The sequence below is a fragment of the Capra hircus genome, chromosome 2, assembly GCF_001704415.2.
Source record: "Capra hircus breed San Clemente chromosome 2, ASM170441v1, whole genome shotgun sequence".
In the NCBI taxonomy this organism is placed as follows: domain Eukaryota; kingdom Metazoa; phylum Chordata; class Mammalia; order Artiodactyla; family Bovidae; genus Capra; species Capra hircus.
The window spans coordinates 41,497,571-41,641,749 of NC_030809.1; the positions used below are offsets into that span (position 1 = coordinate 41,497,571).

At 41.6% G+C, this 144,179-nt stretch overlaps 1 protein-coding gene across 3 annotated transcripts; it reads left to right on the forward strand.

The window, feature by feature from the left end:
• INO80D (INO80 complex subunit D) lies at positions 309-59,765 on the forward strand. 3 transcript variants are annotated; one of them, XM_018060489.1, is made up of 11 exons: positions 309-407; positions 19,069-19,161; positions 19,267-19,513; positions 23,981-24,723; positions 31,576-31,684; positions 41,532-41,756; positions 45,529-45,638; positions 47,384-47,517; positions 54,150-54,367; positions 55,093-55,250; positions 56,678-59,764. In XM_018060489.1, exons 3-11 carry the CDS (start codon positions 19,296-19,298, stop codon positions 57,841-57,843), a joined length of 3,081 nt encoding a protein of 1,026 aa, XP_017915978.1. In that variant the 5' UTR covers positions 309-407; positions 19,069-19,161; positions 19,267-19,295; the 3' UTR covers positions 57,844-59,764. The 3 variants fall into 3 exon arrangements, with proteins under 3 accessions (XP_017915978.1, XP_017915984.1, XP_017915972.1); XM_018060483.1 differs by lacking the exon at positions 309-407 and adding an exon at positions 495-557; XM_018060495.1 differs by lacking the exons at positions 309-407; positions 19,069-19,161 and adding an exon at positions 469-557 and having other exon boundaries at positions 56,678-59,765.

Below are 144,179 nucleotides of genomic sequence, written 5' to 3' on the forward strand. Positions count from 1 at the left end.
CTGGCCCCCCTTTGCTCTGCCTCCAAGATGGTAGGAAAGTTGTCGTTTCGGAGGGCAGAGGAGCGGCTCTCTGGTGTTATGTCCTCGCAGTGCCTGTAGTGGTGCTGTAGGAGGCTGCTGCCTCTTCTTGTGCAGCCCCGGCAGCCCTGCCTTCTTGGCTGGAGAGTATATTCAGGGATTTCCCCTTAATAATCACCGACCCTGGGAGCACTTTTTAGTTTCCAAAATAAAAATATGATCCTCACCCCTCTTGCTTGACAGGGAAAGGCTCTCGCCGGAGCCCAGGGGGGAGCAGTAGCAGCGGCAGCCGAGCTTCCTAGTCCATTGCCAGCGCCTCTCACTCTGATCTGTCAGCCCAGCCGAGGGAAAAGGGGGGAAGGAGAAAAAAAAAAAAAAGCAGCTGAAAGGTAAGCAGAAGCGGCCCCAGGCCCGGCCCACATCCCCGGGCTCCCGTAGGGCGGCGGGCTGGGCCGCGCAAGCAGGGCGGGCGGCGAGCACGCTTACGTGAGGCCGGGGATTCGCCGGCCCGCGCCAGGCCCCGGGCAGAGAATGAAAGGGTGAGAGGGCCGGCGCCGGGGTGGAGGAGGCTGGGGACTCGGGGGCCTGGGGGGCGCCCACGGGCAACGACGGCGGGCCGCCGGCCAGGGGTCCAGCCGGGGCCGGAGCGGGGCGAGCGGCGCGGCCTGCGCGGGCCGGGGTAGGGGTGTGGAGCGGGGGGGTGGGGGGTGCCGGTTAGGCCTCGGGCCGGCGGGCCCCGCAGCGGCCGCGCCCTGCCCCCTGCCCCCACACCCCGGGCCTCCCCGCGCCCCTTCGGGTCCCTCGGGGCCTCCGGGCGGGACGGCAGCGCTGCTGGGCCGAAGCCTGCGCGGGCCCCCCGGAGGTTCCCCGGCGGGGCGGCAGGCCCGGGGTGGCCGGGACAGGGGCGTCAGGGCCTAAGAGTGGGGAATGGGCGTCCAGCCGCCCCCTCCCCCGAGTCTCTCGACGACGTCCCCCACCCCCGATTCCGGTAATAGTTGGATTTATTTCTCCCCCTCCTCTGCGCTCCGGGCGGCCCAGGCCGGGGCGGGGCGGGCGGCCTTGCGGGCGTGGGGTGGGGTGGAGGGGCGGTGGAGGAGTCAGGTGCAGCCGCGGCCCGGAAAGTTTCCTTTTAGGCCCGAATTGGGGGCTGGCCTCCTTTCGGGGAGCCCCGGTCCTAGCGCTCGCGACCCCCGAGGGCGTGGGGGAGAGCACTCGGCTATTTTGAAACTCTTTGCCAGTTCCTGTCCGTGGAAGGTACTCCGCCCCTGCACCCCTCGCCCGCGCCCCACCCCGTTCCCCGGTGAGCCCTTCCAGGGCTGCAAACTCCAGCCCCGTCCCCGGGAGCCCCCCGGCTGGGGAGAGGGTCCTCTCTGCCCGTTTGCAAAAGTTTTCCAGGGATTTGTCTTAGCTGATTAGTTAGTGACTGGGCTTGTTGCAGTGGGAAAGGGAGGACGTACATTCAGGTGGTATTTCTACTGGGCAGGCTTTTCTAATCGCTTTTTTAGCCCTTACCCCAGGAAGCCAGAGTGTTTATTTTCAGACCGAGCACCCACCCTTCCTCCCATGCCGGACTTCTTCGAGTCCCGAGCCCCCTTTTCTGGACAGCCTTGCAGAGGGAAAGATGCAGGGAGGGGGGAGGAAACTGTCAGGGAGGGAGACGGGGGCTGGATGTCTGGAGCAGCCCCTAGATGGAGGAGTTTTCCTGTCCTGTTTGGTCACTGTCCGGGAAAACAAACACGGGGACTGGACCCAAGGCGGGGACCCTGGTTGTCAGGACGGACCCCGCCGGGAAGCACTAAGAATGAGGAGGGAAGTGGAGGTGGGCAGGGCAGCTCCTGAAACAAGGTCTACCGTTTAAGGATCGTTCGTTTATTTTTTTCTGATAAAAACTGTTTGGATTTTTGTGATACTCTTCTGTTCGACCCTAGAAATAGAAAAGTGAGGGATTTTTAAGGAAACGTGTTATTGCCGCAACTCAGAAGGGTCTGTGGAAGAGCCCTCAGGGAACTGAATACAGTGTGGTTTGGCTATCCCCCCCCCACCCCTTCTATGGTTAAGTGGATTTAATTTTAGCTATATTTTGGTGCCGTGAGTTTTGAAAGTTTTTTTTTTTTTTTAATGTATAAAACTTAAATTTCCAAATCTAAATTTCCTGGTTTTCGGGGATGGGATGTTTCCTGTGGCTCCACTTAACCTCCTGGTGTTCTTTAGTGTGTGGAAGTCAAATGTTAATGTGCCCTGCCCGCCCCCACCCCCCACCCGCCCCCAGCGTGGGATTGTCTGGGGAGGCGGTTTTTCCTCTTTTATTGGCTCTTTTCTTCCCAGCTGTTTTTAAGTAGACCTGGACCTGGGGCAGGAGGCTGTGTGTAGGTCTGTGCGTCCCAGGCTGTGAAGTTGGCTGGCAGCGGTGTTCCACACTCTGACCACTCACCCCCAGAGTATTATCCAGGAGAAGCTGGCACTTGCAGGGCAGTGGGTAACCCACCACAGGGGTCAGTGCTGACTTCTGTTTGCGTGGAAGAGAGATTCCTTCTGTGGAGTCTTATTAAGTGTGTCTCCTTTTCCTTTTGTTTGCCTGAAATAAAACTCCTGTTTCTCTACAATGACAGCCATCCAGCCATTTAGTATTTTGCTTAAGAAAGAAAGGCTTGATACTTGAAATTGTGTGGATTTCATACAAAAAATGTAAATTACATTTAATGGTTGTTTAACTTTATTGATTTATTGAAATTGCTTGTTGATTTGGATGTTTTCATATACTTGTGTACCCAAAATTTTTACTTATGTTATAGTTTGTCCTTATTTTTAGAGCATACTGTATGGAAGAAATCAGTCTATGAATCTCTTAGGACATTTTGAGGTTTTTTAAAAAAAAATCTCTTTGCTTCTTAATTTGATATTTTTAAGGTGTATTGTTGGCTTCATATTCCCTGACTTTCAAATGTGTGTATGTACAAATCCCAAAAGTTTTGTACCCCACCACCCCTGCAGTCTTTCCTGATCTAATCATTCCATGGGCTGCTTTACTTTGGAAGGAATAGTGGGTTTGGTAATCTAAAAAGTTACATTGTATTTGAAACTTTAAAAAAGACTTACAAGGCAAATATTGAATTAATTTTTAGTGGCTAAGATAGTATAAGTGAAGTCACTCAGTCGTGTCCGACTCTTTTCTTCGATCCCATGGATCGTAGCTTACCAGGCTCCTCGGTCCATGGGATTTTCCAGGCAAGAGTACTGGAGTGGGTTGCTATTTCCTTCTCCAGGGGATCTTCCCAACCCTGGGATTGAACCCAGGTCTCCTGCATTGCAGGCAGATGCTTTACCCTCTGAGCCACCAGGGAAGAAAGTAGTATACTTTTTCACTATTAAATATTTAGTTTCAAAAGTAGATGTTTATTTTCATTTATGTCTGAAGTAATCAAGTTTTCTTTCCTCTGAAAGATTGTGTAAGGAAATTTGTATACCCTACCCCAAACCATTTTTCTCAGTAAATCATGTTAATACTATTACAGAGAATTGAAATTACAGTTTCGATGGATTTTAAAATTTCTAAGTCAGAGCACCCAAAATTAAACATCACTTCAAAAAAAAAAAAAAAAGGCTGATCTATTCAGTCTTACCTGAATTGTTCCCCCAGAGTTAGCAGCTCTCACTATCCAGGTTTGGAACCATAGTTATGGGTAAGAAGTCATTTATATCTGAATACAGTTAGACAGCAATGTTCTCAGACTGGTAGCACCCAGTCTTTTCCCCCCACATACCCTGTAAAGTGTAAACAGTGGATGAATGGATGATACTGGGTTGGAGGCAGCCAGTTGTCCCCAAAGGAGATACTCCACTGCATATACAATGGTGTTCCATCTAAGCCCATTTAATTTATGCTAATGCAGCTCTGTGCTTTGCAAAACAAACAGCAGTGGAGTCTTCTTCTCACTTCCATCAGGTATAGTTTGTCCCAGAACCTCAACTGTAATGACTCGTCCTGGCTTTTTGGGACACTCACAGAGATACTCTTTTCCCGATCCTCTTTTTTCCCTGATTGCACTTAGGATGCTTGGTTACTTGGTTCGGTTTCTTTCCCTGAATGTGACTTGGTTTTAAGACAGCTTTTTGGTTGCATTTTATTTGTAGCATAGCACCCGACAGTCAGCCACATTTGAACTGGGCCTTGAGTTCTGATCCCAGCCAATTCTTGCACTGGACAGGTTCTTCAGCTTTATCTGTAAAATGGAAAAAACTTTTTTCTTTTGATATAAAGATTAAATAAGGTAACTCATGTACTTGACTCTTAACTCACCTAGGCCGCTTTACTCTTCTGTGCTCTATACTATTCCCCTCGGCCACTTTGGGCTTCCTTGTGGCTCCACAGCTGGTAAAGAATCCACCTGCAGTTCAGGAGACCTGGGTTCGATCCATGGGTTGGGAAGATCCCTTGGAGAAGGGAAAGACTACCCATGCCAGTATTCTGGCCTGGAGAATTACATGGACTGTATAGTCCATGGGGTGGCAAAGGGTTGGACATGACTGAGCAATTTTCATTTTCACTTTCAGGCCACTTTACTCTTCTATTCTCTATACTGTTTCTCTTGTTTCATTTTTTTTCTGAATAAAAGTAATATTTAAAAGTGAAAATGAAGTCGCTCAGTAGTGTCTGACTCTTTGCGACCCCATGGGCTGTAGCCTACCAGGCTCCTTAGTCCATGGGATTTTCCAGGCAAGAATACTGGAGTAGGTTGCCATTTCCTTCTCCAGGGGATCTTCCCAACCCAGGGATCGAACCCTGGTCTCCCACATTGTAGGCATATGCTCAGACGGTAAAAGTCTGAGCCACCAGGGATACCCCAAGGTAATATTTTCTCATATTCATTCCATTCAATCTGCCTGTGATACAGGAGACCGGGGTTCCATCCCTGGGTGGGGGAAGATCCCCTGGAGGACGGAATGGCTACCGACTCCAGTATTCTTGCCTGGGAACTCCTATGGACAGGAGTCTGGTGGGCTGCTATCAATGGGGTCACAAAGAGCTGGACACTTTTCGCGTCTAAGACTTTCATTCTATTCAAGAGATAACCATTGTTAACATTTTGTGATCTCTGTGTGTTTGTTTTGTGATTGTTTTGTGATCACGTGCATACCAATGTTGTATACTTTTGTATATGGGAGTCGGTGAAGGACAGGGAAGCCTGGCGTGCTACAGTCCGTGGGGTCGCAAAGAGTCGGACATGACTGAGCAACTGAACTGATAGTTTTGTATTGGTTAAAAGTTTGGGCAGTGGAGTCACATTGGCTTTGAATCCTACCTATGTGACTTGGACAAATTAATCTCATTAAGTCTCAGTTTATTCATCTGTGAAAGGGGGTGATGATAACACCTTCATAGGGCTGTTGTGAATACATGAGGAACTGCACATAAAGCCTCATATGTGGTCTTTGCAATATTTTCCTTTAAAGATTTTTAATATTCTCGATGTTAATTTTTTTCAGTGTGAATGAGTGCTTGACTCAGCATATATTAATAATGCTAGTAAGTATTTGGGTACAGAGACAATATAATTACCTTCGTGGAGCAAATAAATATTTTTGTGCCAGTAAAAAATTAGCAGTATATTCACAGAAAGTTTCAGCAGCTCTATGTTAGCCTAGTCTCTGCCATTGAACTCTTGAGTTGGTAAATGTAAGGAAGTGGTAAGTAAGTACACTAGAGGGCAAAGAAGGTGGGTTTTCTTCTAGCTCCTTTTAAACTTGCATCTATATGCGTGCAAGTGTGTGTGTTGCATGGCTTTGAAAAGCTGAATAGTCTGTGGCTGATTTCATAGGCTCACCTTGGGAAGGTAGGATGCTTGTCTGAGGTGATGGTAGGGTTTGCTAGGGTTTGGGAAAGATCAAAGGGAGGAGAAGTGGTTAACAGAGGATGAGATGGTTGAATGGCATCACCGACTCAATGGACATGAGTTGGAGCAAGGGAGATGGGGAAGGACAGGGAAGCCTGGCATGCTGCAGTCCATGGGGTCACAAGGAGTTGGACACAACTGAGCAACTGAAAAACAACTGGGCCTTGTAAGAAAAAGATACTTTGTTTGCCCTTGAGGAGTTTTTAGTCTAGTGGAGAAGAAAAATAAAGTTGACATTTACAACATTTAAGGAGGAGGGATAGTTTAGCTTGGAGGAAGGAAAGCTTATTTACTCTGGCCTGGGGCTAGAAGTAAGGATTTTTTTCTAGAGGGGTGGGTTTCTGCCCAGAGCAAATAGGAGGAGTTAGATAGGCATTCCAGGAGGTGGGACCTGACAAAGGAGTATTCTGTATTGCAAATTGTAGGAATTGGGGGAGTAGGAATCTATAATGGGAGAGGGAGTGGTTGGCTTGGTCAGGTCCTAAGGAGTCTGTACTTAAGAGGTTTGGATTTCTTGTACTTTTATGTAGGCCTTTGGCCAAATTATTTGCATTTTAGAGGATTCAGATCCTAAAAAAGTGGAACAAAGGAGGGCAAGTGGACAGCTGCTGAGAAGAGATTGAAGGTTTGGACTACTGTGATGGCAATGGCAGTGGGCTTGGAGAGAAGTCAGTGGAGAGGCTGGTTACGGAGGTAAAGTGGTCTTCTTCGGGTAATCGGACGCCGATTTGGGATCCATCCTTGTATAGATAATAGCTGAAGTTGTAGAAGTAGAAAAATTTGGCTTAGTGATGCTTAGTCTTTTTTGGGAATCTGATAAACTTTCTGGACCCTGCTCCAGTAAAATATATTTATACATATTTACACTTTTATGTATATTCAGCTGGGGTAACGTAGAACAGACATCAGAATGGAAGCCGGTGAAAGTTTTTGTTTGACATTCACTGTCTGTGTGTCACTTTCATCACTGACACCTTATAGATGAGGAAACAGATTTGTAAAATAACTTGCTCAGGGTCACGTACCTTGTGTTTTAACAGTGTAAATGAGCTACTGACATGGAAGATTTTTGTGTGAAAACTTGGATTTGTCTATTTTTGAAAAATTGGAAGATCTGGAAACCATAGGTCCGTGTGTGTGTGTGTCTTTTAATTCCAACAACTTGTTGAAACTGGTTTGAATCTGCTGCCTTTAGATAAGCAGAGTATACCAGTCTTTGCCCCACCCCTGTGGCACATGTAGGCATTTCACCTTGCATCCTTATAAAACAAGATTAAAAGCATCTTCGGGAACATTGACATTTAAGTGTGGGCGCCAAGAGAAAGGAAGCCACTGACTGAGAAGCCAAAAAGAGATTTTTCAAGAAAGAGAAAGTGGTCGGCAGTGTCAGATGCCACAGAGAGGTCAAGTGAGATAAGGATGGAAAAGAGTACCTGGAATTGAGCAACAAAGAGGCTGTTAGTTTCAGATTCTTAGCACAAAACAACTGTAGCTACAACTTAATTTTTCTTTTTGTCATGCAATATAGGGTTTCTGTAACAATTGAGAGTGACCCCATAGCAGGGATAGAAACTCAGAAAGCATTTGTCTTAGTTGGAGCTAATAAATGCCATAACCCAATCAAACAGTGCTCATTTTGCTAGTATTTTTGTCCCAAGAACGCCAGTGTCTAGATGTTCTATAGAATGTTGAAAATATTTTTAATGTTAGATTTTTAATATGGATAATAATAGGAAACAGTGTTTAGCTGATTCTGTTACTCTAGCCTCAAGAAGGTGGGAGGGCCTGATTTACTGGAGAATTACACTGTGTCATTCAGAGAACCACCAGCAGCTGGAGACTGCCTTTCAGCCCTGCAGATCTTTGATTAAAATGATAATACCAATAAACCACTACTTAACTGCTTCTAATAGTAGTTAACATTAAGTGATTACTGTGTACTGGATACATGCATATTGAAATACCTAATTTAATTCTCCTAAGTGACTCAATGAGGTACATACTGTTACAATCCTCTTTACAACTGAGAAAACTGAAACCTAAATAACTTGCCCAAGGTCAAACACCTAGTAATGAGCTGAGCCTACTTTAAGCCCCATCTCTGATACCCACTGAAGCCAGTAAGTGCTCTCCACTGCTGCATGAGCTCTCCTTACCTTTCTAATAAATTAGGTAAGAAGCTCAACTAGCATAAAGGTCATTTTAATTGAAATTCATAATGCAGACTTATTTGCACAGTGCTATTTGAGCACAGTGTTTGGCACATAGTAGACATTCAGTCCCAGGGACGGGGGAGCCTAGTGGGCTGCCATCTATGGGGTCGCACAGAGTCGGACACGACTGAAGTGACTTAGCAGCAGCAGCAGCAGCAGCAGCCATTCAGTAAGCATTTAACTTAGCTTAAAATACTCTCCTTTGCATTTTGTGTTGAATATTGTTTATATTTGGGGCTGATAGGCAGATTTTCTCACTGATCTTTGAATCACACCAGTTGATAGATTTTTATAATTTTTGAGTCTAACACTGATGTGTGGGATATTGCCTTTTTTTTTTAAATCAATATACTCATCTGTTTAGTTTCACATTTCTATGCTGCATGAAGTTGAGTCAAAACATTTCAAAAAACTTATTTTTAATGGGACACTTTTTAAGGTTTTAAGCTTTTTCAGACTTGATATGATCTGGGATAAGCAAAAATTCTTTTCATTTGTATTAAATATGTTAGCTGAGAATTTAGGTTCACGTTGGATTAGAAAAAAAAAAACTGTAAGGTATGTTGTAGGTTCAGGTCCTTAAAAGGGGGTAGACTATATAAAATTACAGATGGCAATTAGGAGAAAATAGTGTGGCAGTGAAATGAACATGCTTCTGAAACAGGAGACTCAAAAGAGCAGTAATGACACACAGAGATTCCACATGGAGGTGATATAGTGGCAGTCCCAAAGAGACTAATGTTCATATTTTGCAAATTGGTTTCTGGTTGCTGTTGGAAGACCGAAAGGGCTGTAGGTTGCTTTTGTTAAAAGCTTATCTTTCTTTCCTTTTTTCCTACTAATGTCTTATTCCTCTGTATTTGCAAGAAAAAAGAGACTATGGAAAGGAATTGTTTTATTTTTCATTAAACTTAGCCTATAGTATCAAGGGATTCCCTTGTGGTTCAGCTGCTAACGAATCTGCCTACAATGCTGGAGACCTGAGTTTGATCCCTTGGTTAGGAAGATTCCCTGGAGAACGGGAAAGGCTACCCACTCCAGTATTCTGGCCTGGAGAATTCCATGGACTGTATAGTCCGTGGGGTTGCAAAGAGTTGGACATGACTGAGCGACTGGCACATAATAACAAGGGGGATTTTTTAGGAAGATTTTACAGCGACCCATATTTCCTTCTCTTCAATTCTAGTATATGGATATGTTTGCCATGAAAAATTTCTTTCTGTGACTCTCTTCTCAGGTATTTTTTGCTTTTTTGGTAATAATAAGGGTATATTAAAGGGTATACTCTGGAGAAGGAAATGGCAACCCACTCCAGTACTCTTGCCTGGAGAATCCCATGAAGGGAGGAACCTGGTAGGCTACAGCCCATGGGGTCGCAAAGAGTCCAACATGACTGAGCGACTTCACTTTCACTTTCACTTTCAAAGGGTATATTCTAGTGCTGCTGAGAGTGCTTAATTACCTTAATTCTCTTTAAGGAAGCACAGACTTGTTTGTATTCTGTTTCTAAGCAAGCTATTTGCACAGATGAAGATAGTATCTACTGTAGTAATAAATTTGGTCTGGTTAAGACTTTTTAAAGTGATATTCATCGTATATTAAAAGGTGAAGTTCTAAATGGATTAGACAATGGGATAGTATCTCAGTGGGATCATATTTAAATATAAGACTTTTGATTAAGATCATGTGGCCCTCATACATTATATGTTTCCTCAAATTTTATCTTACAGCGAATGTCAGTGAATGAAGGCCATGTGAACTGCACCTTTGGTGGAGTAGCAGTAAAGAACTTCAGTGTTGGGAGGCTAGATATACAAAATTTTTTAAATGTAGGGTTTTTTTTTCTTTGAAATCTATTTTAGTGCTTTTGTCATGATTACTTCTTTAATTAAAAAAGGGGAACCTTTTTTAAGATAGGGAAGACCGTATTAATGGTTGTTTCCAGTTTATAGACAAGTGATTTTGATATTAAATGATATCAAATATTATTTGATTAAACAATACTTATTAAGAAAGAAGTTAGATTCAAAGCAGAAAGCCATTTTCTCCGAACATTCTTTCCTTTTATAGTGTATAAAGTAAGTCTGAACACATCAGGGAATTGAAATTATAGCTATAAAGATTAAATTGGGCTTATTAAAAGAGGGATTTGAAAATGGAGAATAGCGAGGTGATTATTTAAAAAGAAGATGGAAAGTTGGCTTTTAGTAACATTGTAGAAATGTTACAATTCAAAGAAATAGAAAAAATAATCACAGGTTGTAAAAAACATGACGTTTGGAGAGGAATTGTTTTTAAGGTGTTGCAATTAAACACTTTATAATGGCATAGAGATAGTTAGCAAGAGCTTTGGCATCTTGTAGCAAATGCTGAAAGATGGACTAATGGATAGATTAATGAATTCTTGGAAGGATGTTGAATAGGCAGATTTTAATGCATTCTTACATTTATTAAAAAACATTATTTTATGTTTTTTTTAAAAAGTTATTTGCTAAATAGACCTTGAGTGGCAAATTACATGAATCTATCTGATGAAACTTTTTTTGTATGTATTTATTTCTGGCTGTGCCAGGTTTGTGTTGTGCGCGGGCTTGTCACTGCAGGGCTTCTCCTGTTGTGGAGCTTGGGCTCTAGGTGCACTGGCCTCAAGGCTCACAGGTTTAGCTGCCCCGCAGCATGTGGGATCTTCTAGAACCAGGGATTTGAACTGTCCTCTGAATTGCAAAGCGGTTTCTTAACCACTGGGCCTCATGGGAAGCCCCTGAAACATTTGATGTTCATGAGATATACAGCGATATTCAAACATTTTAAAGCTTGTAAATTATACTTTCTCTTGGCAAATGGCTATGGCTATTAGAAATCACTGTGTAGACTTAAGTACCAATTTAGTGATTTTTAAAAATTAATTATTGGTGGGTGAATCTAGTAACCTGTTTAGGGTAGACAACCTAGAATTGAGTTGCTATCACAGAAGCCATTTATGTAGACAGTGTGTACTTACTGAGCAGCTATTTACTTCTGGGCACTGTGCTAGGCTCTGGGAATAATGAAGAACAGGAAACTGTCCCTCTAGAAGCTCATTTCCTAAGAGGGAAGAGAGCAGAAGAACAAGCAAAGTAGACTCTAATGAGGGTTAAAACAGATAAATGCGCAGAGTACCTCAAAAGAGCATGGAACTAACTCTGCCTCTGGGAATCTTAGTGGTGACAACTAAGCTGTGTTTTGAAGGCTGGGACTGGCCGGAGGATGGGATACAAAGAGGAAGACACCCATTGTTCTGGACAAAGGGCCTGTCTTTCGTTAGGGTGAGACTGGAGGAGCCTGGGTGCTCAGAGCTGTGGGTAAAATCCTCCAGTTACTCATTTCCTTTCTTTTGAGTGCATCTCACTGCATAGATTATGGAGATTCCTAGGTGGCTCAGTGGTAAAGAATCCAGCTGCCAGTGCAGGAGGCACAGGAGATGCAGGTTCGATCCCTGGGTCGGGAAGATGCCCTGGAGGAGGAAATGGCAAACACCCCAGTATTCTTGCCTGGAAAATTCCATGGACAGAGTCTGGTGGGCTACAGTCCATGGGATTGCAGAGTCGGACAAGACTAAGCAATTGAGCACACGTGCACTGCATAGACTGTAATCTTCTAAGGGAAAAAAAAGTTGTCTTTTACCATTAATATACTCTAGCTTCTCAGAAAATGATGGACTTGTCATAAGTGTTTAATAAATAAACGAATACTTGCCATTAAAGCTAGAATCACGTGGATGTGACATAGTGATTATAAATCAAATTTAGTACCTTCTTTAATAGCATGTTTATTCGTTAAAATAAATTCAAAATGATCGCAAAAGAATATGTTTGCAAAAATTAGATGTTTGTTTTATGATTTTATATTTTGGTATATTTTACTACACAGAATTTTAAAAGATACTTCTGGTTAATGATGGCAGAATACTGACATCTCTGTTCTCTCTAAACCAACTAAAAAGAATGAGGAGAATGAGAAACAGAAGAGAAACTCAGTCTTTGCTAACAAAACCTTATAATTTGAACGTATGAATTAGTATTATTTAAGTGCAGTGGGAATTGACCCAGGGCAAGAAAGGATGGAAGGAGAGATGATGCTGCTGCTGCTGCTAAGTCGCTTCAGTCATGTCCGACTCTGTGCGACCCCATAGACGGCAGCCCACCTGGCTCCCCCATTCCTGGGATTCTCCAGGCAAGAACACTGGAGTGGGTTGCCATTTCCTTCTCCAGTGCATGAAAGTGAAAAGTGAAAGTGAAGTCGCTCCATCGTGTCCGACCCTCAGCGACCCCATGGACTGCAGCCTACCAGCCTCCTCCGTCCATGGAATTTTCAAGGCGAGAGTACTGGAGTGGGGTGCCATCGCCTTCTCCACAAGGAGAGATGATTTCCTCTATATATAAACTCAAGCAGAGTGCTGGGAACCACCATGAGGACAAAACCAGTGATCCCCTCACTGGGAATGGCAAGGTTGGTATGTACATTGTGCTCCCTGAGTGGTGAGAGCGATGGGATTGAGTAACAAACCATATGTGTGCTAAGTCGCTTCGGTCGTGTCCAACTCTGCGCGACCCTATTGACTGTAGCTCACCAGGCTCCTCTGTCCGTGGAGTTCTTCAGACAAGACTATTGGAGTGGGTTGCCATGCCCTTCTCTAAACAAGCTGTACAGTTGAACTATTTTTGCAAAAAGTTAAGCATAGAGGAGAAACTGGCAGCATGTAGCTATATAGCTGTGTATCTGGTCAGCTGAAGAGAAATAAAGCCTAAATGATCATCCTCCAAAATCTATGCTATGTGGGCCCTTTTGAGTAGGGGAGACTAGTCCAGCATTGAGTCAAGCCTTAAGGGAGAAATATTGAAGATGATCATTTTGAGAAAGACCTGAGAAAGTAAAAATTATGAATAAATAGTTCCTTATGGTAGGAGGCAGTCTGGAGAGTTGGGGTAAGACATGGCTCCTCTGAAACAGAAGTTTATAGATAGATACAAACGCTCAAGAAATAAATGATAAGATATAAGAGTGGAGCTAATGGAACAAAAGTATGAAATAAAAGAGAAATGTATAGTTATTATAGAAATGAAGGTCACTTTCAAAGTAGCACATATACCCGATAGCTGAGGATAATGGAGGTAAACTTGAGAAATTGGAGCAATTCAAAATGGAAAAAGCAAAAGCCTAGAGACAGAGACAGATACGGAAGACAGTAAGTTTAGCATGTCTATAATTGATACCCCTAAAAAATACAATAGAATAAATGAAATAGAAAAACAGTTTCAAGACATTAAGGAAGCGTTTCCCACAATAAAAAATGAGTTTAAATTCTAAAATGACTCCTAGACTTCATAAATTTAAAAATTAAAAAAAATTATTTTGGCCATATCATGAAGCTTGCAGATCTTAGTTCCCCAACCAGGGGTTGGACCCAGGTCTGGCTATGAAAGCGGCCACTGGATCACCAGAGAATTCCTATCAAGACTCTTATTGTTACGTTAAAATACGGGGAAAATGTGACCTAAGACTTTATGTCCAGGCAAGCTTTAGTTTAAGTGTAATATCAATTGACTTATTTTAAAATAGAAAAACCATGGCTTATTTTCAGTAAGTCAGCCCTTGATGGGCAAGATGGAGAATGGAGGTAAATAAATTATAAACTATTGAATCCAGAGATGGTTTGAAAACTCAGTTAAAAGATTAGTGATTAGCATCAAATAATTTTGAATATAGGACAAACATTAAAGTGTCGTAAGCTATAACAATGTAGAAATAACATAAGGAAGAAATACTGAGTTGGGATGATAGGTAGTTAACAAAAATGTAATTTTTTCTCATTCATAGCAAGGTCAATCACAGGAATGCTAACCACACTAACTTTCTTAGTTTGGAGTAAAGAAATGTGATTTAAAGGACACAGACTATAAATCTTCCAAGAAAACAGGCTATAAAATGAAATATGTAATAAAAAGAATTGAAAGCTAAACAATACAAAAAATAAGGTAGTAAAATTAAGATGAAACATTTGTCATGTAAGTAAATATTAAATTATAAATTGGATGAACTCATTAAAAGAAAATGACTCAGATTGGAGGGGGAGAAAAAACCTGTTAAGAGATGCACTTGAAAAGGGAAAAGCAAGTAATATTTTAGTCAGTATTTAGGCTTTGTGGCCGTACAGTCTGTTAGAGCTGCTCACTTCTCCTGTTACAACATGGAAGCAATCATATACAATATACAAATGAATGAACAGGACAGTGTTCCAATAAAACTTTATGTACAAAAGCAGACAATGGGTCGGATTTGTCTTATAAGCTAGAGTTTGTTGACCTATGATCTTAAATAGTGCTTCAGAAAACCTGAGAGTAAAAGGATGGGCAAAGACTTAACCAGCAAATTCAGGTTCAAAAAATGAACTCCAGATATCAGACAAGGTTGAATTTAAGACAAATAACATCAATTGCCTTTTCTAATGATAAAAAGTGACAGTCTAATGATAATGACATCTCTGTATCAAATAATATAGTTTTAAAATTTATAAAATAAATACAAGGGAAAATAAGGTTATAGTTGGAGATTTTGTTTCATCCCTTGGTAGACAGAAAAAGCAAGCTAAATAACAGTGAATGTTAATAGCATGATATATGGTGTAACTAGCAAGATACCCTAGAAACAACAAATGCTTTTTTCCAGGAGCACCTATTAGTCCCCGAATAAAAATGCAGTCAAATCCAAAATCAGAGATATATGCAGGTTATGCTCTTTCTTTTTCTTTTTTCCTTGTGAAATATGTTTTTATTAGAATACGGGGGATGATTTGAGAAATATCTCCGTGGGTTATGCCCCACCAGGGAGGTGTCCATTCCGATCTTCCTGGGATAGCTTTTGGAACTTCTTAGAGCTGCTTTTCTTGCTGCCAGCAGACTCTGAAGGCCCCCCTGCTTGAGTGGCTCCTCCATGGAAGAGAATTTCCTCTTTTTCTTGGGGACAGTCTTGTTTCTGACAGTTCAGGGTCGCAAACTGGTTCCTCTTTGGGGAAAGATTTCTTCCTCTTGGGAAGACTTCCATGCTAGCTGTGTCTTCAAGATCGCTGCTAACCAGCTTCTCCTTGGAAAAAGATTTCTCCTTGGGTTTGGAAAAAGAGATAAAGGTCTCTCATCCCATTCTCCCGAGGAGTCTCCTGGGGCTTTTTTCTTCACTGGGGTCCTAGCCTCCTGGGAGGCAGCCAAGCCCAGGGAACCAGAGTGTGTTCAAGCCAGCTCCCTGCAAGGTCCCAGCTCCCTGCAAGGTCCCAGTACCTCTTTCCTTATACTCCTTTTCCACACAGCTGCTGTTTTCTGATGACAGGAGGGCAGTTGCAGCTAGCTGTTTCCTTCCAGTGTTTCTTCTCCTGTTTCTCCAGCTTCCTAGTAATCTCAGCAGCTGCTCTCTGCCTGAACCGTTATCCTCCTTCACGACATCCAGATTCTTCTGTGGCATCTCTTCAGCCTCCTAGGACAGGTGTTCCTCAGCTTGGTCGAGTTCTCCCCAGATATACTTGTGCAACCCTCAGAGAAGCTGTCCATTTGTGAGGAAGTACCTCATTTGTTTGCTAGGGGGAGAGGCAACCTTTGTTCTTGGCAGTTGCTTGGTCAGTGAAGGCAGGATGGGAAATAAGTCCGTGTTTGGAGTGTTACCCCCTGTCTTCAGGGCTCTGGAAGCTTGGTCCTTTGCTGGGCCCAGGGAATCAGTGAGACACCAGTATGCTCCTTTTTCTTTTGTGTGCGTGTGTGTGTGTGTGTGGAATCTCAGGATCAAACCTGTGTCCCTTGCAGTGGAAGCATGGAGTCCTAACCACTGGACTGCCCGGGAATTCGCAGTGGTCCTTACTCTCAACTAGAACTAAAACAAAGGGAAGCCTAAAACTGCCATCCAAAAATGTGAGATAACTCTGGGGTCAAAGGAGAAATTAAAAAATAAAATCCAAATCACCATATGTAGTACTACCTATGGGATATGATTAAAACACTACTCAGGAAAATTCATGGATGTAAACAAATTACTAAGCAAGAAAAGAATGAAAGTGAAAGAATTAAGCCCAAGAAGTTAAAAAAAAGAGTGGAAAGAAAGCAGAAAGAAAGTATTAACAAATACAAAAGCAGAAATTGATGAATTAGAAAATATGTGGAGGTACTTCGCTCAGACGGTAAAGTGTCTGTCTGCAATGCAGGAGACCCAGGTTTGATCCCTGGGTTGGGAAAATACCCTGCAGAAGGAAATGGCAGCCCACTCCAGTATTCTTGCCTGGAAAATCCCATGGATGGCAGAGCCTGGTAGGCTACTCTCCATGGGGTCTCAGAGTTGGACATGACTGAGCGACTTCACGTCACTTCACTTCACTGATAATTCCAAGAGGTTTTTTTTTTTTCTTTCTTTTTGCAGGAGAAAGTATATTGGTAAAAATATTAAGCAGATAAACTCCTGTTGAACCCAATCATGAACAAAAGGGGAAAGCACAAATATCACAAATGTGTGTGGACATACGTAGAATACAAGGATGAGTCGAGGATATTTAGTAAATTAAGTATAAGAGGTCACATTGCTAAATTGTATACAGGTAAATTTGAAAACCTGATCTGCACAAAACACTGCCCAGGCAACCTTCTAAGGAATGTTACAACTCCAGTGCTTTTTAACTTGTTCAGGAACATAGATTTTATAAATTGTTTTTTAAAATATTAATACCTAATTCTGCCCAGGCACACACATAGAATAAAACTCTAGACATTCTCAAAATACAAAAATCCTCAATATTAGCAAATATAGCCCAGTCTACATTAGAAGAGTAATGCGTGATGACCAGGTTGCTTTCATCCCAGGAGTGTAAGAAGAGTACAGTATCAGGAAGTACTAAATACTAAATATTTTTAGTATATATTTTTTAAAGTGCAAGAGAAAAATGATCATTCCCCCGGAAACTGAAAAAAAATTTGGTAAAAATTAGCTGTCAATTCTGAGTTTGTTTTTTTCTTAATAAAATAGGAATTACTTCATACTTCCTTCACATAACACAGAAGTCAGCATTTTAGTGCCATTGACTGGAAGCAATTCTTATTTAAAATTAGGAGTAACAGTGGCTGCTGTTATAAACATTGGTTCAACAGTTCTAGCCAGTTCAAATAGTGTAAAAGGATGCATGAACATTGGCAAGTAAGGGGGAATCATCAGTCTTAATAGACATGCCGCCACCTAGGATATGTCAGAATAAAAAGTGAATGTTACCCTTCATGTGATTTATAAAATATTCTCATCCATCTAGATATATAGGCTGCTTTTTTTCATAATGGCAATCAAATTGAATATGTAAATTCCTTTTTTCAGTTAGTTATATCCAGCCTATTTATTTCCTGAATTTCATATAGATTTACTTAACTAATTCATGAAAGATTTATGTTTGCCAAGAAGATGAGCAGGCCAAAGAGAGTGTAAAAATGAAACTGCATGGGTTTGCTTTGAAATAATTTCCTGTACTGAACATCTAGACCTTCATGGCAGCTGAATTTAAATTTTTAGTCCAACTTTTCTTCCTTGCCTCCTAATAAAGTGAAAAGACAAAGTTCTTATTTTTGTTTTTCATTGATGCATGATTAGGTTTACTCAATAATGTGTGATTTTTTTTTTATTACCCAAGTTAATATTTCAGATTTTTTTCTACTGATGTAAGTGAAATGCTTCTTAAAGGTAATATAAATTTTCTACCTTTATCATCAGCAGGTAAAATGTAATAATAAGAACTTTATGAGTAATAACTCACATTTGTTCAAGGCATGGAACTTAGTGTGTTGCATGCTTTGTGTGATTTGATCCCTGAAGCAACCTCATAACATAGCTACTAATATTATCTCTATTTTACAGATGAGAAAACCAAGGTTAAATGATTTGTCCAAGGTAAACACTGTAGTTATCTTGGCAGATCTCTGCCTTAAGCAAACATATCTTCTGACTCTTCAAGGATTTGTGTATCTTGTCATTCACTGATGTAAGGAGTTTTTTATTTAGTTTCGTAAAGGGGAGAGTGCTTCTCGAGGTTTTCTGTAGCTGATGTCTAAGCTGTTCATCATCTGTCTTGGTGACTTCTGGAGTGTGGAGCAAGCAGGTTGGACCACAGCAGCCCCCTGTGTCCTAATGTGACCGATCAGTTGTTTCAGTTTCATTGTAGACGGTATGGTGTTATCATACATGTTACTCCTAGACCTTTTGTGTATTGAGAGGTAGTGACTACTGTGTGATTTCTTCCTTCTGTCTTATTAAGCTTCCAGAGACTCATCGGCCATGGTAGTTATACTATCTGGTGTAGTTGGGAGCATTCTGTGGTGCAGAGCACTCAGCTGAATGGTGGAAATGTGATAGTGACTGGTCTTTGGGCTCAAGGCTATAGTCTGGATGGGACAGGTGTGGGGGAGTATTAGAGGGAAAAATAACTTTTGAAAAACAGGAATTTGTTCTTTTTTAATATTTCATAGAAATATTTTGTTACAATTTGCTAAATATTTTGCCAACACATCAGAAAATGTAGAATATCTGGGGGAAGTTTTGGGTCTGGAGAGCTCATTCCATTGCCATTTTAAAGACATTTGAGTTCTGAAAATCGGCATAAGGTAAAACAATCAGTAAAGAAAAAAAAAAAAGGACCCGTCACCTTATAACATGAGTTTGGTGGAAGAACCCTGCTATTTTGAGGTATTTACACGAGTTAAAGCAAAAATTATTTAGTTCAATTTGGAGTGGTAGGTTAACTTAATATTTTGTGTCTTATTTGAATTCAATACTGGGATGTTGGATTACAGTGAAGAATCCATCCTGTTAGGAAGGGTGATAACCTAGCATTTTACTTCCCAGGTGAGCAAACTTTGCTTATTTCTATTTGTTAACTAGGCCTTTTGATATTTTTGTAGACAATCTGCTTCATCTTGATTCTGCAGCATTCCAAACTGTGGTATCCTTGGGGTTCTCTTAACATTGCTATGGTGCAGAAGATTTAAAATCAGGTATGGCTGTGGGGCCCAAAGTCCCTCAGTGAAATTCTCAACTTAAACCTGCCTTATACTCTCTGATTTATCATTTGGGTTTCTTTTTTTGTGGTGGTCTTTTAGCTGATGTTCACAAGGAATAGAGTCACGTGATGTATGAAGGGAAACATATACACTTCTCTGAGGTTGACAATAAGCCCTTGTGCTCATATAGCCCCAAACTGTGCAAGCAGCGGCGACTCAACGGCTACGCTTTCTGTATCAGACACGTTCTGGAGGACAAGACTGCCCCCTTCAAGCAATGTGAATATGTGGCCAAGTATAACAGCCAGCGCTGCACCAACCCCATTCCTAAATCGGAGGACCGCAGGTAAGCGCTGACAGTGGGGAGCAGCCTTTGATTGAATCAGCAAGCTTGGAAGTTGGTTCTGTTTTGTTTGATGTGTGATATGATGAATTTAAATGTTGAGTTCAGGGGTTAATCTAAGTAAACTTAGAATGGTTCTAAAGATGAGAGATGGCAATTTTTAGGAAATGGAGTAGCAACTTTGGAGAATTCTTTGTGAAGTATGTTTAAGTGTGTAAAATTTTTTTTTTTTTTTTTGCTTGAAGTCTTGGTACTGATATTCTTGGTTTACAGCCTTAGAAAGTATTTTCTGATTTTTCTACTTAGGATTTCGTCAGCCTAAATGAGACAAATGATAGGAACTACTTTGTTGTTATAGTTAATGATAATAATTTTGGAATTTTTAAATCTGCACTTGAAAGGTAGCAAATGATATATACTTATTGAAAAAGCATTATTCAAAAGAATGATTACTTGAATCATTCAGAAAATTTATTTCCTCTCAGGCTTCTTTGGTTAAAAAGAGTTCCCTATAAACTGTGTTTACTATAATTTAGAACCTGTATTTTCATAGTAAAGTAGGCTTTATGACTGGGATTATGAATTTGAGTTAAAGAAAATAATGAGATGTTTTTAAAGGAGTTTTATGCTGATTATTCATCTTTCATATACTTAGGAAAATTTATACTGTATTCACATATAATCTCTTTCTTTATGTCTCTTTTTGTCAGTTCTTCAGAAACCATGTTGATCATTGTAGAATATTACAGAGAGATGCATGCTTCTTTTCCTGAAAGTTTCAAATACTTGTCTTTAGGTAGAAAATTTGAACTTTTTACTTCTATATTTAAAAAATACATATACAACCTTTATTTTTTGTTCCTATATATAAACAAATGTCACCTGTGTAAATTGGTTGAAAAGGATTCATGTATTTTGTATGTCATGGTGAGCAGCTTATAAACTTTTAGGGTGAAATAAATAATTTGTGTTGATAAATATCCCACCAAAATGAGTACAGCATAATGTGGTGATTTGGAAATACTCTCTTAGACTATCTAATGAGCACTTCAGGTTTCAAATTACAATACCTGAAAGTTAGAAACAGCTGTTTAGTGAGGAAAGGAATAAAATTTTAATCTCAGGTGAGAAAGGTACCAGTGTATTAGGCTAACCATGTCTGTCCAGTTGGCTTTAGCTGACTAAAAATAATTTCTTACTCCTACCCCTTTTTAACTTGAAGAATGAATGGACTGGGATTATTTTTATTATTTTTTTCACATCAAGATCCATTATAATCACATTTCTATAATTTTGTCGTAAATTCAGTTTATCAGAGGTGCAGTTTTTGTCAACCTTGGATTTTTTTTCAATTCAGTTGAAAAGTATTATCTTAACAGCAGATACCAAGAAGTAAACTGAGAATCACTCTGAATTTCTCCAAAATATTAATTCTCTGAATTAATTTAATATGTCTTCACCTTTATTTTCAAAGTAATTTTCTTTTTTTTTAAGAGCAAGAAAGGAAAGGACTTTTGTGTTGCTCTGTCAGGAGAATCTGGGCTTAAAAAGTACTGAGTTATATATTTTTTCAAAATTGGTCCAAGACCATATGAACACAAATGCTGTTAATATTTTTGTGTTTTTGTTGTTGTAGGGCTGTTTGAAAACAGATTAAAATAGATGTTGGTAGGAAGTAATATTCTTACTTAACCTCAAGAAACCCAGGTTAAATTCATGTAATAATATGTTTAAAGCTGTGTATAAGTGTAATATTTTTAACTATACTATCTGACACAATGTAGAAAAGATTAATATTAATATTAATATTTTTTTGAAAATAAGCTTTTATCATCGTTAAGGGTTGGACACTTAGGGATTTGAAATGATTTTATGTATAGTTTTAGAAAACAAATTCCCAAGGACTTTAATTGACAAAAATATCTTGTCGGTAGTCAGTTAGAATAAGTGCATAACTTACCTGGTGTGTGTTATAAATGCTAACTTGTGAAATTCCATCTTTTGGATAGAATAGTGTTAAATTCAGTTAGAAGTACTGGTATAATTAAAAAGTAATGTCTATTTTCTAATATACTTTTACAGTGGAAAGCTAAGGCCTAATACTGTAGCCTTGATATTTCAGAGATAAATGGTTATATTAAATTGGTTATTTTATATAGTATTGTAAATTTAAATTTGGTATAGTTATATATATATATATATATTTATTTAGTAGTATGTATTTACCAAGAAATTTTCTTGTTTCCTATATTTATTCTTTCCTAAAACAGCTCAAGATATAATTCATATATGAATCAAGTTTCCCATTTGAAGTATACAGTTCAGTATTCCCTAATGTCTTTATAGGAGTGTGTAACTATCAACATAGTCTAATTTGACATTTTCAGCCCCACAGAGGAACACGTTTTCAGGCATTTCCCTGTATTCTTTTTGACTGGAAGTTCATATTTACACACTTACTTTAAATATGCACTTATTTTAAATGCTGTTCATAACTAAGCAAGCTGTTGTAATTCTAATTATGTGGTCGCAGTGTGACGGTGGCTGGAGTGGGCTGAGGGTGGGGTTGAAGGAGGACTGTCCCTGTGGCTTGGCCTCCGCTGGGTTAGGTGATGCACGAATAGTAGTCTCATTTACCAGTCTAGACGGCCCATGTCAATGAGCAGAGCAGCTCGATTTCTAAATTTAAAAACCCCACTTCATTACTCCTCTCTAAAAATACTAATCCTTTTGATAATTTGAAAATGAGTAGAAAACAACAAAAATCATCAATACTTTGTTGGGAAGCTTAATACAATTATACCTGAAACCCTTTTCTTTATTAGCTGTAGTTTTACGAATCTTTTCTATTTAGAGTAGGTAGGACCTAGCTCAAACCTGCTAGTTACACACACATACACGTGCAGTGCAGAGTCTCTTTACAGTCCAGAAAGCTTTTTCAAAATAGTTGTATTTACAATGAAAGAGTGAGACAAAGCAGCAAAACCATGTGTCCTTATTTTTGGTGAATCTGTGTGTTTAACAGTTTTTAAAACACTTTCCTGTTGCAGCCCAGCGAGTTTGGAAATTGACATTATTTACGTTATTGCCTTTTTCCCCAAACTGTGTTCTATGAGATATGCTGCAGTAAAAATAGGCACCATTTTAAATAAGTTTGGGAAACAGTGCCACATGGGTACATTTCTAACCTTGGAGTATAATGCACATATCATACAAGATGCTTTAAGAGATTGTTCAGCAGAAACAAATGATATAATTATTATCTCTTTCTGTTTAAGCCAGCATTTTCCCAAATTTATTTAAGCATGGCATACTTGTCAGCATACCTTAGAACTGCATGAGGTATACCAGTTTGGGAAATACTACTTTTCTATTTCCTAGAGAAGGAAATGGCAACCCACTCCAATATCGTTGCCTGGAAAATCTCATGGATGCAGAAGCCTGGTGGGCTACAGTCTATGGAGTTGCAAAGAGTTGAGCATGACTTCAACTAAACGACAAATGACTTTTCTATTGGTTAGAAACCTCTATCGGTTTTCAGTGTAATTTTATTCAAATAACATGCATTCTTAATAAGAGTCTTAAAGAGCTTTGATTTTTTTTCTTCTATTTTTTAAATTGAAGTATAGTTGATTTGCATATTAATTTCTGCTGTACAACACAGTGATTCAGTTATACATACATGCATTCTGTTTTATATTCTTTTCCACTATAGTTTATCACAGGATATTAAATATTGTTACCTGTGCTAAATGAGCTTTGATTTTTAATTTAAGTCTTAGCTCTGTCACTTTCTATGTAGGTGGTTTTGGGTAAGTTAATTTATGTAAAATTTAGCTTCCTCATCTGTATAAAGGGCATTATTTTGGTACCTACTGCAGGTAGAAGTTAGAAGAGATAATTCATGTACTCAACACATGGCTATTGAGAAACTCATTTAACTGTAATCACACCAACTAGTTGTATTATTTTCTCCTCTTCTGTGTGTGTGTAGAACACACAGTAGACATTTGACATTCTCAAGTGTTATGTCATAAGAGCTTTGTGAATCTGCGATACTTGAATGGCATTGGGACACGTGATTTTTTTCTCTGGAAGGGAATTAGGGTTAAGTGATCCTTTAGATTCCTGATGGGCTACTTTGTATGCTATAAATAGAGAATAACAAAGCCACATGAGAACCAATAGCTAGGTGCTTATCCAGGACCACTCACTATTTGAATGACTTGCTTCTGTCTGGCAGCCTCTTTGCATGTGCAATTCATTTATTTGCTTTAGCAAAACTGCACAGACTTTGCGGATTGCTTGAGGGTAATGGAAGTTGTATAAATTACATCCACGAATGCAGAGTTATTATAGTCATGCATTTTGAGCATACAAGGATTCACATTTTATGATATGTAGCTTTGTATTCTACTTTTCTCAAGATGTATTATGAACAGTCTCCTGTATATGTGTGTATTTTTATAGGTACTGCAACAGCCACTTGCAGGTACTTGGCTTTATCCCGAAAAAAGAGAGGAAGAAAAAGAATGACCCTATAGATGAGGTCAAGGTCAGGCACCAGATGGATACCATGGCCTTTAGCCTGACAGTGCCCACGCTGGCCTTGAAGATGCCCAATGGACTGGATGGAATGTCCCTCTCTCCACCAGGGGCAAGGGTCCCTGTCCACTACCTGGAAACCGAGTTGGAAGACCCCTTTGCTTTCAACGAGGAAGATGATGACCTAAAGAAAGGGGCAACTGTGAGAAAGAAGTTGCAGAGCAAGTTGGCCCAGAATCGGCAGCGCCAGAGAGAGACAGAGATTTTAAAAGTTCGGCAAGAGCACTTTAGTCCCCCTCCTGCCCCTTCTCAGCAGCAGCCTCCGCAGCAGCACTCCCACCTGTCACCTTTACCCACTTTAAAACCTCCAGCGCCACCGCAGGGTGTAGTCTGCAAGTCACCTCAACCTCAGAACACCAGCCTACCAATGCAGGGAGTGGCCCCCACCACACACACTATAGCACAAGCAAGGCAGTTGTCTCACAAGAGGCCTCTGCCCCTCCTGCCATCCAGTAGGGCTCCCGCCGTGGACCCGCCCAGGACTGACCGGGTCCTTATGAAAGCCACAGCCTTCTCTCCACACTTCTCTTGTATAAGTCGACTGCAGAGACTGGTGAAACTGTGCACCCAAAAGCATCAGTTGGACACTGATCTGTTTCCCCATTTAGGTGAGTTACCGTTTCTTTTACCGTGTCATATAAGTGTGTAATATAATGAAATGTGCCCTTTTGCACAAGGTTTTATTTTCATAGCCTTCTCATATGTAATAGGGGTAGAGGAATACTTGGACAGACTGTCCAATCAAGACTCTGTATTTAGATAAATCACCTTAACATAAACATGCTACTGGAGAGAACAGTAATTGGTGAACAGGATAGAGAAAAATAGGAGCTGGGAGTTTAGAATTCCACTTACAGCTTCTAGTAGGGTAGTAGCAATAATGGAAGCAGTTGTGTTTGGTTTATACTTCTGAGAGCTCAGTCCTTGTGTGTCTAATGAAGTTCTTGACATGTCTTATCACAGAACTTTGGAATAAAGATAGTATTGTTGGCATGTGCTGACAGTTTTCTAAAAAAAAAAAAAATTCTTAAAGTAATGCCTGTTCATGATTTAAAAGCAAAAAGTTACAGAAAACTGTAGTGGAGACAAATATCTATCTTTGCTTTGTTGTTTCTGAGTTTTCTACTTAATCAAGAAAATCCTCTGATAGCAAGTTTATACAGATAGTCTACATATTCTGTTAATAGTTTGATTGTTTTATTTTTGTTCATTTAAACCTTTGATACATTTGGAATTTATTCTTGTGTTGTGAGCTGTGATTCTAACTTTAGGAAAGATTATTTGCATGAAATATGACAGCAATAGAAAAATGGGAAAAGGATGGGAATAGAAGAAGAAGAAATATAAATGGTCAATAAACAAATGAAAACCTCAATCCTCCTAACAGATGGGGAAACGCAAATTAAAATAACAATCAATTACCATCAGATTAGCAAAAATTATATCCGTTGTTAATGAGAATATGGGATCTCATACGTGGCTGGTGAGTAATGCAACAATATCTACTAATTAAAAGTATATGTATAGTCAGCAAGCTCACTTTTGGAACTCTGTGTATTAAAAAAAATACCAGAATATAAGGGTATGTGTTCCAGGATGTTTATTGCAGCATTACTTGCAATACTAAAAATCTGCAAACCACCTTTATAACCTGTGGGAAATTTTGAGTAAATTCTGATATGTATACATTTTATGAAGGTATTACACAGCTATTTAAAAAAATAAGTAAAAAATAAAAAGAATGAGTGAACTCTCTTTTACCTGGATGTATCCATGATATCGTAACAAGCAGAAAAATACCATGGTATTGTACTGTCCCATTTTGTAAAAATAAGCAAAATGAATAAACAAAGGACACCAGTATATCTGTTGATCAAGCATGTGAATAAATGTTTGTCTCTTTGTTACAAGCGTAAAGTGTGAATGAATGTACACTATTAGGCTGTTAACATTGGCTGCCATATGGGACGGAATTGGACAGGGTGTGTTTTTCGGGAGATGGGCGTGATAACTCTTACATAGCTTTATATTGTTTCACTCGTTATTAAGCAATGAATGACATTTGTTGGGCTCCCAGGTGACTCACTGGTAAAGAATCTGCCTGCCAGTGCAGGAGACGTAGGTTCTATCCCTGGGTTGGGAAGGTCCCCTGGAGAAGGAAATGGCAACCACTCTCGTATTCTTACCCGGAGAATCCCATGGACAGAGGAGCCTGGTGAGCTACAGGCTATGGGGTCGTAAAGAGGCAGACAGGACTTAGCAACTAAACAACAAAACTTGACTTTTGCTTGTTAAAGAAACTAATGAAGCTTACAGAAAAAATATATAGATAAGCAAATATAACAAAGCAAGCCTTGTTAGTACTTATTTGTTAATACCTTGGCATATTCTTTCAGATATATGAAATTAAATTCCTGCTACATGTACAGTGTTATAACCTATTTAAAAATTTTTCTAATGTATTAAGTTAGTAATTTTTCATACACAACATAATTTGTCACAGCTGAATTCTTTTTCTAATTTAAATCATTTCCACTTTATTTAATTATAAAGTATTGCAGCTGTATAGCCCTTGCAGTAAAATAATTACCATCACATCTTTAATTTTTCCTTTAAATAGATTGCTGGAAGCAGAATTGCTGATTCCAAGCTTTTTCACTTTTTAAAAAGGTTTTTGATATGTATTGCCGAATTGGCCTTCAGAATTGTTTTTTCAGTTTACTTTTCTTTCAGCAGTGTATGAGTTTCTCTACCTCTTTATAGACCTGGATATTAGATATTATTATTATTATTTTGCCTTTACTAATTTGATAGAAAATTTGGCAGTACATATTAAAAACTTCCGAGGTGTGCTTTAATACTTTAGACCGGTATTTCTCAAATTTTTGGCCTTAGAATCACTGTATTTGCACTCTCAAAAGTTGTTGAGGTCACTGTCGAGATTTTATATATGTGAGTTATATCTGTTGCTAGTTACTGGATTAGAAGTTAAAACTGAGAAATTTTAAAATTACTAATTCATTTAAAAATAACAGTAAACTTACTGCATGTTAACATGTTCTTTTTATGAAAAATAACTTTCCAAAACAAAAACAAATATAATGGGAAGAACAGCATTTTTTGACCTTGTTTAGCAAATCTTTTTGGCCACCACTGTGTAGCCTATGGGATGGATCTTAGTTCCCTGACCAACAGTTTGAACCTGTGCTCCTGCAATGAAAGCGTGGAGTCTTAACCACTGGACCATAAGGGAAGTCCCTGTTCAGCAAAACTGAATGTCTGGTGTAGTAGAAGACAGCTAGATATCTGCATTCATTGTGTCCTGATTGAATGTGGTTTTGGTTAGTAGATAAAAAGAAGGCTTTACACATTTGTTGTAGGAAAAGGAGGGCAGGTATTTTAATAGTTTTTTTTTCCAAACAATTGTAGATATTTGTAATTGGTTCTTCACCATAACTTGACAAGTGATAGTTTTTAAAGATTAGTTTCAATGTGAAATCTGAAACCATATCAAGGAATTTTGCATACAGTTACATTAAAATCCATTGATTTGCCTTGTACTTTGAATGAATATCTTATCCATGGATGATATTGTAACATTGTATGTTGGTCATTTGGTAAATACTGGCTTACTGAATTACACACATGTCCCAAATGTTGACATATTTTGTTATATTAAAATTTTAGGTTGCATTCATTAGTATTAACACTAATCATATCAGAAAAATCTGACTCTTAAGAATTTGTTATACCATCAGTGATAAATTCAAGTTTTACTCCAGAATTGAGCTTTGGTTTGCTTTTTTCCATTTCATTGTAAGTCATTGCGTGGAACATATTGACAACTAGTACAGTTTTTTGCCCCTCTTGATTCATGCTAAGGCGTCAGCAGTTTGACCCACCATGGTTTGTTGTTGTTTTTACCAACAGTGCAAACGTCACCACAGTAAAAAAGGCAAATGATATCTTAATATTGTTTTGAAGGTAGTATTGACCTAGAGGTCTCCCCAGAAGGGTTTAAGGGACCTCTGGGGATCTGTAGGCCAAACTTTGAGTAAAAACTGCTATTCTAGATTAATAATGTAGTTTTGACTGTTGGTTCATACTGCCTTTTTTGGACATATGTATTTCCTATTTTATCTTGTCAATTTCTTCATCCACTTTTATTAAGCATTTCTCTTTTTACTTGATAGGTAAGGGCCTTTTACACATATTTCATGTTTGTTGCAAAGCCTCCCCTCCCTCCCATTTGTTATTTGCTTTTAGTACCCATTATAAAGGTTTTCCACTCCAGTACTCTTGCCTGGAGAATCCCATGGACGGAGGAGCCTGGTAGGCTACAGTCCATGGGGTCGCCAAGTGTGGCACCCGACTGAACAACTTCACATTCACTTTTCACTTTCATGACTATTCAAACTATCAGGTCATTTTAAAAAGTTACTTTCTCTAACTAAAATAACTATTAATTTGTTAAAGAATAAGTTTTAAAAAAAGTAATCACATCATTAGCTTCAGGATGTTGAAAGGTGAGTTCTTTCAAACACAAAGTGACACTTAAGGCACCTTTAAAAATTGGAACATGAACTGTTATTTTTTAAGTTTCCGTAAAAGCTAAAATAATGTCTACTAAGTCACCTATGCTTTTTCTGGAAAAGTCAAGATCTAAGTCATAAGAACTGAGATTGAAGTGCTTCTCCTGTTGTAAAATTAACTGTCCAGTAAAGCAGGAGAAGGAAATGGCAGCCCACTCTAGTACTCTTGCCTGGAGAATCCCAGGGACAGAGGAGCCTGTTGGGCTGCCGTCTATGGGGTCGCACAGAGTTGGACACAACTGATGCGACTTAGCAGCAGCAGCAGCATAAAGGTTTTGGAATTTGGAGGTTAAAATTTTTTATGTTAACTCTCTTTCTCTCTCTCTCTCTCTGTTTTTAAGATTTCTTTTTGAATCAGTGTTTTTTTCCTCTCCCTTTGTTTAGGCTGTCTTCATTCCAAGAAAACATATATATATATATATATATATATATATGTATATGTATGTATTCACCAACATTTTCTTTAGTCCTTTTGTTATTTCAGTCATCTATTTGGAACTCATTAGGCATTAGTTTTGAGGCAGAGACCTAAGTTTTCTTTGCACATCTGCCTCTGGTTCCAGCTTTTACCCACATCGTCTGCTAAATTTTTATTTGTATTTCTATTTATTTCTAGATACTGATAATATTTTAGCTTTTGAAATTTTATGTTATGTTGAGGGCTGACTTTCAATCATTTTGAACAGAACTAAAACTCATAGAAAAGTGTTGTCTTTTTATTTTTAGAAAATGTAAATGTTTGAGGAACTCAAGTTTTTTTTTTTTTAATTTTAATTTTTTCTTTAAATTGGAGGATAATTGTTTTACAATGTTGTGTGTTCTCTGCCACCAAGTTTTTAAAACAGATTATTTTGGAGAAACCAGAAATTGTAATGTAGTGTTACAACCAAGTCTGCATTCATGTCAGCAAAGAATACTTAAAGGAAAATGCAGTTAAATACTGCATTTGGCTCCTCCCGTCCTGTTTGGGTTCGTTATCTCAATTAGTTACGTTGAAACTGGTGATAATGAAGCCAAGATCAAAGGTGTGCTTTACTGGACAGTTAATTTTACAACAGGAGAAGCACTTCAGTCTCAGTTCTTATGACTTAGATCTTGGCTTTTTTCAGAAAAAGCATAGGGGACTTAGTAGACATTATTTTGACTTTTTACGGAAACTTAAAAAATAACAGTTCATGTTCTAATTTTTAAAGGTGCCTTAAGTGTCACTTTGTGTTTGAAAGATTCAACATCCTGAAGCTAATGATGTGATCACTTTTTTTTTTTTACTTACTCTTTAACAAATTAATAGTTACTTTAGTTAGAGAAAGTAACTTTTTAAGATGACCTGATAGTTTGAAGAGTCATCTTGGAACTAGGTTTAGAGTTTCTTTATGCCGGTGGCAATGTTATTTAATTTTAAGCATTTCTAATTTGCATTTCAGTGAACCTTTTCTTAATTTCCTAGTTTGGCACATGTGAACTAGTGGCTTAGACGATAAAGAATCTGCCTGCAATGCAGGAGACCCAGGTTTGGTCCCTGGTGGCGAAGATCCCCTGGAGAAGGGAATGGCTACCCATTCCAATGTTCTTGCCTGGAGAATTCTATGGACAGAGGGGCCTGATAGGCTACAGTCCATGGGGTTGCAAAAGAGTTGGACATGACTAAGCAATTATATTAGACATTAAACTCATTTGAATTATGGAAGGAATCTGTGAGATCCTTTATAACTAATTGTGCGTATTAAAGACTGTCTCTGATTTTTGAGGGTCTCAGGAAGGAAGACATTGAATACTAGTCATCAGGGTGTCTAATTAAAGTTTCATAGTGGTTTTGAATATGTTAAGTAGTCCACACACTGTTGTATTTTAGGCTATGCAGAATCAGTATTTATCAAGACCTCTTCAAGATAAAAAACTTTTAAAAAGGCAGAACCTTTATGTTGGAAGCTAATAATTATCCAGTCATTAAAAATAATGCGTTTAACAAAATGAATAAGCATTATTCATAGTCTATTTCTCTGCTTTTCCTTCTAATCTTGTTTTCAAAATGGAACTCAAAACGTGACAGCTTTTGTTTAACTAAAAGCAACCCCAGTAACATTAGAAATAGAACATTGCTACCCTGCCCCTGAGGACAGGAGGAGAATGGGGCGACAGAGGATGAGATGGTTGGATGGCATCACTGACTCAGTTGACATGCATTTGAACAAACTCTGACAGTGAGGGGCAGGGAAGCCTGGCGTGCTGCATTTCATGGGCTCGCAAAGAGTTGGGCACAACTGAGCGACTGGAAACAGTCCTGCCCTTCCCTCTTCCCCTGGGGAACAAAAAACTGGGCACGTCCCTGCCTTGTGGATGGAGTTCTTTCCTCCAGAGATGTTGTTGGGAGAGAGCGGGGATGCAGTGTGCCTGGCTTTTAACAATTTATTTGAGGGCTCTTCTTTGTTGTGGTATAGAATGAGTCCGGTGGTACCTTTTGGCTTTTTCTTGCCTGAACATACATTAGGCTTCTTTCCCTGTTGCCTTGAATATCTCTTATGTTTTTCTGACATTATTTTAGTGTATATGTTTTGATACTCAAGAAATTCTACCCTTTATTTTTTTCTGACTTGAACTCTGCTGTTTCTTCTCTCTTTGTGAGGCATCCTATAGAAGTTCCTCTGAGCCTTTTTGTTACAGTGTCATTGTTAAAATTTGAGTGCATGTTATACATTCATTATTGATATCTTTGCTAGAAACAGGGATGACACTCATCAGGAGGCATTTATTCACACTATGGTAGTGTTTGCCACAGGTATTGGGTTATGTGTTTCAAGTAGCTTTTCATCTAAATTTTAAAGAAACATGAATTTTTTCTAACTTGCCACATCCTCTCCCCTGTCCTAGGGTTGGACTGGTCTGAAGAGAGTGGAGAAGAACTTGAGGACTCAGAGCAGGCCTCGCCATACCAGGTGGCCTGGTCCATTCGAGAGACCCTCAGATACGAAAGACACACGTGAGTCCTCCTTTTCCTTTTTATTCTTCAATTTCCGCTGTAGTAAATGGGTTCTTCCTATATATGCAAATTTTTAAAATGTTACTGGATGTAGTTTTATTGTAATGGAGGTAAAAATGGATTCCACTTGAGAGGAGATGTGCTATATTATTTGAGGAGAGTGATGTTTATGTTTCCTTGGTAAATTTGTTTCAGTACCTTTTTCAGTTATGACTGAAGGAACCAATTGTAATAGATTTTAGAACTGAAGGGGACCTGAGAGTTTATCTGATCCCATTTCCTCATTTTATAGAAGAGGAAATCAAGGCCTTGACGGGTTAAGGAACTTGCCAGTGTCCCTGGCCTACTTGGAGTCCCCCTGTCTGATTTCTCCATGTTCTCTTTGGCCCTATCCACACAGTAGCTGGGAATAGTTCTTTGTACTTCACCTCCATCTTATGCAAGATTGATCCTTTCTTTAATATTTCTAATGTGCTGAATATTTCTAATGTGTTAAAGTAGTTTCCAAAGTAGTCTCATTAGAGGTTCTTGGTACCTGCCTTATCAGAAAGCTGTAGGTTAATGCCCAGCCCCTTCAGTTCTCTTTCAGAGGACTGCCTCAGCATCATGGGGCTATGCTCTGGGTACACTGTGAGAGGACTGAGATAGATCCTTTTCTGTGAGGCCAAAAGGTGACTTACAGATTCAGCTAATTTTTTTTTAAGTTCTGTTGAATAGATGTTCAACAAGATAGAAGGGAGACTATCTGCCCCAGGCCAGCTCCTAGAATTTCAAAGTATCCTTGTATGGATATACATTCTAGGGTCTGGTTTCTGAATTTATAGGCATACAATGTGAGTTGTTAGTATACCCAGAGATGATTAGGCTTAAGAAACTGATTCACTAGAGACTAATATATAAGCCAAAATGCCAGTTTATAGCCAGAAGTACAATCATTAAGTGGTACAAATGTTCACTAAGCAAAACTATACGGGAAGCAAATTATAGTCAGAAGTTTATTTGGACGTGGAGTTAGAGGAGGAGAGTTAGCTGTATTTATTAATTGTCGTTGTCCTTAACCTTTAATAGCCTAATGCTTCCGTTTCCACTCTTGGGACTTATATCCCATATAGTTGTCCCTGTCTCTCCTGTCTCTGAGTTAGTATTGGAAAATGCTATATGTTTTTTTTTCTCTCTGAGGTTCTGTTTTATATGTCAGTTCAAGATCATTTCCCTATCATTAGCATTTCTTGCTTTCAGATGGAAGTACAACTGAGCTTAAGCTTTCTTTCCAAGTTATAGATAATATCAAACATGTTTCCTAAGGTTGATATTCATATCAGCTTAGCTTGACTTAGACTATTTTGAGTTAATTTAACAAATTGCTCTAAATGAGGTAACATAAGTAAATGCTCACCATAATACCTGATTCATGAGAAACGACTGGCAAATGGTAGCCAAGAATCCTATTTTAATTCTTCAGGTGACCTGAACATTAGTATTGGCAGTATTTACCTTTGATCAGGAGCAGTTTGTATTCCATTTCTTCCTTAATTGCAGAGTTCTCAGAATTTGTGTTAGACTTGTGACCAATTGTCATCTTCTTTATCTCTGTAGCACTTTACTTTCTTGGCCAGTTTTGCCAACTTCCTTGACTCACCATGATACTCTGCTTTCCTGGCCCTTCTTTCCCTTCAGTGTGTATTTCTCCTTTTTACAAGCAGTTGTCTTTCGTTCTTGCCCAGCTGTCCCTTTAATCTTTTCCTCTGCACTCATTTGTTTGTTCACTCACTCAGCATAATCTCGGTGAACTCGTTTTATGCTTCAGGCAGTGTTCTGCTTCAGGCACAGGGCACCACATTCTTTCCCTTGGGTGAAGCTGGGGTTGCGTTGGTTTATCATCCCTCCTGTGCCTGCAGCTGCACGTCTGCATGTACTGCTGTGCTCTCTCGGGAGCTTTGTCCTGTACTGCAGATGACCTGGGAACAGCTTCCTTCCAGCTTCTAGTTGTACTCCACCGTAAGAGCAAATGGAGAGCTCTAGGAAGCTGGTCCTGCCTAGCCTGTCCATTACATCTTCACGAAATTGTTGCCATGTGAGATGTCTCAAAAGGTTTTGCCATTTAAAATCCCTCAATGCGTTCATTGTGTTTTGGGAAGAAAAATGGACAGCGGTTTGATCACTGCATTCCCCTCTGAAGAACCTTTTCATGGACTTTCTTCCTAAACTAAAATGGTACTTAAAGAAATTTGGGGAGAAAGTTTGGCCTTGTTTTGGCAGAGGTTCCTTGGTTACTTAGTTTAGTTGTAGATGCATATGCCAAAGCGGAGCTCTCAGGATTTTACTCGGAGAAGGCAGTGGCACCCCACTCCAGTACTCTTGCCTGGAAATCCCATGGACGGAGGAGCCTGGTGGGCTGCAGTCCATGGGGTCGCTAAGAGTCAGACACGACTGAGCGACTTCACTTTCACTTTTCACTTTCATGCATTGGAGAAGGCAACGGCACCCCACTCCAGTACTCTTGCCTGGAAATCCCATGGACAGAGGAGCCTGGTGGGCTGCAGTCCCTGGGGTCGCTAAGAGTCAGACACAACTGAGCAACTTCACTTTCACTTTTCACTTTCATGCATTGGAGAAGGAAATGGCAGCCCACTCCAGTGTTCTTGCCTGGAGAATCCCAGGGATGGGGGAGCCTGGTGGGCTGCCGTCTGTGGGGTCGCACAGAGTCGGACACAACTGAAGCGACTTAGCAGTAGCAGCAGAATTTTACCGAGATCTCTCAGTAGCAGAAGTAAGTTGGTATCTTAAATGTATTATTAAGGAACAGTAATTACTGCCAGGAATTACTTACCTTTTCACATTCTTAATAATGTCTTCAACAGAATAAAGTTCTTAATTTTAATGAGTACAATTTACTAGTGTTTTTTTTTTTCCTTTCTGGTTAGTTTATTTGTGACTCACTTGAGAAAATCATTGCTTATGCCAGGATTATGAAGCTATTTTCTCATAATATCTTTTAAAAGATTTATTGTTTTATTGGCAGTCTTTCTGGAATTTATTTTTGTATATATTATATGTGATGTGAGTTAGGACCAAGGATCATTTTTTTTTTTTCCAATATGAGTTTTCTATTTAAGCAACACTATTGAGCACTTGCTTTCCATTGCATTGGAACCTTTGACATATATTTGTTTGTCTATTTGTGCATTTTCTAATCACTTCCATTGGCCTGTTTGTCCTTAGTGCCAATAACTCAAAGTTTTAATTAAAATAGCTTCATAATAGATTTAAATATTTTTAAACAAAGCTTTTGGTTTCATTGCTTTTTCTTCCTTTTTAATTTCTTATTTTTTATTTCATTGCTTTCTTTTCTATTTGGCTCCACCATGTGGCATCTTCCCTGATCAGGGATTGAACCCCTACCTCCTGCACTGGGGTGTGGAGTCTTAACCACTGGACCATCAGGAAAGTCCTATTTTGTTGCTTTCTGTTCTTTATTGTTTTTTCTGTTTGGCTTTAATTTTTTGAAGTTTTTAAGATAATAGCTTAAGTCATGTAAATCTGAGATATTTCTGGCATAGATGCTTGGTGCTATTCATTTTCCTCTCAACACTGTTTTTAGCTGCATCCTACAAATTTTGGTATGACATATTTTCATTTTTATTAAATTCAAAATACTTTCTAATACCCACCCCACCTCCTTTTTTTTTAATCTCTGTGCAGCCTTTGGAATCTTAGTTCCCTGACCAGGGGTTGAACGTAGGCCCTTGGCAGTAAGATCTAGAAGTCCTAACCACTGGCCCACCAGGGAACTCTGATACCCCTTTCGATACCTTGTTTGATCTATGCATTATTTAGAAGTGATATTTAGTTTACACATAGTTGGAGATTTATCAGAAATTGGTTTCTCATTTAATTGTACTGTGATCAGAGATCACATTTAGATTAGAGTGTTCTGTAAATGTCAGGTCAACTTGGTTAATAGTGTTGAGGTTTTCTCTGATTTTCTTTCTTTTCATCTTTAGTGATTTCCTTTCATTTTGTTCTATCAGTTACTGAGAATGAGATGTTGAAATCTCTGTTTGACTTTTTTTTTTTCAGGAAAATTACATCTCTTCTTTATTTTTAAATTATCCTTAATATTACTACATTTGCCGATGGAGAAAACATGTATATGCTTGAATGTGAAGGATGGGGCTAGGCAATGTAGATGGAGTGTAGGACCGGCAGCTCCTGAGTGAGACTGTTGGTATCAGTGTTCGAAAAGCTTCTTTTTCGGTCTTTTTTCTACCATGAGAGACTAAGCAGAATCCTTTTTTATTATTCAGTTTATTTAAACTAAAAAATAAATAAAACAAAATGCCCTAAAACATAGCTTATCTGTTTTTCCTCCCATATACCTCTGTCTCTGGCATCAACCAATCAAGTCTTTTGTTAACGATTCCATGCACAAGGAGAGGTCATATGGCATTTATTTCTCTGACTTAATTTCATTTAGCATAATGCCCTTGATGTCCCTCCATGTTGTCACGAATGACAGGATTTTTGTTTTTGTGGCTGAATAATATTCTGTTATGTACATCTCCTGCAATTTCTTTATCCATTCATCTGTGTGTAGGCACTGAGGTTACTTCCGCATCTCGGCTATTGTGAGTAGTGATGTAGTGAACCTGGTGATGCTGATATCTCTTTGAGACAGTGATTTCATTTCCATTGATTATATGTGCCCAGAGGTGAGACTGCTGGGTCATGTGGTAATTCTGTTCTATTTTTAATTTTTTGAACTGTTTAGATTGTTTCCCAAGTGTCTGCTCCAGTTTACATTCCCACCAACAGTGTACAAGGGTTCCCTTTTGTCTACAGCTTCACCAGCCCTTGTTATTTCTTTTTGATAGTAGGTATTCCAACAGGTTGAAGGTGACATCTTACTGTAGTTTTTATTTTTGTTTTGTTTCATTTTTTGGCTGCGCCCTGCAGCATGTGGGATCTTAATTCCCCGACCAGGGATCAAACCCATGCCCCTGTATTGGGAGCATGGAATCTTAACCACTGGACCACCAGAAAAGCCCTCTAATTCTTCAAACATTTTGTATAATTCACCAGTGAATCCATCTGGTCCTGAATTTTTTCTTTGTGGAAAGTTTTTGCTCTTTTGTTGTTTTAATAAATTAACGTGAATTTTATTTGTAAAATTTCTTGTTGCTCTGGGATTACAGACAAGCCTAAAGTCTTAGGAAATCAGGTTCAGAATTTTACTGCTGTGTACGTGGGGCTATTAGTAGCATCTTAATACCTGTACTTATATTGTGATTTCACACATATTATTTCTCTTAACCATGGGAGATAGAGGAGCCAGCTATGTCTCTCATTTCACCAGTGAAAAAATTTAAAGAAGGAAGGAAACAACACTTACTGAGGAATGCTATAGGTACAACCTCTTGTCGCTGCTGGTAAATGGTAGGACCTGGCCTTTCTCTTCCTAGTTTGGTAATCTTCCTCAGCAACTAGGTTTGAAGAATGTACTTGGATGCTCCATCCTGTTGGACTCTTTGCAACCCCGTGGACTATAGCCTGCCAGGCTCCTCTGCCCAGGGGATTATCCTGGCAAAAATACTGGAGTGGGTTGCCATTTCCTACTCTAGGGGATCGTCCCAACCCAGGGATCAAATCCAAGTCTTCTGCATTGGCAGGTGGATTCTTTACCGAGCCACCTGGGAAGCCCCTTGAAGTATTACTCTCAAGCTGTCTTAGAGTGGAAGGCATCTTGAAGACTTTCTAGTTTAGGACCATACCAAGGATGGTCTGTGAACCTGTACTAGTCTGCAAACTGCCAGTTATGGGGCCACAGCAAGATAAATTTGAAAGTTATGAATAAGCTCTGAAAACTTTTATCACGACATAACATGCCTCTACATCCAGGTGCAGCTTCCCATGGTTAACTTGAGAACCATTCATTCAGTCCATTTTCTGTGCAATAATAGAGTCTTTTTAAATAACAGTGTTGGCAGTTGATTAGTCACCCTACCTTTATTTTCCCTTAAAGACTTAGCTGTTTCTCTCCTCTTTCTATTATGACACTTCCATTCTCTTAGTTATGCAGATTCAAAGTCATTATTGACTTTCTTATCCTTCATGCCCAGTCACCAAATTCTTTTATGATAATGGCCCTTACGTGTCTTGTTCTTTCTATTATCTCTGTGGTGTTTTACTTTTAGTGACTCCCAGTTGTTAGCTGTTGACTTTGAAATCTGTATCTCTTCCCTAAAAGTGCTCAAGTTTATAATTTCCAACGGGTTTTCTACCACTCCCTTCGATGGCTCCACTGCATTTTAAATTACGTAGGTCTAAAATGGAATTTGAGCTTCTCAGGTGGCTCAGTGGTAAAGAACCCTCCTGCCAATGCAGGAGATACGGGACATGGGGGTTCACTCGTGGATTCGGAAAGATCTGGAGAAGGAAATGGCAACACACTCTATTATTGCATGTGTGCTAAGTCACTTCAGTCGTGTCTGACTCTTTGTGATCCTATGCGAACTATATAGCCCACCAGGCTGCTCTGTCCATGGGATTCTCCAGGCAAGAATACTGGAGAATCTTGTGGGTTGCCACACCCTCCTCCAAGGGATCTCCCCAACCCAGGGATCAAACCTGAGTCTCTTACGTCTCCTGCATTGGCAGGAGGGCTCTTTACAGTTAGCTCTACCTGGGAAGCCCTCCAGTATTCTTGTCATGGACAGATGAACCTGGTGGGCTGTAGTCTGTGGGGTTGCAAAGAGACGGACTTGACTGTGCATGTATGCACGCAAAATGGAATTTATTTCCTACCCCAGATTTTCTCTTGCTGCTGTTTCCTGGTCTTTGCCAGTGGAACTGCTGGGTGATAATTGTCCCTTTGGCTTCTTCCTTGCCAAGCTGACACATCTTTAATACTTGCCCAGCTGCCATCTTGGTGTGGGGTCTTTGTTATTTCTTACCTGGAGGTTTTTTTTTTTTTTTTTTTTAATTTTATTTGTTTATTGGCTGTGCTGAGTCACAGCCAATTGATGCTGCCAGAACTCTTTCTTGCCTGGAAAATCCCATGGATGGAGGAACCTGGTGTGCTGCAGTCCATGGGATCGCTAAGAGTTGGACACGACTGAGCGACTTCACTTTCACTTTTCACTTTCATGCATTGGAGAAGGCAATGGCAACCCACTCCAGTGTTCTTGCCTGGAGAATCCCAGGGACGGGGGAGCCAGGTGGGCTGCCGTCCATGGGGTGGCACAGAGTCGAAGCGACTTAGCAGCAGCAGCAGCAGCAGCAGCAGCAGCAGGGCTTTTCTCTAGCTGTGGTGAGCAGGCAGTACTCTTCATTGCACTGTAGAGAACTCTTGTAGGTTCTCGGTGCACAGGGGCAGTAGTCGTGGCGCGTTTTCTTAGTAGTTGCAGTTCACGGGCTCTGGAGCACAGGCTCAATAGTTCTGGCGCACAAGCTTAGTTGCTGAGAGGCAGGTGGGATCTTCCTGGACCAGGGATCACATCCATGTCCCCTGTATTAGCAGGTGGATTCTTTACCACTGAGCCACCAGGGAAGCCCTTCCCTGGGGTTTTATAATAACTTCTTCTTTACTTTTTTCTTCTGTCTCTTTCTCCGTTTATATCTGCCCATGTGTAGTCTTTCTCATGCACAGCTCAGTTATTGTTAGCTGTATTCCTAATAATCTACAGAGTTCTTCATTGCCTGTGGAATACAAGTTAAATTCTCTAATCTGGCCTTTATGTTTGGCCTTACCCATCAGTACTCTCCATACCCCGCTCCTTAGCCCACCTAAGCTCTTCAGTCCTTGCTGTTCCCCATCCTGTCCATCTCTGTTTCTTGGCATTTTGCTTTATCCTTGTGAGATCTCTTTCTTTTCTCATCTTCAAATTCCACCTTTTCTTCAAGGTTCTGTTCTGTTGTCATCTCCTCTACAAAGCCTTTCATCCTGGAGTCTTTTCAGTAGGCATTAAAAGCATTTTATCTGTACCTCTCCTATGTTACTTGTTGTTTTCTATCTCACATTAAACATACTAACAGCATTTACTGGCCCTACCAGAACTCTCAAGTGGAGACCTGCTGTGAGACTTAGGGAGCAATTAAAAGAGTCCTGTGTTTTATGCCATGGAAGTTCTGGGTAAGTAGATCTAGGGTGGGTTTCCCAGGTGGCGCTAGTGATAAAGAATCCGCCTGCCAGTGCAGGAGACATAAGAGACAGGGGTTTAATCTCTGGGTCCAGAAGATCCTCTGGAGGAGGGATAGCAACCACTCCAGTATTCTTGCTCGGAGAACCCCATGGATGGAGAGAGGAGTCTGGCGGGTTACAGTCCATAGGGATGCAAAGAATTGGACATGACTGAAATGACTTAGCACACATGCACGCATATCTAGGGTAGGTCTTGGGAAATTGAAATTTTAATAGCTCCTAGCTTTTCACAAAGCATGACAGACATAGAGCAAATGTTGAATGTCAAATAGAGGAAGAGATTGAAGTGAGATCCTTCAGTTGGTATATCTGTAGTAAAAACTGTGCTGAGGAAAACATGACTTAGGACATATACTAAACAGAAGTTTACAGCGTAGCTGGTTATGAGCTATTTTGAAGGAAAGAGGGGTGATACCACTCAAGAAGAGAAGAGAAACCGAGCAGGATTTACTACAAATTAGTAAGATACTAGATATCATTTGGAGTGTCACGCATGTGTTGTTTATGTTATAATATAAGAGAAGGAAGGTAATATATAACACAGGTTGGTTTTTCCAGTCTTATGTGCATTATTCCTAATAGTAAAAAAGGAAAAAGAATGAAGTCACATTTGTTCCCTAGGAAAATGACTTTGTTAACTTCCCTGTTGGTGAAGTGAAGTGAAGTCACTCAGTCGTGTCCGACTCTTTGTGACCCATAGATTGTACCCAACCAGGCTCCTCCATCCATGGGATTTTCCAGGCAAGAGTACTGGAGTGGGTTGCCATTGCCTTCTCCCTGGTGGTAGACATTGCTAACTAACCACTGAACTGTTTCTTTTTGAGCCTGATGTGCTCTCAGCATCCTTTTCAACATAGTGCTCCGGCCAGGGCCACCCGTCAATCAGTATTAGCCTAGAGACAAAAAGTGCTCAGTCGAGTCTGACCCTTTGCAACCCCATGGACTCTAGCCCACCCGACTCCTCTATCCTCCAGTGGATATTCTTGACCCAGGGATTGAACCCACATTGCTGGCGTCTCCTGCATTTGCAAGCGGATTCTTTACCACTGCACCACCTAGGGAACCCAAAGACAGAAAAGCCTCTGTGTAATTCCCTGGGGTGTGAAATGTTTAGGATATTTCCTTAGTTTGAACAAATGCTGTAGAATGATTGTGATCCCTACAATCAAAATTCCTTTAGTGCTTAGCAAAAGAAGGTAGTTAAAAACCAGTGCATCTGAAAGGGCAGCTCTTAGATGTATTCACTGCTCCATTTCTGGTATGACCTATCTTTTATGAAATTATGCTGAGTGTTTCATCATAACCTTCATGTCATTTATTCAGACTTTCTAGTAAATAGAAGTAAAGAAATTATTTTCTTCCCCCAGATACCTCTTCACTTAAAATTTAGAAGACACAGATAAATGGAATGTCTCAATTATGACAGATTAAGAAGTTTAAGCCTCTTAGAGCATTGGATTGTCTCTACTGCCCACTTAGTGTTAAAACACTGTACTCGTTTTCAGCTGCTCTACTGAATTCTGTTCCTCTCGTTTCATCGTGTGTGTTCATGAGCCACCAGTTTCAGCCCTGTACATCCAGCCCCCTTTCCTCAACCTACACCTCCCATGTAATCAAGTTTTTTGCTTCTCTCCCTGCACTTTCTAGGTCGGATGATGATGACACGGAGAGTAGGAGCTCCAGGGTGACCCAACTTTGCACTTACTTTCAGCAGAAATATAAGCACCTCTGCCGCCTGGAGCGGGCAGAATCTCGTCAAAAGAAATGCCGGCACACACTGAGGAAGGCCTTGCTGCAGGCGGCTAGTAGAGAACCAGAGTGTGCTGGCCAGCTGATCCAGGAACTGCAGAGAGCTACACGCAGTCGAGCCAGGTCAGAGCTCCACACAGCCACCTGTTTTCTAAGAACTCACCTTGTCTTGTTTTCTCTATTTTTTGAGAGGATAGTCAAGACACAGAGAGTGGTGGACATATTATCCTGAAGTACTTAAGCCCTGTATTTTGGTTTTGTTGCTCAAAGTTCTATAGCGATGGCAAACTAATCCTGCCACAGCTGACCGTAAAAAAAAAAAGTATTACTAGAATTTTGCTGGAGTTCGATTAGAATTTTAGTAGAGAATTTGAGAATGCTACCTGTCTTTAAAAAATACAATGCTTAAAACATTTCTTGTTAAGTAATTTCTTGTAAAAGTAATACTTAGTTTTTTTTTTTAACTACCGAAGTGGTGTTTTATGTTTTTGACTTTAATAATAAGCTTTTTCTTATATGAGCATTTCCATTACATTTTCTGGTAATATATACATTATCCCAAATATTATACTCAGAATGTTTTATTACATTGGATTTCTTTGGGGGGGAAAAGATCCCTTCTGTTTATAATGAAGATATTTGCTTATTGTGAAAGTTTGAAAAATATGGAAAATAGCAGAAAATCTCCATAATATCACCATTCACAAAACAGAATAAGCACTATGAATATTTTTATTCTTTTTCCTTCTAGTCTTTTTCTCTATGTGTGTGTGTGCAAATAAACGTTATATATGTAAAACATTTTGGGGTTTATATACCTAAATATTACCAGAATTATCTCAAGATGATGAGATTATTGATAAAGTTTTAAAAAATTTGTAGTTTGTGTATTTTAATTTTTCATGGACGATCATGAGTCATTTGAGGGAAAAGGGGTTTAAAACAAGCTGAAAACTAAAAATTAACCTTTGCTTTGTAGCTATTGATCATATTCCTTACATAACGATACTATACTTTTTGAAATTTCATTTTCATTTTGTGTATTTTGATTTTCATTGTATTTGCTTTAACAAAGTAACCTATTTTCCAGTTGAGTATCTCAAAAAATAATATGCCCTTAAGAATTTTCTGCTTCTTGGCATATTTGGAGTGGTTTGAAACTATGTATGGGTATCTGACATACCTCCACGGTGACTGCAGCCTGCAGTATTTCCTCTCGCTTTTAGAACTCTCAGCCTCCTCTCATGGAGATAGTGTCTGCACTAGAAGGTATTTAGGGCTTAACTTACTTCTTACGTGGTCAGAGACTTGTCTTTCTCAGAGAAGCATTCTCAGATTCCCCTGACTATGTTTGATCTCCTAATACATACGCTCTTGTGCTCTGTACTCTGCTTCATTGTATAATTTTATACTTATATTAATGTCTCTCTGTCATACCAGACGAGGGCAGGGACAATGTATATTTTGTTTTTAATCTCCAGTGTTGATGAATGAATGAATAGAATTGAACAAGTGAGGGTCTGTTTTCTATTTGTCAAAAGAACTCACTCATTTTGATATACGTTTTAAAATAAAGATATCTAACATTTTTATGATATGCTTTCAAGTGTATAATTTCAGTAGAAATTTTAGTTTTGTCCATCATGAAGCAATCTAGATGTAGATCATTGTGTATATTGGGTCTCATATATTGTACAACTCTGTCAAAGATGTGACGTATAAAGAGACTATACTGTGAGTTTGGGACAATTCGCTATCTGTATGGAAGCTGTACTTAGCTATGATTTTTAACTGGCAGAATCGACCCCTTCTTATCATCTCCCAAACCACCTTTAGTGATGTTTTTCAGAAAATTTCATGATAACCATGTGTTGCAAGACAGACACCAAGATGAACTCAAATTACAGATCTCAAATTTATGTGATATCATCTATGTTCCCCATGATTAATAAAATGCTTTATTGCTCACTACATTGCTGATAAACATATGCCAGTGTGCCATAATCATTCCTTGGTGATTAGTTCCTTACTTCTTTACATTACATATAAGGTCTTCAAAAATCAACTCAGTTGACTAACTTCCTCTGTATTTAATATTTTTGTTATCAGAGGCCTAGTTCCACAGAACACATTTAAAAAGTTGCTGTTAAATAGTTTAGAAATTGAAACCATAATGGCTGCCTTCTAATAGGTATTCTTAAAATATGGTTTAGATATAAACTAAACATTAAAATATTCTTTATCTAGTAACTTTGTCATTTATGTGTGAGCATGTAGAATAAACCATTGAAATAGCTTAAAATTTATAAACCTGAGTGTCAATATCTTATAGCCCACAATTCTGAAGAAAGATAGTATTGTTTGTGTGGAATCTTCTTTTTTAACAGGGGATCCAGTAGAGCATATAAACTGGAAGCCCACAGTAAATATTTTCATGTTAACAGCATCAAAATCCTTGTTTTGTTGGGATTATTCTCTATGGGGATATTGAAATCCTGACTTTGGGTTTATTTTAAGAGATAGATTGGTGAGTTAGAACATAATGATGATTCTAAAATTGAAGCCAATGGTTTACTTTGAAGTTTAGGATAAAGTAAGTGAGGGCTGTGTTGTACCACTAGGCCTGGCAGATGGTTGAGTAAATTACTCAAGAGTTCAATGAAAGTTATCCATTCAAATTAGAGAGCTACCTTCTATTTAAATCTAGACCAAGAGAAATTGGGCTTAGCTGCCAAAATAGTAAAGCTTCAATTTTTGGAAATTGTGAGCTTAATGACCTACTTCCTCACTCGTGATCCTGACAAACCTAGTAGAACTCTTAATTAAAGCAGCTTCTAAGGCAGCGCCTTTTTGCATTCACTATATGAAAGTTACAATTGTAATAGAAATATTATATGTAACTTAGATTCTATATGACCTTTTCTAATTAATGTATATCATCTCACTTAAATCCTTAGAAGGATACTAGAAACAAACAATTCAAAAGATTTTTCAATTTTTGATGCCTGACTGGTGACTCAATGCACCAAGCAGATTCTTTTTCCATACTCAGGCACGTGTAAAGGCCTAATAGTTTATGACATTTGATAGAATTACATAGATAGCATAGTTTTTATACTTCCAAGAATTAAAATTTTTTAAAAATTTAATGTTTGTATGAAACTATGGAAGGATTACAAACTAATAAAATGAACATATATTAATTAATAGAGCAAGTGGAAGCTGGCAAATTGAGACAGGGGTGGAAAGGAGATTCTTCATTGGTTAGCTTTCTGTTCCGGCATCCCATTCCTCATGTATTAGGTTCATTATTTTGCAGATGTATTGTTCAGAAGCTTTCTGAGGCCAAAATCTAACAACGTTGATAATAGTGGTGACTGACAACCATTGATTCTTTACCATGTACCATACTCTATACTGCATGTGGTGTTTTAGATGTGTCTTTTGGCGCTTGCCTGTCAGCTAGAGGACTCTTTATCTGCACTCCACAGGTGAGGAAGTTGAGACTTAAGCAAGGCTAAGTAACTTGCCCCAGATCACAGAGCCAGTAAGAGGTAGAGCCAAAATTCAGAACCAGGTCTCGTCTGATCTAGTCTTGTGGTCTTCACTATTTTCTACTGCTTCCTTGTGAAGTAAAAGAAACCAAAATATCACTTTTTAAAAAGCCAAACAAAACCCCAAAATAGATAGACATAGCTGAGGTCAAATTATAATGTAATTGTTTGTTTTGTCAGTTGGGGAAATATTAGAACTGGTCATTATAATTCATACTTGCATATTAATTAATGAATCTAGGTAGTTAAAAGTGTGAATGTTATAAAATAGTAACATTATGGAATAATTGCCCTAGATTCTTAAAGTATTTTAAAAAATTCTTATGTTTTTCATTCCTTAGCATAAGTCGGACCACGTTGAAGGAGATGGAAGCTGCAGCGTGCAGTGGGACCGTGAAGGGCGAACAGTGCACCAACAAAGCCCTTCCGTTCACCAGACATTGCTTCCAACGTATCCTCCTAACTAACCTGAGGGCACATTGGAAAGTACTAACTCGTTGGGTGATATATTTCATTCTTAAGTCAAGTGAATGATTTTTGAAATCATAGCTGTTTAGTATTTAAAATAGTTTTTATATTACTTCTGATTTTCTTGGTGTTTACTCAAAGTTTCTTGCATTTGTTTTGCCCAAAAACTGAATAGCTTTTTTTTTTTTCTGCTTGTTGCTGCTGCTGCTGCTAAGTCGCTTCAGTCGTGTCCGACTCTGTGTGACCCCATAGATGGCAGCCCACCAGGCTCCCCATCCCTGGGATTCTCCAGGCAAGAACACTGGAGTGGGTTGCCATTTCCTTCTCCAATGCATGAAAGTGAAAAGTGAAAGTGAAGTCGCACAGTTGTGTCCGACTCTTAGCAACCCCATGGACTGCAGCCAACCAGGCTCCTCCATCCATGGGATTTTCCAGGCAAGAGTACTGGAGTGGGGTGCCATTGCCTTCTCCGTTTTTCTGCTTATGTCATTATAATTCTGTATTCAGCAATTATATCAAAATGAGCAAAATGGACAGCAAGTAGTAGGTTCTTCCAGTGGCTGTCATTTAAATAAAATTTTTTTAAAAATAGGATTCTGGTCCTTCCAGTAGTTGTAGGTAGTTTGTAAGAGATAACCATGACACTCATTGACAGGAAAATCAAACCCCATTATTCAACAACCGTGTCTTTAGTCTTCCAAGAAGGTTAAACAGTTTTACAGTTTTTTGTGTTTTTTTTTTTAATTGTGGGATTAATTTGCTCTTTTTATTGAATACATTGCTGATCTGAAATGTATGAAAGATAACAAACATCATTAACTAGGAAAGACGGTATCATAAGACAGAATATACATGAGGAAAACCTATGTTAAGGAACTTCAGGATGATCATGAAATCTTATTACTTTCACTTCTATTAAACATTTAAAGTTGAGTAGGATTTTAAAAATTAATATAGTAGCAATTACTTTTCTTTACTATCTTTCTGAGTTTTTCCTTCCTTTCTCTTGGTATTGTATTTTCACAGCTTTTTCAGCAACAGTTTCTATGCAGTAAAGGTTTTTTTCCTGTATGTTTAATTGTAAAAGCATAAAGGAATAAATGAAAGATATTCCCTTAATAGATATAAAGTATATCTGTGGAAATATATAGTGGCCAAAAGTATTAATGCTTAAAAATGATGATGACAAAAAGCTGATGTTCCACTTTTAATAGTACAGGTTTAATTTTAAAGTAATTTTTTATAAGTTAGAAGTTTGAGTTTGGTATTGGAAATGTGAAGTGAAAAATTCAAATATGGATAGATGAGTTTTTTTGTAATTAAATCTTTAACTGTTTATTCTTGATTAGCATCTTAGGCAGAAATTTTCCTTAAAAGAAAGTTTTGTTGTTGTTTAAACCATCATAGTGTAACTTTTAGGAGTTAGTATGTTAGGAAGGAAATGACCTTGCTTCTCTAAATAACAGAAATCAGAATGGTCATAAGCGAGACTCATGTTAGGAGCTCATTAGCAATATAGACTCCTTTAGAAGTATCTTCTGATAACTGAAGATGATAGATTCAACTGTTACCATTTTCTGTAATAGTAGTTGGGTTGGCTCTTTAGCTTTCGTAGAAAACAAAATTTATGATTACTAAGCACAAGTAACTGAAGAAATACATTTTATATAGAAATTGAAAAATTAAATTGTTTCAGTGTATTTTATTCTTAACTTAAAAAAACCCCAGATATCCTTTTAAACCGCTCTCAGCAACTCTTCTCAAGTTGCACAGCCAAGTTTGCAGATGGACAGCAGTGTTCTGTGCCCGTCTTTGACATTACACACCAGACACCTCTGTGTGAAGAACATGCCAAAAAAATGGTAAGTTCAGATTTTATTTTCTGCAACATAGGCTTTCAAGGTTTTTTTTTTTTTCATATTGTTATTTTAAACATTTTATTGAAATATATTTGACGTGATGATGTGTTGATTTTTTTTTCTCTGTAGTAAAGTGACTCCGTTATACATGTATATACATTCTTTTTCATTATGGTTTATCACAAGATATTGAATATAGTTCCCTGTGCTATACCGTAGGACCTTGTTGTTTATCCATCTTATATATAATAGTTTGAGGCTTTAAATGGTTTGATAGCTATCCACAGTAGGAAATATTTTGTGACTTGGAACGAACGATGTGTGTGTATATATCACTGAAACAAGTTTTTGTGAAGCTCTTTTAGTACCTCATATTTTGTAGTCTGTTCTATTTCACTAAAAAAAATGTTGATAATAAACTATTGATTAATTTTATACCCTCATTACAAAAGAAACTAGAAAATATTTAGTAGTTACTTAGATATGGTCATTTTGCTTATTATCTATACCTTAGTCTATACTTCTTTTTTTTTTTTTACCTTAGTATTTTTACATATCTTTTTATTTTTTTTTTAATTTTTATTTTTTAGAACTAAAAAAAAAAAAATAGAGGATAAATATATCTACTTATTGAAATACCAAACGCAAAAAAAATAAAAAAGTTTTAGTTCTATACTTCTTAAGATACATTTTCTTATACTTAAGCAGAGTTTCCAAGATCTTTCTTGCCTCATTTCTCTAGGTTTTTGCTTTACTTGTATATAACTCTGTGAATGTCTTGCTTATCTGGTAAAATTTCAGCCAAAAGCCAAACCCTATTATAATCCCATTGAATTTAATTATTGCTTTAGTTAGTGCTGGTAGCATAAGCCCTAATTAATGCAGAATAATTGAGAGGAGAGACAAGTCTGAATCAGTGAACTGTCTGAATTATATAATCACTTAAGATAAAGGCAGTTCCCCATGAGACCACTCCTGAGTTCTGCTGTTTGCAAAGTATTGTGCTATGTGCCTGTGTGCTGAGTAAGACAGCCTTTACTTGCTATGAACATATTTCAGTTTGCAGGGCTGCGACAGGGTCACCCAGTGGCTGCTGCACAGGACTTCATATTGTAACACTGTGGTCTTGGCATGGCCACTAGCTAAGTGCATATCGAGAATTTTTTAGACCTCATTCTTTTTAGACCTCAGCTGTCATATATTAAGTTTACTGGCTGCTTCTTCCTGAATGTCTTTTGGTTTTTAGATTTACGTTATTGACCATATATTTTGAAATGTTCTATACTAAAATTATGCATACAAATGTTGAGTAATTATTTTAACATTTAAAATAAAGACATTTTTGTTAGCTCATTGAGGCTTTATCATGGTTAAAGAATGACTTTCATATGTTTTTTGAAGCACTTTTGGGGACCTTCATTTGTGGTCTCATGGACCCTTGGTAACACAGGCTCTGTAGCTTTCAAACCACTGAAGTAAATGATCACCATTCTAGCATACTTCTAATAAGACTAGGAAAATATTGTTAAAAAGCGGGGGTCTATACTTCAGGATCTGCTTTTATTGATTCAGTGAGTTGATCAGTATAACAATTATGTGAATACTTCTAAAGAAATTGAAAGCAGTTCATTCTTTTCAGCTGGTTAAATATTCTATTTAGACAAATTCAGCTGGGCAAACATAAGGTTAAATTAGTATAATAAACTTAGTCATAAAATAATATTTATTATGTAATAAAAATATAGTGTAAATAAAATTATATTAATCAGGTTTTTAAAATCAGTTTTTAAAATTATATTAATCAGGTTTTTAAATCAGTTTTTAAAATTATATTAATCAGGTTTTTAAAAGGTACCTTTTCAATGCAAAGTTTTTACAGTGATACAAATGATACAAATGGTTTTCTTTCTGGAGGCAGTTGTAGAATCTGACACTGGTTTGAGCTATTTTTAAGTGAAAAATTACATAAGAGAGTATAGCAACACTTGTATTCCATCAGTGCACCAGTGAGAGAATCTCAATGGTAAAAACCATGCTAATCTCATGGCTCTACTTTCCAACTATACACCATCATTTTTCCCTACATTATTGTAAAAGTCTCGTAATTAGGCTCCCTTCCTCGTGCCATGCCTCCTGCACCCACATGTGCTGCTTGCATATCAGTCGGTGTAGACCGTGTACATGGGTCCCACTGTCTTTGAATTACATATAATAAAGTTCTCTCTTTTCATTGTGCAGTTCTGTGAATGTTGACAGTGCATACAGTTGCATAAACACACCACAATCAAGATACACAAGAGTTCATCACCCCCTCAAAAGTCACTAGTGCTGCCTTCTGTAGTCAGCCCTTTTTTATCCTCACTGATCTACTTCTGTCTCTGTTTACATTTTCCAGTGTCTTATAAATGGAATCGTTCAGTATGTAGCCTTTAGAGCAGGCCTTTCAGAATATAGATCTGATTGTTTTAGTTCCCTGCTCAAAACCTTCCATTGGCTTCACATCGCATCTAGAATCCAGTTCAAAATTCTTAATCGTGCCTGTGAGGCACTTCCTCATCTGGCCCTAGCAACCTCTCCAGCTTCATCTTACACCCTCTCCTCACCTCTAGAGCTCCAGCAACACTGGCCTTCTTGCTCTTTCTTAAACGCTTTACGTATGCCTCCATCTCGAGAAGCACATGGCAACCCACTCCAGTCTTCATGCCTCCTTTTGCCATGGCAGAAGAGCCTGGCAGGCTACAGTCCAGGGGGGTCTCAAAGAGTCAGACATGACTGAGCAACTCAGCACAGCACAGCACAGCACAGCACGCTCCCATCTCAGGGGCTTTGTACTTGTTTTTGTCTTTTCCTGGAATGTTCTTTCCCCAAATTCTCCATGTCTCACTCCTTCATATCATTCAGGTTTCTGATCAAATGTCCGTTCATTTCCACCTCCCCTCTACTCTGCCACTTTTTATTCTCATTTGTTGTTGTTCAGTCACTAAATCGTGTCTGACTCTTTTGTGACCTCATGGACTATAGCCCACCAGGCTCCTCTGTCCATGGGATTTCTCAGGCAAGAATGAGTGAAAGAAAGTGAAAGTCCCTCAGTCATGGAGTGGGTAGCCTTTCCCTTCTCCAGGGATTCTTCCCAACCGGGGATTGAACCCAGGTCTCCTGCATTGCAGGTGGATTCTTTACCAGCTGAGTCATAGGGGAAGCTCAAGAACACTGGAGTGGGTAGCCTACCCCTTCTCCAGTGGATCTTCCCGACCCAGGAATTGAACTGGGGTCTCCTGCATTGCAGGCAGATTCTTTACCAACTGAGCTATCAGGGAAGCCCAGGCAAGAATATTGGAATAGATTGCCATTTCCTTCACCAGGGGATCCTCCCAAACCAGGGATCGAACCCAAGTCTCCTGCATTGTCAGGCAGGTTCTTTGCCACTGGGCTACCAGGGAATCTTCATACTCTACCTGTTTTCCTTCCTAACATTTGTATTTACCTCATGTTGTATTAATTTGTTTATTTTCTGAATCCCCCTACTAGAATGTAAACTTCACAAAGGCAGGAACGTTGTTCATTGCTGTATCTGCAGTGCTTGGAGCAAAGATACTCCATAAGTAATTGTTGAATAAATTATTGGTAGGCACATGGCTTGTGGGGTTGGGGGAGATTCTGGATTAGACTCAGCCGCTGGATAGGACAGCCATTGGTAGAAGCGACTCAAGCTGTACGAGGTCCAGGCTGGCAGACAGAACATGGTATTCAACAGGAATGAACTCATAGAACAGAGGGTAAGTTATTAAATGGGTTGTTGTCCTGCAGAGAAATATTAATAGAAGGGGACAGTTGAGAACGCTGGGAGTGAACAGTGTTCATGAACAGTATTTGCGAACAGTGTTTGTGAGTTGCGTAAGTAAAGGAATGCTTCTAGGACATGGGTGCTGGGCTTTCTGGAGGAGCCAAGTAAGGGGATAGCAAGAGCCAGGCGGGGCCTCGGTCACAGGCAATTCTATGTGGAGTGTTGTCAGGATACACAGCATAAGCATAGAAGAGTAAGGAAGAAGCCTAGAACCAGAACTAGTAGGGCTTGTGTATTTCTAACTAGAGCGCTCTGACTTCCTCATATTCAAGACCCACGCTGGTGCTAGAGGGAGATCCTAGAGTGCATGCCAGCTCCTGGTGGGGACTGGCGGCTGCTTATTCACTGCATAGTGGGCATAAAAAATGCAGACATCAAGTGTTGAACCGAAAGGAATTACAGAGGCTGGAAAGCAGCCTGTCTTCTGTTGTTTTCTAAATTTGTTTGCAACTTTTGAGTTTGCAATTGTGTTTGGATTCAGGTGTTTGGCTGGGATTAACCTTCTTTTAGATTTCTTGGATTTATGCTTAATTTTATTCTTTCTTGGTATGTTTGTTGCTACTGATACTTATTAGTCTTCAGATCTTTTAATGTATTTGGTTATAAAAGTTATTACTGAATTCATCAACTCAAAGGTGAAATCAATCATAAAAACCACAATTATTATATATACCACCCAGATGGAAAAAATGTTGCACAGTGCATTTATCACTTAAATTTTTTATTTTATACTTATCAAAATAGCTTTTTTAGACTTAGACTTAAATATTTTTATCTTCTATTTCACTCCTGATTTCAGCTAATTCTTGATGTGTGAAAGGCAGTATGTAACATGTGCTGTAACACAGCTTTGTTCTCTTTGTGATTATTTTCCTTTCTCATTTGGTTGTTGCTTTGCGAAAAAAAAAAAAAAAAAGGTAGAGGTGGGGATTGTGGTCAGTTCTTTAATAATGACTATTTGCTTCGCTAATAACAGTTTTCTACCTTGCTGCTTTCTGTGCCTTTCTGCATACCCATGTTTTTCCTCTACATTGTAAAACCAACAATGCACGAACCTCAGTTCAAACAAGGAGAGTACAGAGAGCTACGACCAACTTCAAACATGTAGGCAGCAGCAACTATAATGACCTGGCTGACAGAGATAATAATATGCCATTATTGTAAAATGCTCCCCCACTGTAGTGATAGTGAAATGTGCATCTGGGAATTGATGAAATACCGTATTTAGATTTAAGGCTACTAGCTGAAGAAAGCTAGTTATAGTGCAAGCTGCTTGTTTTTGCTGGTTCTTTTTCCTTTCCCTCCTCACTTAACTGCAGCAGTTTTATAAAGCTGTCTCCCCATTGTCTTCTCTCTTTACCATGTGAATTATTTGAAGGACTTCCACTGTGTCGCAACTTCCGAGTCTACACCTCCATCCCTTTCTTGCATCCTGTGCACCAGATACAATTTTCTCCTGCCCTCACTCCCTGCCATCTTCACACCTCAAGCTGTGTGTGAGCCCAGCTGAATTCCTTAACTCTGATTCTGTTTATTCTGCTGTGTTCGGTATCCCACGAACGGCATCCTCACCTAACAATCATCTCGACTAGAAACTCAAGAAACACTTGAGAGTTTTATATTCTCCTCATCCTCACCACATCCACGCAGCTGTCACATGTTGAGAATTCTCTCTCAGCAGGCCCTTGCTTTTCTGTTCTTGCTCACTTTGCCCTCAGCCGTTTATCTTCTGATACCTGTTGAAATCACCCTCTGATTGGAATTTTTGCCTTCACTCACTTGCCTCTTCTCTTTATTCATTTACAGTGCTACTGGCAGATTAGTTAATCCTTTTATTATTATCCCTGTTACTTTTTGGCTGCACTGGGTCTTCGTTGCCACACACAGCCTTTCTCTTGTTGTAGAGAGCAGGGGTGCACTCATGTTGTGGTGCACAGGCTCTAAGACATGGGCTTCGGTAGTTACATCGCAGGTTCTAGAGTGCGGGTCGGTAGTCGTGGCACACAGGCTTAGCTGTGCTCCACAGCATGTGGGATCTTCCCAGAACAGGGATCGAACCAACGTCCCCAGAATTGGCAGGCGGGTTTTTATCCACTGTACCATCAGGGAAGTCGAGTTAATCCTTTTAAAACATTTGCTGTCATCAAAAATCATTCCTGATTGCCTACAAAATAAAATTTAAAATTCTGAGCAGAGTATTCAGAGTCATACAGGATCTGGTGCCCGACTTCCTCACAGCTGATTTTTATATTTGACCCTCCATCATATCCTCAAGCAATAGGCCATCCCCAGTTATTTGCTGTCCTTTTTGTCTCATTTGTGCTATTTCCTTTAGCTTAGAGTGGTCTTCCCCCTTTCCCAACAACTGAAAGTCCTATTTATCCTTTAATCCCACATAACTACAAATAATGAATTTTCCATTTGCATACCCTTAGATGGTATTTATATCATCATTGCCTAGTTTTTCCTATAGTATTTATGTATACTCGTATTCATGTTTTTCCCACGGGCTTCCAAGTAAGTTCCTCTGGAGTGCAAATCAAGTTTTGTTCGGTTCTTTTATACCACAGCACCTGTGACAGTGCCTTTTTAAGTGTGGAATGAGCTTTCTTTATATATTGAATTGATGTGAATTAAATTTTAAAATGAATTTCATATTCATTTAATTATTGTTATACATAGTTTGGGGCACTATATAAAATAATGAGAGATATAAGTGTTTTTTTCAGATAGCGGTTTGCTTTTTCCTGAATAATCTGAGTTGAAAAATACCCATTTATTCATTCCAAAGGATAATTTCTTGAGAGGAGATAGCTCCCGTAAAGTTCAGCACCAGCAGCAGAGGAAACCCAGGAAAAAAACCAAGCCTCCTGCACTTACCAAAAAACACAAGAAGAAGAGAAGGCGTGGACCTCGTCGACCCCAGAAGCCCATCCCCCCTGCAGTCCCCCAGGGGAACCTCAGCATGCCCACCAGCGTCTCACTGCCAGTGGAGGCCTCCCACATGCGGTCAGTGACTGCGCCAAGACTCACGTCTCCTTTACGTGTTCTGATTGTTCTCAGAACATCGGCTTCCTTTCCTGTTGGAAGTAGGCTAAAGGCACCCTGTGGTGTATCAGCCTAGACTCTGTAGTTTCCAGTAGGATTTTTACCAGATACTTGACAGGTTTAGATCTGTAAGTAAAGTTTTTGATTAAAACCCAAGAGAGCAGATGCTGATATTGGGAATTTAATTGTCTATTCTCAGATTTTTCTGTTTCAACAGAAATTGCATATATGTTCCAACAGAAACATTCCATCAGAAATGTGATGCATTATTAATTTTGACAGGGGAAAGCATTTTGACCCGATGAATGATGCTTCTGTTTCAGCTGCAAATTTCAGTTTTATCTTTTTCTTTTTTTAATTATTTTGGCCAGATTGAAAATTCTACCAGAAAATAGTAAGACACACTTGATAGACCAGATTGTAATTTGTTCTGCTAGTACACCAAATTGCAATTCACTTTACTAATTTGCAGTAAAAATAGTATCTCAAACTGGTTTCCTTCTCTTAATACATGGGTGAAAAATTGTAGAAATATGTGACTGCATATGGGGAGGTCTGCCGTTCTGGTTTCAGATCTTAAAGTAGGCGAGGAGATTATTTTGAGTTAGGGTTTTCCATTTCTGCTTCTGGTGACTTGGTGCAAAGGTAAAGTGGGAATGGTGGGCCAACCGTGTCATCTTCCCCAGGAGCCCGTCCACACCGGAGCTGAGCGCTGATGAGTTGCCGGATGACATTGCCAATGAGATCACTGACATTCCACACGACTTGGAATTGAACCAGGAGGACTTCTCTGACGTCCTTCCGCGGCTACCTGATGACTTACAAGATTTCGATTTTTTTGAAGGTATGGTCAGTATTTTGACTCAAGAAAACTCGTTTTTCAAATGAATTTTCTCTAAAAAGAGGGAAATAGTTTTTAAAAAATACGTTCAAAGTATTCCTCCTCACATGTAACATGGACAGAAAATATAAAGTGCCTGAAGCTATTTTATTTTCTTTAGAAGGCATACACTTTTTAAAAAATGATAAATTAGGCTTAGTAAATCAGTAGGTTTGATAGCTAGGTTTATAACTTTATTCCTTTAAAATGAGTAGTGGTGGTGGTGGTGGTGGTGGTGGTTTAGTCACTAAATTGAGTCCAACTCTTGCAACCCCCTGGACTGTAGCCCACCAGGCTTCTCTGTCTATGGATTTCTCCAGGCAAGAATACTGAAGTGTATTGCCATTCCCTTCTTCAAGGGATCTTTCCGACCCAGGGATTGAACCTGGGTCTCCTGCATTGAACTGAGCCACAAAGGAAGCCCAAAAATCAGTAATTTTAGTTTATTTTCTAACCTTTTCTTTTTGACTACATTGCATGGCTTATGGGATCTTAGTCCCTTGACCAGGGGTCATGGCAGTGAAAGCGCTGAGTCCTAATCACTGGACCGCCAGGGAATGTCCCTACTTTAGTTTGTTTTTGAATAAAGACATTTTAAACTTGAGTTTATTGAACTTTTCAGAACTTGTCTTCATTTTGATACCCCACCTGGTACTTCAGTTGAAGTGCACTTTTCCACAACAAAGTTTGCTTAACCCCACCAATTGTTTAGTGCTTTCAAGGGAAATCTTTTCTACTCTGAGAATGTTTCCTTCACCATTAAAAACTGGATATTTTTATAGAGATTACTCCAGTTCCTAACAGTAGATTTTTGATACTGGAAAGGAAATCAGTGTGGCTTCCATTTTATGAAAATTCCTTAGAAATGGGAGACGTGAGAGGGGAAGAGCAGAGAGTAACGCACAAACGTGGGAAAAGGTAACCAACGAAGTGAGCTGAGCACTTGCTTTTGTGCTGAGATACATGTGTGAGTTCTGGGTTCTGGGTTCACGGCTGTCCCTCCAGCTGAAAGAGCCCAAGAGCAGAAGAGCTAACAGGACTCCTCCTGCACAGCCTTTTGTCTCAAATGTGAACCGATTAATATGTTTTCTGTTTTAATGTCTTAATATAACTTCGGGTAAAAACATACCTATAATCAGATAGTGACCCCGGGTTTTAATTAGGTAATCCTTAGATTCCTGAGCATTGCACACTGTGTTGAGATGGCTGTGAGAGTGCTGTCAGTGACCCGAAAATGTGATTCAGGCTCACCTGTCCTGCCATGAATATGTCACTCTTGCTCTCCAACCCAGCCCTTAGTAGAATGTCGTGACAGATAGTTCCAATGTATGGTTTTTGTGGTCAGGATGGTGGAAGCCCCACTGACTTGTTGATAGCTCTTGTTTACCCAGGAAAGAACGGAGACCTCCTCCCCACCACCGAAGAGGCCGAGGAACTTGAACGGGCCTTGCAGGCCGTGACTTCTCTCGAGTGCCTGAGTACCATTGGGGTGCTCACCCAGTCAGACGGTGTGCCCGTCCAGGAGCTGTCAGACAGAGGAATAGGAGTGTTCTCCACAGGGACGGGAGCGTCGGGGATCCCGTCCTTGAGCCGAGAGGTCAACACGGACCTGGGGGAGCTGCTGAATGGGCGTATAGTCCATGACAACTTCTCTAGCCTAGAGCTGGATGAGAGCCTGCTCCGTTCAGCTACCTTGTCTAACCCACCTACACCCCTGGCAGGGCAGATCCAGGGGCAGTTCTCTGCCCCCGCCAGCGTCGGCCTTACTTCTGCCACTCTGATGAGCCAGAGTGCCCTTGGGGAGAGAGCCTTCCCAGGACAGTTTCATGGACTTCATGATGGCAGCCATGCCTCCCAGAGGCCACATCCTGCCCAGCTGCTGAGCAAGGCAGATGACCTAATCACCTCACGACAGCAATACAGCAGTGATCACTCACACTCCTCGCCCCATGGAAGCCATTATGACAGCGAGCACGTGCCGTCTCCCTACAGTGACCACATCACCTCTCCCCACACGACATCCTACTCTGGTGATAACATGGCAGCTACCTTCTCAGCAGAGATGCCCGTCATGGCGCAGCACTTGCTCCCGACGCCACTTGAGGTGCCACTCGGAGGGGTCGTGAACCCCAGAACTCACTGGGGCAATCTCCCCGTCAACCTCGGAGACCCCTCTCCGTTCAGCAACCTTCTCGTCGCTGATGGGCATCTTCTTTCCACGTCCCTCTCCACGCCGCCCACCACTTCGAACTCAGAGACCACACAGCCTGCCTTCGCCACCGTGACCCCCAGCAGCTCCAGTGTGCTTCCGGGGTTACCGCAGACCAGCTTCAGTGGCATGGGGCCTTCCGCTGAACTGCTGGCCTCCACCTCCCCCAAGCAGCAACTCCCTCAGTTCAGCGCAGCCTTCGGCCACCAGCTGAGTTCTCACAGTGGCATTCCCAAGGACCTGCAGCCCAGCCACAGCTCGATAGCGCCTCCCACAGGCTTCACAGTAACAGGTGCCACAGCTACAAGTACCAATAACGCATCTCCTCCCTTTACCTCCCCTAACTGAGCGTGTCTGTGTGTTTGCGGGCAGGTGGGGAACCTGGTGTTTTCTATCTTCTTTTCCCTCTTTATCACCCACCCCCTCTGCCCTTTTTCCTAAAGAAGATTTTAAAAATAACAAACGGGGACTAGAGGAGAACTCCCCTTTTCCAATTAAAACAAGTTCCCGCTGCGGTGGACCTCGCTTCAGTGTTCACATGTGCTCCTTGGCACTGGTGCTCGTTCCCTCCTGGCGGGTCCACCTTCCCCCCAATGGTTTCCTTAGCGGCTCAGCACAGTGACTGGATAGAATCGACTTTCAGCAGCAAGTCCTAGAAGTGGAAGATACCTCAGATTACCAGTGCCCTTTACTATTTCCTAGTATTGCAGATCAACGCTTTCCATTCTAATACCAGGTCTTTACACAGGTGGTTCTAGCTAGAATGAGCCTGTTCATCGAGTTCTGTGTAAGAGATGGCAAATGGTGTGCAGAGGCAGATTCAAGCCTCTGTCTTAGCACTAACTGCTCAACAAACACCACATGAGGCCAGGATTCCATTCCTAATTGTGATCATGTTTAATTAAAAAGAAAAAGAATTAGTCTTTTGACGGCCTGTGTGTATGTGTGCACCCACGCGTGTATTTCTGTGCAGGGCAGGAAGCAGCTGTCCCATTGTTGTTTTTTGTTGTTGTCTTATTTCCTAATAAGTAGAAGTCTCTTCTCCTTTCCCACATCTCAGAGCCCTAATAAGGTTGGCCATTCTTTCCCACTGAGTTAGCCGACCTTGGTAAATGGAGAAGGGTGGCGGTCTGGCGGCGTGAGTAGCACAACCCTTTTCTGCTAAGTTAGCCCAGAACACAAAAAGCTGAATTCACATCAGTGCCCGGCGGATGTGGTGAAGAGCTTGGCCAGAGGGACTGCAGGGGTTGCTGCGATTCTGAGGTCTGGTGGTTGGTTGTGTTGCCTTTTTAGACACACATTTGTTTCTGAATCCCTCTTCCATGGAATATATTCGCAAGATGTAATTAAAGAAAATATTTTGATGTGAAAAGCAGGATAGTTCAAGATTGGTTTGGAGAGATGGGATCTGTGAACTCCTTGATCCATCTTTTGCTTTGGGATTTTTCATGTTTACAGTAGTGATTCTTTGGTAAAGTTTGTAAAATGTTGATGACACTTGTAGAATCAATGTACCAGTTGTGAAGTGACATGTAATATCTGAAGGATATACATTTAAAATTTTTCTTTCAAAGCAAAATATGGAAATTAGACATAAATCTTACTCACCCTTTGGTACTTTTAAAATAATTTTAAGTATTTAGGTTTAAGTTTGGGGAATTTTTTTGAGATACCAGATCTTGAAGGTTAAAAATCATATTGGATAGTTTAGTAAGTTGGTGATTATGAGATGAATATGTGAGGTTTCTTTTTAACTTGCCTTCTCCCCGACCCCCCCACCCTCCGCCCAAGGGTGGAACTAGATTTTAAAGGCATCTGTTCTCTGCTTTTGCTGAGAAGTTTCACTGTCCCTTGAGATACCATTGGCTATTTATACCTGAATCTAGTCTAATTTACATATATATATTTTAAAAGATGCGTAGAGAGAACATATCTATTAATGATGTGATATAATAATTCATTTGTCAGGGAATATTTGATCTTAATTCCTTTTCAATAGGTAAAGATTTGGATGTATTTTCCTACTTCCTCTATGTATTTCTCTTTATGCCATGCTAATTCTAACCAGTCCCTTCTTTTGAAAGCTTTTCTTTCTCTGCTTTTTAAAGGAATGATGGTGATCAGCAGGCATTATGCAGATACCACGTGCCTGACATTATGGAGGGGAAATGTCACATGACTGTATGAAATCATGATATACCCTATTTTGTATTTATTGAAGTTTTCTTTTTGTGGGCCAAAAATATGTTTGTAATATATTTAGTTTTTTTTTAATCATGATAATTGATTGGAAGATTTATTTTTTAATAGCTTTGCCTTTTTTGCAGATTGAGAAATTTCTAAATTATAAAATTATGTCACAAAGCAAAATTATATTTGGTAGCACCGTAAATTTTTATTCTGAATGGTGAGAACAGATAATCTGAATATTTCTCACCTGTGAACCTATGTTAGTAAGCTTTTTAATTTTAATGTACTGTAATGAAATGATTATGAGTAGTTACCTCCGCTCAAAAGTGTCATTTAGTTCACTGAACTCTTCATATCCCATTATAACCATCACATGCTAATTGTCCATTCTTAGTGATTTGATTCCGTCTCCATTGTGTACTAATCACAGGTTGTAGCAGAGCAGCCCGTTGACTTTCTTTTTTACTGAGGTAAAAGTGGTACATACACATTGACTTTCTTATCAGCCCTTCTTTGACAGTGAAGGGAAAGTCATGGGATGTCGATTTGAATTTTTCTGGCAATTTGTCCCTCGTGGTAGCTGCTTAAAATTCTTCAGTTATCAAAACTGAGTTTGCAGTAAGTTGCACATTTTATTGTTTGCAATTTTCTGTTTTCTGTGCATTTTTAAGCCCTTTCCTGCTTTCTGGTAAGGAGGCATGAAATGATCAGGAATGTTGCCAGTTACAGCTTCACACCAAAAACTTTTGAGTAAATTCGTTTTTGTGTAGATGCCCATGATAATAGCTGGAGAAACGGCCCCCGTAGAAAGTACCCATGTAGATTTAAGAAAGTAGCAAAAAAATTTTTTTCTTCTCACTTTGTCTACTTCAAAACAAATATCCAAGCTTGCGATTCACTTTACTCTTGCTGTTTCTTGTGAGTCCCTTTTTGGAAAGAGAAGAACATCTGTGAACCCAGAGATAACCATTACGTTGTTGGTTGAGCTAATGGAGCAATTTTAGTCTCTTAGCGGCAGGTTTGCTATTAACATGGAAAGAAAGCAATGAAATATCTTTCACTCCAGAAATATGAAAATTAGTGTCTTTTAAAATAGCACTTAATGCTCCAATAAGGCAGTACTGGAATCAGAAACAAATTTTATATAAAGTTCTATCTTATTACATGGATACTAGTTTTCATTTTAGTGTTAAAACTCAACTCATGAGAAATAGTGGCAGAGAAGGTTCACTCTGTTTCTGCAGTTCTTTGGGACCATTTATAAAGGCCAGTTAGATTGTGTTAATGTGATTCAATTTACAAAGTTGCTGCAGTTAATGGATACATTCTGTGCTCTGAGAATCTGAATTCCATGCTAATGTATAATGTTCACTGGCTGTGATCTATAGCATCCGAAGGAAAGATGTGTTTTTCTCCTTTACGGTCTCTACATAACTGTTAATATTATTTTAGTTAAAGTGCTTAAGACATTGATTTCCCCTGTAAAAATGGCTTAGCTATTTGCACATCTGGGTAGATTATGTAGTTAGTAAACAATCCACAATAGTAAATAGCAATTACATTTAACCCACCAAGTGACAGACTATGCAATGGAAAAATTTTCTAATTATCACCACATAGCTTATATGGCGAAGAATTCTTTTCTCTAGTAACCTACCATGTGAACTAGAACTCTCTCATAAATGACTTCTTGAGCAATTTCATGTTGGCTGGCAGTTTGATGTGCCTAGAGTCCCTCCATGAAAAGAGTATAATTTAATGAGAAGCAAATAGTAGGTATGGACATAAAGTTGGAAAAAAATTTTTCTTTTCCTTGAAATCATAGTTATTGAGTGGTTTAAGGCTAAAGAAAGCGAATACTTTTATCTTTGCCAAATAATTATTTATAAGATTTATTTCTTAAATAAGCCTAATCTCTCAACTGTAAGTTAAGTAGCATCATTTTCTGTGACTAACACTAAAGCTTTTCCTTATCAGAGGTTGTTCAGTCCATGATCGTAAATCCACAGAGGCAAAGACAGTGTCCGTGATACACACAGCTGCCCTACCTGTGTGATTTTCTTCTTACCTGAAAAAAATATTTCTATTGATCCATGCTATTGGGCTTTTATCATTTGGCACTAGAATTTGAGCCTGTGTAGGTCACCCCTGTCCTGTAAGTTCACTGATACTTGCCTGCAGTCCTTGCTGTGCCCCTGCCTTGTGGGGCTGGTAATGGTGGTGGTAGCTTCATCCACAGTGTTTGTGGGAGGGAAGTTGCTTTTTTCTCCAAGTTAGTTCAAAAGGTTGCTGTGGTTTGTTATTGCAAAGAGCTGAGGCTATTAATAACACTAACCTATCATTTCAAGCTAATAGGTTTGAAATTCATTTAAAATTTGTTTAGGTATTTAGTTTCTGGTTTCTTCATCCTCTTTCTTTTTAGCCTTCTTTTAACACTTATTAAATTCTGTTTTTAATCTGGTGTATATAGAATAATGCAGTGGTTGTTTTAAATGGTCAACAGAATTCTGCAGTTTAATGAGGCAATTTAAAGGATTCCCTGGAAGAAAGTGTAGTCAGTCCGAATGTTTCATCACAGACAGCTACATTGCTCCAAGGATTTTTTTTTTCCTGCCGAGAATTATATTTCTTGGAGAAAGGTGAGTGTGGAAATATATATGTGACAGAACATAGGTTTTGTTCCCCCCCCCAATACATTGAAAACAGCTGAATTTTAATGGGCATTCTATAGAAAAGTAAAACAATATAGTGACTGCTTAATACCTTGAACTTTATAAAGATTTCTAATATCATATTGAAGTGAAGTGAAGTCGCTCAGTCATGTACAACTCTTTGCCACCCCATGGACTGTAGCCTACCAGGCTGCTTCATCCATGGAATTCTCCAGGCAAAAATACTGGAGTGGGTTGCCATTTCCTTAGCTCCAAGGGGCTCTTCCCGACCTAGGGATCAAACCCAGGTCTCCCACATTGCAGGCAGACACTTTGCCCTCTGAGCCACCAGGGAAGCCCAATATCATATATTGGAGGGACACAAAATCATGTTTAGTAAATTAAAGCAATGTTTTTTTTTTTTTAATAATACTATCTTTAAAAAGATGTAATAAGAGGTCAGTGAAGAATATATTTGAATATCTCAAGTGTTTTTTCTGATCACTAAGTTAGGAAAGAAAACATAAACCGTAAATGAGTAGTTATGTCTCTTCTAATAACCAGTGTCATTAATGCAAAAATTGTGGGTCAAACAGCCTTATTTCTAAATAGCAAAAATTCTCTCTTTTTACTCCTCCTCTGATTTTTTGTTAGCTTCCCTCTCTCTGCACTGTGACACAGAGCAAAGGAAAGGAAATGTGGCATTTGAGAGAGAGTCAAAGAGCAAATGTGGGATGACTTTTTCCCCCCAGGTTCCCAAAGCTTGGGAATGTTTGGCTACTTTGAATGGCAGCATTGTGGTGGTCTCAAGTGCAGTCTGGGAAAACAGTCTTCTAAGAGAAAACCTGTCTCCCTCTTAGCAAAGTAGGAGAGCACAGCTTTCCTTCCGTTTTTCCCTTCTGCCTGCTTGCTCAGCCCACCCCCAGCACACACACATGCATGATCTGTACTGCTCCTGGCCCAAGAGAACCTTTTCTTTCACTAGGTTCTTTTTTTTTTTAAGCTGGGGGCCACTGAAGTAAGCTCTATATGCACCCAAAGTTCCTCATGGAAAACTTTTCAACATGCAGTGCAGAAGGCTCCTGTGCAGTTTAAATGCCACCCTTGCTTTTACTTGGAGAATAGACTGATTTGCCCTGATATGGCTCCACCCTGCGTCACTGAAGTACAATTGGCTCCAGCTGATGAGCCTGGAAGGGATGGGGAAGTTTGGTACTTAGGACGTTGTCTTCATCTGCTCGGAAGGGTTGAATCAGTTCCTCTCAACAGTGATAATTCTTATCACTGTATAGTATTGAGTATGTCTCAGGGATTCCTTGTGGAAATTAGGGCAGTTTTTAAAATAAGAAATTAGTTTTAAAAGCAACTAAAGGTGACTCATCATTGAGAGAGCGCAGGAAAGAGAAAACGTTTGGTTTCGTAGCCCATGGTGTCTTGCTTGGGACGCTTCTCCTTCTCCTTCAGGCTCTCATCTCAGCCTCAGCATACAGAATCCTTTCCCACCATGCACAGCTTTAAAACTTTTATTTAAAAATTTCCTTCCCCAATGAGCTTTCAGAATACTTATTGTAGATTTTAAGAGAAAAGGTATATTAATTTATGCTATTAACATCACCTCATAAATTATAAGTTTTATACTAAAGCTGTATTGAGTGTAATGAATTATGTTGCCTATGTGTTTAATAGCTAAAAAATTATATATGAGCTTTTTTTTTTTTTTTTTTTGACAAAACAAACTAGTGAAGCACCTTTTTACACTGGATCTCTGCCGTGTCAAGGTGTATAGCTATCCTTTGCTACCTTGCAGATATATAAAATAGAAGGATATCCTGGGGCCTCAAAATGTAGAACACCTTTAGACCATTTATTCCTGCTCATAGAACCGTTGAGAAATCACGTTTCCTTAGTCAATGATCTGTGGTTTACACTTAAGATGGCTAGAAGCTTAGTTACAGGGTAAATAGAAATACATAGATCAAGTAGAAACTCCCAACTACTGTAGCTGGAATTTGTAAATTAAGTTTTTAAGACCTCTTTTATTTCCTATGGATTTATTCTTTTAATTACAGTTTATTCTGTAAGTTGGGAAGTAAAATAGGAAAAATAATAAATCTAGATGTTCTCAGTGTCTTATTCAGGAACTTTTTATCCCTCCTCACTAAGGAATTCCCACTGTGACTTAAAAATAGAATTAAAGTACTTGTGTGCATGTATTTGTCTGTGTTTTTACACACATGCAAAAATATACATTGGGGGCACGTGTATGAGAGAAATGAATGTGTGCTTATGTAAAAAGAAAAGCAACAGAATGTATGGTAGAAATACGATTTATTTAGTTGAGGGCGTTGGAGTTCCTTTCTCATTGTCTCTGTTGTATAAATACACCAAATTCTTGATTGTGTTATGTTAAAAGGCTAGCTCTGATATCATGTGCATTTTATTTCAAGCTTTTGATTAGCTTATGCTACGTTTTTAAAATAACACAAGAAACAGCAGGTTCTAAGACCAGCCTCTTGCTTTTCAGTGTAAAAATAAGAGAAAAACAGACCTGGACATGAGCTGTGTTTGTCTATTGGGGTAATGGGACCAGAGATCAGTTGAACCTTTTTTATGTTAATAATAGATTTCTTCATATTCTGAGTTATAAAATATTATGGATCACCTTTTCTTGGTGAAATAAAAGTAGAGGCCTTTTATAAGGAATGACATTTTTAAAGGGGCTCCTTTGTTTAAAGAGTTGGTGGGATCATTTCACCATGCACATTTCAAAGCTGGGTTGATTTCAGTTATTTCCAAAATTTTTTTTTTAATTACTCAGTTGTGTTGTTATTTTATGAAGTTAGCATGCCCCCAAACCACCATATTTTGGCTATAGGAAAATTATGCTACCCTTGACTTTTTATCTGGTTTATATGCAATTTAAAAAAAATGCATTCCTGTATTTTGAGTTTTGTCATTTTGCTATACATCCATTACTGAAGTGTCTGGTGGTCTAAAATAGTCAAAGCTAGAGTTCTATTAAATGCTCCAATCACATTTATTTTTAACATTAAAAAATCGTACTTTGAAACATGTTAAAACAACTTCTGATAAATAACGTCTGGATTTGTTGTTCTTTGAAGCCTCATTCATTTTAGATATACTCAAGACCTAGGAAAGCTTTTTGTATGTTTTTACAGTTGTATTTTTTGCAGCATCTCCCAGTTTCATTCACTCTTGCTTTATGGATTTTTAAAAAATCTGCGTATTTCTTGTACATATGCATGCAAATGAAAGAAGGGAGGTTGTATTGGTGCCATTTCTCCCTTCAGTTACTGGTTAATGGGATTTGCTAGAATAAATTCCCCCGATTGAAGGGTGAAGCTAAGCCCTTTTGTGTATATCTGTACAGAGATGTGTATATGGGATGTGGTGGCACTTTGCTGAATGTGAACTTGCCTTGTCGATGGAAAGATTGAGAAGTATTATGTTTATTTATACATTTGTATAAATCTATATATACACGTATGTATATGTGTGTGTATAGATAAATCTATATACATATATTTCCCTAAAAGAAAAAAAGTGTGTGTATAATAGATAAACAGCCTTTGTTAAGCAAGATTATACATCTTTGGAGAATTGTGGATTATTCTATAAACAAGAAGAGGGACAGTCTAGCGTAATTATCAGAGCATACAAAGATGAAGGTCCTTAGGATTATAGTCTTGTTTATGAATTCCTCTTAGAACTGTTCTTGCTGGCCAATCCCACTATTCTTCATTTTCATTAACTTCTAAGTCAGTCTCTCACCACTTAAAAATCATACTTCTTTGTGTTTCTTTCTCCTTTATTAGGTCCTTTTCGCCAGAATCATTTGGCCTAACCATATTTCATTAACACTTCATTTGTCTCTGAAATTTCCCGGAAGACACAAATTTTGGCAATACTTTCTATGGTAATTTTGAAAATTGGGCATCATTTGTCTCAAAAACAACCAACCAATAAACAAAAGACCAACATTCAAACAGAACTACTTTGAAAGTTTTACCTAGGTAATTTGGGGATGTTTTACTTAAATTGAAAAAATATAATTGTGCTTTTATGATTGACATTAGTATTATATTTATTTTGTCATTTATTGTGACTAATTTGTCATTTTAAAATTTTGTTTTACTTTGTGATTTGATCATACTTTTACCATTTTCATTTTAATGGAAAGCCTCTTGAATTCTATAACTCATTTTCTTCATGATGAAACTGCTTTAATGAATTCTGCTCTATTTCCTTTTGACTTTTCTCACATTTGTGACATCTGGTTTAACTTTGCTGCAGCTTTCTGGAAAACTTGCATCCCTATATATTGTGCCTTTAAAGCTTTTATGCACACACAGAAGTGTATATATACATGTTGGAGCATGTGTACATATACTTTCCTATATACTCACACAGTATGTCTCTAGTATATATTGTGTGAGTGAATATATAGATATTCAAAGGCAATGAAATGTTGCTCTCTAGATATATATGTATATAAATAGTGTTGATATATTGTATATACACATGTATATGTATGAGTTTTAAATGGCAATCTTTTACATTTAGCAAAATGCTACCCCTACTGGAATATTGTCACTGCGATAGCAGTTGTATGTAATGATTTAAAATACATTATCAAAAGTTATTTAAAGAACATTTAGAAGTCTCATCTAAAGAGGTCCACACATTATTTATTTCTCCTCTTTTTCCTTTTATTGTTACTATTTTTTTTTAACTGAAAGGGAGACTGTCATTTTAAAAATGCCACCTATCCCAGGAGAGGAAGAGAACTGGAGACTCACTCGAGGCCCCTTATATGTCTTCCTCTCTCTGAAATGGAGATACACCACAAACCAGCCTGTTTATTTCAGTTATAAAGCAACCCTAACATTTCCATTACCGTATGTCATCCACCATCTCCCAGATCAACTTAATTCACCAATTTGCCTCTTCCTTTCGTTAATAATTAATGATCATTGAGATCATTTTGCCTGGGGGAAGTTAACTACTCTCTAGCTGCAGGGAAATTTATTACCTACTTGTTATTCTGCCTTGTTCAAAATTCAGCTTTGAGAAAAGACAGCTCATGAAGCTATCTTAAGCAGGTTTTACATTTATTTAGTCAAAGGTCTTCCCAGACAATTTTTTTTTTTTTAAGAACTCCAAGTCTGCATGTACCCTACCTAGATTTAATTCTTACTCCCCACAGCTTCAGGTATTTTTCCTTAGTATATCAATTTGACATGCTGAATGGAAGAATACTAAGAAAAAACTGTTCAGTATTTTATTTTGTGATGAGTTGGCAGCAGATTCCATTTCAAGACCTTCTAGAGAGAGGAGTGTAGATGGACAATCCTAAATTGTAAGATGTTAACAAAAAACGGAGTAAGAATACCCTGAAGACACAAATAGAGAAGTTGGGGTTTGAGGGATTTCACAGAGTAGCTTAGCTAAAACTTGATATCAGAAGCAGCCTTTAACAGAAGCCTCTTGGCAGTTGTATGGTACTACCCAGAGTACTGAAGTGCACGCTGAAACCAAGTTGCAGTGGGAAATCAAAGGTGAGGTAACAGGTTCAAAACCAGTAAAACAACAGGTTGCACAGTTTTGAAATATGTTCTAACAAAGTAGCTGCACGGTAGCAAGGACGAGCCGTCCTCAAAGCCCTTTTCAGTGTTCTCCTTTACCTTGGCACACAAGTATGTTCAACAGGCCATACATTAGAATATAGATACAAAAAAAAAATTTAAAGCTGCTTAAAGGGAACTTACAAACTGAGACTCTTCTCTATGTTAATAGTGGCTAGAAGCTTAGTTATATGCACAAAAGCTAGAAGCCACTTGTTTCTACTCAGATTGTAGGAGCAAGATGAGATTGGCAGGTTTGGGGACAGGGCCCCCAGTTCTGAGGAAAGGCGTATCCATGATATTGGGTGTGCTATTGCTGGTGGGGAGACCACATTTGGGGAAATGATGGGCTTTGGTTTGTAATTTCCCTTTAAACAAGAAGAGATGGCTCACATTTTCCATGTATATCTCAATGAATGTACTGTATTACCATTTTAAAAATTTGATGAAATAATAATGGATTGGTCTCCTTTTGTTTTCTGGTCCTTGTTTAATTTGTTTAAGGGTTTTTGTATACAAAAGTTTACATTTTTATGTATATTTTTCTTGTGTAAAAACTGATGTAATATGTGTATAAAACACTGTATGTATTATCTGTATATAGTGTGACAAAATGATTTTCTTTCTTTCTTTTGGATGTATTAATAAATCTTGCTGTGAAGTAGCCTTGCTGTTGGTTTAATTTCTTTTGCCTGGATGTTGATGGAAGCTGTTAATCCAGAGTAAGGATTTTTTCCCCTTTGTTAGCTAGAGTATATATACATGTTTTTTATATCTTATATTTTGGCAAGAACTCCGGGGGGCTTTATTCATGGTTTAGACTAACAGTGATTAACATGTATCATATCTGTGGATCAATTAAGTGCTACTCAAAGTGACTTTAAAGTGGTATCCAACCTTGAAATCCAAGCAGAAGTTGCATAGGAAATTGTTACGTACTATAATGGAGGTCTTGCAAGTCAGTTTCTATTTAATTTATCAGGAGCACCTTTTTCTCTTCATTTTCATAGTTTGAAAAGTATAAGAACAACTTCATGTTGTATAACCAAAGTAGTACAAACAAAAGACTTTTAACACTCCTCCTTTAAGGCATTATCAAGTGCCTGCCTTGTATCTCCTTGAAATTGAATTACTTTTTTTTTTTTTAATATGTAGATTGGAATGCTTCATTTTCTATGCTGAGGAATTGTGTGGTACTGATAGAGGCTAGGACAAAATTCACAAAGAAAAATTAGTAATGTTCTAATCACACTTTCCTCTTGTAGAGATGTATGATTTTTTATTTTTGTGGGACATTATTTAAAAGCTTATTTTTTATTATCTGATTTGGTTGTGCTGGGTCTTTGTTGCTCCGTGGGCTTTTCTCTAGATGCGGCAGATGAGGACTACTCTTTAGTTGTAGTGTGCAAGCTTCTCACTGCGGTGGCTTCTCGTTGCAGCTCCCGGCCGCTCGAGCACAGGCTCAATAGTTGTGGCTCACGGGCTTAGTTGCTCCATGGCATGTGGGATCTTCCCAGATCAGGGACCGAACCTGTCTCTCCTGCATTGGCAGGCAGATTCTTTTCCACTGAGCCTCCAGGGAAGCCCCTTGAACTTTTTTTTTCTTGATCTCTAATCCAGGCATGTACATTCCAGAATTGTACTTTGCTTCTCTAAAGTTAACATCCTGCAGCTAGCTAGAAGCAGATGTCCACGGCACTAATGAAACGGCCAACACTGACAGAACTTCATTCATCCATCTCTCTGCCTTTGAAACTGACAAGTTATGAAGACTAATGTTTGGCATTGATCTATCCATGTTTTTGGTTATATGGTAGTTGATTTAAACTCTTGTTCTTTTCTACTTAAGGATGCTTTTCTTCTTTTTCAAATATAAATTTACTTATTTTAATTGGAGGCTATTTACTTAATAATATTGTATTGGTTTTGCCATACATCAACATGAATCTGCCACGGGTATACACGTGTTCCCCATCCTGAACCCCTCTCCTACCTCCCTCCCCACACCATCCCTCAGGGTCATCCCAGTGCACCAGCCCCGAGCACCCTGCATCATGCATCGAATCTGGACTGGCAATTCGTTTCACATATAATATACATGTTTCAATGCCCTTCTCCCAAATCATTCCACCCTCGCCCTCTCCCACAGAGTCCATAAGACTGTTCTATACATCTGTGTGTCTTTTGCTGTCTCGCATACAGGGTTATCGTTACCATCTTTCTAAATTCCATATATATGCGTTAGTGTACTGTATTGGTGTTTTTCTTTCTGGCTTACTTCACTGTATAATAGGCTCCAGTTTCATCTACCTCATTAGAACTGATTCAAATGTATTCTTTTTAATGGCTGAGTAACACTCCATTGTGTATATGTACCACAGCTTTCTTATCCATTCGTCTGCTGATGGACATCTAGGTTGCTTCCATGTCCTGGCTATTATAAACAGTGCTGTGATGAACATTGGGGTATACGTGTCTCTTTCAATTCTGATTTCCTTGGTGTGTATCCCCAGCAGTGGGATTGCTGGGTCGTATGGCAGTTCTATTTCCACTTTTTTAAGGAATCTCCACACTGTTCTCCATAGTGGCTGTACTAGTTTGCATTCCCACCAACAGTGTAAAAGGGTTCCCTTTTCTCCACACCCTCTCCAGCATTTATTGCTTGTAGAATTTTGGGTAGCAGCCATTCTGACCAGCATGAGATGTTACCTCATTGTGGTTTTGATTTGCGTTTCTCTGATAATGGGTGATGTTGAGCATCTTTTCATGTGCTTGTTAGCCATCTGTATGTCTTTGGAGAAATGTCTATTTAGTTCTTTGGCCCATTTTTTGATTGGGTTGTTTATTTTTCTGGAATTGAGCTACAGGAGTTGCTTATATATTTTTGAGATTAGTTGTTTGTCAGTTGCTTCATTTGCTATTATTTTCTCCCATTCAGAAGGCTGTCTTTTCACCTTGCTTATAGTTGCCTTTGTTGTGCAGAAGTTAAGGATGCTTTTCTAAATATCTGCTTAAGTGCAAAAACTTGAGGTTGTGCTGAGTTTTTTATTTGATTTTTAAAAGGTAGCCTTAAGGAGACAAGCTTTTAAGTGACATGTTTGAGTTAGGCAACATCTTTAAAGGGTTGGTGCTGAGGACCTGTGGATTACCAAGTACAAGCAAAAATTCAAGTTTAGAAGATAATATACTTAATTTCTTTATTAGCATATCTCCAGCTCCTTACCCTATCATCTGCCTCATTAACAGTAATTCTTTAAAAAAAAAACAAACCTGTATTGTTAAAAAACATTTACATTAATTTGTAGCTTTTAGAAATGTGTGGATCTGAACATTAAGGAGGTATTAGTTTGTTTCTTTCACATAACTGGTGTCCTGGAAAATTCTCTAACGTGTTGTGACTGTAGTCAGTTATTTTTCCTACTCTAAATCTCTGTAATAGAGAGATGCCTACTGCTTAGTATTCTGAAATGTCATTCAAGCTGCTGGTGGTATGCTATTCCTGCTTCTGTTCTCCTGTCTTCCCATTGATCTGTCTTTTTGGCCTTCCATTCATTTTTATTATTATTATTATTATTCACTTGTTTATATGTTTGAGCACTTCCTGTTAAGGACAATGGGACATGTGAGAATGAATCTCAACTAGTTTCTACACCCTCAAGACTACCACATAGAAGAGAGAAGATGCATAACTATACAAGGTAGAAATTGTCGAGTGCTTAGAAGAGTAGCAAAATGCTATGTAAGTTCATGTCAAAAGAGATCGTTTCCAACCAAAGGGGAGAGAGAATTTTGTAGAGAACAGTGCGTCTGAACAGAGCATTCGAGGATGAACAGTATTTGGACATCCGAAAACAGAGGAAGTATTCCACAGAGAGGAAGGTGCATACTCGGTCAGGTGCCTCACGGTTTGTGTGAGAGGTTTAACTTGACCTGTACGTATAAGATGTATGAGGGAGGGTGGTGAGGAATAGAGTGGAGAAGTTAATAGGGATGAGAGCATAATGAGCATGGAAGGCTAGATCTGGGAGTGGGACAAGGGAGGGATGGGGGCTAATCTGATACCATCATTTAAGAGGTTCATGATAGAGAGATGAGTTGGGATGTTGCTAGTGCAATGGTTAGGCTTGCTAATGAAGTCAAGACTGTGGCAGTGAAAAGTGGAAAGGAAGGAGGAATTCAAAAAAGCTTGGGACCACTCAGATGTCAGGAGCAAGGGAGGAGGAACAGAAACGAAAACAAGACTTCATCTCTGGATTTCTGGAAGAATAGTGGTACTGATGGTGAGAGTGGACAGCACCACTCTCAACACATAATGGTTTTCAGAGTCAATTATTTTTTACAATGTTTTTAAATACATAAAGTTTGAGTCAGAAACAGGGATATCCTCTCTGTTGGCATGGCCCGCTGGTTAGAGTTAGGGCTCAGAAGAGAGAATCAAACTGAAGTTAGAGATCGGAAGTTATGGACGTAGAGTTGCTTGTTGAAGCCAGCTATAAATGATGAGGAAGAAAGATAAGGACAAATTTTGGAGACCACTTCTACATAATCTATTATATTTTACTTACAGGCCTAAAAGAGCTTAAATAATTTTCCCAGAGTCTCTTACAGAGGCTAGCAGACTGACTTGCCTAGGGGTGATAGTATTGAGGAAAGGCCCTCCCCACCCCTGGCCTCATGAGGGCCTGTAGACATTCACCCCTCACAGTCCTTTCCAATGACTCGCTCATCCCACCTGGACAGGACACCCAGTGTCTGTACAATTAGCGCCTGAAGCCCCAGCCCCTAGCACAGTGTGGTTGCCCATAATCACAGGAAAGTATTACTGCATGGATTCAGCACTCTGAAGAAGTTCATGACTGGAAAGAATGCAGATCTGAAGAGACTTAGAGGATCTGGTGAGAGGCACTGTGGCAACTGGTGACGGCTACGGACTTTGGAGTAAGACTTCCTTTATTCTAATCTTGGCTCCACTACACAAACTTTGTGATCTCCGGTAAGTCATTTAACCTCTCCCTGCTTCGCTTTCCTCAACCATTAAATGCAATGGGAGGATTACGTGACACAACCTATGGAAAGCAGGTGTAGTGGCTAGGGCACACACTAAGTAAACACTTGGTTATTTTAGTTACGCTCATTTTATGACTCAAGGAAGATACAAACAGCATAGGTGTCTGGGGGAAAGTGGAAAGCAAATAGGAAAACGAACAAAAGTTAGCTGTGGAGAAGGAGGATGCAGATAGGCAAGAAGCTTGGGCAAGACGTTTCTAAAGAAAAAGGCAGTGCTGATTTTTGTAACAGAAGAGGATATGGGTCACCAACAAGCAGGGTTACGTTTACTCAAGTTCCAAAATATTCTAGGATGTATTCAGTTACTGAAGCCCTGTTAATTATTATTTGTCTTTTGCTTTTTAACATTTATCGATTTTACATTTAATTTTTTTTTTTTTTTTTTTTTTTACTGTACTGGGTCTTCGTTGCTTTGCTCGGGCTTTCTCTAGTTGCAGCCAGCGGAGGCTGCTCTCTAGTTGTGGTGCTAAGGTTTCTCATTGCAGTAGCTTCTCTTGGTGAGCACAGGATTTAGGCTGCATGGGCTCAGGAGTTGTGGCACGGAGGTTTAGTTGCCCTGAGGCATGTGGGATCTTCCTGGACCAGGGATCAAACCCATGTCCCCTGCATTGACAGGCAAATTCTTTACCACTGGACCATCTGGGAAGTCCTATATTTACTCTTTCATAGTACAAAGTATTATGTAGTGGAACAAAATGTACCACTGTATCCGACGTATAGAATATAGTTTGGATTACAAAGCATTTAAGAGGGCATCCCTGGTGGTTTAGTGGTAAAGAATCTGCCTGCCAGTGCAAGAGACACAGATTCGATACCTGATCCAGGAAGATCCCACAGGCCGCAGAGCAGCTGAGCCTGTGTGCCGCAGCTGCTGTCCACGTGTCCTAAAGCCTGTGCTCCGCAACACGAGAAGCCGCTGCAGTGAGAGGCTGCCCGCTGAACTGGAGAATAGGCCCCGCTCACCGCAACTAGAGCAAAGCCAGTGTGGTGACGAAGACCCAGCGCAGCCGAAAATAAATATGTATAATTATTTTTTAAGCATTTAAGAAAATAGAATATAAGGAATTAGTAGAGGGTCCTTTATCAAAAGATGTGCATGTCACCTACTAAGAGTAGAAATCAAATTTACAGAGCCAAACCCTGTATCACCCCTGCAATGCAGAGAGGTCAATATGGTGCTCTGTGGTACTCAGCCTCTGTGTCACAGATTTTTTTTAAGACTAACATCTTTCCCTTACTTTTCTCTTCAATAGCTGTCATTTCTAGTTACTGCTAAACATTATCCTTGCTTTTTCCACCATTACTCTTTAACCATTGCACTTTAGCTTCCACCTTATTTTTCTGAAGCTATTCTTTCCAAAGTTACTAATGAACTTTGATGCCATTCTCTGTAACCTCTCTGACCCAGTCAGCATGGACAACGTTACATTGTCCTGTGTCTCCACTTAATTCTCAGATTACGTCATTTCTGGGTTCTCTGTTAGTTCCAACTCCTCTTTCTTTTCCCTAAATTTGAACATGTCTCAAACTCATTCTTCAACCTTTTGTTATTTTCTGTACACGAGCTTCCAGTATAGGATGCTTCTACTGCCTTAAATGTTGACCTGGCTTAAATGTTGACCTCTCTGGAGATTAACTCCAAACTTATGTCTACAGCTTTGATTGTGGTTAAACTTTAGCCTCCCAGCTCCTACTGTTTCCTAAGGACCTTCACCTCTCTATTCAGTCATCACTATAAATTTAGTTTGTCTAACCCAAACTTACCATCTTTCCCTTTTAAACCAGCGCTTGCTCTGAATTTCGTCCCTTGCTTTCTTGTTCTCTCATTCATTCAGCAACTATAAAGACTCCTAATCACCCATACTAGAAGCTTCAGTCATCTTGATTTCTCCCAGCTTTTCATCACTGGGTGACTAGACCAGTAACTAAAACATTTGTTTTCTAACTGGTATTCATTCTTCTAATCTTCCTCAAACCAAACCTTTATGTAGCTCTTGCCAGACTGACCTTCCCCAAAACTCCCGGATTGGCCGAGAGTAACTTATGATTTCCAGTGGAAACCTCCTTCATTCAGTCTCCTTGCATTCCCTCGTTGGAAGGTCCCCACATAGCTTGGGTTTTTGTTTTTCTTTCTTTTTACTGTTTATTTTTTTATTTATTTTTGGCTACACTGGGTCTTGGTTGCTGCACTTGGGCCTTCTCTAGTTATAGCAAATTATGGCTACTCTCTTGTTGCAGGGTGTGGGCTACTCATTGTGGAGGCCTCTTTTGTGGTGGTGCGCAGGCTTAGTTTCTCCTTGGCGTGTGAGATCTTCATGGACCAGGGATCGAACCTACATTTCCTGCATTGGCAGGTGGGTTCTCAACCACTGGGCCACCAGGAAAGTCCCATAGATTTGTTTTCAAGGATCCTCATCTTGTCTCTTCTAACATGTAAGAACCACATTTCATTGTGTGATCACCGACAACAAATGTGCTTCCCTTCCCAGCTCCTCTCTTCCAGCCAAACTCATCCATACATACCTCAGTGCATACACCCATAGTCCTTCTTGACCTATAGACGGAGGAGCCTGGTAGGCTGGAATCCATGGGGTCGCTAAGAGTCTGGCACGACTGAGCGACTTCCCTTTCACTTTTCACTTTCATGCATTGGGGAAGGAAATGGCAACCCACTCCAGTGTTCTTGCCTGGAGAACCCAAGGGACGGGGGAGCCTGGTGGGCTGCCATCTATGGGGTCTCACAGAGTCAGACACGACTGAAGTGACTTAGCAGCAGCAGACCTGTGATAGTGCATACTGTGAAGACCTTCCCTTTGCTTATCTAAGAACTCCTCTCCTTCAAGCCATCCTACCCTCGAGAAGACTCCCTCCTCTAGAGAAATCCTTTGTCACTTCTGTTTGGGGGCTGCATTCATTGCCTCTAGTAATAATTTGATGTAAAATATGTTTCCTTGACTTATTTATCTTTCTATGTCCTATGCCTGCTCAAGAAGAACAAGCTACATTAGGATAGCTGTTTTCTAAAAACCCTTATTGTTTTGGATGGGGGCCCAATGCATGCTGCAGAACCTCAGTAAATTGTTGCTCATTGTGATGCAAGCAGAAGCCAGATAATACATTTGGTTTCTTTGGGTAGGGAGAAGACAAGGAATCTTCAAATATATCTTGATATTCAAAGTTGGTGATCTTGTCTATTACACTCATTTGTCACAGCATATGCTAAATTGTCAGCATTTCATTTATCCATGTCTTGCTCAAAACCTGTGCAGAATATTAATCATTAAGAGTGTGTACCGGTGTCTTTTTAATTTAATTTTCATATAATGATGGACTAGCAGTGCCAAAATTATCTTTGAATTTTGGTATTGAAAGTATAACGTTTTCCTGTTCATGGCTGTTACAACATTTCTCTCTGAAAATAACAAGAAACATGGGGCTATAACTTATTTGTATTATGATCATTTATCTTATCATACTCCTATTTAATTAACAAGCTACTTAACAAAATATATTTATTCATGAAAAGTTGGCAATAAATCTGATTTATATTAATTCATCATATTTTCTTGTTGACATAACTTACAAATTGGAGATGCTCTCCTTTGGGAAGTATTTTACGTCTGAGACTAAACTAAAATATTGGTAGAAAATGCAATGAAACATTAAAGTCACATATTCTTAAATGTCTTATAATGCTTAAATTACTAAAAATAGAAGCTATTCTTGATGCCATGGAACTAGTCTAGTAGAAGAAATAAGTAATTTATTTTTATTTATTTATTTCTGGCTGTGCTGGGTCTTCACTGCTGTAGGTGGCCTTTCTCTAGCAGAGGTGCACAAGCTTCTCACTGCAGTAGCTTTTCTGTTGCCAGCTCCTGAGCTGTAAGGCAGCTGGGCTCAGTAGTCGTGGCGCACAGATTTTGTTGCCCCAAGGCATGTGGAATCTTCCCGGACCAAGGATCAAACCTATGTCCCCTGCATCAGCAGGCAGATTCTTAACCACTGGACCAGCAGGGAAGTCCTATTTATTAATTTTTTAAGTGAACTCTATTTATTTTGGCTGTGCTGCGTCTTCATTGCTGCACGCAGGCTTTCTCTTGTTGCAGCGAGCAAGGGCTACTCTTCGGTTTTTGGTGAGCGGGCTTCTCAACTGCAGTGTTTTCTCTGGTTGTGGAGCACAGGCTTTAGGTGGGTGGGCTTCAGTACTTTTGGCTCGAAGGCTCAGTAGTTGTGGCAAACGTGCTTAGTTGCTCCATAGCACATGGAATCCTCCCAGACCAGGGATCGAACCCCTGTCCCCAGTGCTGGCAGGTAGATTCTTATCCACTGTACTACCAGAGATGTCCAAAAAGTGAATTTTAAAAGTATAATTTCAGTCTCAGAACTATAGAATTCTAAAAGTCAGTTTTTCTTGGGAACAATTCCTTACTGGTGCGATTTTGTATTACTAAATCAAGCTGTGTGGCAGTTTAGAAATGATAGTTTAGTAGAAACAGCACTGTAGTGTGAAGAAATGCTCAGATGTGCAAGCTGTTTCTCTAAACTAAAAGTTTAACCTTGGAAAAATAGCCTCACCTTTCTGGACCTTAGTTTCCTTATCCATAAACTGCAAGAATTCAGCTAAATTAGTGGGTTTCTCTACTTTGCTCTGGGCATGTCCTCAAGGCCCCCCAGAGTGGTGGATGGGATTAGAAAATGGTGGAGTGGGATAGACTGTCCCCCTTTCCTTCCCCTAGTGGCTCAGGGGTAGAGAATTCACCTGCAATGCAGGAGCTGCAGGAGACACAGGTTCGATCCCTGGGTTGGGAAGACCCCCTGGAGGAGGGCACGGAAACTCACTCCAGTATTCTTGTCCGGAGAATCCCATGGACAGAGGAGCCTAGTGGGCTATAGTCCATAGGATTGCAAAGTCAGACACGATTGAAGAGACTTAGCATGCACACACTTCGCTTCTCGTGGGTTTTTGTTTGAACAGTGAGTTCTGGAGCTAAAAACTTTCAATGTTTGGAAATCTTCACATTATATCATGTCTAAGATTCCTTCCAAATCTAAAATTTTATCAATTTTTGTTTTTGTTTTGAACATAGTGTCTTTACTGTGGAGTATAGAGTGCTAAGCAAACAACTGTTTGGATCTCTCTTTTAAACCAAAGTTTTTCCTACTTGTTTCCACCATTGTGTCCAATGGGCTGTTGGTCAGTTCCTTGCTCCTGGTGGGTCCCACTTCCATGAGCCGGAGCTGCCTGTTTATCCTCTTTCCTTTGCTAACCAGTCAGTGACTCAGCTCTCTAATCAGAGCCTTGTTGACTATTTTGACTGACTTCTCACATCAGACTCCTCCCTCTTGTTCATCATCTTTCCCCAGAGACTCTAAGCCCACCATGGTGTAGGGGGACGGCTCTGCCCTGGTGATCTGTGCATGTCTCCACATGGGCCCTGGATTGTCTCAGAACAGGAGAGGTTTGTGAGAAGATGCTATCAGGCCATTTCTCACTTGTCTCCCATCTTCCTCCTCATTTCCAGCCTCCGATGAGGTCTGAGACCTTGTCCCCACTGTGAGGACACAGCTGCAGGCTTCAAACTGATCAGCTCCACTTGGCGATGACTTCTCGGCAACAGAGCTTCCTGTGATTCATGTTGTAGTCACCTGATCCCTCTGTGAGACAGAGGACGCAAGGAGCTGGCACCTTCACTCCTTGCTTTTCTTGCTGTCTACATAAATAATAAACTGAATCTGACAGGGCTCCAGTGGAATCTACCAGCCTCGACACATGGCGGTTATCAGTGGACATGGTATATCTGTCCTTATCATTCCCCAGTTCTTTTCCAATATCCTATAGAAAAATTTTAAAAGTATAATCATGCTATGGAGCAAACTGGATTGGAGAAAACATTCCCAAATTGTGTCTACAGACATTTTCTCTGTGGTGGCCATTCGTGTTTATTGGAATAGCAATGTAATTGTCCTTTCTTTACAGTGTAAACTTTGGAGCAAACTGTGGTCCATTCATTGGTTGGTGATGGGAAACGTTTGGGTTAGTTTTAGCACCATTAGAAATGCTTGTCAGATTAATAGCCTTAGAGCCTCAGTTCATCAATTATTCAAGACATATTATCTGTCCTGTTTATTATTCAAGCATCTACGTCTCCTACCTCCTCCTCTGGCTGCTTGTTTTATGGACATTTCCTGCTGGATAAACACAGGTATTGTAGCATGGGTAGAGGAAATAAGGGGCTTCAGCCAGTTCTGTTATTTCAAAAGCTGTAATTGAAGGCTTTAGGGGAGGAGGTTTCACGTGAGCTGTTGGCCTTAGTTATCCTAGCAGTCCTGACGCTGCCAGTGGGGTGCTTTTAGTGCACCGTATTCTTGGACACTTCCTCTGAAGTGTACAACATCAGAATTAGAGAGTAGGGCTTCCCTGGTAGAGCAGTAGATAAGAGTCCGTTTGCCAATCCAAGGGACACAGGTTCAATCCCTGGTCCAGGTAGATCCCATATCCTGTTCACCACAACTTCTGAGCCTGAGCTCTAGGGCTTGCAAGCTGCAACTACTGAGGCCTGCATGCCCAGAGCCTGTGCTTTGCAACAAGAGATGCCACTGCAATGAGAAGCCCGCTCGCTGCAGCTAGAGAAAGCCCATGCACAGCAGTAAAAACCCAGTGCAACCAAAAATAAATACATAAAAATTTAAATGAAAAAGAATTAGAAGGGTAATTTAGACTAACTCCACTGTAATGCAAGAACCATCCTTCACAACACTTAAAACTCCCATCTTGTTATTGTATATCTCTAGCAAGAAAGTGTTATATTTATCTGGAATCTATACATTCTAGTTATTGATGTGTAGTCTATGTTTGGGGGAGACACCATTCAATTATTTATTCTTTTCCCCACGAAACAGGTATGAGTTCTGCCACTAATTTGCCTAGGGACCTTGTTTAGCAAACATCTTAAATTCCTTGATCTCCTAGTTTTTTTCACTATGAAAGCAAGAAGTTGAATGATAATATTTAAAATATCTTCTAATTCAAAAAGTCTAGAGTTATATGATTTTAGTAGTAAAATTAATATTTGCATTGATCAATTCATATTCTTTAAAAAGGGATTATAAATAGGGGGGCCTTAAGCATGATTGTATGGCCACTGAATTCTAGTGTGCTCACCTTTAATGCTGCCTAGCAAATAAGCAATCTCTTTGCTCTTCTCCCTCTTCTACATGACATGTTCTCACTTTCTCCTCTTTCCTCAAACCTGACCTCACACCTCATCTTCACCTTGAGCAGAAATTCTTGCTTCCTAAGGATAATTAAGCACACTCCTACAACATATGCTCCTACAACATGTCTCAGTTCAGTTCAGTTCAGTCGCTCAGTCATGTCCGCAGCACGCCAGGCCTCCCTGTCCATCACCAACTCCCGGGGTCCATCCAAACCCATGTCCATCGAGTCGGTGATGCCATCCAACCACCTCATCCTCTGTCATCCCCTTCTCCCCACGCCTTCAATCTTTCCCAGCATCAGGGTCTTTTCCAATGAATCATTTCTTTGCATCACTTGGCCAAAGTATTGGAGTTTCAGCTTCAACATCAGTCCTTCCAATGAATATTCAGGACTGATTTCCTTTAGGATGGAGTGTTGAATCTCCTTGCAGTACAAGGGACTCTCAAGAGTCTTCTCCAACACCACAGTTCAAAAGCATCAATTCTTCGGCGCTCAGGTTTCTTTATAGTCCAACTCTCACATCCATACATGACTACTGGAAAAGCCATAGGCTTGACTAGATGGACCTTTGTTGCTAAAGTAATGTGTCTGCTTTTTAATGTGCTGTCTAGATTGGTCATAAGTTTTCTTCCAAGGAGTAAGCTAGCATGGCTTGCTAGCATGCTTTTTAATCATTTAACATATGGTAAAAATCTTTCCAGGTCAATAAATCTGCATCTCCATCATCATTTTTTAATGGCTGCATAATAATCCACTGTATGGATTGACTACAGTTTACTTAACTAATCCTTTTTCTGAACAATTATAGTATTATATATATTGCTCTCAAACTGATATATAGGTGTTGGCAGACTTGAACAGGAAGAGATCTAGGACAAGCACGCCAGAACATCTGTCTCCAATTATTTAGAGGATAACAATGACATATATTTTGCATAGTTCTGGAAAATGGGACTTGGATGAGCAGATGAACATTAAATGGAGGTAAATTTCAACATGAAAGAAATAGTTTTGTAACATTTCTTAAAAACGGAAAGGGATGTCTTATCAAGATGGTGAACTCTTTCTGAAAATTCTCAAGGAAGGGCTGACTGTTCTTGTTTCTGAAAGAATTCATGCCTTGAAGGGAATATGAAGTCAATGGTCCTCCAGTTCTATGACTTATAGAAGCAAATTCTGTAGAAGACTCAGGAGGGACCCTCTTAGGCTGGTTTTATATGGCTCAGTGGCAGCATCAAGTCTCCTCCTGTTTCTAGACCAAGGCAGGAAAAAAGTCTCCCAAAGTTATCTTCTTATGTGTAGCTTAGGAACTAAGGTGAGAAAGTGAGAAAGCAAATAGAGGTTAAGGGTTTAGAGGCATGTTTCTTTTCCTTGGGATTCTTTTATCTCCAGCTTGTGCCACTTTCCTTTTTCTTTGTATTTTATCCTTTGTTTGTTTCTCTCTTTTTTTGGCTGCACCATGCAGCATGAGGAATCTTACTTCCCAGTGTGTGTGTGTGTGCGTGCTCAGTCATGTCTGACTCTTTTGTGACCCCATGGACTGTAACCCGCCAGGGTCCTCTGTTCATGGAATTCTCCTGGCAAGAATACTGGAGTGGGTTGCCATTTCCTCCTTCAGAGGAACTTCCCCACCCAGGAATCCAACCAGCATCTCCTATATCTCTTGCATTGATAGTTGGGTTCTTTACCACTATCACCACCTGAGAAGCTTCCCCAAAATGAAAACAAAGTGAAAGTCATTCAGTTGTGTCTGACAGTTTGTGACCCCATGGACTATACATTCCATGGAATTCTCCAGGCCAGAATACTGGAGTGGGTAGCCTTTCCCTTCTCCAGGGGATCTTCCCAACCCAGGGAACAAACCCAGGTCTCCCACATTGCAGGCGGATTCTTTACCAGCTGAGCCACAAGGGAAGCCCAAGAACAGTGGAGTGGGTAGCCTAACCCTTCTCCAGTGGATCTTCCCAACCCAGAAGTCGAACTGGGGTCTCCTGCATTGCAGGTGGATTCTTTACCAACTGAGCTATCAGGGAAGTCCAGCTATCAGGGAAGCTTCCCCGACCAGGGATCAAACCTGTGCCTCCTACAGTGGAAGCATGAAGTCTTAACGCTGGACCATCAGAGAAGTCCCTCTTTTTACATTTTTTTAATGTAGCTACCAGAAAATTTAAAACTAAGTGCATGGCTCACATTTTTGCCTTGCCTTACATTTCTTTTGAACAGTGAGCGCTGTTCTGGAACCTCACCGCTTAGTGTTGTCCCTGCTCAAGCAGCATCAGCATTTCCAGAAAGCTCATGAGAAATAGACTCTCAGAGCTCAGCCCAGACCTAAAGAATCAGAATCTTCATTTTAGTCAGATTCCTGGGGGATTCAAGTGTGAGAAGCTACCCTCAGAGGACTTCCGGTAGGTTCAGCGGACCCGTCTGCTTCCAGGAAGTCATGCTGGTGTGGCCTCTGCACGACGACATACTGGACAGCAAATAAGAGGCTTGCAGAGTGTGGCTGCAGATTCTGTTTTCCTTTTTTTCCTTCCCTGTCTCCCAGCATGGACCCTCGGGTTGAGGTGAACTTCCACAGGGAGTCTATTGCCTGATAATATTTTCCAAGGTGGGCTGGCAGCTGGGGTGGGGAAAAGCAGGTGTGTCACCATAGAAGAGGGAAGCCTCAGACAAAAAAGACAAAGTCCTTGTTTGGTCTCAAGTTAATGGTTAACCTACTATGGAGAAAGAAGCAGTTGAGACTGTGGACTTTAGTTTCTGGCTGTTTCTCTACAAACTTCTGTGGCCTTGGCTTGATTGTCCCCCTGTCTTGCAAAACAGCAAGTGCTGGGAATAGACCAGGCCCTCTGACATCCAAGTCTTGTGAACCAGGAGACAGAGCCAGGAAGAGTGAGGCCAGCTTTTCACTGTGGCCTGGTTTTCTCCTCTTCTCTGGATAAGTGAGATGACTCATGGAGCTTCGTGAGCGCTCAGTAGACCTCCTACCTATAAATAATGGGTTAATCTTTGCAAATAGTTTTGAATAAATAACTCTAGTAGTATTTGTGACAGCTTTGCTGAATGCCTTAATACATTGGGCTGCTATAACAAAGTGCCATAAACTGGATGGCTTATAAACCACAGAAATTTATTTCTCCCAGGTTAGAAGTCCGAGATCAGGGTGCCTGCATGGTTGAGTTCTTCCGGGTTGTGATGGGTACTTTCTGGTATTTTGCTGTGGTGGGGAGCAGAAAGGGGAAGCAAACTCTCTCCTCACTCTTATTAGGGCGCTAATCCCACCCATGAGGACTTCATCTTCATAGCCTCCTCTAATCCTAATTGTTTCTGAAAGGCCACATTGAAGGGTAGGGCTTCAACATGAATTTGTGGAGGACACAAACATTCAATTTATAACATTGAGTTATAGTTTATATGCTGTAAAATTCACCTATTTTAAATTCAAACATAACTTTTATTGTAACAATGTAATGACACTCTTCTCAGTCCTCTTGTATTTGATTCAGTCATTGAAATTGTGGATGTTTAATTGTTTTTGACCTACAATGTGATTCAAACTTTACCTCTAAAATGCTCTTTGTTAAAATTCTTTCAAAGCCAAGGAGTAGTTTTCCAGAGAGATTTCAGTTAGAATGATATCATCTATATTTCATATCTTTCTTCAAAGTCAACTGCAATATAAGATATGCTACACAATTCTAGATTCAATAATTCTAGTTTTCCCAAATAACTACTTTCCTATTAATTCATTTTACACTTGAAAAATGGATTTTTTCATCCAATAAACAAGTCTAATCAATTTTTTTTTCTGAAAAAAAGGAGATTTTTCAATATTCAGAGAAAAGAATGAGGAGACCTGAGGGAGAACTAAACATGGATCTTCTGCTGTGCATGGAAATGATGATTTTCATAAAGAAAATAAATATACATGCAATAAAAGCCCAGAGATATAAATGCAGAAATGAATAATAAGCTCAAGGTAAGTAGCAGATCCAGGCTTGCTTGGGTCCAGTGAGCTCCTTGGGCTGAAAACGAGATGTGAATATTAATGCTGTTTTATCTCCTCTCAATCTCTTAACATAATCGAGAAATATATGTTTGAGGGATACAAATGTATATATATGTATATATACACATACACACATCTAGTATAGTCTCTTCTTGGCTAGAAAATATCTTGTTTCATGCCTTAGTTTTTTTAATTAAAAAGTTTTTTTGAAATTATTTTTATTTTTGGTCGTGCTGGGTCTTCATCCCTGCACGCAGGCTGTCTCTAGCTGTGGTGAGCAGGGGCTGCTCTAGTTGCAGTGTGTGGGCCTCTCATTACCGTGGCTTCTTGTTGTGGAGCACAGGCTCTAGGCTCACAGGCTTCAGTAGCTGGGATGCATGGGCTTAGCAGTTGAGGCTCACGGGCTCTCGATAGTGGTGGCACATGGGCATGTGGGATCTTCCTGGACCAGGGATTGAACCTGTGTCCCCTGCATTGGCAGGTGGATTCTTATTCACCACACCACAGTTAACCTGTGCCCCCTGCAGTAGGTCTTTCTTTGAGTGGGTCTCTCTCTCTCTCTACACACACACATGCCATTAGGCAGAAAGAAAAGAAAAAAAGGCAGGTTAGTTACATGGAACCCCCATGACTCCAGCCAGATCAGCTTGGTGCTGAGATGCGGTGAGGAAGCAGCTGCCTGACCTTGGACATTCCCGCCCCCTCTGTCCAGGGTCAGTACTTCATCCCTCACTGGACGCTTTCTTACTCTGTACTTTTGCAAAGTGAGTTTGGGCAGGTGTGTAGCCCGCCGCTCAGCACCTGTGTCAGCTGCCTGGACAGGGGCACCTCGAAAGGATTATCAAAGTGGGCTGTTAACGTTTTGACCAGAGCATAGAGTGTATAGGGGGGAAAACTTTAAAATAGATGTCAAGTAGAAAAATAGTTTTCCTGAGAGCAAAAGGAGTTCTTAGGGGAGAACTTGACACCATGTACCTGGCCTAGGGCTGGGATGGAGGGGCTGGGGCAGTGCCATCCTCCCCCTACTGCCTCCCTCCCCCAGCCCGCCCTGGCTTTTGTGTGTCCTTGGGGTCACATGGTCCTGTCCTTCTCACCCCCTAACCTTGCTCCTCCAGAAAACGGCTTGGAATGAAACGTTGTTGCTTTCTTATTTCCTCCAGTTTGGCCTTCTTGGAAGAGGAGGAAACTTGCAAAGAGAAATTAGATTGTGGTCTGTGGAGCCTTTGTAGATTACCAGGCCCTGCCTGTCACAAATACCAAAATTAAGTTATTTTTCCTTTTATTTCCCATGAATCAAGCTAAGGGAATGTCTTACTACCTGATGTTCAGTCTGTGTCAAAGAGATCTGCTTTGTGACTTGTGGATTTTCCCCAAGAAGCCCTCAGAGCTTCATGTACGCTGAAATCTCAAAAGGTGTGTGTAATTAATTACAGCAAAGGCTTGACAGGACAATGTTCTCATTGCACATTCATACCCAATAAGGCATATCTGGCCATGTCTTCAGCCTGAATGGCTTGATACCATGCATCTTAATAGGTAGCTTTCCCCATTTTCTTGAAAAGAATCCCTATTTTCAATCAAAAAATTTCCTTAAGGTGTAACCCAAGAAGAGCTGTGTCATTCAGTAGTTGTATGGCTGCTGCAGAAAGAAATGTTACTGAAAGGTTACATTTAGTTTAAATATCTCTCCCTTCTGTCTCTAGAGGCTCCTTTTTCCTCTCTCCTCTCTACCTTGGTTCACTGCCAGTGTCACAGATCACAGACATCTGCATGCACGTGTGCACACACACATGCGCACACACACATGCAGTGGGAGGGTACATGTGTGCATCATTTCACCTTCCGCAGAAATTCTGATGATGTTTGCAAGGCTCTGGGTCGTCTTTGGAGAACAGGGGAGGCTGGTGGAAATGCGCTTCCCTCTGACATATGCAGATATTCACCTGTGGCACCCTGCAGGGCAGAGCTCACTTCTTGTGGTCTTCAGTATGCCTGGAGGATGTTGTTTCAATTACTGATAGAAAGAGACTGAGGCTTGAAGGAAGGGCTGGGGATAGCAAGTCCAGGATTCTCTTTTCAGGTTAAGTTTGGTGTTTTCCTTTCATTCATACGTTTTCACTGTGTTGTTTGAAGCCATTGTTGAGAATTAACTCATTAGAATTTAGTATTGGCAGTTGTGGTTACTCCCAGTGTATTCTCATTTTGCTGGTCCTTGGTCTGTCTTTTTTGGCACCAAGATTGAGTATTTTCACTTTGGCCAGTTCCTTTCACTGCTCTTCACATGGGAGCGTGCCTGTGTGTTTTGACTTTCCTAATTATCTAAAGAATATTTCTTCTGTGAGCATCTCATTCCTAGATCGCCAACCCCGTCCCAGGTTGTACCTTCACAGTTTCCTTTCCTCTTCTTTCCAGAACTTTCGGTTCCATAATGGGAATGATTGCCTTGTCCTTTCCCAGGCTCCCACATGCTCAGCTTTGGAGTCCAATAGAGCAAAATTTGAACCCTAGCCACCGTACCTGCTAGTCTTGGCCCATGCATGTTTCTTATCCTCTCGGAACTTGAGTTTCCTCTTGACTTACACCAAGGTGGAATGTGGGTCTGAATTTAGCCCACACTTACACATGTGTTTTATTTGCCCTGCATCTGTTAAGAACATTAAGAGGAAAAATATAAATATAAAGAATGTGTGTACATATGTATCCATCCTGTGTATGTATGTGTGACTGTATACACATATTATATATATATTTTTTTATATTTTCCTATATATGTATGTTTATACCCACACACACATATATTATCTAGCTTCTCTGAAAAGTCCCCAAATCTGACTGCTCTCACTTTCCTCCAACTGGGCTAAACTGAGCAGTAGCAGTCTCCCTTAGGTGACAAGCTGTCTGTCACCGCCTTGACCCATGTCAATATTTCAGTTTCCAGTATTGACTTATCTGAAATGCTCTGATGGTTCTTGGAGCCCGGCTGTTTCCTGAACTCACTTCTGAACCACATTTTTGAATTCCTGGGAACAGGAGGGAAGGGTGGCAGATGGGATGGAAGCCACGTGACTGAGGAGCACAGTGTGTGTTAAGTGCCTTTCTCGCCAGCGCAGCACTTCCATGCTGAGGACCTTTGTTCATACTGGATGTTCGGCCTGGGCTGTCCTTTCCCAGTTCTTTACCAGAGAAGGCATCTACTCCTCTAAAACCCAGAGTAAAGGACACACATCACTCCACTGGGGGCTTCCCAAGTGGCTCAGTGGTAAAGAATTCGCCTGCCAATCAGGAGACTTGCATTCCATCCCTGGGTCAGGAAGATGCCCTAGAGAAGGAAATAGCGACCCACTCTAGTATTCTTGCCTGGAAAATCTCATGGACAGAGGCGCCTGGGGGGCTACAGTCCGTGGGGTTGAGAAGAGTTGGACATTAGTAACAACGAATTTCCTGCTCTCCCTCCGTACCCAGAGTCAGTCCCTCCTTGGCTTGGTGCCTGTACCTCAGGTGAGCACTGATCTGTCCTGTGGCTGCCTTCCCCAGCCCATTTCTTTCTTTTTTTTTTTTCTTTTTCATTATGATTTATTACAGGATATTGACTATAGTTCTCTATTTTATATATAGAGAGAATTTGTATCTACTAATCCCAGGCTAGTTTGTCCATCCCCTATGCCCTTTCCCCTTTGGTAACTTAGTTTGGTGTCTGTGGCTGTGAGTCTGTCTTGGTTTTGCACATAAGTTCATTTGTATAATGTTTTAGGTTCCGGGTATAAGTGGTAGCATACGCTATTCATCTTTCTCCGACCTCAATTAGTATGATAATCTCTGGGTAACTCCATGCGGCTGCAGACGGCATTATTTTCTGTGGCTGAGCAGTGCTCCATCGTGTATGCGCACCACATCTTTATCCACTCATCTGTCGCTGGACCTTTAGGTTGCTTCCGTGTCTTGGCTGTTGTGAATAGTGCTGCTGGGAACATAGGGGTGTCTGTATCTTTTCAATTAGAGGTTTTTCTGGATATGTGCCCAGAAGTGAGATTGCTGGATCATATGGCAACTCCACTTTTAGTTTTTTGAGGAATATGGATACTGTTTTACATAGTGGCAACACTATGTAAAATTATGACTACCTTCCCACCAACAGTGTAGGAGGGTTCCCCTTTCTCCATACCCTCTCCAGCATATTATTTGTAGACGTTTTTTTTTTTTTAATTATTTTTTTGGCTGTGCGTCACTGCTACGTGCAGGCTTTGTCTAATTGCAGAGAGCAAGGGCTAATCCACATTGCAATGTCCTGTAGTTGGCACTCGTGGGCTTAGTTGCTCCTCAGGATGTGGGATCTTCCCAGGCCAGGAATTGAGCCCATGTCCCCTGAACTGGCAAGTGGATTCTTAACTACTGGACCACCAGGGAAGTCCTATTTGTAGACCTTTTAATGATGACCATTCTGCCCGGTGTGAGGTCTCATTGCAGTTTTGATTGTTAAGGCACGGTCCCATCTAACTCACCCCAGACCCCATCTTCCTTCCTTGCTCTCTAGCCTTCTGGCCTTGAATACATGATCTGGCACTACGTTAAGGGCTAGGTAGATGTTTCTTGAATTTAGTTGAATTCTTTAGGGAAATTCAATTTTCAGATTTTGGGTTGTGGAACTAATACATGAAGAAAAGTACTGTTCAAGGTTGAAGAGCTCCATGAGAGGGGGGCCAGTTCAAGCTGACTTTCTAACATTGTGACCACAACACCTGACACGTCATCAGAGTCCAGCCAACAGTGACTATAGGAGAGTGTGAATGAGATTTTTACAGCAAAGGCTGGAACCCAAGTGCCTTCATCATCTCCCCTCTAAACAAGCATGATGTGTGTGAAGCCAAATTGAATTCCTCATTGGATGTGAACTGGCATCTTTCCAGTTAATGAGGAGGCTACATTCCGTCCCCAAAGAAAAGTTGTTCTGCCCATCCCTAGTCATAGGAACTTCTCTTAAGATTCAAACTCTGTGTTTTCCTACCTTTGGCCCCATCCCACCCCAAGTGTTGGAAGCAACTGGGAGAATCTCAAATAATAAGATCAGTATATTACTAAGTCTTTCCCAGGTAATTTGATACAGAACATCGGTTCTCTTTGCTTCCCTTCTTAGACCTCTGTTAGAGAAATCACCACATCCATCTTTCCTGAGTCAGCCTTGCTTTTCCCAAATGAGCACTGTTGTTATTCAAATACTGCCCGAAGAGAAGAGGTTCACACATGGATTAGTGCCAGGTACCTGAAGACAATTTTCACCACACTGGCTGCATTTCTACCTTATAATTGGATGGAAGATACATCTGAAAGAGAAGCGTTAAAGTTGAAGTAAAGTGTTAGGAAAACAGAGTTCTCATTATAAAACTCCCTTAGTGGACTCCTCTTTCTTTCCTAGTTGATTCTGTATTGTAGGCGATGATTTTGAAGTCTTGGATAAAAGGGTGGCTTCTTATTTAGTGTGTACATGTGGCAGGTTGCAAATATTTTTGATGTCTTTAGGATCTAGGCATTTTTAGTTCATACCAGGAAGATTTTTGCTTCCTGTTATGGATTGAATTTTGTCCCACCTCAAATTCAAATGCTGAAGCCCTAACTCTTAGCATCTCCTTTCCCTCCTCCAGGGGATCTTCCCAACTCAGGGATTGCACCCAGGTCTCCTGCATTGCAGGCAGATTCTATACCAGCTGAGCCACAAGGGAAGCCCAAGAATCCTGGAGTGGGTAGCCTGTCCCTTATCCAGTGGATCTTCCCAACCCAGGAATCAAACCAGGGTCTCCTGTATTGCAGGAGAATTCTTTCCCAGCTGAGCTATCAGGGAAGTCCTTAGCATCAAGGCTTTATTTGGAATTTAAGTCATTGCAGATGTATTGAGTTGGCCAAAAAATTCATTTCGTTAGTGAATATGTTGTTCAATAAAGTTCTTGGTAAAAATGAAAAATACATCTTTACTTAAAACTGAATGAACTTTTTGGCAAACCCAGTAATTAGTTACGTGGTCAGACCCCCTAACACGACATGAATGTGCCCTTACAAAAGGGAAATTTGGAGAGACATGCACATTGTAAGACTATCATGTGAACATGAAGGCAAAGATGGGGTGATGTGTCCATTCACCAAAGACGCCCAAGACGGCCAGCAAACCCCTAGGTGACCCCAGCAGAAGGCATGAACCCTGCCAGTACCTTTTTCTTGGATTGCCAGCCTCCAGAACGGGAAACAATGCAATACTGTGGTTTAAGGCGCTCAGTCTGGGCAGCCCTACTGATAAATACATTTCCCTTTTTTACCTCCTTTCTCTCCAGAGAGTGAGTGACTTGCAAAGTGGAGTTGCCTTCCTAAAGGTCTAGCAGGAGGATTCATGAGGGAAAGAAGATTCCAGTGTCCCTGTTCCCAGTGTCACCTCTCCTTCCTATACCAGCAGCAGGGCCCAGTGGTTAAAGATGCGGGCCCTACAGCTGGACCTGAATCTTGGCACCATCAGTTGCTTGTCTCCCTCCTGCTTGGGTTTCCCAGTCCAAGTAAACAGGGGATATGAATAGCACCACAGCTTGTCTGGTGGTGTAAGTGAGATAAAGCATTAAGTACTCAGGGTATGCTCTGCACAGGCTAAGGGCACAGTAAATCCATATTAGCTGCTACTATTGTTCCACTGCTTGTGTTTTTCTTTTTTTTTTAATTAATTATTTTGGCTTTGCTGGGTCTTCATTGCTGTGTGAAGGCTTTCTCTAGTTGCAGCGAGTGGGGGCTACTCTTCATTGCAGTGTTTGGGCTTGTCATTGCGGTGGCTTCCCTTCTTGTGGAGCACGGGTTCTAGGCGTGCAGGCTTCAGTAGTTGCCGCTTGAGGGCTCTAGAGCTCGGGCTTAGTGGTTGTGGTACACGGGCTTAGTTGCTTCGTGGCATGTGGGATCTTCCTAGACCAGGGATCGAACCCATGTCCCCTGCAACTGGCAGGTGGATTCTTATCCAATGTACCACCAGAGAAGTCCCTGCTTGTGTTTTTCAATGGAATCTCTCCCCTTGCTTCTCTCTAGCCGGCTTGTTTGTCCCTGGACCTTTCCTTGTAGACCTGTGTGTGTTTCCTCTTGTGATCCGTCTGCTCAGGTGACTTGAGAAAACAGGTGAGAGTTTATCTAGGGGGCTGGTTTTGAATAGCTGGCTGCAGGATGGGCAGCATCTGCATCAGTTCATCCAGGAATTGTTAGGCTCCACCCCAGACAAGGAAGAGAGGTGCTGGGGGTGGGGCCCAGTCGTCCGTTACCCGCTATTCTGATGCTCGCTCAAGTTTGAGATGCAGGATGCTTTCCTGCTTCTGGATACAGCAGTGTCTCCAGGTGTGCCTTCCTCTTCTCCTTCTTAAGTACCATTTCTTCACACCGTCAGTTGCATCTGCTCACAAAATAGGAGGTGGTGACCCGGTTTAGGTTCCTGCCCTCAACCTTCTTCTCTGAATTGATGCTGTCCCAGAGTCTAAAAGGAGGGTGTCTTTCTCTGGCAGGGACCACCGAAAGAGCATCTTCTTCCTTTCTGACTCTTGAGTGTAGCTAGCTCCCCACTGCTTTGGGACCCAGTGTCGGTCTCTTCATGTGCCACTGGGCCTGTGCCAGGTGGACACGTTTGCTTCAGTCATGTTTGCTAGCGCAGAGAAGTCCTGGCAGTCCATCGACCAGCGACAGACTTCTTAGTGCACCTCCTCCTACTGAGGCTGGTGAGGGCCGGCCTGGTTCTCCCATCATTTGTGTTCAGCTGGTACAGAACGGAAGCTCAGTCAGAACCTGAGGCGGGGAGCGATTCGGGCTCATCATGCCTGTCCTGGTGTTGCTGCTTCAAGGCCCCGCCCCTTGGTTCCTGGCATCTCCTTCTACCTGGGTGAGGCCAGCTGGGCCCACTCGTACTCTCCTTCTTGCTGGGTGTGCATGGGTCCATGGGAAGGAGATATATGCCCAAGGAAATATATGTCCAGGCAGCACTCGCCCTGCCTCTTGGCCTCAGATGCTGTGGCTGCTGATTTTTTTTTCACATCTGTCCTGCTCTGCTTTCCCCGAAGCCTGCTTGAGATCTGTTTCAGTCTGTTCTTAAGTCCCATCTTGATGCGGGTGCTGCTCTGTCTCCTCAGGGAGAATGAAGGGTCCTGTTGGTGTGTGGGCTTGTCTCTGTTGCTCTGACTCCCTGTGAAGCCCTGATGTTCCCAGGCTCCACATCCTTCACTCTCTGTTCCAGATTGGGGCACACTCTATCCTTCATCTGCTCTCACCTGCTGTCAGCCTCTCTGCACACACACACACACACACACACACACACACACACGCACACACACGCGTGCGGCTGAGGGCTGAGCTGAGGCTCACAGACGTTTTGGCCATACCTACACTAACACGTTTGAATGCAGGTGGCCCGCAGTTTCTTCTTTCACAAGATTGCCTTCCACCTTGGGGAGTGATTGCTATTTTATAACTCTCCCAGGCGTATTTGCATGTTAATAGGAGGCTCTCAACTATCAAAAGCCTTCAAGTCTCAAAGTCATAAATAGCTTAGGGTGGAATACAGTTACCCACTGAGGCTGTGGGGAAGGGACTTGGGGGCTGGTCCTTCCTCTGGGCTGCCAGCCAGCCCTGAGCCCTGCCTTCTTGCTTACTCACAGGACATTCATCACCATGTCTTAGGAAGAAACTTGCACAGTCTGTTTACTTATTTATTATTTTTTATACCAGCTTTATTGGGATATAATTAATATACCATAAATTTCACCATTTTAAAGTGTACAGTTCAATTTTTTTAGTATATTTAGAATATTTTCATCACCCACCAAAGGTACTTTGTACCAGTTAGCAATCATTTCTCATTCCCCCTTCCCCTCAGCCTTGGCAATCACTAATCTACATTCTATCTGTGTCTATAATGCCTATTATGGATGTTTTATATACATAGAGTCATACAATATATGACCCTTTGTGTCTGCCTTCTTTCATGGAGCTTTACATTTTCAAGGTTCATCTGTGATGTAGCATGTATCAGTACTTCATTCCTTTTTATTGGTGAATAATATTCCTTTGTGCTGAGCCACTGTGGCTCAGCTGTAAAGCCTGACAATACAGGAGATGTGAGCTCAATCTCTGGGTCAGGAAAATCCCCTGGAGAAGGAAATGGTAACCCATTCCAGTATTCTTGCCTGGAAAAAGCCCATGGACAAAGGAGCCTGCCAGGCTGCAGTCTGTGGGGTCACAAGAGAGTCGGACGTGACTTAGCAACTAAACAATATTCCTTTGTATGACTATGCCGCATTTTGTTATCCACTCTTCAGTAAATGGCATTTGGGTGTATGTCTGGTTTTGTTAACCCAGTATATGACCCACCTATTTGAATTAAACCTGATCTGCAGCAGAGAAAGAAACCACGCTCTCATGTTCCATTCGCCTTTCATGGACATATATCTTCTTCCCATGGAGCTATGCACACTCAGCAAGAATAAGTTTACTGTTTCACATATTTCGTTATTCATTCTGACATTCCCTTTTTGTATTAACCATGTATTTTGTTTTCCATATTCTGATGCTTTGTTATTTGTGGCCTGGATGACCCTGAAATGACTGCCCCTCTCAGGGTTAGCCAGTTCCTAGAGACAGGAAACAGCTTGCCCCCAGTATACTTGTCAAAAACAACTGATCCAGAGCCCACAACCCCAATCACCTTCTTCCCTGGGGCTGTCACACTCGGGGCCCCTGGCCACCGGCCCTAGTCACCTGGGGCCAGGCACCAGGAAACTAGAGATATCCTTTGTGCCCGGCCTGCTCAAAGTGTTCAAACTAGCCTGCTTACCCTGTCTCACCCATTCCTTCCCATGAAGACCACAGTAAAGACTTCCCTTGTCCAGTGGTTAAGACTCTGAGCTCCTACTGCAGCGGGTGTGGGTTCCATCCCTGGCCAGTGAACTAAGATCTCACATACTGTTAAGTGTGGCCAAAAAAGAAAAAGAAAGTTTCTTGCCCCTGTTTCCCTTTTCTGCCTCCTAATTGACCCTGGTGCATCCTTGTGTGGCCCTTGGTGGCGTGGCATTCTCTCTGCTCTTGAGAGTTATGAGTCACAAACATCCTTTTCAATGGCTATCATCTCCTGATCTGTTGGCCTCGCCGCATCTACACAGTAATAAAACCTAATGGGGCACCTTATCCTAGCACATTGCCAGATCTTTTATTTCTGGCATGATATCACAATTCTAACAATGTACCATTCTTTCCAACAAATGCCATGCTGCTATCTTGAAACGTGTTTTATAGCATCTTATAGTCTCCTTAATATTAGGAAACTAACACCTCTTACTTTATTTTTAGCATTGGACATCACTCATCGAATTTTTTTTTCTTGCTTTTTATACAGATTTTATTTTATTTTTTTCACCATCTCCAGCTTCTGTTTAGAATTAAGACTTAAAAAAAGCATACCATGCAAAGCATCTTTTATGAGATTACAGCTGGGCCTGCTAAGGCGAGGTGGCAATAGTGTGTGTTTTGATCCTATTCGGGAAAGGTTGAGTGATGCACCTGTCTGTAAATGGTTCTAACTTTTGCACATGGAACACATTTTATCAAGACAAGTATTAATAGATAATAGAGCTTTATCGTGATAAAAGAAGAGGACAGCCAATCTTTTTATCTTACTTGAATAATTGTATCACAATTTCTAGCACACAGCTTGTCAGTCTAGATTCTATTTACATTTTGGGTCAGAGCATACTTTGTTGGAGTAGGTGAGGGGAGCTGTGCTGTGCATTGCAGGATTTTTAGCAGCGGTCCTGGATTCAGCTCAGTAGGTGCCAGTGGCACCCCACCCTCTATGCCCCAGTTCTAAAAAACAAAAACGTCTCTAAACACTGTTAAATGTCCTCAGGGTTGGGTGAGTGTAGGGGGCTAGGGGGTGGCATGTTAAAGTGTTAGCCCATCAGGTGCCTCTGTCCAGGCAAGAATCCTGAAGCGGGTAGCCATTCTCTTCTCCAGGGATTTTTCCCATGTCTCCTGGATCTCTGGCACTGGCAGGCAAATTCTTTACCCCTGAACCACCTAGGGGTGGTATGGGGGGAAGGAAAAGTTGCTGTAGGTAACCATCACTCTCAGGTTATGAGAGACCTTGAAATCGAGCCACCTCCTGGCTGTGGGAAGCTCTCTATGCCATCCCCTGATGGAGGGTTGAGCAGTTAGCTGAGTGAGTGATGCTTGAACACTTTTACTTCCTGAGGGAATTTGCTTCACTATGTTAATTTTTTTTTTTCAGTTGAATTTATAAGCTGCTACTGCTGCTCTCCACCAAATTGTACTTTCCAGGAAAGTTCAGTGTCTGTCTTGCCCCTGTAGTTACAGAGTGGTCCCAGATGTTGTGAGCTGAATGAAGAACTGGGTCTTACGTGGACAGTGAGGTACAGGGACCAAACTGGGAGAGCACCACCATGTGGAATAAAGCCCTAGAGTTATGTTTCTGACATCACCTGGGGTTGCTGTTCAGTTGCTCAGTCGTGTCCGACTGTTTGCTACCCCATGGACCGCAGAAAGCCAGGCTTCCCTGTCCTTCACTGTCTCCCAGAGTTTGCTCAATCTCATGTCCATTGAGTTGATGATGCTATCCAACCATCTCATCCTCTTTCACCTGCTTTTCTTCCTGCCTCAATCTCTTCTAGCATCAAGGTCTTTTTCAATGAGTCAGCTCTTTGCATCAGGTGGTTAAAGTATTGGAGCTTCAGCTTCAGCATCAGTCCTTCCAGTGAATATTCATGGTTGATTTTCTTTAGGATTGACTGGTTTGATCTCCTTGCTGTCCTAGGGACTCTCAAAAGTCTTCTCCAGCACCACAGTTTGAAAGCATAAATTTTTCAGTGCTCAGCCCTCTTTATGGTCCAATTCTCACATTTGTATATGACCATAGCTTTGACTATGTGGGCCTTTGTCAGCAAAGTGATGTCTCTGCTTTTTAATATGCTATCTAGGTTTGTCATAGCTTTTTTTCCAAAGGTTGCAAATGCAAATTTTTGTACCCCAGCTGGCACCTGCTGAGAGCATGCGCAAAGCAGAGGCATTTGCAGGGACACACACTCACGATTAGAAAACTGTCCAGTCTAGAAAGGCCCTATGTAAACTTCATATCTGTTGAATATATACTATGGATTGGGTAACTTAGAAAATTAAAAAAAAATTTCTTGGCTGGGTATTGCATTATAATTTTGAACCATTTGTGATACTTCTGGTCTATTTAGTGGAAGTCGCTTAGTCGTGTCCAGCTCTTGGCAACCCCATGGACTGTGGTCCATGAAATTCTCCAGGCCAGGATACTGGAGTGGTTAGCCTTTCCCTTCTCCAGGGGATATTCCTAACCCAGGGATTGAACCCAGGTCTCCCACATTGCAGACAGATTCTTTAGGCTGAGCCACAAGGGAAGCCCTTTGGTCTATTTGGAGCATCTCTTATGGTCCAAGATCTCAGAGGGTGAGGCCTGGGCTCTTGCGTTTAAGTAACTCTCCAGGTAATGTCTATGCATTTCAACATTTTGGGACTATGACTTTGGCATAAATATTTGTAAGTATGTTTCTTAGAAATGTTTGTTGGAACACTTCCTTTAAAAATGCATTACTTTTTTTTTTTTTTTTTTTCAGAAAATTTGGAAAATGTGAAAAAGAAGGAAGGCAAAATCAGGCCTAGAACCATTCTATCTACTATACTTCCCCATGTATCTCATTCAATTTCCTTTTCTTTTAAAATGTATGTGTGGTATATGTAGGGCTTTCTAGATGGCTCAGTGATAAAGAACCTGCCTGCAATTCAGGAGACGCAGGAAACATGGGTTTGATCCCTGGTTTGGAAAGATCCCCTGGAGGAGGGCATGGCAACCCACTCCAGTATTCTTGCCTGGAGAATCCCGTGGACAGAGGAGCCTGGCAGGCTACAGTCCATAGGGTCACAGAGTCATTCATGACTGAAATAACTTTGCACACACACAAGAATGTATTTATTCAAAGACACGTGTGCACTTAGCTGAAAAGTCAGTGCATATCAAAAGGCTTCAAAGAATAGCACTCATTTCCTGCTCTGTTTGTATCTGCTCTCCATAGCCCTGCATTGAGAACTCAATGGTTGTTTCTTCTGTATTTACTTCATACTGATTCATAGCATGCTTATGTTACTGTGTAGTATTTACCCATTCAGACACCATCTCTTGACTCCCTGTAGTTGAAGAATTAGCTCCTTATATGCTCCTCCCTTCTCTCTGCTTTTCTGTTCCCCATCCTCCCAAAATCACAGTTGAGGGGTAAATTAATGTCCCATCTCTTTACTGCTCGATTACACTCATGAAGTAAAATTCATATTTTATGGCAAAACCAGGAAAAATTTAAACACAATTGTTTTTCTCTGCCCTTCAACCTCCTCTCTCCCACACTGTGCATTGTGTATCTGCACTCTGCATCAACCAAACCTCCCCCGTGGGCAGAAATACCTGCTCAGCCATAAACAGCAACATTCTTCCAGCATCAACAAGACAACTCCTTAAAAGATAACATTCCTTCTTGATCTTGTAAGGGGCCATGGTGACGCTGAGATCTGGATTGTGTAAACTGTCAATAATCCGTCATCTGATGTACAATCCTCTGTCTCAAGAAACTTATATAACCGTGCGTTGATGTCTAATGGGTGGAATAATTCCCATGCTTTCAGAGATGCTCTTCCAGGGTTATAATCCTCAATTTGGCTCAAAATGAAATTTTCCCTTTCTTTCTTAGATCGACTGATTAATTCTTTGACATCACATCATGTTTTGCTTTTCCTGGTTTTAATCATTGTCTTCATTTTCTGTGGACCTACCAATATGTAAACATTTTTTCCCCTAAGCACTTCAACAGAAATTTCCAACAAGATGCTTTTTATAATGGTGTCTCCAAGCGCTCGACAAATCGCGCAGGCCTCCAGCCCGGTGCTTCCTTGAGTCCCTGTCCTCTGTGGTCTGCTTCCACTGGTTGCGGTCATCGGGCTTGGGGCACCCATGCCTTCCGGCGCTGTCCCTCTACTGCTCAGCTATCTTCCATTTTCTCTGTTCTTATTTTCCAGAACTTGTATTAGAAGTGAGGCCGACTTGGTTGATCCCCTGTTTCTCCCTGCCTCCTCTGTTCCTACCTCCCTGTAATTTTCCATCTCCATTTCTTTTGTTTGAGCTTTCTGGAAGATTTTGTCACCTTAATCTAATAAACCTTCTACTGAATTTAAGAACTTTGTAAAGCTCTTTTTCATTCAGTTTATTTTTGTCAATCCACCGTCCCATTAGCTTCCAATTCTTGTTATCTGGACACTATACTCCTCTCTGAGGGTATCAACTAATGCCTCTTTGAAGTTTAATTTTGTTCCTTACATTGATTGCATCCCCATTCCTTTTAAAATAATTTATTCATTTACTTATTCATCAAATATTTATTGACTGTTTTTTATGTGCCAGGTGTTGTTCTGGGTGTTGGGAATATAGTGGTCCTCTGACCTTATGAAGATTATATCCTAGCAAGGGAGAATAATAATAACAATAATAATAAACAAATGAATTAAATCATGGCTATGAATAAAAGTGAAGCAGGATGAGAGTGTTGCTTTAGATAGAATAGACAGGGAAAGTTGCTTCTCTGTCCAAGGCTTCTCTGTTCGCCTGTCTGCCACCTGGATTGGGATGACTCGAAGTCTGGGTTTAGCTGGACCTGTGAACCAGAGAGCCTACAGGTAACTACTTCATGTGGCTTGGGCTTCCTCACAGCACGGAGTTGTTGGAGTGAGCTTTCCAAGACACCCAGGCAGAGCTGCTAGTCTTCTGTAGGTTATAGGAAAGTCATTAAGGCCAGTCCAGATTCAAGGAGACGGGAGTAAGACCACACTTCTTAAAGGGAGAATGGCAAGCTGACATTGCAGAATGCATATAACAGGGGAAAGGTTGTGCCATTTTTGGAAAATACAATCTACCACATGTTGTAACTTCCTCCATTCTATTAAACCAGTTGCTATTTCCCCATCCATCTCTTATTTTTCGACATTACACGTTTTGGTTGTTTCCCCTTCTAGTTTTTCCTTATAAGTTAATATGCTTTTATTATTCCTTCACAGTCTAGTTGAGTGTGGAGAGGAGAAGGAACAGTATGTCATCTCAGCTGGCTAGTATGAAGTGTTATCACAGAATAATGGCTTCAGGTAACCCATCACAGAGACTGTTCAAAGTTGTGTGTGGGGAGACAAGGGCAGAGTTTAAGAACCAGTGAGATAAAATAATTTTTCTGTCTTGCTTTTTCTCTCTTGGTTTACATCTGAAAAAAAGAAGGCACACAGAGGTTACGGAACTTTCAAAAATGTTGCTCAACTCGTGTAAAAGCTTAGACTGCATTTAGACTTGTATTCCTCAAATTCTTTGATATTAAAAATCATAACAATTAAAAAAAAAAAAGACCCAGGACTTCCTTGGTGGTTTAGACTTCTTGCTTCCAAAGCAGGGGATGTGGGTTCAGTCCCTGGTCGGACTGAGATTCAGCTGAGATTCCACAGGCTGCATGATGTGGCCAAAAAAAAAATAAATAAAATAAAACCACACAGCTTACAAAAAAGTACCCAAGAACAAAAGTATAATAAGGAAGCCAGAAAATATATTCAGAGGTTCAAGAAACTTCAGATGTTCTGAGCTAAGCAAAGCCAAGCACCTTTACTGCCAGAATTTTTTGAGGCTTTCATATGCTAAAGAACCTGTGGATCTCCTCGGAAGGATAAATGGAAGGCAGACTAGAGAAGGGGTGGTGGTTTTCCAAACATCTCTGACCAGTTTTGTAAGTTGTCTCTGGAACTGGTTTTTCATAGACCAGACCCCTGGGAAGTGCTCACGCAGAGCATAGCTGGGTAAATAAACCCACGAGTGGTTTTCAGCGTGTTCCAGGTCCCTGCCTTGTATTATCAAGTATCCATTGATATCCATTATCAACTGTGTTGTCAAAATGAGCTACTTGTTTCCTCCACTTGACCACCAATAGATATGTGCATGACACAATGGACGGTTGCAGACATTTGACCAAAGGGATTTGCAGACTTCAATTTTTAACAGCAGTTTTTCTGAACCTGTTTGGTTACCAGTCAGGCTCATCCAACCAAGCAATGTAAGAGCCTGTAAGCCTTAGAGAAGATTCTCCACAACTGGTTTGTTTTTTTCAGAATCCCAACTTCCTTTGCCTCATTGATAAAGAACTTGAGAAAACCTTACTGTTCATGATTTATATGAAGTTATATGACTATTTGCAGACTTTGGCTGAGTTGTTGTTCAGTCGCTAAGTCATGTCCAACACCCTGTGACCTCATGAACTGCAGCACGCCAGGCTTCCCTATCCTTCACTATCTCTGAGTTTGTTCAAACTCATGTCCACTGAGTTGGAGTTGGTGATGCCATCCAACCATCTCATCCCCTGTCTCTCCGTTCTCCTGTTGTCCTCAGTCTCTCCCAGCATTAGGATCTTTTCCAGAGAGTCACCTCTTTGCATCAAGTAGCCAAAGTATTGGAGCTTCAGCTTCAGCATCAGTCCTTCCATTGAATATTCAGGATCCATTTCCTTTAGGATTGACTGTTATTTCAGTTTTGACCACCAGATGGCAGAGCACTGTCGTATTATGATGCTTAGACTTTCTCTGGAAGCTCTGTGCTTTGGCTGGCAGAAGAGGAGCTGTATGTGTGCCTTTGAGGAACAGTTTATTTCTAGAACACTTCGAACGTTCGAATCTATCTTGTTTTAGTGATACCTGGATAGACAGAGGAGCTTGGAGAGCTACAATCTACAGAGTCGCAAAAAGTTGGGCATGACTGGAAGTGATTTAGCACGCACACGCACCCACTAATTTATTTCTATGTCAGTACTTAGGATAGGATAATTGAGCCATAAATAGGACTCATAAAAAGAATTTCATTTTTTCTTAATGATTTGTCAACTGCACTATTTACTTGTGGGCATTTGTTGCTTTAAGGTCAGTTTTCTGATAACACTACTATATATATATATTATATTTTTTTAATTGGAAAAAGTAAGTTGAGAAATTTGTCAAGATTTAAAACTCCTTCAATTCAGATTGCTAATTTTTGAAACTGCAAAGACCCAAAGGGCTTAAAAACACTGCTACTTCTTGTATTTGCCTCTCAAGAACAAGGGTGTTACTATAGATCTTCATGGGTAAAGGGGTTCCTGCCTTTCTAGTCAAAGATGATCTTTTTCAAGAGAGATGAGAATTAAAACACAGCTCAGACTCAGGAGGAAAGGGGGAAAGGAGAGATCTCAGGACAGAAAACAAGAGAACTCTGGGTGGTCTGGCTGGAATATTTATGATTATGGAATCCATGAAGGGGGCAGGATGTCTCAGGAGGCCTTGAAATGAAGAAAAATTAAGCATAAGGATATTTACAGCCAATTTGCCAGATATTCATTTCAAATTGGTTCTTGAAGATGGGAAACGGGAAGACAAGAGTAACTGGAAGCAAGGCTTCAGTTCTTCTCTGTACTTGTCCTCCATCGTTTATGCCCAGCCGAGATTTGGGAACTGCACTCTTCTGCCTGTCCCCACCCCATCTGGAAATAATTGCACACTGTCCTTCACCGGGGGCCCTATCATGGAGGCTGGGGGATGAGAGGTGAGGTGAGTGGCTATTTACCAGCTCATGCCAAGTTCCTTCTCAGAGCCCAGGGAACTCTACTCCACCCTCTGTGATGACATACATGGGAAAAGAATCTGAAAAAGAGGGGATATGTGTTTAACTGGTTCACTTTGCTGTACAGCAGAAACTAACACAACATTGTAAACCAACTATGTACTTAGCTGCTCGGGCGTGTCTGACTCTGCGGCCCCATGGACTGCAGCCCTCTAGGTTGTTCTGTCCATGGAATTCTCCGACTATATTTCAATAAAAGGTTTTTTTAAAAGAGTTCCCTCTTAACAGCTGATCAGCAGCCAATGAAGATGAATTGACACATATGAAGTCTTGGCCTGGGCTCCAAGAGGTGTGTCATTTACAGTGTGTATCCATGGTGTGGTGGGTCTGGGCCAGCATGGTCTGTGGCATAGCCGGGCTCCCCAGGGTTTCCTCCTTCCTGGTGGCCGGAGTGGCCATTTCTTGCCAGGACGGTGCTCTTGGCCAGATCCTTGGCACCAACTTCTCTTCAGCTTCCGCATCTCCCTGGGAGGGCTCTGGAACTCAAGCTCATTGTATTCTCTGCCCTTGAGTCTGGAAGCTTCGATTTCCCCTGGGGCAGGGAGAAAGCGTGTCCCATAACTCATGGGCTACATCGGTGTTCTCGCCAGCAACACAGCCACCCCACTGCAGTCAGAGGCCAAGTGCCGATGAGAGCGCCTCATTTTAATCTGAGCTCTGGGTGAGAAGCTGGAAGGATGAATGAGGTGCCCTTTCCCAAGGTCTCTTCCTGCCCTATAATTCTAAGTTTCTGCTGTGTTTTGAGACCCTTGAATTGTTGAGGTCAAGAGAGTGAAAGGCATTACGATTATTTATTGTCACAATTGCCATCTGTCTGATTCTCTGCTGACACCCAGGGCTCCTCATCAATCTCCATGAACATCAGATTACCACTGCTTAAGAGGGAAAAAGTGCTTTTATGAAAGATTCATAGAAAGATGCAGTTTGCGGGGACCACCTCCTTGGCACCTAAAACCGTCAAGAAGACCAGCGTGAAAAAGCCAGCTGCCCCAAATCACGTGGGGCTGAGGAGAGTGGAGCCTGAATTTAGGTTCTTGTAGGAAAGGTGGGGTTTTTATTCGGGCGGGGGTTGTTTTTGTGCACACACACCAGCTTTGTTTGCTTATGTCTCTTCCTGCAAGATACAAGGCTTAGACTTCTCCCAACATAGAGAATTTTTAGAAGCTTGGCTGAAAATATCGTAATAAAAATATATAAGCCCCAGCTTTTACGTATTTCACTTTTATTGAACTCCTGTTAGTATAAAAGTAGCCTGTTTTGCGGTATTCAGTCTCGTGTCTGTCTGCAGACAGAGGCAATGGCGCCCCACTCCAGTACTCTTGCCTGGAAAATCCCATGGACGGAGGAGCCTGGTGGGCTGCAGTCCATGCTAAGGGTCGGACACGACTGAGCGACTTCACTTTCACTTTTCACTTTCATGCATTGGAGAAGGAAATGGCAACCCACTCCAGTGTTCTTGTCTGGAGAACCCCAGGGGCAGGGGAGCCTGGTGGGCTGCCGTCTGTGGGGTCGCATAGAGTCGGACACGACTGAAGCGACTTAGCAGCAGCAGAGAGACAGAAGGCAGATAAGGGGGAGAGTGCAGACTGGGGAAGTAGAGACATCACTGCCTTCCGAGTCAGGGCCACGCCTTTGTCTCTACCATTTGGCTTCCTTTCCGTGTTTGTGTTTTTCTATGGTGGTGGTTTAGTGGCTAGGTCGTGTCTGACTCTTGCGATCCCATGGATGGTAGCCCGCCGGGCTCATCTGTCCATGGGATTTTTCCAGGCAAGAATACTGGAGAGGTTTGCCATTTCCTTCTTCAGGGGATCTTCCCAACCTAGAGATCGAACCAGGGTCTCCTGCACTGCAGGCAGATTCTTTACCGACTGAACTACCATTACTTGGGTGATTTTCTGATACGGCTTGAGGGTGTCTTCTGCGTGCCTGCCAAGTTGCTTCAGTCGTGTCTGACTCTTTGCGACCCTATGGACTGTAGCCCACCAGGCTCCTCTGTCCATGAGATTCTCCAGGCAAGAATACTGGAGTGGGTTGCCATGCCCTCCTCTAGGGAATCTTTCTGACCCAGGGACTAAACCTGCATCTCTTATGTCTCCTGCATTTGGTTTGTTTTTAAAAAAATTTTGACTCACCTCTGTCTATTAACCAAATAAATGGTAAAAAAAAAAAGAAAAAGATGTAGAAGGGACATAGCATCAAAATAGCTTTATTAGGTTTCTTTTGGATAAAATCTTTTCCTCAGAGTTTTACTCAGAAATCCAGGTGTGGAATCAAACTGTGAATGTGTGTCAGCTGATAACCTACATTTTTCGCATCTTAGTTCAATGGAAAGAGACTTTCCAGCAGTTGCTTTATCTGCTAGCTCCAGACGTTCCCAAGTCTCTCACTGGCCTCTTTTATAGCATGGTGCCCCACTGGCACAGCCTCGATCACCGGCAGCGCCCAGAGCGTTGGTGACTAGTGGGACAGCATCAGCTCACGGGCGTCTCTGAGTCACTGTGCGGGCTGAGTGTGGAGTTCCACATCCACACACGTCCATGGCAGGCCGTGCGCCTTGTCCTGACAGAGGAGGGTTGGGAGGGGATGGGGGAACCAGGACTGAGCAGGACACCAGCTCCTCCCACCAGTCACCCAACGCTGCGCCGGCTGACCGCGTTTCATCTTCTTCCCCATGGCTCGGCTCCTGCCCTGTGAGTCCTCCCAGGCTGCTTTGTCTGCACTCAGGGAGCTGGTACTCACAGAGTGTGAGCCTGAGAGTTGGTGTGTGTGGAGGGGCTAGCATGGCCCCTGACATGGGAGATGCTGGGTGACACGTCCAGACAGTGATTTCTGGTCCAAACAGCCTGCCCTCAGCCAGCCTGAACTGAATGGCTCGGTCCCCCAGATGGAGAAGTGGAGGTGAGGGTTCTCCTTGAGCTCCTGAGTTCTGCTCAGGGACGCCATAGCCGGGTCGCCACAGGGAGGACTCAGGAAGGAGCAGTGAAGTGCACCTTCCCCGGAGACAAAGTTCCACACTCTTGGCTGCTCAGGCAAGAGTTTGCCTGCTTTGTGCCATTGCAACCCCTTCTGGGCTGACCCTGCCCCCCTGCAGAAAGGGAGGGCCAGTTACAGACACCAGAATCTGCTGCAGGCTTTCGCCTCCCTACAGTGGGGAGGCATGAATGTGCTCAGCTTTGTAGGATGGGGGAGCCCTTTCACCCCCAGAACACACGTGTCACACTGTCTCTCTGGGATCTCCCTAAATTTGATATTTTGGTACAACCTGTTTCCAGTGCTGAAAAAACACCTTTCTTCTACATTAGTTCATTATCACTTAGGATAATGTTCTCAATTATCCTGACAACTCACGAGCTCATAGTCTTAGATTTTCTGCTTAAATCTCCATCTAGGGTTTTTTTTTTTTCTTTTAATTCGTCAGGCTGTCGTTATAATAGCTCTTTTGTCTTTTTCTTTCCCTGCACCTTGTAGCTTTTCAGGATGTGGTGTTATCTTTCTCACCCACACTGGGATATGCTGAGAATAGGCCCCATTGGATACTTGATGCTACCTAAACCAACCCTAGTTCTCTTCAGAGAAAAAGACTAGTCAGGGATGGCAGAGGAGAGACAGAACCTGAGCAGTCTTTTTATTGTGGTTGTTTTTAAATTGAATGAAAGCTTCTTTACATTCTATAGTGCTTACAGTTTTCAAAAGTTTCCCACACATGATTTCCTGCAATCCCTTAATAATACTTCCCCCCTCTGCTCCTGTATTGTCCCTCCCCACTTCCAACTACTAGTTTGTTCTACACGTGAGTCTGCTTCTTTTTAAAAAATATTCACTAGTTTGTCCTGTTTTGTAGATTTCACATGTAAGTGAAATCTAAAAAAAAGGGAAAGAATCTGAAAAAAAGAAAGTGTTTGTCTTTCTCTGTCTGGCTTATTTCACTTAGCATAATACCCTCCAAGTTGATACACATTGCTGCAAAGGGCAGAACTTTGTTCTTTTTTTATGACTGAGTAGTAGTCGATTGTGTACGTGTGTGTGTGTATATATATACACACATACACATGCATGTATATATATAGCCCATATCTTCTTTATCCATTCATCTGTTGATGGACAGTTTCCCTCCATACCTTGGCTATTGTAAATAGTGCTGCTATGAACATTGGGGTGCATGTATCTTTTCGAATCAGTGTTTTTCATTTTTTTGGATATATATCCAGGAGTGGATTTGCTGAAAACTGGAGCAGTCCTACTTTCTAGCTCTTTCAAGAAGTCTTAGTTTAATTGAACACTATAAACTTAAAATCACCTCATCCCCACAATATGTCAAAATATCACTTAAAATACCATTTAACTAGGGTAAAAATACTACTTAACTGTTTCATCAGTAAGATAAAGCTATACATGAAATGTAACATTAAGGCAATTGTCGCAGAATCATGGTGCTGGAAAGGGTCTTACATACTTACATACACTTTCTGATGCCCCTCAGGAGAGGAAAGAGGAATGTCTGCAGAGAGGTAAGATATCTGAGCAGCTATTGAGTGGTGGTGGGAATTAAATGGTTATCCCAGGGGTCCCCCTTGTGCCCCCCACCGAGGATGTAACTTTATGGTGTGCTCCAAGCTTCTGTGGCTCAGACTTGGGAATGGGCTCTGGCCAATGGGATGGTAACAAATGTGACTCAATCAAATGATGGAAAAAGCCTCTCTCTGTCCTTCCTCTGCCACCACCCTGAGCACATGGCCAGGCTAGCCCACTGGAGGGGAGAGACATGGGCCACTGAGCTGCCCCAAGGGATCCAGTCCAGAAACAGCTGCCCCCCAGCTGGATCCCAAATACATAATGAGTCTGGATGAAATCATTGAACTCATAGATTTTGAGAAATCAACTGTTGATGAATGGCACTGAGGCGTGGCTTGTTTTATGGTATATAGTTGTGTAATGGACTGCGTATTTGTGTCCCACATCCCAATTCATGTGTTCAAGCCACAAGCCCCCAACATGATAGTATTTATTTAATTATACATATTAAACATCTAAATATAGCACACTTTAAAAAATAGTCTGTAGGGAACTGGGGCTTCCCTGGTGGCTCAGGTGGTAGAGAATTTGCCTGCAATGCAGGAATCCTGAGTTTGATGCCTGAGTTGGGAAGATCCCCTGGAGAAGGGAATGGCAACCCACTCCAGTATTCTTGCCTGGGGAACCCCATGAACCAGAGGAGCCTGGTGAGCTACAGTCTATAGGGTCGCAAAGAGTCGGATACGACTGAGTGATTAACATTTTCACACTTCATATGGAATCAAGTACTCATGCATTGTTTTATTTCCTTATATATATATATTTAGTTATTCATTTATGGTTGTGTTGGGTCTTAGCTGTGGCATGCGTTCTCTTGGTTGTAGCACATGGGCTTCTCTCTAGTTGTGGTATGTGGATTTAGTAGTTGTGGTGTGTGGACTCAGTAGTTGTGGTGTGTGGACTCAGTAGTTGTGGTGTGTGGATTTAGTAGTTGTGGTGTGTGGACTCAGTAGTTGTGGTGTGTGGATAGTGTTGTGGTGTGTGGTAGTAGTGTGGTGTGGACTCAGTAGTTGTGGTGTGTGGATTTAGTAGTTGTGGTGTGTGGACTCAGTAGTTGTGGTGTGTGGACTCAGTAGTTGTGGTGTGTGGATTTAGTAGTTGTGGTGTGTGGACTCAGTAGTTGCGGTGTGTGGACTCAGTAGTTGTGGTGTGTGGATTTAGTAGTTGCGGTGTGTGGACTCAGTAGTTGTGGTGTGTGGACTCAGTAGTTGCGGTGTGTGGATTTAGTAGTTGTGGTGTGTGGACTCAGTAGTTGTGGTGTGTGGACTCAGTAGTTGTGTGTGGATTTAGTAGTTGCGGTGTGTGGACTCAGTAGTTGCGGTGTGTGGACTCAGTAGTTGTGGTGTGTGGATTTAGTAGTTGCGGTGTGTGGACTCAGTAGTTGTGGTGTGTGGATTTAGTAGTTGTGGTGTGTGGACTCAGTAGTTGTGGTGTGTGGACTCAGTAGTTGTGTGTGGACTCAATAGTTGTGGTGTGTGGACTCAGTAGTTGTGGTGTGTGGGCTTAGTTGCCCTGCAGCATGTGGGATCCTAGTTCCTTGACTAGGACTGAACCCGGAACCTCCGTTCCCTACATTGGAAGGCAGATTCTTAACCCCTGGACCACCGGGGAACTCCCTAATCTTTTTTAAAAAGATGGAAATATAGTTGATTTACAGTGTTGCCGTAGTTTCTGGTGCACAGCAAAGTGATTCAGTGTGTGCCTATTCTTTTTCATATTCTTTTCCATTGTGGTTTAGTTGAATAAACTAAATATAATTCCCTGTGCACTACAGTAGGGCCTTGCTCTTTACCCATTCTATATGCAGTCATTTGCATCTGCTAATCCCAAACTCCTGATTTACCCCTCCACCCCCTTTCCCCTTTGGTAACCCTGTTTGTTTTCTACATCTGTGAGTCTGTTTGGTAAGTAAGTTCATTTGTGTCCTATTTTAGGTTCCTTTTTATGAGTGAGTGAGCCTGTGTGAGAGTCTGGAAGTTCTCTCTTACCTCCTCCTTCCAAGTTCTGCATTTGGTGCCCCGTCCTTGTCTGTGGGCTCCGGGCTGAGGCCAGGGCCCATGCACACCAGCCTGCCATCTGGGCATCTCCCTGTTCTGCCGAGGGGTGCCTCTTGCCTTCTGACCATCACTCTTGTGGCCAGGTATAACCAGCATCCCTTCTTGAACTGCTGTACACCTTACTTTCTACTCAGAACCATCTTTTTTTCTTTCTGTTGCCCATTTCAAATAGTAGCTTGATTTTTTTTTTTTAAAGGGAGAGTTTGAGATGTAGTCACTGTTTTCTTGTTTCTTTCTCTAACAGGTAGATACACTTTTAAGGGGAAGCCCCTATTTAAACACAGCTGGCACTAGCGGTAAAACACCTGCCTGCCAATGCAGGAGATGAAAGAGACGTGGGTTCAATCCCTGGGTCGGGAAGATCCCCTGGAGGAGAAAATGGCAACCCACTCCAGTATTCTTACTTGGAGAATCCCATTGACAGAGGAGCCTTGCTGGCTACAGTCCAAAGGGTCACAAAAAATCAGACATGACTGAAGCAACTTAGCACACAGATGGACCAAGAGATTGTCATAGTAAGTCGGACAGAGAAAGATGAATATCATATGATATTGCTTGTACGTGAAATCTAAAAAAATGGTACAAATGAACTGATTTAGAAAGCAGAGATAGAGTCATAGATGTAGGAAACAAACTATGGTTACGAGAGGAGAAAAGGGGGGATAAATTTGGAGATTGCGATTGACATATACACAGTACTATACATAAAATAGATAACTAATTAGGACCTACTATATAGCACAGGGAACTCTAGTCAATACTGTAATCACTTGGTGGGAAAAAATCATAAAAAGAGTGGCTATATGTATACACATAGCTGATTCACTTTACTGTACACCTGAAACTTTGTAAACCAACTATACTCCAGTAAAAAATCTTTTTGAGAGGGAATCCTTAAAAAGTTTTTAAAAAACCCAAAACAAACAAAAAAACATAACTAAAACTGATGTTGGAAATGAAAATAATTTCCTAGCAACTGGTAAAAATGATCAGAGCAAAGGACTCCCTGAGGAGGTAACTTTAAACTTTAGGCATCACAGGACTTTTAGTGTTCACTAGGCAAAGAATTCATACAAATGAGAGGAGGACTTCCCTGATGGTCCAGTGGGTAAGACTCGGCGCTTTTACTGCAGGGGGTGTGGGTTCCATCCTTGGCTAGGGAAGATCCTGTATGCTGCCTGGCACAGTCAGAAAAAAGAAAAAACAAAAAAGCGAAAGAAGAGAGGAAATGGTCCCTGTCTGAGTTCAGATAAAGAAGCCCCCTAGGGAGCTAAAAAATATATTAACACTATTTATAATTCACTTGAGAAAAAATGAAATTACACACTGTACTATTCAGATTATGCATACGCATATTATGAAACTGTATGATGATAACATTTGTTTCATATTTCAATATAGTTTAAATAATTACTTATAAATAGAAATATATATACACACACACATACGTACATACGCAGATACACCATATTGAAATGCAGTAAGTGGAACTGAGAGTAAAGAACTGAACATTATGCCTGTAGCCTTGGGGCTATTTTAGATTATGCTACTGAGGTTGCAGTTGGAAGACAAGGACAATCAATGGGAGAGCTCAGGAAAGAAAAGGCAAAGGTCACAGTTTTTCTTTACTATGCTTTGTGGAATGTATTTGTGCCATCCTTTCCCCAGAAAGGATTTAGTTTTCTCTCTAGAGTTTGCATGAGAAATGGGGAACAAGAAGAAGCAAATTGATGAAAATAAAGGTGAAGGTTGGGAGCCATGGCGGGGGGTGGGGGCAGGGGTCGGGTGGGAGGGGGAGAGCTTATTTGAGTTCAGCTGGGTGACCCAAACCATCCTATGCTATTCAGACTCTCAGATGAAAGAGCTTTCATCTAGCCCGTGGCTTTAATCGCCTCTACCTCCCATCACGAAGAGGCCAGGCGGAATCTTCCCTGGGACGGAGTAGGGAGGGGGGTCTTCTAAAAGCATCAGAATAATGTCAACAGAAAACTCTTTCATGCATTCAGCCCACTTGAGTAAGAACCGCTGGGCTCCATCACCAATGAACCTGACCTTAGACACCGGGGCAAGGCGACAGCTGTTAGAGCAGGGGTATGGAAGCCGGGAGTGGGCATGTCCGTGAAATTTGTGTATCTCCTCAAACATGAGAAATAATACAATGATTTAGTCACACTGGGAATCCATTAGACGTGGCAATTTAATTTCTATATCCTTAAGATCTTTTCTTGAGGGCTTGGGGCAATAGTGTCTTCATAGTTAGCATAATAGATCTGATTAGATTCCCCAGGGATTCTTGACTTGTTCTTTGGGGCGATTTTAAGAATTTGATTTTTTTTTTTTTTAATGTCGGTCTTGTCTGAAAAGAAAATAATTTCTGAGCCTTGATCACTTACTGTTTCAGATCAACATTGAAATGCTAGAGGCTGGAGATCTGTCGAATGGGGCAGCAGAAAATCTGGTTATCTCCAAACAGGGGAAGTGCAGATTAACAAATTTCATATCCAATAATATTTATTGAGCGTTTGCTTTACTAAACTGAAAATTCTCCATTCTGAGTCAGTGAGTGTTCAAAGCGTCACAGGATAAATCTGTATTAAATGAAAAATAAATCAATTGTCACGCTCATATAGCCCAGAAAATTTACAGCTGAAGTAAAACAGAGCACAGTGGTCTGCCTTCCTCTAGCCTGTGACTCCGCCATCACTTGCTACCTCCGCACTCTCCTGGGCACACAGCAGTGGGTCAGCTCAGGGTGATACAGGTGTGTAGGGACAGGGCTTCACGCTGTTGTGTTTTCTCAGGAGCAGTCTGGCTCTTGAGGGCTGGAGCTGGAAGCTTGGTGGCTTTATCCAGCCATCCCCTGGCTTCCTTTTTCCAGCAATGCTGTCTTTTAGAAACACACAAAAATCAGACAGTAGCCTTTTTCCCCATGCGCGTTAATGAATTCCATATAAAGCTTAAAAGAAGCTGGAACTTTCCTCAGCATCATTCTCATCCACTTTTCAAGGCTGGGGCAGGGTGGTGAGGGGAAGATGATTTCCGTTTCTAGAATTTGAGGTGAGTGGCATTTTACTTTACTGACTAAACAGTTGTCTCGCGAGTAGCTCCTGTCTGGAGAATTGAGGGGTTTCGCTAGCAGAGGTCTCAAGGTGTGGGGCACAGAACGCTGGTTTCAGGGTCTAGACACTCGGTCCTTGGTTTGGAGTGGTCTCGTAGGCTTAACCACTTTCTCCAGTCTTCCCAGCTGGAGCCTTACGGGGTTGGCTTCTGAGGTCTCTTCCAGCTCTAACATTATGTAAATGAATAATTTACATAGCAGGTTCCCACTATTACAGCACTATTTACAATAGCCAGAACATGGAAGCAGTATGACATGTCCATCAACCGATGAACGGATAAAGAGACTGTGGTACATATTTACAATGGAATATTGAGGGCATGCTGAGTCACTCAGTCAAATCCAACTCTTTGCAACCCCATGGACTGTAGCCTTCCAGTCTCCTCTGTCCATGGAATTATCCAGGCAAGGATACTGGCATGGGTTTCCATTTCGTACTCCAGGGGATCTTCCTGACCCAGGGGAAGATCTTTCCATAATCGATACCTGAACTAGCAACTCATTCTAGGAGGAAGGTGGGGCCAGCCCCAGTGTCTGATGGGGAGCTAGCCTATAGAAGCCTTAAGGTCTCAGAAGCTTTTCCTCTGTGGGTGCATGTCCCTCCTGGGATGAATCTGAAAGAATGTTCTCACCTCTCAGGTTCAGAAGACTTTCCTTGTGGAATTAACTCTTTTATTTCTTGTGGATCCCATAAGACCTCTAATTTGAGGTCATGGTATAATCCTTGGTCTAGGAGCTCTGGCTTTAAAAATCTTATATATGTGTTAATATAGGATATTTGTTTTTCTCTTTCTGACTTACTTCATTCTGTATGACAGACTCTAGGTTCATCCGCATCGCTACAGATGATCCAGTTTTATTCCTTTTTATGGCCGAGTAATATTCCATTGCAAAGGCTTCCCAGGTGGCGCAGTGGTAAAGAATCCACCTGCTAGTGCAGGACATGCAGCTTCGACCCCTGGGTCAGGAAGATCCCCTGGAGTGCGAAATGGAAACCCATGCCAGTATTCTTGCCTGGATAATTCCATGGACAGAGGAGACTGGAAGGCTACAGTCCATGGGGTTGCAAAGAGTTGGATTTGACTGAGTGACTCAGCATGCCCTCAATATTCCATTGTAAATATGTACCACAGTCTCTTTATCCGTTCATCGGTTGATGGACATGTCATACTGCTTCCATGTTCTGGCTATTGTAAATAGTGCTGCAGTGAACATTGGGGTACATGTGTCTTTTTGAATTGTGAGGGGCATTGACATATATATACTACCATGTGTAAAATAGATAGCTAGTGGGAACCTGCTGTGTAGCATAGGGAGCTCAGCTTGGTGCTCTGTGGTGACCTAGAGGGATGGGATGAGGTGGGGGTGGGAGGGAGGCTCAAGAGGGAGGGGATATATGTATACATATAGTGGATTCACGTTGTTGTACAGCAGAAATTAACATGACATTGTAAAGCAGTTATACTCCAATTAAAAAAAAAAAATTGAAACCACCCCGTGCAAAAAATCTTAGTGCTCATTCTGCCACTATGATTGAGTCTTTTCAAGCCAAGTCAGTAGGAGAACAAGAACCATTCAAGCCCTTTGGGAGAAGCTTTGAGGGAAAACTAGTTTCTCCTTTTTTTCTAATTGTCAAAGGTAATGGCAGTGAGACAGTGTAGCTGCTTGTGACATATACTCATGGAAAGAGAGTCATTTAAGGCCCAAATCTCACCTCCAGCAAAAGCTGAGCTTGTCAAATTCCTATTTGGTATGTAGAGCAGGAATGCCCTTACTATTTTATAGATAACAATGATGGGTAGTTAACTAGTTAATAAAAAAACTGGTTGAAGTAGGGGAATGATAAAAAAATGTTACATACATGCAATAAACATTTGTTCTAACTTAAAATGTGTGCCATACCTCATGGATGCACATTATTTTTACGTTAACTTGTCTGAAATTGGGATTGTTTTGCAATCACTGTCTGTGAGGCAAAATTCAAGATTTAGCTGTCGTTGCTGGCATGAGAATATTAGTTTGCTCTTCCTGATGGCACAACTAGACACCGAAGATCCTCAATGTTTTGAATCACAATCTAAGTGACTCCTTGGAGAGTGAATATGAGTCCTAGCTGTTGTTGGCAAGCATTGCTTGACACATTCTAGTAAGATCAAGAAAGGGACAGCATGAAAACTTGTTGAATATGTTTCAGGGGCTGGGGAGAATTCTTGGAAAAAATCATGGAGCACTATTCTAAGAAATGCTGCCTTTCCATCACCCTGATGGTCTATTGAGCTGAAAGATACAGAGTTCCATGACTCTAGAAGGAAAATGATGTGTAAATCAGACTCTTCATGTCAAGTTTTAGGAATGCATTAACCGATTTATTTTACATATATATGTATATTTCATGTATGCACAAAACTGATGAAAAACTATGTCTTCTATGTCTAAAATAATGTTTTCAAGAAGTGTAAGATAAAGTTCTAACTGATAAGAAAGTTTTGATTATGGCTTTGGCCGTATTTTATCTTTCTTAGTGGCATGCATAATATAATATATATCTTATTAATACAGTCAATGGGATCTTAGATTTGATGAAACACAGTAAACATAAATTAATCCTCCAATCTGGATGCCTGAGAAGTTTTCTTTGAATATTGATGTTCTTGCACCTTCTATAATTTTTTAGTTGCAATATCTTTGAAGCAGTGAAAGTTGCTCAGTCATGTCAAACTCTTAGCGACCCCATGGACTATACAGTTCATGGAATTCTCCAGGCCAGAATACTGGAGTGGGTAGCTTTTCCCTTCTCCAGGGGATCTTCTCAACCCAGGGATCAAACCCAGATCTCCCGAATTGCAGGCAGATTCTTTACCAGCTGAGCCACAAGGGAAGCCCCTTTAAAGTAGACTAAGAACTTAAAAATGGTGAAGAAGAGCAGATAACAGAAATGTTTAAGAGGTAATAACTGGCAGGCTCATATGTTGATTTGATGTATGGAGTTAGAGAAGAAAAGATGGTGATTCCCAGGTTTCTGGTCTAAAGGATTGACAAATTACGACCCTAGGGCCCAACTGGACAATCCCTTGTTTTTGTAAATAAAGTTTAATCGGAACACGGCCACACCATTCACTGATATATCATCTGTGGCTGCTTTTACACTGCAGCCACAGAACTGAGTAATTGTGGCAGAGCCCATATGGCCCCAAAGCCTAAACTACTTATTAACTGGCCCTTTATAGAGTTTGCTAACCCCTGGACTAGGTGATGGCAGTGTCTTTGAATTAGTATAAAGACTGTGAGAGGAAGATCAGATTTATAGGGGAAGACAATGGGTTTGTGATACTGGGCTTCTTTTATGGGTATAGGTACAGAGGAGCAATGTTTTTATTTAATGAGAAATCTGGAATTCAGTAAAATAAAGAACTGAACTGAAGGTACAGATAATTTTTTAATGGCCTCAAAGGAGAGTGTTAACACGGATTACAGATGCTTTGGACACTGATTCTGAACCAGAAGCATGGGGGGAGAGAAAACCTGATCTTTCAAGGCTTTCATACTCGGTCCCCCAGGAGGCATAAGGGGCTTCCCTGGTGGCTCAGATGGTAAAGAATCTGCCTGCAATGCAGGAGACCCAGGTTCAATCCCTGGATCAGGAAGAAGGAACTGGCAGCTCATTCCAGTATTCTTGCCTGGAGAATCCCATGGACAGAGGAGGCTGGTGGGCTACAGCCCACGGGGTCACAGAGAGTCAGACACAACTGAGTGAGTAACGCACATGAGGCACAAGGTGCACCAGACATGCACACAGAGAGCTTCCACCAGGAGACGGAAGACAGAGCCGAGCGGACACTGGGATCCTGGTCTCATCGCCAGTCGCTGCTTAGGGTAGTGCGGTGACAGCAGTATGCTCGACAGAGCTCTGGAATTAAGCATTGTCTTGATGAAATGATCCAATCAACACATAGAAAATTAAGTCTGAAAGTTAGTTCTGTATACACTTCATTCTCTGAAGGTGAAACCAGAAGCTTTATTTTAGTTGGTTTTTACTTGGAGCCTGGAAAAAAGTAATGCTAAAAAAAAAAAAAACACCCAATGTGAGAAAGCAATTTGTAAGAAGCAAGATGATCAGTTTAAAGAACTCTTGCCTTCCGGTCCCTCAGAGTTAGGGTGTAGGAGTGGATTTTATGCGTAACAAAAGGTCAGTCATTTCTGGGCTCCAGAAGGATTAGAGAGCTGTCTGATGACATCAGCCTCTGTGCTTCCTGCTGACCACGGCCTTAATATTACAGCAAACGGGCTTGTGGGGGAGCCGGTTGGGGGGAGGAAGGGCAGGCACAGTGGGTAGGGGGTGGGGAGTGGGGAGTGGGGGATGAAGTGGGAGGTTGAAACACTGAGCTTTAATCCCAGTTTGGAAATTGCTTGGAATGTCCGGGGAGGAGAGGCCAGTTGGAAAACTAAATAAACCGACAATTGAAATTCATTAGACAACTTGAGTGCATTCTGATCAAAGAGTAGAATTACCTGCATTGTGAAAAATCAAAGAATGCCAGGGAAAAAAAAGAAAACACAGATGAGATAAAGAGATCAACATTAACCCTCTTCTGGGAAGGCTTGCTAGGATATTAATAACCTGCTTGAGCTTTTGGTTTTCGTGACTGCCTGCGAAATGAACAATCTGTTCACTATGGAATGAGGATTTGCCAAATCGAGTTCCCCAATTCACCCCAGATAAGCGGCTCCACGAGCCTCCTAGGCTCTCTGCTGCCAGGGTGGGCTTTGCCGGGGGAGGGTCCGGATGGACACTGTGGTTGCTTGAGCTCTTTGCAAGTTTTGGATAAGAAAGGAGGTGCCAGGGACGTGAGACCTATCATGATGGCTGGGCCTCTGGAAGGCACCGTGAGGCTTCTAGACAGATGTCGACTGTGTCTTCATGGCATTTATTTCTCGGGGCTGGTTCTCAAAGATAGTTCTAAATATTTGACATGGGAAGGAGATAGCTAGAAAATGCAGCATGCCAGCCAGCCATCTTTGTTAGACTAGCGGGCGGCTGTGATCTCTTCAAGGTGACCTTCAGATGCAGCTTTATGGAAACGTAGAGCGATTCCAGGGTGCCTGGCAGCACCCGTTCCTGTGTATGCACGGCATGCCACGGGCAATTACTGAGTGTGGGGAAAGGGATTGCATTATTAATATATGAATTATTAATTATTATAATTGCATTTGTCATTTATTGAGCACAAGCCATGCACTAGAAGCTTAGCAGACCTTAAGAGTCCCTGCCCAGTGGGGGGTGACTGAGGTAATTACATTTGAAATAGCTGCGATCACGGGCTCACAGTAGAACTGGTAGCATCGCCTCCGTTCAGGGTGTAACTCCTGTTCTTTTGCTCTCCCTAGATCCATGTATTCTCATTTGGTTTTTCTAATTTGTTTATGTAAAGATGGGGGATGAGGCCATTTGTCAAGATGAAAGATGCTGCATCAGGTTATTTTAATTAGTATTTATTACATCTTCCTACCTGCGATAAGAAACCAAGTGAGAAAACGCTTCTGTAACAAAACACAGGCTGTTCTTTTTTTTCTGACCAGGCTTCTCTTAGATGAGGGCTGACGGTCACAAGGCGAGTCCACACAAAGGTGAAGGGACCAATTTTGCCACCTTGGGAAACCTCTTCTAGGCTCACCTGAGCCACAAGCGTTGTATTTGCATGGTACGGGCAGCTCATCTTAATAGTTTATTTTTAACATTTAATGTGTAGAGTTTTAGATTTAAGGATCAAAGCCATTTAAGAAATTATCTTGTCAAAACTTCTTATATTTCAGATTTGGAAATTGGGATGCTAGATGTCATGCAATGTGCCTGAGGTTATACGTATAAGGCCAAACTGGAACCACAGTGGAGGCTGGTCAGTCCCAAGTCAGGGATCCCACTGCTTGCCCTTCCCTTGTTTCACTTTCTTTGGAGAAGCACCTGGTATAGAATCAGACTCATGAATCTGGGAAGAGAAAAGCCAAGTTCAAGTCATGAGGCTCATTGTAACAGTTTCCCAAGCAGAACTTCACTGGAGCTTCCCTGGCGGCTCAGATGGTAAAGAATCCCCCTGCAATGCAGGAGACCCGGGTTCAATCCCTGGGTCAGGAAAATCCCCTGGAGAAGCGAATGGCAACCCACTCCAGGATTCTTGCCTGGAGAATCCCATGGACAGAGAAGCCTGGCGGGCTACAGCCTGCGGGGTTGCAAAGAATTGGACAAGACTGAGTGAGTCCTGTATGGATGTGAGAGTTGGACTATAAAGAAAGCTGAGCACTGAAGAATTTATGCTTTTGAACTGTGGTGTTGGAGAAGACTCTGGAGAGTCCCTTGGACTGCAAGGAGATTGAACCAGTCCATCCAAAAGGAGATCAGTCCTGGGTGTTCATTGGAAGGACTGATGTTGAAGCTGAAACTTCAATACTTTGCCCACCTGATGCGAAGAGCTGACTCGTTGGAAAAGACGCTGATGCTGGGAAAGATTGAGGGCAGGAGAAGGGGACGACAAAGGATGAGATGGTTGGATGGCATCACCGACTCAATGGGTTTGGGTGAAATCTGGGAGTTGGTGATGGACAGGGAGGCCTGGTGTGCTGCGGTTCATGGGGTCACAAAGAGTCACACACAACTGAGTGACTGAACTATACTGGAGTTGAGTAACACTAGGGATTTTTATCAGTAGATACTTATCCGTGATTTTTTTTTTTTGCTTTCCCTGTGTTCACCAAGCAAATCTCCATCAACAATACATTTATTGCATACAGTAACCCTCTAGGGCTTCCCTGGTGGCTCAGAGTTTAAAGCATCTGCCTCCGATGCGGGAGACCCGGGTTTGATCCCTGGGTCGGGAAGATCCCCTGGAGAAGGAAACTGTAACCCGCTCCAGTATTCTTGCCTGGAGAATCCCATGGACGGAGAAGCCTGGTAGGCTACAGTCCACAGGGTCACAAAGAGTCGGACACGACTGAGCAACTTCACTTTCTTTCTTTCTTCTTTGATCCTTCACCAGGGGGCATCTGGTGCCATTGCCTTTCTGGGGTACCTTAGCTCCATATCCCAGAGTGGGTCCAGGGAAGAGCTTGTGAAGGTTTGAAAGTCTGTGCCCCACCCAAGTGAAATCTATCCAGACAGAAGAGCAGGTTTCCCATCCATTGAGTCAGGAAGATGGTCAGAGACTCTGGTTGGCAAGGTTCAACCGTGTGACTCCCTCTAGACTGCAGCTTTGGCAGTGTTCCCGAAAGGCTCAGGGAAGCACATGGAATCCCACCATATTTTAGTCTGAATTTGTGCAAATCACTTTGAGGCCCCCAAATGCAGCCTCGCAGGATGCATTTGTCTTTTCATCCAGATGCAGCTGGGGATGGTTGTCTGTGTGTTTCACCTCCTTCCTAGGCTGTCTGTAGACTGGCATGGAAGAAGGACAGCAAAATGATCATCTTCACCTGAGGGATGTTCTTTTCCTGAAAATTAGAGCAACGTAGACGCTACGTGTTCCTATTAGTCTTATTGAGCACTCTGCTGGGAATGGTGGACAGCCTCCTGGGTGAACATTAACTGATTTCCTCTTCCTAAAGGAATGTAGTGGGCTATTTTCGTAAAACACATGCAGCCTTCAGTAGGTGAGTTATTTATTTTCAAAGAAAATTATGACATGGAAATATAACCTATAGCAGGGCTTTACTGTTCATTTCTGGGAACACTCTGCATATGTCTCTAGACTCTTCATTTTCCACGCAAAGAATAGTCAAGAAATCTCTACATCAAACTGCTCATGTAACCTGGAAATGCTGGTATTGGTGGTGCAGATCCAGATTCAAGCCTGCAATTTCTTTACACTCGAGTGCTACTTTCTTCCCAATTAGACTTTACAATCTTAGTTTGCCTGAACACCAGGCTCATGTTTGCCATGTTGAATGTCTGTTTCTTTATGCAACTGTGACTTATCACCAATGTCAGCTAAGACTCTCCTTTCACAGTTGTATAAATGACCACGTTCCCATCTATTTTTGTAAGTGCTTTGGCATTCAGACGGCATATATGTTTTATTGAATTTTCCCATATTATGGCTTTTCCACCAGGGAGTTAAGAGGCTAATTCAGAGTCATGTGATTACAGGAAGATGTGTGAGGAAGGCAAGAGAGATATGATTCTATAAGGTCTGCTGGGCCCAGACCAGGAATCCATATGTTTCCATTTTCCTAATAGGCAGAGAAAATAAAAAACAAAGAGGCCTAGAGACCTGCACCTGCATAAGCAGCCCAGCAGAAGTAATCTATAAACACATGAAAAGCAGCTCTCGAACAATTCCATCTGCATTTTATTGAAAGAAACCTTTGCAAAGGAGAGAGGGAAGGTACAATTTACAAGAACTGTATAAATCCTGCCACAGTGCCAACTGCTAAAAGCATTGGAGTCTGGGAAGGAGGGAGAGATCCATTCATTCATTGCCCCTAGAAAATAGGCATTCAGACCAGCCACACACCTCATGCGTCCCGAGGGATTTACACCTCTGACTGACTGATCACGCGAATCACCTTGGATTGATTGCTTCTATATAGAATGTTCCTTTATAGCATGTATGCGTTCTCATTGCAGAGTTCGGCTCAATTCCATTCTGCAGGAGCCTCTTTGGGACACTTTGCGTGAGAGATGTGGGAGAAGGGAATATTTTGTTGGTTTCTCTAGTGCATTTCAAGACTGATTGACTCTTAAGCCGGGTGCAGAGGGAAAGTCCGTCATCCCCACCTCAAGTGAATTCCAAATCAGTGGCCTCCTCCCTGTTTCTTCAGAGGACACTGCATTTTCCTCTTTCCAGTATTGCTGCATGCATACTAACTCATTTCAGTCGTGTCCGACTCTTTGAGACCCTATGGACTATAGCCCACCAGGCTCCTCTGTCCATGGGATTCTCCAAACAAGAATACTGGAGTGGGATGCCTCCAGGGGATCTTCCTGACCCAGGGATTGAACCCCTGTCTCCTGTGGCTCCTGCACTGCAGGAAGATTTTTTACTGCTGAGTCATGGAGGAAGCCCCTTGGTACTGTTATCACCATTAAAAAAAATCTCTCCCTGGGCATATATGTATCTTTTTTTCTTTCCTCTTCCTCCTTTTTTTATTTCCATGGGAAAATAATTTTGTTCATTGTATCTATCATTCAGCAGTGGCTGGTCTTAATGATGTGTTCAGGGCGGCTGAGTTCCATGTTTTTCTCTTTGTATCTCCTTTGCTTGGCTCTTCCTGAAACGTCGGGTTTCTCTCTGAGGGCTGTCCATCTGTCTCTGCCTCTTAAGGGTTTTGATAACCCTTACAGTCATTTAGCTCCTTGTCGTCCTCACTCCCGGTGAACGTGTTCAGGCCAACGAAATCCCCTTTGGAAAACCTTTCAGATCGTCTGAACTGGCCACGAGGGGCTGAAGATTTGAGATAAACAAGAGTCTGAGATTGCTCCAGTGTCTGGCTGGCAGGAACGCATGGCCTCTCGGCGCTAGCTGCGCTCACCGGGATGTGTTGGTGCTGGCGCCGAGCACCAGGGGGCGCTGCCGGCTCGCGCACGAAAGGGAGGGCTCCCCGCGGCTCCGGGAGGCGGCCGCGGCACCCGGGTCCATGTCAGGCTCCCAGTCCCAACCCCGCCAACCGCGCAGCCAGCCCCGCTTTCCGTGTCTGCGAGACTCAGGGGTCGCCACTCCTGGGGCTCAGACTCTGAACCCATATGGACCTGGCAGGGACCATCCGGGATAGTGGAGGACACGGGCCGGAGCAGGTGGGAAGCGTTTTAATAAACGTGGGTCCGGCTGCCACACTTGCAGAACGCCTCGAGCTCGTTCACCGGCTCGTTCGTGTAGACTGCTTCCTCCTTCTGCAGTGACTTATTCTGACCATAAGATGTAGTTACAGTTTTCAAGACTAAATAAGTGAACTAATGAACCTAAGATCTGCTCTGTGAGAGGCAGCCCTGAGGAATGAGACCTGAGCTGGACTGACACTGAAGGCTTGGGTTGGAGGATTGTCTCTAAATGAAGAGCGTTGAGTAGATTGCTTACTTCCTGGACTCTCTGATCCTCAGTTTTCTTCTCTGTGAAATGGGAACAATGATGGTGTGGTGAGAACAAATCAGGACTCAAAGAACTTGAGGCCCCTTCCCTTCCTTCACTGTTTTCATGGTATCATTTTCCTGATTTTCCCCCAGCCCCACCCCCAGGCTTTTAAAAAGCCTTGTTTGTGGATCTCCCCTTTTCTATAGTTTCTATATTGGTGTCTCCTAGGTTCAGTTCCACACCCTTGAATCTTTTGCTGTGCTTGTTGTTTAAATAATACTGTGTGCTTTCTTGGGGCAACATGGCCCAACAGGATTCATCCCCAACCTCCCCTGGAGGTTTCCTGACTCCCGGATCTATCTACAGCCAGTCCTTGTCCAGGGCTCCAGAGTGGAGCTCAGTGCCCGCAGCTTCCACACAGACCAGCCCAGGCTGCTATGCAGGCCCCTAACTGGCTTGATGGGGCTCCTCTGGTGGCTCAGTCCATAAAGAATCTGCCTGCAGTGTAGGCAGAGTTGAGACCCAGGTTCAATCCCTGGGTTGGGAGATCCCTTGGAGAATGGAACGGCAACCCACTCCAGTATTCTTGCCTGGAGAATCCCATGGACAGAGGAGGCTGGCGGGTTACAGCCCATGGGGTCACACTGAGCTGGACATGACTGAGCGACTAACATTTCACTTTTTCACCTGACTCGATGGCCACTTCCTTCTCTGACTCCTCTCCCTGCTCCTGAATTTCCAGCATGACAAATGACCCCAATTTCTGCCAAGCTTCTAAGGCAGACTTGGGAATCAGCCTGACCTCCGGCACTCACCATGGTCAAGGGGTCACTGAGAACATTGCTTTTCCTAACCATCCCTCTACCTCTGTCCCTTCTCCATCAGCCGACAGCCACCCAGTGTGTGGCTTCGCATCCCTCCCACCTGCTTCCCGCCTCCAGCCTCTTCATGCCCAGCCACATCTCCTCCCTCTCCTCTGCAGCAGAAAGACCTTCCCCAAATGTGCGTGCAGGTGTATCATTCCTCTGCTTCAAATCCTGCTGTGATTCTTTCAACAAAAGCCAGGCTTTTTGCTTGGGGCACAAGCCCTGGGAACCCAAACCCCTGTGGGTCTTGTGCCTCCACCCCTGACCCTCACCCCCACTCCCCGCTTCCCAGGGTGGAGACCCTGATGCTCACAGCCCCCGCCCAGCCACCCCCTCAATGCTCTGTGCTCACTTCCCTCACTGTCCAGAATCACAGCCAGGACTGGGCTCAGGGTCACCACCACGAAGCTTCCTCAGCTGACCCCCTCCCAGTCTGGGCTTGGAGGGGGTCTGTCAAGTGTTCATCACACCGTATTCTAAATTTCCCTGCTCAGCATGGAGTTCCATGGGGCAGGGGCACCCACGTGTCTCATTCCTGTGACTCAGCACAGTGCCTGGCACACACTAGGTGCTCAGAAGGTATCAGGACGAATGGCTGATGGGGAGGGACCCTGCCAACGTGAAACGGAGCGCATGTGGAAGCATGTTGTTGTTACGTGGAGCACCTGATGTGGGGGAGAGAAAGATGAATTAGACACAGAACTGGCCTTCGTGAAAACGCATTTTGAAAACCATCACAGAATGCAGTGAACCGTTGACGCGGCTCTTATGCAGGTTTTCAGATCCTTTTGAAGAGCCATGTCATGTTACTCGCATCCTCGTTTACCTCTGCTCAAGTCGTTTTCATGCTGGGAAGCCGCCAAGGGGCCATCTGTTTCTCCGGAATCAGCCTGGGTCTCCAAGGACACAAGGGCCTCACTGACCTTAAACAGCCCGATTGCCTTGCTCAAGGACACCCAGCGCAGTGGGCAGGGAATTTCATCGGGAGAAGAGAGAACAGAAGGGGGAAGAGGGTTCTTAACTCCTGGGAGACTCTGAACCTGGGGATGGAGGAGATGTGGAGAAGACCTGCCTGCAGGGGCCTTTTCTATTCACTGTGGACTCAGGAGAGAAGAGGTGCTGGGAGTCTCGGCCGGGGTGGGGAGGACTACAAGGTGGCTACAGGCCCACTGCTCTCTGGGATCTCGGCTATATGGGGGCTGGGTTGTTCTCACTAAAGAGATGTGATGCAAGGTCATCTTGCAAAACGGTTAGTGGTTGAATGACCTCCACAAGAAGCCCAGGGACTCTGCATTTGTAGGCAACTTCCTGGGACCTCCTGCCAACCACCTGCTGATTGTGGGGAACCTCCTCTCGCCCCACTCCCTGGATGCTTAACATCTCCATCACATTCCATTAGAACTGTTTGGAGTTGATTTTCTGACAATGTCTCCCAAGTGACACAGTATCATCTATAGTTCAAGACTTTTCTTTATGCTCAGGTTCTTTTAATCACAGCCAAAGGTCCCCTAGTTCATCAGGATCAATATCCTGACGGGATGCAATCCATCAGCTTGGGCAGCCTGCCGAAGGGAGGGCTCTAAGCATCGTGGGGGCCAGGGTGGGCATGGCTGGGCTTGGCAGTGGCCTGTGTAGCCTCACCCAGCCTTGGTCAGCATGGCCCATTAGGCTAGGGGGAAGCTAAGGGTGGTTATAATAATGATGTCTGGTCCCCAGGGCCCACAGTAGCTCGACCTTCTTTGTGTACCTGCTGGGTGTGAGATGCTTCTTCTGTGAGTACTATGTGCCTGAAGGGCTCGGTGCTTCTGGGTCATCTGGTGTCCCCTCCCACCAGTCAGAGAATTCCCCAGAGTGTCCATTCCCATCTCTCTCCAGCAGTTATACGAATCTTATTCACCAGAGTTTCATCTGCTTTCCTTGAGGGAATAATTCCACACGCGTACACGGTTGATGGTTTCAGAAAGGCTGCAGCATCGTATGAGAGATGCTATGTGGGGCAGAGAGCATTCCCTGGTTGGGTATTTTGCTTTTCAAAAAAAAAAAGAACACCTTTTCACTCTCTTTTTAAAAATTAAATAAATTGAATCGCCCCAAGCAATTGCTGACTTACTCCTAAATTGGCCTTTCTAGCCTCTTGCCTTGATATTCCTCTAAACTCTGGGTCTTCTGCAGTTTCAGGTCACTTTCTAAAAGTGCTTTCCTCTTTTTCATGCTTCATTATGATGAGTCTAGCAAAAAAAAACAAAAAAAAAAAAAACAAAAAAAACCCAAACCTTTGGGAGTGTTCCTTTTAACTTTACTCCAGTTGATCTAACTTGAAATTAGACTGACCTAGGTTAGAATCAGAGAACTCTTCCTTTTTACTGGCTGTGTGATCTTGAGACACTTATTAACTTCCCTGAGAGTCAAGTTCTTCACATTGTAAATGAAGGGGGCAATGTGCAGTTGAGATTATTTCACTCGGTGGTTGTGAGTTTGAATGTGACATTGCACATCATATGCTTAGCAGAGAGCTCAGCACATTGCGAAGACACTTCTCCTTAATATCTACTTGACATATTAATAAAAACAGTAACAGTAGACAGGCCCATAGAGGCATCTACTGATCTTTCTGGGACTGGGTTGATGTTATTCAAGGGGAGAGAGATTCTAAAGGAGGAGTTGGGAGCCCCAGCTCTGCCCCTTACTTCCCTCCCGGTCTGGCACGTTACATCACATCCTCAGACTATTTCCTCACTTAGGAAATGGCAGTTCATAGGGTTTCAATGAGGTAGTGCCCACAGGAGCAGGTGATTCTGTGCTTGGTGCTTCCTAGGCTCTTCATTTCAACCGCTAAAGAGGAACTGTGAACCCAAGTGCGCGTTCTTTCCCTTTACTCTCTTCATTTCCTCTCTTTCTTCTGGGGTGAGGATGAATGACAGCAGCGCAGCACATTGCATGGAGGCCTCACCACCATCCTGGGAGGGGAGGGAGGGGAGGAAAGCGCCCTTGGCTCATATGCAATAACTTCCTGGGGTCATCTCCACCACATCCTGCGATCCCGAGACACCCCAACTGCTGGATTTCGGCAGAGGAGTCTTGAGAGCTGTAGACACTTTGAGAGTAGGTGGGGGAAGAAGGTCTGAAGAAGAAGGGCCACCTTTTTCTGTAGAAGATGCTTGGCTTATGTAAACTGGTTGCACACCAGGGTCCTGTGGCCTGGTGGCCCACTTGACTTGAACTCCCTGGAGAAACGGGCTCTCTTGGGTGGAAGTCAGGTAAAAGATTCTCTCCTCTGTGTTCATGCTCTGGACCACCACCACCTCTCCAACTTGGCTGAGGAAAGGCCAGACTTCTTCCCAGTGAAGAAACAAGCAACTGACCGTGTTGCATGCATTAGCCTGTCCACAGGAGTTTTAATTTGAACATCTGAAAGAAGCCTCAAGTTAGAGGAATGACTTCCTAATAAGTGGACTGTAGACTCTGTCCAGAGAAGAAGGTATTTTTTCAGCCAGCTAAACGATCCTAACATCACACCAGCAATTCTAGAGGTTGTCCCTGTAGACATACAATGCATTTCACTATTCCAGCTTCAACTAAATGCTTGGTAATGATAAGTATCAGTATTTCATAAAACCAGGACAGACGTTTTGGAGAAAGTAAAAAGAGATAAATTAGAAAAAGACATGAATTTGGGCTGGAAATGCATGGACTCACTCTGCAGGGAGAATCAGTGAAAACTCCCAATCCATGACTTCAGACAGGTGAGCCCTTTCCCACAGAGCTAAGGAGCACAGATCAAGGTGCAGGGGGACTGCTCTCTTCCTTCCCCTCTTCCTCCCACTTTATTTATTTGTTCTTAAAATTGAGGCAAAATTGACCCATACCATTGTATTAGTTTCAGTGTACAACCTAATAATTCGATACTTGTATATATTGTGAAATGATCGTCACCAACAATCTAGTTAACATCTGTCACCAATACATAGTTGCAAAAAATATTTTTTTTCCTTGTGATGAGGACATTTGAGATCGACTCTCTTGGCAACTTTTTTCTATTTATTACTTTTTAATTTATTTTTATTTTTTATTTTTTTTAACATTTCATTGCTTGCATGCATATCTTTTTTTTTTAACTTTTATTTTTACTTTATTTTTCTTTACAATACTGTATTGGTTTTGCCATACATTGACATGAATCCACCACGGGTGTATATGCGTTCCCAAACTGGAGTATGAAGTTGGCAACCTTGAACTATGTAACACAGTATGGACTGACTCTGGTCACCAGTGCTATACATCCTCCTAACTGACTATTTTATAACTGAAAACTTGGCCCTCCTGACATTTTCCCTCTTTTACCCCTACCTCTCTTTTGAGGATCCTTTCTCTTTCATTGAACTAGCACTGGTTTATAAGATCATATAAGCTGCATGTGTACATTATATTTCAGCTTCTGTACACCCAACCTCATGCTCACCACCAAAAGTTCAGTTTCCACTGGTCACCATTCATTTTTTCTCTCCCCCTCTCCCTGACACCTCTTCCCCTCTGGTAACCACTACTCTGATCTCTGCAGCTATGAACTGTGTTCTGTTTTAATCATTCATTAATTTGATTTATTTATTTACCAATATTATGGATATGAGTAAAATCATATGGTAATTGTCTCTCTCTGTCTGACTTATTTCACTTAGTGTAATGCACACCAGATCCACCCATGTTGTCACAAGAAGCAAGATTTCATCTTTTTTTTTATGACTAATATCCTATTGTATGTATATCCTATATCTTCTATGAGCACTTAGATTGTTTCCATATTTTGACTGTTGTTAATAGTGCTGAAATGAACACAAAGGGATATATATCTTTTTGAATTAGCATTTTCATATTCTTCAGATCACTAGGCAGAAGGGGAATTGCTGGGTCATATGGTAGTTCTATTCGTAATTTTTTGAGGAGCCTCCACACTGTTTTACACAGTAGTTGCACCAATTCTTTTGGAGGAAAATTTCAATATAATAATGAGCAATAGTAATATAAAAGTATTCAAAAGATTTCAGTATTTATAAATGCAAGGCAAATCGATATTAGATACATTTGTGAATATTTAGTAAACTGTTACAGAAAATGTTAATTCTAAGGAAAATACGTAGTATAACATAATGAAGATTGGCAAAGAAAAAAGTCTCTCCCCTTACAACTCTGCACAGAATTGGTCTTGCCCCATCTACCACCTGGATCTTTTGATGCCTGCCATATCACCAGGCAGTACTGCAGTTACAGTGTGTGTATTAGTTGCTAAGTTGTGTCTGACTCTTTGCGACCTCATGGACTGTAGCCCACCAGGCTCCTCTGTCTATGGAGGTTCTCCAGGCAAGAATACTGGAGTGGGTTGCCATTCCCTTCTCCAGGGGATCTTCTCAACCCAGGGATTGAACCCAGGTCTCCTGCTCTGCAGGCAGATTCTTTACCATCTGAGCCGCCGGGGAAGCTCCGCAGTTACAGTAGTTGCACCAGTTTAGATTCCCACCAGCAGTGTGTGAGGGCTCCCTTTTCTCCTCATGCTCACCAGTGTTTGTAATCTATTCTTTTTGGTAACAGCCCTTCCAATTGGTGTGAGGTAATATCTCATCAAGGTTTTGATTTGCTTTGCCCTAATAATTAGTGGTGTCGACCATCTTTTCATGCACTTTCTGGCCATCTGTATGTCTTTTTTTAAAAAAAAATGTCTATCCAGATCCTCCGCCCATTTTTTAGGGCCTCCCTGGTGGCTCAGACAGTAAAGAATCTGTCTGCAATGTGGGAGACCTGGGTCCAATCCCCGGGTCGGGAGGATCCCCTGGAGAAGAGAATGGCTTACCCACTCCAGTATTCGAGTTGTTCTCATGAAGTTGAGTTGTATGAGTTCTTCATATATTTTGGATATTACCCAGAGGGTCTTTTGTTGAAGTATAGTTCAGTTTAGTCCTCCAAGGATTCCATGAAGGAAGCCATGGGGTTAGGAATAGAAAGGAACTAAGAAACAGTTCAGCTGATAAAACTGATGGAAATGGATGGTAGAATGACAAGGCAAGCAAATATTGAAGATGGAGGATGGGGCCATGAACCAAGGGATGAAGGAAGCCTCTCAAAGCTGAAAAAGTCAAGGAAGTGGGTTCTCTCCTAGAGCCTCCAGAAATAAATGCAGCCCCTCTGATGACCTTCATTCTAGCCCAGTGAGGCCCATTTCAGACTTCTGATCTCCAGAAGTATGAGATAATAAATCTGTTCTGATTTAAAGCACTACCTTTGTGGTAACTTGTTACGCATACTTTTGTGAGCTCACCGTTTTGCTCAGGGCCATCCCTGAAAATTTTGACATCAGTTATTTACATGCATCTCCCTGTAAAGTCTTAACTGCTTTCATTGAAAAATGGGGCAGGAGCTTAGATGCTTTAAGCTTTAATGAAACAAAACTAAAACAGTCCCACAGGTAATATTTCTCTGCTCATTTAGAAGGCACTGGAGGACCCTAGATGTCCCTGGATCCCCATTAGGAACGTTGACAGCCAGTGGGCAAGCCTGCCAGCTGACAGAAGTTTCTGTTTGAAGGGATGCCAGATGGGCATGCACTCACAGGTTCAACCTTCCACGCAAGAGCTGCTAACACACAGAGGAAGTGGGCATTGGGTCTCTTTTCATGGAATGTAAACTCTGAGAAGTTGAGACCCTCATCTTCTGAGTCTCTCAGGCTATGCTACTAAGTGGCAGATATAGCTTCTTGAATTGGTTCATCAAACTATCCAGAAGACCACAGCTTCCAAATGCAGGCCTCTGAAAGGTCTTCTCGTCAACCTTTATTTCTTGATTCACGAGAAGGGGAGGCATTAATTGGAGCTGGATCTTGGGTCACCCCCACTCACCACCCTATGCTCACGCTCTTCCATGGGGCCCAAAGAGCAGCTGTAAAATCAGCAGCTGCCTGCAGTACACGCGCAGCCTGGGTTTTTATTGTAAATACACACTTCCTCCTGTGTTAGTGCATTATCTGGCTGACCTGTTAATTAGTCCTCTGGTCCCGGTAAAGTCTTTTTACTTGCAGGCCAGAATCGCTATTAGCACTGTCACAAAAATAGTCACTCGCTTTAGCCCATGATGTTTTGCTGTGAAAGAAAAAGCGTAGGTGTTTTGTTTTTTTTTTTTGCCATATCTTCTTAAGGGAAAGGAAGAGAAAAAGCACATACAGGAACAGTGTAGTGCTGGGTGTCAGCTGTGGGCCATGTCTTGGAAAACTTGATTAGGTCCCGTGGATAAGTGACTCTCTCACGAAGTGACTGTAAAAACTTCTGTTCGAGCTTCCCTCGGGGGAATTGCTGGCAGAGAGAATGGAGTTTCTCAACAGTAATACATTTTGAGGTTATTATGCGAGGAGAGGAGAAATACTGGGATTTGAGAGGATGCTTTTACGACAGGCCAAAGCGCTAAAAAATAGCTAAACTCAGGCAACCTCCAGACGCAAACGACATTTCAAAGTCTGCTGAAATTTCAAAGTTGCAGAACAACTGACTGACTTAGGCTGGATCCAGAGACAGAGGTATGAAAGGATGTCCATTCACACCCAGGAACGGAGGTGGTGCAGGTACCACCTTCTCTCTAAGAGAATTCCCCACATTTTGGAGAAAGGTTTGTCACGTTTCTTTCTCCTCTGCTTCTTCATTTTTAAGGATGTGACTAATTGTCAGAATTAGTGAGGCACAGTGTTGCTGGGAGGTCAGAGTGTGGGTTTGTTGGGTGTTTCTTTAAGCAAGGGGAACGCTAAGTGAGCGGAAGCCGCCTCCATGAAGGCTGGGCAGACAGACTCACTGGGCACCGTATGAAGAAGCATCTGATTGGAGGATGGATGCGCACGTCCGTCCGCAGGGCAGGAAAACACAAACGCAAACGCTTCCGAGCCTGAAGTGTAGAGGGTTTCGTCCCATCCTGTTGCAGGACATCTGAGAAGCTCTCCAGGCTTTCTACCTGGCAGTGGAGTTGGGTCATTGAATGGTTTGACCTTTTCTGAGTCAGGATGTAAGGCTGGTTAGTTTTATTGAACTGTTCATTAGCTATTGTTGAGGACTTAATTTGCGTTGAACAAGTCATGGCTGTGCTCAACAAGAAAGGTGGAAACACTTGAGGAGGGTCATTCTGTTCTTCTTTGACACCAGGTACTCAAACTCTTTGTGGCTTCCCATTCTTTATACATTCGTTCCCTCCTCCATTCATTCCCACATGTGTTCATTCAACAAATATTTAATTTTCTCCTGCAAATCTTGGGTCACTGTGGCCCTCAATTGCTGAGTTGTCTAAGCACTTCCGAACCTGGGCTTGCTGCTGGATTAGGTACAAGAGCTCAGGACCAGAGCAGGAGGAAGACGGTAGGAAAGGCATGGGATTGTTGGGCTGGCCTCCTTTAAAAAGGCGCAGGGCTTCAGATGGGATTTCAATTAGCTGAGTCGTCAGTGACACTACGCATTGAACCTTATCCCAAGCACTTTGGTTGAACAAAAAAGTTATTGTGACCTAATGAATGGAAACAAGATGTTTCACCCTCTACTGGGGACATGATTAAATGGTCATCAACATTAATAAGGCATGCAAAAGGGCAGGGCATGAGGCCCTTCTCGGCTGGGGAGTTAAAAATATATTCCTTCAGCTTGGTATATTTTATTTTAATTAATTTTTTTTGGCCTCAATGTGCAGCATGTGGGATCTTAGTTCCCCAATCAGGGATTGAACCTGTGCCCCTGCACAGGAAGCATGGAGTCTTAACCACTGGACCACCAGGGAAATCCCAGCTTGGTATATTTTAATTTTTCTTTGCACCTGTTACCTGATCATATTCTAATTTCTTTACTTATCTTTTTTTTGGGTGGGGGCATGTGTAATGAAAGTATAGATATATATGTAATATGCTCTTAGGGACTGGATAATATTGAAAGTAGTTAACACTTCTGAACTCTATACTTAAAAATGGTTAAATGGTAAATTTTATGTGTATAGTTCATTGCTTCTAGCCACAATTTAAAGATATTGAAGGAGATGACCCCATATTTCATCTAGGTGACAAACTGGTGATGAGACTCTCATCCATCCACCTGTCCATCTGTCTGTCTACCCACTCATCTACCTGTCTATCCATTTTTCTACCCATCTATTTTAGAATTGGAATCCAGAACAAAGGGAATTTTTTGTGAGTACCTTTATTAATACATTTGTTTGAGGTAAAATTAGACCTTTTCTGAGTGTGAGCAAGTTTGATTTGGTAGTTGTTTTGACAAGGTTTTTTTTTAAACTTTATTTTCCATATTGGTTATTTGGAAGACATTTTTGCACAACTTGAAGCTAAGTCTTTAGCTCCATGATTACAATAAAAATATATTTAAAGCAGGCATTAATATATTGAAAAATACCTCTTTTATAATTATTTAAAGAATATAGTATAAATTTGGAGTTTTAATTTAATGATGTGCAAGAGGAAACTCAAACATGAGACCGTGACTTAGAGGGGAAATCTCTTGGTCATCCCAATGACCTACCTTTTTATTTAATAACTTAGCTGAAAATTGAGGGAGATTTCCTCAAACCTGTAAGAATTTTCCAGATATTTCTTACACAGGAAAAGCATTTGCAAGCATGGTAATGATGGTTTGAGGTTTAATTTCCATGCTTTAATCAATAGAAAATGCTTACTAGGTAGCCCCACTGGCAACGGGGAAAGTATGAGACACTGCTTGTTCATTCTTCTAGTCTGCAGTTATCGAGTTTAGCAAAGCAACCCAGTAAGCTGCTTATATCTGTCCTCCTCAGCCTGAAGCCTTATCTTTTTGGCCATGAAGCCAAGCCTGAGGGAGCCGCTGGCCTTGCTAGTTGCCCATAGTTAAGCCTATTTGTTCAATAACATTTGGTTCTGGTTAAATGGCAGTGCCTCCTCTTATTGAACCCAGGGGCTTATTCCCTGGACCCTGCCTGGTTGCTCACTGGTATGGTCTCCACCTGGAAGACAGGTTCCTGGGGTGCAGAGCAAGGAATCAGATGCCAAACGTGAAAGACCGAATCAGAACATGGAGGAAGAGTCCCAGAAAACACCCCCTCTCCCAGCTTCACTGCGCCCTCTCTGGGAGGCTCTGTGGGCTGGGTAGTCATGAATCCTGGGATCCTGGAATCAGACTTCCTGGGTTTGAATCCTAGCTCCTTCAGTTTCTACCTGTGCATCCCTGGGCAAGCGAGTTAGACATATCTGATTCTGCCCTTGTTGTGTGGAAGTCAATGCAAAGATTTCTAGAAGACGCTGGACTCTCCAGGATTGCCAGAGTTTTGAAGATGTAGGCAGAGTCTTCTCTAGGTGTAGAACAGTCTCGGCTCATCCTTTATTTCTTAAACAGTGACCCAGCAATGCCAGTCCCACAAACCCATCCACCATCCTCTTGCTTATTTTTGTTGGGGGAATGGAGAAACAAGGGGGCGATCAGGACAGGGGAGATGCGTGGTTCCGGTTCCTGCTTCAGAGAGAGGAAAGGTGTGCAGAATATTCTAAGAGGATGACAGTGGATGCACAGCCCAGCACCTCAGCCATTAGAGAATGGAAAACCCCCAGAGTCCTTAGAGCAAGCCCAAAGGAAGCTTCTCAGGAGCATGGATGCACCTCCCCGTAAACACGAGCAATGTCAATAGGCCCAAAGATCTTTTTTGTTTGTTTGTTTTATGATGGAAGTTATTTCCCCAGGGCCAGTCCCTGAGTGAACTTGACATTCTGTCTTCTTGCCAGAGTCACTGCCACTGGCTGTGCAGTCTGTGTCCCCCACAAAGGGGGAGCTGACCCCTGAGCTGTGTGCCCTGCTGCAAGACTGAGTCCGCTGGGAGGAAGGGGGAGTATTTCCCCACTCACAACAGCATCTTCTACTCTCCCAGCCTGGCTCCCTGGACCAGATCCTGAGCACCTGTCCAATTTTGGGTGGCGCCTCCATATAGACCGGTGGCAGGAGTCGGGGTGGGGGGTTGGGGACGGCAGGGTCTGGCCCTGCCCTCCATTTCTGTTGCCCTTACTCCTCTTTGTGGCCTTAAATCTTCTTGGTTTCTTCTTTGCTGAAGAATTTGAAAGTATCATGCCTACTAGGGAAAGTATCATACATGCAAGGGATTTGACATATGACCTCCGCTGGGAAGAGACTGTATTTTAAGAGAATTGTCCAGGAGAAGGCCATTCTTAACAGACAGAAATAAACAAGGATGGAGGGTCATCAGTTATCCTGGGGAGGGTTTTTTAGGGGGAAGGAAGGACTCCCTTTTTTTGCATTTGTAAAAAACCACTGGGTTGTTTATAGAAGGCCAGGTCTGGCTCCTAGACTTAAAAGGGTGTGTTCTCTGTATAAATGTGCACATATTTAGGATGAGAAGAATTACCTAGCAAAGGCCAATGTAGTTAGTCAGTAGCTTCCTGGAGACTTTTGGTCTTTTCTTTCCCCCACTCCTCCTGCTGGTCTCCGTCTCCCTCCCCCCTCTTCTTTCCTGTGAGTCCCTGCAGGAATATGCAGGGTGAGCACCATCTTCCATTCTTGGTGAAATGGAAGGTCCCTTTATTCACATGATAGACAGATGTGTATGCATACTAAGTTGCTTCAGTCGTGTCTGACTGACTCTTTGTGACCCCATGGATTGTAGCCTGCCAGGCTCTTCTGTCCATGGGATTCTCCAGCCAAGAGTACTGCTGCTGCTGCTAAGTCACTTCAGTCATGTACGACTCTGCACAACCCCATAGACGGCAGCCCACCAGGCTCCCCTGTCCCTGGGATTCTCCAGGCAAGAACACTGGAGTGGGTTGCCATTTCCTTCTCCAATGCATGAAAGTGAAAAGTCAAAGTGAAGTCGCTCAGTCGTTGCTATTCCCTTCTCCAGGGGATCTTCCCAACCCAGGGATTGAACCCAGGTCTCCCGCATTGTAGGCAGATTTTTTTTTTTTTTTTTACCATCTAAGTCACCAGGAAAGCCCAGATAGACGTGACCAAGAAAGAACCAGAGTTTCATGTTCTCCAGGATAATGATGAAACCCTATTTTCTCCAGTTCCAGTGAGTGAAGAAATTAATGTTAATGAATAAAATTATGAATTTCAGACCATACTTTTATTTTTTTAAATATATATGTATTAAAAATGTATTCTCTACTTCCCTAGTAGCATAGCTGGTAAAGAATCCTCCTGCAATGCAGGAGACCCTGGTTCAATTCCTGGGTCAGGAAGATCCACTGGAGAAGGGATAGGCTACCCACTCTAGTATTCTTGGAATTCCCTTATGGCTCAGCTGGTAAAGAATCTGCCTGCAATGCAGGAGACCTGGGTTTGATTCCTGGATTGGGAAGATCCCCTGGAGAAGGGAACGGTTACCCACTCTAGTATTCTGGCCTGGAGAACTCCATGGACTGTATAGCCTGTGGGGTGGCTTTCGAAAGTCAGACACGACTGAGTGACTTTCACTTTCACTTTCAATCCTTCTTGTCTTCCACAGAAGTGATGCCAAACATAAACGGGGAGACAAGAACATTTTGTAGGTTATTCCTGAGGTTAACGAAGCCTAGTGTCTCAAAAACCTATGGTTAAAAGAGGCATTTTTGAGTCTAAAGTCTAAATTTACACTATCAAGGTTCAGCTCACACACTTCCTCCTTAGGGCTCTACATTCTATTCCAAGCCAATTCATTTAGTTTCCCTGTCTGTAAAGCTGAGGATTGTAATAGTATCTAGCTTAGAGGGTTGCCAATAGGATGAAACAAAATACACCATAAAAAGTATTTAGCCCCTGAAATTTAATGAGTTCTATCTGTGCTAGACTTTTATTATTTAGTTATTGTTAATATTTTACAACTATTGTTCTAAGGAATATAAAATCATTATTAAGATATTTAAATTGTTACTGTTATCATCAGTACAGCTTAATGGTGGAGAGTACAGATTATAGCTGCCTGAGTGCAGATCATACTTCTAAACTGCTGAGAACATCACCTTTGTTCTTTTAGCTAACAGACATTTGTTCGATGACTCTAAAGGTAAAAATTTAGCATCCTTGAATTTGTGAGTTTGAATGGAGGGGACTGTGAAAATCTCTGCTTTCTCTCTTATTTGTGCTAAGATTGAATTTGGTTATTTTATTAACGCTGGGTCCTTACATACTGTTATTCTAAATCACAGGTTGGAGAAGAGAATTGCCAGCATGCCAAGTGCTATAAAATATAGCTCTATCCTAACCGAAACCTTCTAGGGATGCATAGATAAAGGATTTGGGAGAAATACCCTGTGCCATTTCAGGCTTGTCAGGCAGATCCACGCTCTGTGTAACAGTTGGACGACAGTGTCCCTGGAGAGGTGTCGTGGTTGCTGAGCTTCCCCCAAGAGTGACATTGGAAGAGAAGCCGGGCCTGGCTCCTGATCAAAATGGCCATCCAGCCAGCAGCCGCTGAAATCTGCTCCTGGAGGGGGCTTCCTGCCTGGCCCAGAGCGTCTGCAGGGAGCGTGTGCCTCACCTCTGGCTGCGTTTACCTAGACTTGCTGGACTGAGTCATCAACATGGTTAACTGCTTGGCTGGCCAGTTAGTGCCAACCCAGCAGAAATAAAACAGAGGAGGCTGAACTGTCACCGAGAGAAGAAAGCTTTCTAATTCTATCAATTGGATCGAGCTGTTTGAAGTAGAGAATGGGTCATAAAGGAGCCCCCCCTCCCCTGACCCTGCACCCCTGGCTGCACCTCCATGCAGAGAGAGAGCATTTGGCTCATAAAGGCCAGTGCCCGTCGCTGGGGGCCAGTCAGCTCACACGGTTGCAAATGAATTTTTAACGCTCAGCAGAAGTGGAAAAGTCATGATGTTTCCTCTTCATAATGGGGCAACGGCACCACAGAGAGTGTGTGTGTTTACGTGACCAAGAGTTCTAGGAGGAGGGAGCGAATGCGCATGTGACACACAGAGGCTGGAGGGCAGGGAAGCCAGGCGGGAAGAGGGAAGCTTAATGGCTACTTAATTGTTTCTAAATAAACCATAAAGTCATATTGACCAAGGGCCTACTGGGCATTGTTCATGTGTGAACATCTCCACGCGAAGTTGTTTCCCAAACGATAGATTCGTTTGCTGAGACTTACGCACCAGGGTTGTCAGAGGCTGGCGAGTTCCACGTGAGCGTGCGATTTCAGATCCGTCCTCCTTCAGACGCTTCTGTAACCGTGTCTAACAACAGCTGTCTGGGGTTTCTACCCAGAGCCCTGGCGTGTTTCATGCTCTGTGCTCTGAGATTCCCTGGGTGCCTAGCGGAGGGGGAGCGGCTGGTCACTGGGGGGTGATATACTACCTCTGCTGTTGGCACAGGCAGCCTCGAGCTACATGGGAAAGCATTTTCCAAGACACCAGGGTAAGGAACAGGCCACGTCTACTTCTCATCTTGGCAGCAAGAGTGTTTCTGAAATAGTTTGTGTTGCCCCAAAGTGTAGTTTATGGAGAGCAGTTTGTTGATTCAGTTATAAAAATGTGACCCCCAATATGTTTGTCAAGGGGAATGAGCTCTGTTTGTTTTCTATTGACAGCTATACTTTTCATGATTGAAACCCAGCTTCTCCTAAAGAGAGTCCTTTGTGAAGTTTTGGTTGTTTTTAGTGTTTCTCTGCATTTCAGGGACTGAGGAAGTGGTTCCTGCAAAGTCTAATTTCGGTTTGGAGTGTACTAGCTTGTAAGATCAGCTGCTAATGGACACCTATGACTTAGGAATGAGAACCAAGGTTGGGTATTACCCTTGGGTGAACAATGGCTCCCAAAGTAGCATGTTCTAATCTCTGGAAACGGTGAACACTGTCTGGTTTGAGGGGGGAGGAAAAAAGAGGATCTTTGTAGATGTGATTAATTAAAAAATGTTGAGATGATAACATTATCCTGTATTATCTGGGTGAGCCCTAAATACAGTCACAAGTGTCCTTGTATGAGCGAGGCAAACAGAAAAGGAGATGGCCATGTGACCGCAGCGATTGGAGTGATGTGGTCACAGACCAGGCAATGCCAGCAGCTGGAAGAGGCAAAGAATGGATTCTCATCCAGAGTCTCCGGAGTCAGCCTGGCCCTGCCAACCCCTTGATTTTGGCTCAGTAATGATGATTTCAGGATTCTGTCCTCCAGAATTGCGAGAAAATCAATTTCTATTGTTTTAAGCCATGAAGCTTTCAGTGATTTGTTACAGCAGCCATAGGAAACTAATACACATTCTTTTCATTAATTGTATTTATGTGAGATATATCTATATCTAGTTATATTCTAATATAGAATAAATATTTATAAAAGATTGTGTGTGTGTGTGTGTGTGTGTGTGTGTTGTGTATGTGACTGTTACTGATAGGGAAGACACATCGTAAGGTCTATCTATAGAGCTGTTCTTAAGAGCTTAAAATCTGGTCCCTCAGTTAAGCGCAAGAGTCAAACTGCCTTAGGTTCAAATCTATGACTTATTAGCTCTGTGATCTTAGACAAGTTAAATAACGTCTTTGGAACGTAGACAGTTCTTTGAGGATTAAGTACACTAATCCATGTGAAAGCACAGTGCCTGCCTGAAGGTCCTCTGACATGTCAGCCCCAAGGCGATGGCCATCTAGGCTGCTCTGGCTTCAATCAGGGCAGAACCTGACAACTTCCATATTTATGGAATGAGCTAAGTGCTTTAAGAAGAAAGGGAAAGAAATCACTTTGGGCTGAGGGATTTACAGGAGCATTAAAGACTGGGAGGGCAGTCAGGTCTAGGACTTTGAGGATGGACAGGTTTTTGGTAGGCAGAGATGGTGAGGTGAAGACCAAGGAGACAGTCTAGATAAAGGGACGGTGAAAAAAGGAGCTGTGGGAAGAAAAACCCATGGTGGGGTTTCCAAGATCTGGAAGGAGGGTTTGAGGGACACAGGAGATCAGGCAGGTGAGACAGGTCAGGACCTGGCAGAGAAGGGAGTCTGGAAGACTCCTCAGAATATTTGCTGCTCTACCCAGCTACAGCATGGTCAATTAAGTCACAGGTAATTAGACCTCCTGCCAGGAGCCTAAGCAAATTCTTGGCCTGGGATGCTTAGGGGAGTAGGAGGAAGAAAACAGTCCTCTACTTGTGAAGTGTCGGGTGAAGGGATGGCCAGACACTCACCACTCGTCTGGATGAAGGATTGCTCTGGGCCTGGCAATTCGTGGCCAGGTTTTACAGTAATTGGAGTGGCGCCTTCTTTATCTACAAGGGGATCATTTTGCTCTGCCTTCAACCATAGCTTTGGAATCTGTGCTATTTAGTGCATTAAAGAATGCCCATTAAATAAGTAAGTTATGCTAACTGGCCTGGAACAAACACAGGATAAATGGGCTTTTCACAAAACAAATAGCAAACCCAGTGTCTCTCACATAGCTTGTTGAGAGTTGGAATTCTCACTGCAGTCAGTCTGCTGGGATTTAGGTGCCTGTACATGCAGAAGTCAAGGAGGGAGGGTTTTATGCATTGAAGCGTTTTGAAAGGCAACCAGGGCATAAGAAACAGCTCTTCTAGGCTGATAGGATTGAGGCTGGACAAGTAGCAGCCTATGAGTGGACGTGTGGTTTTGCCCAGGGTTAGGCTGTTGTGATGAAGGGAAGAGTATTTTTATAAGTATTTCGTTATAGAGGGTAAAACCCCAAAGAAGCTTCCACTTGACAAGGCATCCATCCTTGCCTACCTGATAACATGTTGGGATTAGCATGCTTTCTAACCAATGGGTAAGGCTCCCAAGTTGGGCCGAGTTCTCCGAGATGTGGTGGGGAAGGCAGATGAAGCCAGCCTCTGGCATTCCTAAATGGGGATTTTAAAAGGAAACATTTATCTCAAGTCTCAGTGGATTCAAAATTCTAAGCACAGCATCAGTGGGGTGTCCAGTGAGATGTTTGAGTGGGAGGTAATTTCACTTTTTCTCTTGCTTGGCTAAAGGCAGGTGATAAAAACAAAAGGCTTTATTTATAGCGGAGGTGAGATATTTGGAAGAAGAGGGAAGTAGAAATACTTTCAGTGAAAGATTAGGATGAATCAGTGACAGAGGATGGCTGGGAAGCACTGCGGGGGAGAGAGTTACAGACAGAAGGAAATTCAGATGTTTCCAGCTCCTTCTCTCTGTTCTCTTAGCTGTTTATCTCCATTTGTTATTTTCCCCTTTCCTGTTCTGAGTCTTTCATTTTTGTGGGTTTCCTGCTGATATCAGGATTGCTACTTCTGGAACAAATCTAGGGAGTTTATGATATAATATTATCTGAGGAACCCAACCTTTTTCAATTTTTAGGAGGCCCCTAAACTTTCAGGTTAGTTTTATTAAAAATCTTATTTTAAAATATACTATTAATACATGCAACAACATGGATAAAACTCAAAATAACCATACTGAGTGAAAGAAGCCAATCAATAAGATCACATACTGTATCACTCCATTTATACAGAACTCAAGAAAATGCAGAGTAATCAATAATAACAGAGCAGAATAGTGGATGCCTGAGAATAGAGAAGCTGGGAGGAGGGTGGGGTAACAAAGGGACGTGGGGAAACCTTGGGAGATGATGAGTATATTCACTATATTAATTGTGGTAGTGGTACTATGGAGATATATGTATATATATACACATATATAGAGAAGGCGATGGCACCCCACTCCAGTACTCTTGCCTGGAAAAATCCCATGGATGGAGGAGTCTGGTGGGCTGCAATCCATGGGGTTGCTAAGAGTCAGACATGACTGAGTGACTTCACTTTCACTTTTCACTTTCATGCATGGGATGAAACCTGGGAAAACCTGGGATATACCTCCCAGGTGCCTGCAATTTAGAACGGTCTCCCTCTTCCTGCTGACTTACATTGTTCCTGGTCAGGTCAGCTTCTGGAAAGAAGGAAAAAATTCACAAGCAAGAAAGCAGCGTTCATTGGCCTGGAGCCAGTCACCCTTCAGCTTGTTCCCTTCTATTTGGTTGGTTCACATTCACATCCCACATATTCCAGAGGCATACTCTCATGCATTGGAGAAGGAAATGGCAACCCACTCCAGTGTTCTTGCCTGGAGAATCCCAGGGACGGGGGAGCCTGGTGGGCTGCCATCTATGGGGTCGCACAGAGTTGGACACGACTGAAGCGACTTAGCAGCAGCATACATACATATATATATACATGTACATATAGATGTGTGTGTATATATATACACACACACACTAACTGCCCTATGTATGCAAATGTGTATTTGCATGTCTGATCACATAAGTTAATTCACCTGTCTGGCAAACATTGTCACGTGTGTGCATCCTCTACAAGTGATTGTGCTTTCACAAACATCGAAGACAAGTACTGTATAGAGTACAGTATGTATAGAATATAGCACTATGTGGAGTACAGTATATAGAATGTACAGTACTATATGGAGTATAGAATACAGTGTCATAGAGTACAGTACAGTATGGGGTTTAGCACTGTTTGGAGTAGGGTACTATATAGAGTACAGTATGTATAGAGTACAGTATGTATAGAGTATGGTACTATATAGAGTACAGTATGTATAGAGTACAGTATGTATAGAGTACAGTATGTATAGAGTATGGTACTATATAGAGTACAGTATGTATAGAGTATGGTACTGTATAGAGTACAGTGTGTATAGAGTACAGTATGTATAGAGTACAGAATGTATAAAGTATGGTACTATATAGAGTACAGTATGTATAGAGTATAGTATGTATAGAGTACAGTGTGTATAGAGTACAGTACTGTATAGAGTAAGGTACTGTATAGAGTAGTGTGTATACAGTACAGTATGTATAGAGTACAATACTGTATAGAGCACAGTGTGCATAGAGTATGGTACTGTATAGAGTATGTATAGAGTACAGAATGTATAGAGTACTGTATGTATAGAGTATAGTACTGCATAGAGTATAGTACTGTATAGAGTATGGTACTGTATGGAGTACAGAATGTATAGAGTACAGTGTGTATAGAGTACAGTATGTATAGAGTCAGTACTGTATAGAGTATGTATATAGTACAGAATGTGTAGAATACAGTATGTATAGAGTACAGTATGTATAGAGTATGGTACTGTATAGAATATAGTATATATAAAGTATGGTACTGTATAGAGTACAGTACTGTATAGAGTACGGTATGTATAGAGTACGGTGTATAGAGTACAGTATGTATAGAGTACAGCGCTGTGTAGAGTACAGTATGTATAGGGTATGGTACTGTATAGAATATAGTATATATAGAGTATGGTACTGTATAGAGAACAGTATGTATAGAGTACAGTATGTATAGAGTACGGTGTATAGAGTACAGTATGTATAGAGTACAGCGCTGTGTAGAGTACAGTATGTATAGAGTACAGTATGTATAGAGTACGGTGTATAGAGTACAGTATGTATAGGGTACAGTACTGTATAGAGAACAGTATGTATAGAGTACAGTATGTATAGAGTACGGTGTATAGAGTACAGTATGTATAGAGTACAGTACTGTGTAGAGTACAGTATGTATAGAGTATGGTACTGTATAGAATATAGTATATATAGAGTATGGTACTGTATAGAGAACAGTATGTATAGAGTACAGTATGTATAGAGTACAGTGTATAGAGTACAGTATGTATAGAGTACAGCGCTGTGTAGAGTACAGTATGTATAGAGTATGGTACTGTATAGAATATAGTATATATAGAGTATGGTACTGTATAGAGAACAGTATGTATAGAGTACGGTGTATAGAGTACAGTATGTATAGAGTACAGCGCTGTGTAGAGTACAGTATGTATAGAGTATGGTACTGTATAGAATATAGTATATATAGAGTATGGTACTGTATAGAGAACAGTATGTATAGAGTACGGTGTATAGAGTACAGCGCTGTGTGGAGTACAGTATGCATAGAGTACAGTAGAGGAGATTAGCTTTATTTCAAGCCCAGGAGGTCCAGAAGTAAGTGTAAAGCAGTGGTGACATACGGTATTGTAATATTTAGCCAATTGTGTAAATTGGGTATCTAGGCTAACTTTATTGGACTTAGGAACAAATTGGATTCATGAACGTGAACTCATTTGCAAGTAGAGGAATTACTGTATACACACACAAACACATATATATGTATAAAACTTACCAAACTGTACACTTTAAATATGTACAATTTCATATGTCAATTTTAACTCAATAAGCTATTGAGAAAACCAACCTTAGCTTTAAAACATCAGCTGGTTAAACATGTGTAAAGATGTGTGCAGGGAAAAATCAGGTGTTATAACATGGTGTGCATGGTGCTGGGACAGAGCAGCTGTGTGGGAGAGGGGACTTGAACGCAGCCTGGTGGGGATGTAGGGCCAGGATATGCCTCCCAGGTGCTTGTGGTTTAGAATGGTCTCCCTCTTCCTGCTGACTTACATGGTTCCTGGTCAGGTCCAGCTTCTGGAAAGAAGGAAAACATTCACAAGCAAGAAAGCAGCATTCATTGGCCTGCAGCCAGTCACCCTTCGGCTTGTTCCCTTCTATTTGGTTGGTTCACATTCACATCCCACATACTCCAGAGGCAGCAGCCAGCCCTGAGACTGTCAAGTAGTCCCTAAAGTAGTCCCTGAGTCTCTGTGGCTCTTACTCTTGAGAAACAGGGAAAACGAAAGCCAATCTGTGAAGTTCTTAATCCAACTGTAATAGACCTTGGTAGAAAAATATGGGCATAGACATTTAATATTCTGAAATTTTTTTTTCATTTATTCCTAAAGTACTTGTTGAGCGTATACTTTTAACTGGTAATAAGCAGCATGCTTATAATTGGTAATAAGATGAAAATCATCTCTCGTACCACTTGCTGTTTCGGCCACAAAGATGACGGGTCGCCAGGTGGTTACGCTGTGGGCTCTCTGTATGTACAGCAGGCTCTTTGAGAACAGAGAAGACCCCCCCAGATGGAAGTGAAGGGGAAGCTTCCTAGTGGGAAGGAGGAGAGGCTGGAATTTCTTTTTGTGAACATATGGAGGATGGCCTTTTCCAGGGAAGGCCATGGAGTCCCCTAAAGACACTGAAGATTGGGGAATAAAGAGGAGAAGTTCAGCGGCCCCTGAGGCTGTGGTGAGGTCCTAGGAGGACAGGACCCTAAACGAGAGCCCATTACAGGCACTGGATTCAGTGACAGAAAGAGGACCGCAGCACGCGCAGGCCGGGCTGCGCTGCGCTCGCTGGAGTGGTGGCAGCCCCAGTGCCATGGGCCTGAGGTCCCAGTGGATGTAAATGCCTAGGTGACCCAAAGGAGCCACGAATGAACATACCTTCCCTTCTCAAACGTGGAATTGTGAAGACGACTCAGGGAAAACAAGAGGCGGGGCCAAAATAGGACATGAACTGATAACACAGATCTGGGGGAAAAAGTCGCACCTCAGCCCGTGTTAAGATTCGTGCTGGGGATGTGCGCTCTCCAGGGTCCCTCCTAGAAGTGTACCTACAGTTCAGAGCAGTGAC

Bases quoted from the DNA above. Each gene is read 5' to 3' on its own strand.
- INO80D (XM_018060489.1), top strand. From the start codon at position 19,296: ATGTATGAAGGGAAACATATACACTTCTCTGAGGTTGACAATAAGCCC. The intron at 24,724-31,575 runs GTGAGTTACCGT...CCCCTGTCCTAG, and splicing joins TGATCTGTTTCCCCATTTAG to GGTTGGACTGGTCTGAAGAG. The intron at 54,368-55,092 runs GTCAGTGACTGC...CATCTTCCCCAG, and splicing joins GTGGAGGCCTCCCACATGCG to GAGCCCGTCCACACCGGAGC.